This window comes from Acipenser ruthenus, chromosome 14 (assembly GCF_902713425.1).
Source record: "Acipenser ruthenus chromosome 14, fAciRut3.2 maternal haplotype, whole genome shotgun sequence".
NCBI lineage: Eukaryota > Metazoa > Chordata > Actinopteri > Acipenseriformes > Acipenseridae > Acipenser > Acipenser ruthenus.
In genome coordinates, this window is record NC_081202.1 from 31,000,623 (window position 1) to 31,132,485 (window position 131,863).

The 131,863-nt window shown below is 38.5% G+C and overlaps 2 protein-coding genes across 5 annotated transcripts; both read right to left on the reverse strand.

The window, feature by feature from the left end:
* Positions 1-13,522: 13,522 nt before the first annotated feature.
* borcs5 (BLOC-1 related complex subunit 5) lies at positions 13,523-24,286 on the reverse strand. 4 transcript variants are annotated; one of them, XM_034033629.3, is made up of 5 exons: positions 24,173-24,286; positions 22,064-22,167; positions 19,302-19,445; positions 15,749-15,906; positions 13,523-14,338 (listed from the first exon to the last, which is right to left on the reverse strand). In XM_034033629.3, the coding sequence occupies exons 2-5, from the start codon at positions 22,119-22,121 to the stop codon at positions 14,111-14,113; spliced, it is 588 nt and encodes a 195-aa protein (XP_033889520.1). In that variant the 5' UTR covers positions 22,122-22,167; positions 24,173-24,286; the 3' UTR covers positions 13,523-14,110. The 4 variants fall into 4 exon arrangements, with proteins under 4 accessions (XP_033889520.1, XP_033889519.1, XP_033889523.1 ...); XM_034033628.3 differs by lacking the exon at positions 24,173-24,286 and adding an exon at positions 23,765-24,166; XM_034033632.3 differs by lacking the exon at positions 24,173-24,286 and adding an exon at positions 21,552-21,589.
* A 5,422-nt stretch (positions 24,287-29,708) lies between these two features.
* lrp6 (low density lipoprotein receptor-related protein 6) lies at positions 29,709-99,604 on the reverse strand. Its single transcript, XM_034033253.3, has 23 exons — positions 98,990-99,604; positions 92,660-93,053; positions 81,964-82,161; positions 80,328-80,524; positions 77,354-77,485; positions 74,831-75,227; positions 74,444-74,615; positions 65,945-66,161; positions 64,829-65,118; positions 64,091-64,317; positions 62,578-62,762; positions 61,827-62,153; positions 53,075-53,277; positions 52,044-52,255; positions 46,895-47,085; positions 44,763-44,972; positions 44,444-44,569; positions 43,730-43,966; positions 43,335-43,445; positions 40,512-40,742; positions 39,512-39,648; positions 36,341-36,438; positions 29,709-36,231 (listed from the first exon to the last, which is right to left on the reverse strand). Exons 1-23 carry the CDS (start codon positions 99,042-99,044, stop codon positions 35,940-35,942), a joined length of 4,839 nt encoding a protein of 1,612 aa, XP_033889144.1. The 5' UTR covers positions 99,045-99,604; the 3' UTR covers positions 29,709-35,939.
* Between the last annotated feature and the right edge of the window lie 32,259 nt (positions 99,605-131,863).

The window sequence follows — 131,863 nt, forward strand, 5'->3', positions numbered from 1 at the left end:
TTGTAAATAGTGGCATCGATACAATATTGATCTGAAGTTTCTTTCTTTAGCTTACTTGCCAGGGTTGCTTAGAAGCAAAATACAGTACCTCAGATTCAAACTCAAATTGATTTTATTTGTTTTGTGTTTTCCTTTTTACTGTATGTAGCTATTTGACAACTCAAATCTCAGGTCTTGCTGTGAGAAACAAGAAGAAATAAAAGCAAAAGTGCACAGTAATACAGACGCATGTGATGGGGGGGGGGAAACCTCCTCTGGACGGTTTAACTGATATTGCTTTATACTGTGGAGTAGACACATGTTGAAAGAATCAAGAACAGGTGACATGGAGGTTGTGGGCGTTTGCATTGCTTACGGACTCAGCGGGACAATTGCAAGTGTTTATTCAGGAAGAAAAGGTATGGATACGCAAAACCTAGTCCTATACAATGAATGGCCCACATGCAGTTTCTGAAACCTGATTTACTATAAGATCTATGTTTAATCGAAACCCATCTATCCACGTCTTTTTATAACATTGTATTACTGCAGCAGGGAAATGTAAAGCATTTGATTGCACTGTATCTATCTATCTCTCTCTCTCTCTCATTCATATATATGTGCTCCCCCTTTTATAACGTTGTAGTCGGGAGCCATAGTTAAGAGACTGTGTGCTATGTGTTCCGCCTTATAACGAGATTACTAGTGTTAGTGTAATGGCATTATGGGGCAAATGGGAGCCATGACCGTACCATCTTATAACCTGTTCCGCAGTATAAAGGGCCGCCTTATAAAGGGGGAGCACTGTATGTATGTATGTATGTATGCATGCATGTATGTATGTGTATATAAAACCTCAACATTCTCATTTGCTTTGCTTAAGTACAATAATAATCATCTAATTGTGTTTATTACAATATAACTTTTGAAATTTGCCATATTTTACAAAAGAAACTGATAACTGCCAACTAATATTCCCCATGGGGAACAGTGCAAGAAATTATCCTGTGAAGTCCTTGATTTTTAATTGTCAAAAAGCTTCTAAACCCCAATTTAATCAGTATGACTTTGCACTATTTCAGTAAAAACAAGTGTACAGCATTGTCGAAGACATTTTGGTGTAGATGATAATTTGGCCAGGGACTGCTAGTGTAAATTCCTGTTCAGTTTTATTCTGTATCAATGGGAGATGGATTACAAATGAACGTATTTACCAGAATCTGCTGCTGCTATGCCAACAGGTGGACTCAAAGTTCGTGTTGAATTTCACTTTTATCTTGGGGAGAAAAAACAGCACGATATTGCACTTTTATAAAGCATCTTTCAAGACTGTAGTTGGCCAAAGGTTTTTTTTATTTAATTCCTAACCAGCAGCAAACGAAGCAACATTTAACTCCCTGTACAGCCCTGAGCCACTGTGTTACCCACACGGGAGCCCATTATTCTATCTGAATACACTAATTGGTTGGCCCAGATGTATCATATGAACACATTAAAATATGAATCCAAATGTGCAACTGCAGTGGTGCCATAAGCTTAAATGCAGGGAACTGAAGGAACTGATTGTTCACATAGCTACAGTAATATACATAACCAAGAAAGCTGTTAGTGGGGCTATTCATAAGACACACATTTTGACCCTATCAAATTGGGAGGAAACTTGGTGTAACGATTACCTCCTTTTGTTCAAGCCTCTCGATTGGAGCTTGGATACGTTCCAGAATTTGATGCAACTTTTGTTACAAGAAACTGTCCCACATATTGTCAACATAGGGCACTGTGATCTGAGAATTATTTGTTGGATACCGCTTGTCAGGTTTTCATGAAATTATACATGGGCATTGTGGTTATAATGGTTTAGCTGGATAGAAAGATTAAATTCAATTTAAAAATCGATATTGTACTAATTTAATCTTAATAAACATTGCTACACATTTTTTTCTTTCTGGCAGTTGCATGAGCCTCTAATAATCCTAATCCTTTCAACTAAAAAGTTAATTGAATTCTTCTCTTTTGTATTGGTTTGCAGTGGTAAAGACAAAACAGGATTGTTAAAATTGAATCAATGTGATTTCATGAGTTCTGGCATTAAGGGTTTTTTCTTTCTCTAGAAGTTTTATGGTTATTTCTGTTCTAGTGACTGCTTTTCTTTCCTTTGTGTTTGTCTGAAGCAAACATTTTAAATATATAGATATTGTATGATGACAATATTCAATATTTAATAAAAATTAATCCATTGAATTATTTCACAAACTGATGGCAGCCTAAGAAATGAAATGACAAACCATATTCACATCTTACCAATTGGTTTTATCTGATAATCCTTAAATTCAGATTTATTTTGGTAGTAGCTTCACTCCCAGTTTCTTGTGTGACATTAACCGCTCTTAGAAATTACAGCTATAAGCTCACACTTTAGGAGAAGATGCTTGAATGGCGTTCTGTTGCTAGTAGGTATCAATCAGTTCATCCAAGGTTGTGGTGTGTGTTTTTTTTTTTTTTTTTTTTTTTAAATTTAGTTGCCAATTTATTTTTTTATTAGTTGCTCCCAATTTAATATGTCCAATTATTTGTAAGCTTAGCTCACCGCTACCACCCCCACGCTGACTCGGGAGCGGCGAAGACAGGAAAATCAGTAAGGGGGGTGCGACTATGACTAAAGGGGCAGTTCTGGAAAAATTCTAACTAATACATAAATGACAGCTAATTAGTCCCAAGTTCTTACCTTTCAAATGAGCCATTGACGATCACTCTAGGACTTGTAGACCCTGAAAAATTGTTTGAAGTGGTGAGTGTGAGTGAAACTGCAGTGAACAGAGCCAACATGGCGGCTTCCATGTATGGAGCGCCAAGTGTAAAGAAAAGCACTAATATTTAACAGGTAGGTTTTTTTTTTTCCCAGATTTAATGTAAATCACAAATTTGTCCTAGATTTAAGGAAAAAAAGTCCAGATTTAGCTAAATACATAAATGTTAAGCACATTCTTAAAATTTGAAATGTATACAGTGTTTTTTTGGCCTTGTATGCAGAAAGGCTGGGAAGCAGAGAGATTGGCTCTCCGAGTGTAAGGGCAGCTCTGTAGCATACAATACCAAATCATGAAAGTACAAATTTATAAACTTTTAAGAATGTGTTTAACATTTCTGTGGTTAAATCTAGGGGAGAAAAGCGATTTACATTAACAACTGTTAAAATATAAACTGTTAAAATATAAAGTTAAGTTTGAACATTAATATGTGTGTCGGCGGGGGGGACATTTTTATATTAGATTTAGGAAGTTTGTAATATATATATATATATATATATATATATATATATATAATATATAATATATATATATAAATAAATTAAATAACTATACTTCCATTTCATTTTTAAGTAAGTGTGTTTTATTGGAGGGATAGAGAGAGGGCAGATATTTTTCAGGTAGTAGGGGGACCTGGAGCAGAGCTTCTAAACATCAGTTAATTTCCTATACAGTAACCTATATGCAGATGATTACCGGAGAAAGGGTGTGTTTTAGAATTGCAGTACCAATCAGTAAAAAGAGTATTAAAATACTTTTAATTAGCTAGTTTCAAAATGTTCCCTTGCATTCAGTTATAAGAAACGATATGTAGTTAATCTATTACCAAACATGACCCCAAAGAGCATTCAGATGCAATGGTGTAGTCTCATAGCATTCCGCACAACATTAGGCTGTTAATATTAGTTTAAGTAGATAGCTTTTTCATACTGAAGTAGGTGGCGCTTTCATACTGAAATGTCAGAATGAATTTTTATAAACCACTCATTTTAAATTTAAATTAAAATAGTCTGAGGCAATAAAGGACTCTTGGTTCAATATACAAGGTTGGAATTGTTTGTTATTAATGATTGCTTAAAAGTTATACTACAGTGTCAGGTGTGCATGCTACACTGAGAAATCACTTTAATTTATTAAAAATAAAATAACGCTTTTGTAAATATCAACAAGTGATTAAAACCAAGTGATAAACGATAATGGAATCAGAATTGAAAATAGAAAATGTCTTTACAGTAATGGACAGCTAATGCTTGGTATCCGCGGCAGTTGACTGATGAATAAATAACATCAAAGCAATGGTGATCATGAAATTGGTATTGCAGGAACACATCAACAGGGTTAGTAATGAGTTTGTTATGAACGATATACAGTGTTCATTACTGTTTTAACAACTCAGCAGGGCTACATTTTGTCTCCGGAATAGCACATTAATAATGCATTGTTTTTACTGGGTCAGTCAACTGCTCCTGTGCTTGGGTTTAGTTTTTCAGCAGCAGGTAGTGACTTTTTAGCCATCCACTTTTTTTTTTTTTTTTTTTTAACTGCTCTGAAATTGCCACAAACCAAATAAGTAAGGGATAAACAACAGTACGTGTTGAATCTAGAAACTGTATTATTTTCTTACCGATTCAACACTTTGAGTTGTTTATGCCCCTTAAAACATTTCTTCCTAATTGATACCTGTTTGATGATGACATTCAATTGATTGTTAATTTGGTAATTTTAGATTCGTTTTTTGCTCTTTTTGTTGCGCTTAGTTCAAACAGTTAAAATGTTTGTCTCTCGCATTTGTTGAAATGTTGTCATGAGTTCGTTGAAGTTTGAGTTTGAAATCCCACTTAGACAAAAAGTGTCTGTTAGTGAAGATAGGAGTGAGGACTGTGTTTTAGATGTAGAACATGAGTGGCATTCGTAAAATAAGTCTGCAAAAAAACCTAAAGGAATGTGAACCAGTAACAGAGAATAAAATCATTGATCATTTTGCCAAACCTAAAACGGATGAAGACCTAACTATCATTGCCAGTAATCGTTTTTTTTGAGAAGTACTCAGTCAAAATGTAAGTGGGCTGTAAGCTTGTTTGAACAATGGTTAAAGCCAGGAAAGAAATGAAAAAGCAGTTAAAATCAAATGTCCATGTAACTGATGGAGATTTACTAAGCGATGAAATTACTGTTCCTGAATCTGTCCAGAAAACTAGAATGGGGATGCAGTAAAAAATGTGGGTGGTTCTTCTGTGTAAATGAGGAATGGAAAACTAGATCTCCCAGAATGCCATAGCTATCTAAGAACTCTGATTGACTGTCGGTCAGTTAAGCTAATGCACCTGTTTGTAATTTAACAAGCCAGGCAGGTATAAAAGGACAGGTTTCAAAGACAGTAGCTGTCTGTGTGAAGGTAAGGACCCGTGTATAGACCAGAATATGGTGTACATTAAAACAAAGTATATTAAATCTCTAATTTGTGAAAAAATATATTTAGTCAGTAAGCCAAATTAGCAGTCTGACTGAAATGTTAGGGATCCGTTTAGTTAGCGCTGCAAAACAGGAGCTAGGGTTTATTTTTGTTTTGTATTGTTTGTTAAAATAAGCTGTGTTCCCACTGGAAAGGGAGACTGCGGAACAAATAAACATACAGGTACAGTCCTGTTTAAACCCATCTTTTGTTGTCGAGAGTGCTTTATCCACCAAAGACAGTGTTAGGAACCCAGAACTGTGTTCAGTTATACTGTAAATAAAGAAGCTTTGACAGAATTTGTAATTATGAAAAATGTTTTTACATTACCTTAATGTATAATTATTACTTTTAGCAAACGATATGAAATGTTAAACTGAAATTGCAAGCCCTTTTCTAAGTGTTACTTTTGAAAGGTGTAATACTTCAATTAACTAATTGTTGAAATTATTGTTGTTTAATAAAATGCTTTTTTGGTTTTCTGTTGATGGTTCTGATTGTGGTTTCGTAGACGAATCAACAGTTTTCTGTGGCTTCGTAGCACAAACTGTGGATTTGTTAATCAGCAGTATATCTGCCCCGCACTCCCCTTCTCTTCAAAGCCACACAGCCACTTTTAGTTAGATGATTTGTAGAATTAATCAGTCAAACGATCATAGGGTGACATCACAGAAATGTTTTAAGTGTTGGAAAACAACTTGGTATTGGTATATCCATACTTTTCTGCTGAATATCCTCTCCTTTTTGTGATTTGCTGGAAAAAGTAAACTCCAAGGGACTTAAGATGGTACATTAGGAGGAGTTGTGGAGGGATGGGAGGGATGTGTTAATGTTTGAATATAATGTGCTTTGATTTTGGTGAATGGCAGGTTGTGTGTACATGGTTTAAATGAACTGTTTCATGTTTCTGAACTTTGTTGTAATAAGCATAGATGTATGTTGATTTGTTGAAATAAAATCTGAAACAGTACTCTATATTGTGTTTGTTCTTTTGGGGTTTTGTGGAGGGAAGGGTACCTAGATATAAATGGACCTTACAGGGCATAAAGAGGGCAACAACACTTAATCATAGAATTGTACTCTACGAGAGCGGCTTTCAATAACCAAATCTCTTGGTAACACGAGATGGGCAAGGTAAGGAAGATGTCCCATAATCATGTTAAATGTTTAGGTTGTAATTATGCAAAAGTCATGAGACAATATGTATCCAAACATATAAGTCAATAAAATGTCAAATCTAGTAAAGGAGTGCCTGTGTATTGTGCAGGGTGAGTCATGCAGTCAGGGGAGTGCAGGTGTGCTTCATACGAAGACCAGGGAGCTCAAAGGCACGTCTGACCTAGTCAAGACATCAAAGCAAATTGATTTACCTTTTTAGATGTATACGATTTTTGGTACTGTGACAGTGTCGGACAAATGTATAAATATGAAAAAAGCTGAATATCTAAGTGGACTGTAATAACCACTTGTAGGTGGCAAAATTCACTGTTTTAAAAGTTACTGACTTTGATCTTTATGCTGTTTAATTTAAGTCCATAATGTTATAGTATATGTCTACATTTTTCCTAATGTAACTTACATTTTTTGTTACAAACTCACAATTTTGAAGTGAATAATCTCTATTTATTGATCATTACATAAATCAGATTTGTTTGCCCAGTAGCAGACAAATTGCATGTAAATCATAGCATTTGATGTACCACTGCATTAAAATAACAAGAAATAGGTTTGGAAAATCCGCTGCCATAAGAAATGAATGGGGAAGGAAGTCCACACCAGGAGGCCCACGGCCCAAAATGAGCTGCAGGAGGTCAGCTGCAGAGAGCTGATATCCCACCCTGACAGGCCTGCTGTTCAGAGAATTTAAGCTTAGCGTTCTGAAAATCCTATTTCTAAAATAACCAATCAGAACAAAATAACATAGACATTCTTCCATGTGATTGGCTTAATATTCCTTCTAATATACAAGTCACAAAATTCTATTAAAACCACAGCAGTAAATTAAGTCAGCAGAGATTACTACCTTTGCGCCAAGTACTATAGCTCCAGGTCTACATAGTATAGTAGCACTTGATAATTATAATGGGAGGCTTGATGTGATGCTAGGGACGAAGCTGCAGCACCTCCTTATTTAATAGTTTTTAAATTCAGTGACTTCCCTTCCAAAATCTCTAGAATTTCTTTCTGTGTCTACTGTAATGGAAAGCACTTGCTTCAGACTCCCACCATGATGGATTCCTCCTTGAAAAATGTAAGTGATGATTGTGGTGAAAGGGGAGCCCTATAGAGCGCACACAATCTTCTTCTCTTTTGCCTCTTGTTGGATTTACTGACAAAACTCAGGCTTAAGCTCCCGCTCAATCTCCTGGGATACGCGATAAATTACCTGCCAGTTCTCCCTTGCCATCTCGCTCCTGCTGCAGTACTTCATTTGCATTAAAAAAGAAACCAAGAGAGACGTACTACAAAGTCTGGCTGATTTCTAAATTACTCCTCCTACAACTGCCAATTCCTCCTAATGAACACCGTGAATATACAGTATCGGCACAAATTATGGAAATGAATGATTTACAGCAAGGCTAGGGGTAGTGATTGTATTGCCCATGTTTCCTCACTGAGACCCCTTACTTACTAAATACCCTGGTATCCCTGAATAGATAATATTTTAATGAGCTAGACATCTCACTAGTAGAATGGAACCCTGAAATATTCTCCTTTTTCAAGGAAAGCAGTACAACTGGAGATGGAGAGTTTGTTGCCGGATAACTTCACTTAGACTCCTTGCTCACTAAATATCTTTATATCCCTGAATAGAAAATGGTCTCCTCTTTAAAAATCTGCAAGAGATTTTAATGAACAGTCTCTCCCACAAGTGCTGTGGAACCCCAAATATGATCCATTATTGTAGAAGTCTTGGCACTCACCACTCAGGAAAATATTTTTTAGGTAACATCGAGAACAAATGTTAGTAAATTAATCATATTTGGGTTACCACTGAACTTGTGAGAAGTCTTGCTAAATAGTTCGCATATTTTTTTTAAGAGGAGATCTATTCAGGGATACAAGATATTTAATAAGTAAAGGGTTTGAGAGGGAAAATGGTAATACAATCTCCACCCCTAGTCTTGCTGTAAATGATTTGTTGTTTCCATAATTTGTGCCGGTACTGTGTGTTCAAACCCAAGTGCAAAACTGCCTGTGCTCCTGTTGTTGAAAGCATACTTCTTGAAACCCTTCAACAAGACAGAAGCAATCTTCATCCTCAAACAGAGCTACCGATTGACTTCAAGCTTCATCCTCTTCATGGTGTTCCAGAAGGCATGACTCAGCACCACTACAGACCCTGCAAATCACCACCTTTCAGTCCAGCACACAATTCTCATCATTCTACCTCGGTTACCCAGAGATCATTGACAGAGCCCGGAGACCCTGAGACTGAATAGAAAACCCTGTCTGGGAAAAATCCAAAGGTTGGTAAGGGATAGGTCATCTTGCAAGCATGAGCACCCTCGCTTCCTTTATAAAAAACACTTTCTGTTAATGTACTGATGGCTTACACAGATTACATTCTTAAAGAATAATATGGAAGTCCACATTTTTCTTTATTGGTTTGCATGCGTACCAGTTATGAGAACCCCTGGTTATATACAGTTGAAGTCAAAATGTGTGCTTTCTAGAAATTTCTCAAACAAATAATTAGAGGAGGCTGTGTGGTCCCAGTGGTTAAAGAAACAGGCTTGGGGAGGGCCCTGGTTCAAATCCCACCTCAGCCACTGACTCACTGTGTGACCCTGAGCAAGTCACTTAACCTCCTTGTGCTCCGTCATTCGGGTGAGACGTAATTGTAAGTGACTCTGCAGCTGATGCATAGTTCACACACCCTAGTCTCTGTAAGTCGCCTTGGATAAAGGCGTCTGCTAGATAAACAAATAATAATAAAAAAATCTTTTGTAGCAAAAGTTTTGCTTTTGTGGATGAGGATAAACAAGTTACAAGAAATAGATGTCTACAATTATTTATTTCAGCATTTTTTTTTTTTTTTTTGCAAAACTCCAAAAATGCTAATTCAAAAGTATTCATATCCTGACAAGGAAAATGAAATGACTAGCTAGTTGAGGCACCTTTAGCAATAATAACCTCTGTTAAACGATTAGGATATTTGTCAATGTGCTTTTGGCATGATTCTTTAGTGATTTTTGACCATTCTTTAACACAAAATTGTTCCAGTTCATTTAAATTCCAAGGACTTCTCTTGTGCACAGCCGCCTTCAACTCATACCAAAGATTCTCAATTGGATTTAGATCGGGACTTTGACTAGGCCATTCCACGTTGTCGTGTTGGAACGTCCAGTTGTGCTTTAAACAGTTAAAAAGTTTTGTAGCGGAGGGTTTCAGATGATTGGCCAATATATTGTGGTATGTTATGTAATCCATTTACCATGTATTGGAACTAAATTCCATGTGCCATTAGAGGAAAAATAGCCCCATAGAAGGATATTACCACCTCCATGCTTGACAGTGGGTATGGTGTTCTTTTCTTTGTATGCCTCACCAGAGTTTCTCCAAACGTAATCACTAAAAGCATGACAAAATAGCTTGATTTTTGTTTCATCACTCCACAAAACCTTTGACCAGAACTCATATCGATTGTCCTTGTGACATTTTCGTAAGTGTGGCTTTTTCCTTGGCCTGCGACCATTAAGAACTTCACCATGCAATACTCGATCTATGGTTGAAATGGAAACCCCAGTCCCACTTGCAGCCAATTCACTTTGAATATCTTTGGCAGTCAATCTTGGATTGTTATTAACCTTCCTCACATTTCTTTTTCTTGTTCTTGGTGAAAGAACTTTCTTTCTTCCAGACCAAGGGAGCGTTGTGACATAAGAACATAAGAAAGTTTACAAACGCGAGGAGGCCATTCAGTCCATCTTGCTCATTTGGTTGTTAGTAGCTTATTGATCCCAGAATCTCATCAAGCAGCTTCTTGAATGATCCCAGGGTGTCAGCTTCAACAACATTACTGGGGAGTTGGTTACAGACCCTCACAATTCTCTGTGTAAAATACACTTGCGTTGGTCGTCACAGAACCATGAGTCTTGTACTTCTTGATAATAGAAACAATATTTGAAATTGGGATACTCACATGCTTGGAAATCCTTTTTGTATCCTTCTCCAGCTTCATGACAAATAATTTTCTGCCTAAGGTCTTCAGATGGCTCTTTACTTTTTCCCATATTGACTTATTGGTAATGACAGCAATCATCCTATGCCTAATAACCCTTTTATACTCTCTAAGAATGTTCACCTACAATCCAGGATTTTCTAGACTTCTAGAATGAAGTTCTGCATTATCATATTTAAATTTCTAGCACCTTATACACAATGTTATCATAGCATCAAAAGGTATGAATAATTTTTAATTAGCAATTTTTGAGTTTTGCAAAAAAAACAAATACTGAAATAAATAATTGTAGACATCTATTTATTGTAACTTTTTTTTCCTCATGCACAAAAGCAAAACTTTTGCTACAATATTTTTTCCTAAAATTCTTTGTTTTTGAGAAATTTCTTAATTGATTTATGTTTAATTTTCTTTCTAATAATATTTTATAGCAATTTCAGGGGTACAAATAGCAAATAAAATTATTTCAAAATCTGGTACCTTGTATGCTGGAGTCTTATAAATAATCATAAATGAATCTTTGTCCTTCTGGATGATTTTTTACATCTCGATTTCCCAGCTACTCCTCCTGCACCTTAAAATCATTGTTCAGCTCCTTGGGTGTTTCTCTGTCTGAAGAGAAAAAGTTGTGACCTACTACATGTTTAGATTTTCTGGGTATAATTCTGGGTTCAGTTGCCATGGAAGCCCGGTTACCTCAAAACAGGATAATCTTCTCTTTCTTACCTAAATTCAAAATAAGGAAGTATGCACCAAAAGAGAACTCCTAGCGGTACTCTGGCATTTAAATGTTGCCATTAGGATAATGCTGCAAGGATAGTTTGCTGGACCTCTATAACTTAATTGAAAAATGTCATCAAATTAATATACCAAGCTCAGCCCGAGCAGACTTGAAGATGTGGATTTCCTCTAAGAAACTTAAACAACATCTCCTTAGACACATCTTCAATAGATACAGTAATCCGTCATGTATCTGTCCGTCACATATCCGGCCTAACCGTTTATTATCAAGCTCTTCAGCAACGTCACCCACATGTACATCTCTAATGCAAAATGGCTACAGGAAAGCGAAAGCGAGTTGTGCTTACAATTGAAATCATAAACCTTTGCATTTAGCTGCTGTGTAAATTACACAACACTAATGTAAGTGTATACAGCACTATGGGAGGGCAGGAGCCCTGCACATGAAGAGGGTTATTTTGTATTAAATGTATATTGTAATTATTTAATGAAGTACCTGATGCTCCTGGGAGAGCCTGCCTGCTGTGTGTGATTATCAGGTGTGGAATCTAATCAGCAGATAGGTGTGTGCCAGCGGGGCGTCAGATATAAAAAGGTTCACTTTATTCACCTCAAGGCTGCTGCAAAAGCAAAGCCAACTGGGCTAAAGAAGCTGAAGTTTGCTTGAGTGAGTGAGCAAGCGAGAGAGAAACAGGGTTGGATACTGAAGAGTGAGTAAGCAAGTCGAAACCACCCACAGCCATGCGCTACCATTGTTGGTAGTGTCATGTGAACCGTTCACTGTGTTGATATGTGAATAAATCCTGTTCGTCTGCGGGGCGTATCAACTTCAACCTCTGTCTCGATCTCCTGCCTGTCACTCAGCAGCGAATGTATGCACCCACATGGCAGACGGCTACCCTGTCACAAGCATTAATACCCTGTATCTTTCTAAACCAGGGATTTAGGGGGAGATCCCTAATAAAATCTGAATCTCAAAACAATAATTGTGTGAATATAGTAATTGTTACAGCTGTGTATAATGGTATTTAAAACATGATTCATTTATCCAACATTTTACATATCCGTCCTTACTGTGGTCTCACCTCAGTCGGATAGTCGGCGGACGACTGTATTGATTTATTCACAGACGCTTCTTCAGCGGGCCTTGGTGGGCTGTTAGGTACTTCTTGGTTCAAACATTTCTGGCATTACTGCCATGAACATCGTCGCAACTCTTTTAAAGACAAATCCATCTGTTTCAAAGAGCATTCGTCTGAATGGTTTTCAGTGCCCATCCCTTCAGTCCCAACCAGCAGTCAAATTGGTTCTTCATTGGCATTGAGAGAAATAAACCTCCAAGCGCATCACAACGGCTTCCCATTACCATCGACATCCTCTCTAAATTCATGTAAGACGAGGATATTTCACCCCTTATGAGCATACGCTCATGGAATTCATGATATGATGTGCTTTTATTGGCTTTATGTGCTGTGTGTGCAGTACTACTTCCTGTCGTCCTGGAGCTGGTCTGTTTCCAGGATAGTGGTAAAGTATTGGGTAGAATAGCAGAGGGGAGATATATTGTGCCTATTCATACATGGCCCTATTCATATTCAAGGGGGTCATGTTTATCAGTTTCCTTTGATGTTAGTTAAAATCTTGAACTCTCAATCTTCCGCTACAGCAAGACCGGATTAGAGCACCCTGGTCTTTTTACTGAATACAATTTCTGTAAGTGGGGTACAGCATGGTTGTGATGGACCTTAACAACAAAGAGAGTGCATATTTAAAAAAATTAAATAAAAATAAAAACTATTTGATTCAGATTTTAAAGTTGGTGCAAGAAGTAATAAAGTAATTAAAAGTACAATAATTGCAGACATCACTGTGTATTAAAATACAGTAAACTGTTTTGTCTCCGAGTCTAACTGGTGGTGAGAAAAAAACAAAGGCTTGGAGTTTAAAATTTAAAAAGGGGCAAAGTACCATTATTGTAAACATCACATTTACATACCTTTACTTTACAGAGTGTTTAATCAAATATGGGCAAACAGTGCTGTAGCCTTCATTAGCCCAGCTCATTAGAGGCCAAATCTCATGCAAAAAAAAGGTCACAATGCCAAAGTTATGGATACCCTCAAGCACTTGTATATTTACTCTGACCCACAATGGCCTCTGATAATGATAATAATAATAATAATAATAATAATAATAATTATTATTATTATCATCACCATCATCAACATAAAAATTACAACTCATTAGTAAGCTATCAGTACCTTTTCCTGTCTTATAACAGTTTCAAAATGCAGTTTGTCTTCTACTTTTTAAAAAGCATACACAACATAAAATATTTAAATTTGCTTTCAACAACACTGAAGAGGCCATCACAAAATGGTGATTTAATGTTGTGGAAAATGTACACACACATACATACATAATTTACACATACATACATACACATAGTATACAGATTTGACCAACATCTGCACCAGAAGTGAATCCTATTTTTGCATTCAAAAGGCATTCTTTTCCTTGCAAATTACTTGTCAGTTTGTTCAAGAAGCAATCCATTTAGATTCAAAGAAGATTCTTTTTAAGTAAGCAATAGTCCTTTTGCATTCATTTCACATTACAGTTTACAGTGCTCCCTAATTTCAATGCAACCTTTAATAGTAAAGAATGGGTTGCAAAGCTGCCTCCCATTCGCCCCATTACACCTCGTCATTTCACTTATATTCACGTTTAAGGTAGAAGACATGCAACATGGCCACTGACTACCATAGGGAATAATGTACAGGTACAGTATTAGCATTTAAAAATATCAAATAATCTTTTCAGCATACATTTAAACTCCAGTTTGAATACAGAAACAAAAAAGTTGTCTTGAATGAATGCTTTTTGAATGTAAAGGATTTTGACTGTACAGGATGGTGTTTCGGTGTTTGGCGCCCCTGGCGGGCTCTACTTGGGCTCCCTTTCTGGTTTCATGCTGAAGGGTTCCAGGCGCTCGCTCTCTGGCAGCAGGATGTTGAGCTTCTCCATCAGGGGCACTGTCTGATCGATGCCCATCTGGATCCGCCGCAAGATGACAGACATCTCATTTACCTTCTGAATCTGCTCAGCGTACTTGGCGTAGCGCTTCTGCCGTTCCTGCATGATGCAGAAGAGAGCCTCCACCGAAAGGTCCATCTAGCAAATGTGGTGAAAAAAACAACATGCTTGAAAAAAAAAAAAAAACATCTACATCAATAGACTTTAGTTTGATGATGACATCAATAAATAATCACTGTAATCAATCGATTTATACGTCTTAAAACTAATTCAGTATCATCAGCTTCCTGATATAGCGGGCATTAATACGTCACCGCATCACCTGTGAATCAAATTTAAAATCAATCTGTGCAGTACTGGCTTTTTCATTTTGTTTAAGCTTAGGTCACATCTATTGGACAGCAAATACACAAGACACAATTGGTCCAAATGTATTTTATTAGCCACCAAAACCAGCCAACCAATACATTGTACCTACGAAAGCAACCAATCCCGTACCAACAACTGCCGAGTCAGCCAATCACAGCCAGTCAGCTCGACTGGAGCTCAGACAGCATCTTTCAACAACATCAAACCGAGACCGATAATTCAGTAATATTGCTCCATTTAGACACTTTAAGCAGCTCTGGCAAGTATTATGTGTGTCACCCTGGCCTTATGAACTATTTTCCTAACGCTTTTCTCAGTGGAAGAGTACCCGGCAAATAATTACAAGGTAAATGTAGGTTTTAGAGGTTTTTTTTTTTTTTTAAGAAAATAAATGAGAAAAATAGTTTTCTAATAGTGATAGTGCCTTCTTGATGAAGGCTCTACCGTGTGGTAGTTGGCCTCGCCTTCGTCTCGTAACACATACCATCAGTCGCAGTACAACCCTCATTGACGGGCACCATCACTTAATTAGAAAATGGATCGGAAATGTCCTTTAACCTGATTGGTCAATACAAGGTCCTTAATATCTGGTAAATGACTTTGAATGTTATCGTTCAAATGATGTTTAATCACAGTTCCAAATCAGTCTGCCAGGAAATACGTAAATACAGTACAGTATTCATGTATTTGACCTTTTTTCTATTTGATGAAAGAAAATCTCTGTTCTAGTACATACAAAATCATCTACCTAAGCAACTATCAATAAGCGATCAATCTGACAGTTAATTTATATATAAAACACAGTGAATAAACCGACTTGCAAGGAAACCGACAAACACGATAACGTGTCGGAAATATATACTGATGATGTAATATATGTAATGGTATAGTATTAAATAAAAGATCTAAATTATGTTCATATAGTTTTTTTAAATCCTAAAATTCTAGGTAATGCTAAACTTCCTGGCCATAGCTGTATATTGGTAAATGCATTCAATGCATCTAGTTTCTTTAAAGATCTCCTGTTACAAAATGATATCTTACTGTGATTTGTTAACAAATCACATATTCAATGAAGACACAATCCTTAATCCCTTTCTAATATTTGTAAATTAGATTAATATAATCTGTGCCATGAGGCAAGTCAAGTTTCTCTCTCCCTCTTTCTCACACATGTACCTCTTTGATTCTCTTCACCAGAGCATTCTGATCAAAGGCAACAGCCTCGGCGCACTGGTGGAGGTGATCCTGGTAGCGCATGCATAGTTGCAGAACCTGCTGGGAGTCCAGTTTCTCCAGTTTGCTACTACTGGGAGAGGTCTGTCCACTCAAGACCCCTGGAGGGAACACAAGGACAAAGCAGATTCATCACTGTATTTATTTGTCAACCTTACAAAAAGTTTGAAAATCAACAGTGTGATACTGCTTTTATATCAGTCTATTACCCAAAAGAGATCTTTACAGAATTATTTGCTAGTGATATCACATGGACTAAAAGGGACTTGCAGATGATTGCAACAATAATACATCTCTTAGGGACTGATGTTCAGTGCTAGGAGGATGCTAGAGCCTTTGCACAACTCACTTACACATGCTTTTTGTCTGACTAATACATTTCCGCTCTATAACAGATATGGAAATCAAAAGCATATGGATCATGAATTGATAGTTTACATCAAATGCATGTACATGGACTTGGATAGTTCAGGGAATGAAATAATTCCTAGATTACTAATTATTGCAGCTTGCTTGGATGTCAACTAGCAATGTCAAAATTATAAAAAAAGGTTTGAAACTGGGAGTCAAAAAAAACATCTCTTCAGTGTAATATAGTTTGCAACTGTATGACGTTAATTTTCGTGCTAAATGTAATGCAATAAAAGTACTTTTTTTTAACCCAGGAAAGGTAACTGCCGCTTTGGTATAGACGCGCTGGTGTGGCACTGTCTACTGCACATCAAAAACAGAGATACACACAGTATAAAAGGCATTAATGAATGGGTTAACTCTGCTACTCTTTTTCCATTTAACCTTTATTTTACCAGATAAGAAGGTTGAGAACAAATTCTCATTTACAATGACAATATGGTCAAGAGGCAAACATCACAGCAGCACAAAGCAAACAAATACAACATTAGAAAAATAAATAAATAAATAAAAACACAATAATAAATGCATACGTGCATCAGATAATAGTGAATTCAGATTCCGATTAAAGACAGCCTCCGAAACAAAACTCTGTAGTTTTAATTTGATTTGAGATTCATTCCAGCCCCAGACTGAAATGAATTACACCCAAATACAATGGACACTGGGAAGAACCAATCTAATAAATGAATCTGATCTTACACTTTGAAACTTTTTACTCCTAGCTGTATAGTTGGCTCATTAATGAGTGCCTCTTGTGGCAAAATTGAGCTACAACAGTTTTACGTTGAAAGTCTTAAATAGAGTGTATACAATCTGCGTTAATAAACCATTTGTATATGTAATTTGTACACAAAAGTGATTTTCCGTTTCAACATTACTCTTTTCCTTTTCATATACCTACAACTTGATATTTATGTACTTTTACTTTCAAGCTACATTGTTCAAGTACATGCCAATACATTATTTATTGTTATTTGTATTTATTTTAATCAAGCAACAGTTTACAGAATAAAAAATATATAAATTAAAAAAATACAACACTGTAGAAATCGATTTAATGTTTACAGAAAATGCAACAGAAACAAACTTCTGAAAACTGTGAAATAAACAGTGTTTGAGATAGCAGTTCTCGCAAGCGCATTTTTAAAAATGTATTTATTTATTTATTTATGCACTTGCGCATTCTCAGACAGGTAGTTAATGAGAAATACCAACATGGGAAAGTATGTAATGTAATGTTAGGGCCAGGATATGCAAGATTTAGACCCTGGTAAAACCTTGAGATTTGTTTTTGGTGGGGGGCGTTGCCACTTGCACCCGTGCTGGGGGAGACCCCCATATCCCCCTGCCTTCTACTTGGGATTTCTAGCCTCCTAATTTTAAATGAAAATGAAAAGACTGCATACTGGACTTGACTTTACTTAATATAAGTTCACTGCTCTTCGTCGAACCTGCTCTTACATGTAATTATTTACTGTATTCTCTATTTTTTGCTCTTATTTGAATTTGACATTTTGCTACTGATTTTATTGTACTTTACAACTGCTCTTATCTGAAATGTGATACTCTGAAATGTGATACTCTGTAATGTGATATTCTGTAATGTGATATTCTGTAACAATTGTAAGATGCCCCGGATAAGGGTGTCTGCTAAGAAATAATATATAAGCATTTCATTTATATAATTATATTTGTCAATCTTCATGTTTTAATAGTTTCACAATTGATTGATTGTGCATTTATTTATTCCAAAGTACTAAAAATCTAAAAAATATGTCAATATGGTCAATGGCAAACTAGATTACTAACACTAAATCGAAAGAAAAACATGATTTTTTCTTAGACCAATACCTTAGTGACTTTTTTTTTTACTTTACTAGATTGATGCATTTACATGTCAGGTTCATGTAAGCAATACAACTTATTTGCTAATTTACAAAAAATTTAAATATTTCCTTAAGTTTAAAAGATTAGTCTGTGCCTTGCCAGAGACTCTCTTGGCAGCCATTTATGGGTTTCTTTGTAACCAATAGAAGATCCGCCTTTTCCATAGCTAGCCAATCAGAATTGATAGAAGTGGCACTTAAACTTACGTTTGTGTGTGTGTGCTAGACTTATCAACAACAACAACAACAACATTGTTTACAAAATAAATTAAACAAAATACAGTTTTAGTAAATAGTCCCATCCCCTTTGATTCCAACGCAGCAGAAGTAACAATATTTATTATTACTGTTTTTATTTTTCACTGATCTGGACGATAAAGCATTAAGCTACAGCATACTGAACTGTCTCGTCAGTCAATTTGAAATATTAAGGTTATTTGTATGTTTTTGATTAAGATCAGGATTTGAAAAAAATTACGCTCCACTGTCTGTGCATTGGTGCACATCTGGTGTACCATATTTTGTTGGAACATTTACAAATGAGAGAAGGACATTTTGCCCATCTTAGCTCATCTGGTTCCTAGTAAGTAGCTGATTGATCTAAACTTTGTGAAATTGGGTCTTAAAGAATCCAAGTAATTCTGCCTCACCACCATGACTAGGTAATCTATTAATTTCCCTAACCACTCTGCCCTAAGTCTATCTCCACTTAATATCCAACTGTGATCTTCAATATAGGAGTTTAAATTCACCTATTAATTGACATCAACATATGACAACAGCTTAGAATGTGTTTGTATAAAATGCACCACTCTTAACGAAAATGCATTAAACATGAACTGTTACACTCTTAAAAGCTACAGAGGGCATTTAAAAAAAGATGTATTATTGTAGTTTTATGTTATGTTTTCAGAGTAAAACTCCCCCCGTCCCTCCCCCCTAGTAAGAAAATGGTACGGCTGTGGTCCCCGATTCAGTGTTTTCAAGTAGAATGTACCGAAGAATTGAAGAGAAGTATCAAATTAATAATTTACTGGGAAGGGTGTAAGGGTGTCTACTATCAACTGCATAAATATTTTGAAGGAAGTACAAATGCAAAGGCTACATTTGAACTTGCACTAGCTTAAATTTTACCACAGACCAAACATCATCCTTTTTGGTTTTGTAACCAATAAAAATAAAGCCATTTCTATTACCTTTCAGAAGAGGCTGAAATGTTGGGATTTCCTGCAGTTTAATAACATCAGGGTCGTTGTATATGTTCCTCAAAGACTGTGTTCCTGGAGCCACCACTACAATGTCATCCATTTTGGCTTTCTGCTTTGCTGGAGAAGGCACAGCTACAAAAAGAAATACATCGATGCGTAATGCAGTGATAAAATACAGCATGCTCACTTACATAGTTCATTGTACTGTAGAGGAAACAACAATGTATACTATGTTTAATATACACACACACACACACACACTCTCAGCACTTTTGCCCAATATATTCCCCAACATAATTTCTGAGGCTTAGAATTGAAAGATGAATTGGTCTTATCCTACTAATCGAAAGTGATGAATGAATAATATCTAGATTATCAAGATTTTTAGATCTATAGGGTGGTGAAAAAGCCTTGTCTGCTGTCCCCCTCCTTAGGGAAAGAGTCAACCATTCACTTGGACATGTCTTGGCTCACCCACCTTCAAAGTGGTGTAGTGTACAACTCAATATTTCTAACATTGGGTAAGCAGTTACATAGCTAACATTTATTGGTACAAAAAAGGCCAGCCAATGTTATTTTTTCAAGCTAGAGCTGGAAAAATACTTGGTTCAAGAACTTCAGGTTTCTTACTCAGGTTTTGGAACAAACTGTATGCAGGCTAAGTGACTTAAGAGGTGAGTAACACTACATCTTGTGACCTAGAATAAAACAGTAAACTGCTCACTGCCCAGGAAAAATTGTTTAAAAATAAAGAACTTTAAATGACTGCAGGATGCTGCGCTTTAACCACTGCTAAAAAAAAAAAAAAAAACAGCACTTAAATTACCAGACATGCTATAACCATATTAATGTAATGCACTTACTTAAAATAAATATCTTAAAAGATCCAGATGTAATTAAGAAAGAAAAATGCTAGAACATCTGCAACACAGATACCTAGGCCATAAAAAACAAAACACTTTTATAACATACAGCGAAGCTTTTTAGATGCATGATGTTTTCAATCATTTTAAATGGTACTAAATTCTGTTAAGAGATCAAGTCATTAATCCTACCGATCTTTCCTTTCAACAAAATTAATTTGTTACTAATTGTTACTCTTCACTGTCTTTGATTTCCTCATTCACCGTATTTAACAATTAAGGGGGTCTTTTGGGGATTATGGTGATCTTTTAACACATTAAAACTCACTGCATCAATTTCATGAAAACTGTCCAAATACACCCTTCCCCTAATAATATAACTTCACGTTTGAATATGTCAGTGTGTTTCTTTTGTCTTTGTGTTGTCGCTAACCTTGACCTAGAGGAAAAGACTCCCAGCATTCGTCTTAGCTTGCCCTGGCCTTGAGGATCCAACACTGTTCCTATATTTAAAAAGGGAGATAAATTTGACCCTGGAAACTACAGACCAATGTTTAACATCAATCTTATAGAAGAATATCAAAATGGAGGAATATTTATATAGTAACAACATCATAGGAGACAGCGAACATGGCTTTAGGAAGGGTAGATCTTGTTTAACTAATTTACTGGATTTCTTTCAAGAGGTGACTACTAGAGTAGACAAGGCTAGTGCGTATGACATCATCTACTTAGATTTTAAAAAAGCATTTGATAAAGTACAGCACAAAAGACTATACCTAAAATCAGTAGGAATAAACAGTAAAGAAGCAGCATGGATTCACAACTGGTTACAAAATAGAAAGCAGATAGTTATCAAACTGGAGTAACATAACAAGTGGGGTACCACAGGGATCAGTATTGGGATCATTGTTATTACTAATCTATATAAATGATCTGGACCAAGATATAATCAATACGCTATGCAAATTTGCAGACGACACAAAACTGGGAGGGGTAGCCAACTCCCAATCAGCAACTCCAAAGATTTAGACAAGATTGAAGCTTGGGCTGACATTTGGCAGATTAAATTGTATGTAAATAAATGCAAAGTCTTGCACGTAGGGCGCAAAAACACCAGCAGTGTTTCCGCCCTGCCACAGCATGTCATATCTTTTCTTTCTTTCTATTTATTTCTTTATTTGGGAGTTACTGTCAATGTGCTGTGTAAATGACACCTGAGAATAGATTTCAGACAGGAGTCTAATTGATTGTGGCAGCAAATAAATAAACTAGCTTACGTGGGAATTATACATTTAAAATACTGTATTTATAATTGAGAACATTTGGCGGAACAAACATATAGAAGGTATAACGCATTTTACCAAATACTCACCATCCCGATAATACTAAATGGCCCCAAGTCTCTTAATGCTGTTTTGTATAGGAAAAAAGTTGGGAGAGTTTGCTTAACATTTGTGTGATAAGCAAGGTGAGCTCGTCTCATTTCTGTTTTACAATAATCGCATTTCACCCTCTGATGATTGGAGGAGGCATTTTAATAATAAAAACAGAAATTAACAAAATATGAATACAAATAAATGTAACTATATAGCAAAAAGCTTGTATTCCCATCGATGCTGTGTTACTCTATTACTGCGGTCACGTGTCGTTTGTGAGCATACGGCACGCAGGGTAAATAATTACATCATGCTTTATCTTGGTTTTGTAAATACACCCCAAACAGAGCAGAATATGATTATTAAAGTGAGTGTGCATCTGTCAATATTCTCAGAGACTGACAAGGCCCGACACCTTTAATATTGAATGCTTTAGATATAATAACTAAGCACACATCAATAATACCAGGGTCGTTAGTTATAAAGTATTTGCACTGAAAAGACCTACCTGAGGTGTTCAAGTCTGAATGCTTGTGCTCCGAATCAGCACTTTGCTCGGCTCCCATTGTGAATGCTGTCAGAACTGCAACTCTTCTCTCAGCAAGGAGTTTCCTTAATCATTCAAAAGACACAGCATTACAGTCGTTCCATAATGTAAAATGACCATTTTATGTAGTTTGCAGCATGGACCTTATACATAATTTGTAAACAAAAAGTCCCTGTCTAGTGTCTGATGTAACCAGTATGTTAAATCTTGTTGTTGAAATGTGGGCCCATTCTGTCTTGCACATTTCCTTCAAGTCATACAGATTGGATACACAATACTTGGCTGCAGCTTTTTTCAGATCAGTCCAAAGCATTTTTTTTTTTTTTTTTAATTAAAATTTCCAGTTATGCTTTGGGTCAATGTAGTGTTGGATAAATAACTGTCTGCCAGTCATCCTACGAGAATGAGGTATCATTGTACTTTGTAGAATGTTTTGATACATGGCTGCATTCATTCCATCTTCAATCACATGAATGGCTCCAGTCCCTGAACTGCTAAAACACCCCCAATATCATGATCAAACTGCCTCCAGGTTTTCCTGTAGGTACAAGGTTTTCTTCATTGAAGGCTTTTCTTTTATTTTCCCCAAACATACTGGGCTCCCTTGTTGGGGATAAGTTCTATTTTAGTCTCATTGGACCAAAAAATTAAAAAAAGCTTCATTTGTTTATATTTCTTGGCAAATTGTAGATGTTTGTTTTATAAATATTCTTTAAAATTGTTTGCAGGGAGGTGTAGTGCAAACAACTCGTCCGTGTTCAGGTGCCGATTCTCCAACCTGCTGATTCCAAAATATTCTTTAGCCGTCCACTTCTTTCAAGCGTTTCAGTTGAATTTATTTTGTGATACGTCTTGATTATTGCTCTGATCGTGGGTTTTGGCATTCTGTATTTCTTTGATACTGTTCTGCTATTTCCTTTGTTGCAGTTTGCTGGGAGTGCTTTTCTCATCCAACTCCTTTGTCTTGACTGTCATCTGCTTTGCTGGCAAAACATTTTTCTTCAACAGATGTTGGAAATCATTACCTCTTTTTCTGGCTATTGTCTTTATAATGCAGCTTTGTTACTGTATAATGGTTTTCAATCAATGATTAGATTTTTAAATTAGTTCTATAAAATTGTACAGACTTTTAAGGAAGGTGCGAATACTCTTGTCATGAACAAATATTTGAAATTGCTTAAGTGCCTTGTAAATGTTTTTAGAATGATTACTTTGTTAAAATACCAGAAATTGTGTTTTGGTCTTTGTCATATTAATTAGTGGCTAATGTTCAATAAATGCTTGTATTTAACATATTTACATGAATATCTCTTATTACGTGTAGGGTGCCAATAGTTTTGTCTATGACTAAGTATATTGTATAACAGTACTTAACAATGTTCCGTGTCTACGTACTCTACCCAGGCATTTACCCCAGTGTAAAAAAAAATATTGACTTACCCACAACTCTTGGTATACAGTATTACTACTCTAGAAGTCTACCCATGTGAACGTGTTTACAATAACCGTTCAAAAAAGTAGAGTACTGGTTTGGGGAAATAATTACTGCAATAACAATTAGACAACTGTTTTAATAAAAGAAAGCATTGTCAAAAACTTAGACACACGCTACAATGCAATGTTTAATGCATTTGAAACACTTCATTCATAAAGTAAACTTACCCGATTTTCCAGAACACTACAATCTCTCGTAAGTAAATAGAGAACGCTATCTTTTCTTAGTATATTATTATATAAATATTACCGGTAATGGCGATTTACATAAATAAAAAAAAACCGCAATTAGTATTATTTATCGTACTTCCTTAAATCGTAATATTCATAATCTACTGTACGCCATTTGCAAAGGCATTGGGATGCTATAGTGACCGTCACCAAAAAAAATAGTTTAAAACAAACTAGACGTCTGTAAATAAAAAAAAATACTTTCCTACATCAAGAAGGATAACATTATTGACGTGTTCACAGCTTGCTCGAACAATCCTTGCTCAAGCAGGAACGTGGAAACGTTGTTTTACATTGCACATCGAGACAGTACGTTTTATTTTGCTGCAACACAGTAGTTCTTACCTCAGGTACGTCCACTTCCAGGTTAGAATAAGACATCCTATATGGTGTATGTTCTAGATATAATTATTTTATTATTTTTTTTTTATTTTATTATTTTCTGTAATCCAGAATTGCAATTTAGTCTCCAAAGAAAAATGCGATCGCATACTGCACTACAATTTTGCAGAATTTAACCTGGGGTTAAATACCCAGATAGCCCACACCACTGGCCCAACCAATAAAATCCTTCTGTAATCATCGCCAGTGTTCGAGTTCAATAACTTTATTAGCAAAGCGTCAGTTCAAGAACAATTGCCAAGCGCTGTAATGTTTAACCCATAGATACAGAAGGATTAGATAGGACATGCCGTCATTTTGATGTGCGTTTAAGAGACGCCATCTTATCTAGGGTTTCAGCTACAGGTATGTACAGTCAGTAGTCTCGTTTTTTTTATTTAATTTTTGCATATTTATCTTCTAACGGTTAGCAGTGTGTTATGCCTCACAAATATGTTATTTTACTGAAAATATCGAGCTGTGAAATAATGCCTAAACAAAACCAAAAATCCCCCCAGATTAGCATACTTTTTTATATATATACAAAAACATTGTTTTGAAATGTGTACTTTAAGATATAATTAAGTCTTGGAAAGTAAATCTGGGTTTTGTCAAAATAAATATTTTGCAAGCTAAATCAGATTTAACTGGACAGATGGGTGGGGATCGTTTGCATGTTGGCTTCAGATTTCGCATGCAAAACCCAGATTTATTTTCCCAGATTTATTTTTTTCAGATTTAATTGCTAACCTCAAAGATTTATTCTGGATTCTGCTAAATGTTGACGGGCCAAGTGTAAAAAATCAGATTTAAGTTTAATGTATTTTTTCATGGATTTATTTGTTAGATTCCCAGATTTAACATGTCAGCTAAATGTTGACTCCCCGAGTGTAAAAGAAAAACCGCAAAGAAAGTGATTTCTATAATTGTTCTATTGAAATATATAAATTAAAAGCATAGATTCAGCTTTATAATAAAACCAAAATAACACACTGTGGCAGAGATGAAGCCCAGCTACTGTAAATATAAAATGTACTGTTTTTGTAAATACTGTAATGTGTATTAATTTAATAATGTATGTGAATGGTGTTTGTTTTTTGACTGCATTTGGCAGAGACTGGGTTAAAACCCGTCCCTGCCAAACGTGTGTAATGTCACCAGAGTTAATTGTTTGGTTGTTGATTAGCTCAGGCCATATACTAGAAAAGCATTCAGGAGGCTGTACCTCGGGGCCATTGTGTTGCAGCATTCATTGATCCTTCTACAATACAAAGGTCGCCAGCGCCTGAGGAAGAAAAGCAAGCCCATAACAACATACAACTGCCACCTTGTTTAACACTAGGCATGATGAACTTTTGATGAACTCTTCCTCCAAGCATAATGTTGTTATTGTTGCTTTCTTGGTGAAAAGTCACTATTTCGCAATTTAATAATCAGTTTTGAAATACTGTACATATATTCAATTTTCCATATACTGTACTTAATATTTTTGTCTAAAGAAATTAATTATAACTTCATAATGTGAGTGAATTTGTTGTTACACTGTGTAATGTTGTGTGTGACTATATAGTATATTGTATTTGTGTTTGAAAAACCCTGCAAGTTGCCTTGGATAAAGGCATCTGCCAAATAACTAAATAATAATGTTCCATTTCCTATGTATCTTACTATTACACTTCTATTAAAATCTACTATAATTTAAAGTGATACATGATTACATTTCTCTCTCTATTCCCTTACATAAAATCTCTAGTTATACAGATGGAAAAGTTTAAAGTTATGTCACTTAATATCAAGCTGCGCAGACAAGGTCCCCCAAGGTGAAGTGGTATGTCAAACACAGCCTAAGATGATGAGGAGGAGGATTTTAAAGATGACCAATGGGACCACTAGTGTATTTCCTTCCTATAGTGTTAAGACACTAAATTGTTCCCATCTTTCCAAATCTTATTAATTATAATGTAAACCTTCTATCAATTTGCTGTTTTTTTTTATTAATCTATGCAATACCTCATTTAATCTGTAAATGTTTGTCATATAGTTTATGTAAAGTTACTCTAACTGCAATTTTACATCAGGACAATTACACTCGACTTGTAGATTTTAATGTTACTTTTTTTCTGATGAAAGAACATAACGGAATTAAAGGTGTCAAGGAAAAGTTAGATACAAATCCTTAATGTTGTAGTTGTTAGTTTATGCAAGGTAACAGGATTTCCATATCATACTTTTCTGTACCTTAAATGTTCTTATTAAAATCATAATGTAGCATTTTCTTTTATTATTATTTAAGATACAGCTCTTGGAATATTTAGCCCCTTCATTTCCAATGTAAAGTTACACAAATGTTGAGGCTGTTATATCCCGGGTGGGACACTGCTGCTGTACCCTTGAGCAAAGTACTTCACCCAGATTGCTCCAGCAAAAACCCAGCTGTATAAATGGGTACCAGAATTTGTATGTAAAAATAATTCATCGTACCCCTGTAAGTCGCTTTGGATAAAAGCGTCAGCCAAATAAATAAATTAGTATTATAAGATAATGTATTTTTGGAAAAACACTATATTAGTATAACCTTTTTATAGCTATGGTAGTTATACTTCATTACAAATTATTATTGGTATTCCTGCCTATTAAAAAAAATAAAATAAAAATAAAATAAAAATCTTGCGTTGCGTTGAAATAACCGGGTGTATTTGTGTATGTATGTATGTATGTACAGTAGGTATATTTAATCAAAAAGCCTGCGGAAAAAATTCTCCTAAGCTGTTCATTAGCTGTCTGACCTTCTCTATACATTACCACCCTTCATTCTGGGGTTTTTATTTCACGATCAAAAAACTCACGTTTCGATAGCCTACTTGCATCTAATGACGTCACGTTTCAGCTTCGGGCAAGTGAGTGGCGTATTCGAAATCCTGTTATTTACATTTTGTCCGGTGTTGTATTGAATGATTTAGAAAGATTTATCACTTGCTGAGAGAAAGAGGACGAGTTGTGCTGTGAAAACCTTTTAAAGTATCAGCGACGAGAAGGAAATGGCAATGATCACTGCTGTGTCCACCTGTGCTCCGCTTCAGCACGGTATAATTCATCAGTCAGTTTTCATGCATTTCCTGTACATGAAGAGACGAGAAAAATTCAGTCACTGAACACACCAAAGTTTGTAGTCGGTGTTTTGTTAAGAAACGCCTAATTGAACCAACACCAGGAGGCCGTCGGAGACTGCATCAAGGCGCTGTTCCAGTTCTGTTTGACTGGAACGAGTACTCCTTGTCAGCCCAAAGGCTTGGTATACAGGACTCTGAACTCTGAACTTTACACCCTACTATTAAACTGCGGCTTCTCATTCTTCAAGGATTTAAAACAGTGAGCCCTTATCCTGATTTGTGCTGTCACATTCGTGCCTCATAAGGGTAGAAAGAGGATTGGCATGTATCCTGGTGGGTTAGGTGAATTATATATATTAGTGTTCTAGGCCCGAGTGAAATGAATTAAAGCAACCCAATAAACCTTTTAAGAGAAACAAAAAAACACAGTCACGACACTAGAATAGGATAACAGCTTCCTTCTGAGAAACAATATTTATTAAGAATACACACTGCCTTTGTTCAGAATAGAAATCTTAATTTATTTTATTTTTAGTTTACAAGATAGTTCAATCTTTCAAGAATGCCATCCTATGTAAGCATTTAGAAAAAGAAAAGTAGCCTCCTTCAGAGCGATTGTTTATCAAGTCCAGGCCCTTGATTAAAAAAATGGTAAGTTTAAAACAATAATCCCATCTAAGAACTCAATTATGTAAAAAGCTTTTATAAAACAGTACTGTTGTTATTCAGGAATACAAGACAGTTGTATCTAAAACTAATAGTAATAGCATAATAAACACATACAATAAACACATACAGAGAATTTTTGCATCCTCAAATGCAACCAATCCTGTACCTGCAAATGCAGAGCAAAGATGGAGTCTCGAGACATCGGTCTCGGCACGTCTGGTCTTGGTCTTGGTCTCTGTCTCGGCACGTCTGGTCTCAATCTCGGTCTTGACAATACTTTCGCTTATCTTATATCCTAATTTTCACCGAAGTTAATCTTAATTTTTTTCAAAATTCTCACGCACTCATAGACATAGTTATTAATGACAAAAGATATGATTTAATTACAAAAAATGTTTAAATACACTCTAGTAGCATTTAATGTCCTCACAACATAGACCACACAATTAACACAGGTAAAATCATAGTAACGAGAAAAGATGACCACTGATTGGCTAGAGAGATGAGAAGGCGTACCAATCCCATACGAGCAAAAGGATGCTTCCTTTTCTGTTTGTTTATTTTTCAGTAATATTTTGCAATGAAATTATCAATAAATAGAAAGTCACTGTAGGCACATTAGAAATTGCGGCAACTATAAAAAGTTGCGATTTAGTTTTGGTTTCTGCAACAAATTAACACCCCTCGAGTTTCTTGCAGCTTAAATATTACTATTAGTAAATGTGGTCACGTGTTTGAACACTTCACAATTGAAATGGCATCCAAGCAGCCAGTCATCGTCCAAGTTTGAAATTGATGAGAAAAATAATAAAATGGGACGGCAAAGTGCAAGCATTGCCACACAAAGGTGTCAGAGGTGTGGGGAACGTCTTCCTTTTTGAAGGTATAGCTTGTATGTAAAGATGGTGAACACAATATTACAGCTCGCTTTGTCGTTCTTAGATAACCCTGATTAAATTAGGAAACAGTTTTAAAGACCGGCTCAGTGGTCAGATCTCAGAAATAAATGCAGAGAAACATCAGTCCAATTATTTTTTTTTTATGTCACTAAAGTAATTACACAGTAGTGTGTACATTTATTAGAACACCTCAACATTTGTCATTTATTGCAAGAAAACCTCAATTCAAATTTTGGTCAGTAATTGGTGGATTATAGAAATAACAGACATGTGAATTTTATACCACTTTGTGCTGAAATTTGACATCTTAAACAACTTCTCATTCTGAATGGCGTCATGCATTTAACCATTTGTAGCCGTGTGTTCTTTTTACTATTACTATTTTAAATGAATTGCATGTGTGACATTAAAGCCTTAACTACATCACTGTCAGCTTGACTGGAGCTCAGACACAGCATCTTTCAACAACAAACTGAGACATGGACAGTTTAGTAATACAGTTCAAAAACGTTATTAGGTAGAAACCTGGCTGCGCTTGTAGCTGCACATAGGCAGTTTTTGACTTTCCCAAGCATGCGTGCCTCGCAGAGACAAAGCAACACTGTTGGACTGCCCCCCCCCCCCCCATCCCCATCTCTTCTCAGGGAGTCATCTGGACTATTGGCATCAGTGCACCACAGACATCTGGGTGCTTACTACCATTCAGACTGGCTAGTCGCTGCAGTTCAAGCACGGCCCCCATCCCTTGGGGCGTGACTGCAATATCAGTCACAGAACCACAGGACGCTGCTGTGGAGTCTCAGGAGCTAGCTGCTGCAAAAACAGGCTATTCGCATGATAGACCCCCTCTTCACAGTTGGAGAAAGGGTTCTACTCCAGGTACTTCCTAGTGCCCAAGTGGGATGGTGGCCTCAGACCGATCCTTGACCTCAGACAGGTCAACCTGTATCTGAGCTGAAGGTGGTTCAAAATGTTGAAAATGCAACAACTGTTGCAGTCAAATCAGGCCAGGCGTCTGGTTCACCACGATGGATCTCAAAAACGCCTATTTCCACATCCCATAAAACCAGCGCACAGGAAGTACCTGCGGTTTGCCTTTCAAGGAACATGTGCTTAGCATGTGCTTTTGTATCCTGCACAAAATATTGAATCATTTAAAACACAGTCTCAATAATAATATAATTCAGTTGTACAAAAAGTATAAAGCCAATATCTGAAGTTAGGTCTTGAATCACCCAAAAACCCAAAAGGTCTCATGACCTCAATATTAAGTCTCAAAGTGAAGTGTATTGTTACATTTTGCCCGATGAGTTCTAGAACACTGAAAATAAGACTGGCATCTGAAATACAATATTAGCAGCAGGTTTACAATAACATACACCCGCTACACCCACAGCGATACTTACACAGCCAACAAGATTTTTTTTTTCACTGTTTTATTATAAAAAAAAACAAAACACAACATTTCATTTGTTACAACTGCTTATAGAACTTATGGAACAGGCTTTGTACAAGTCTGTTTATACACAGCTTACATGTAAAGCACTTTTTAATTCACAAAAAAGTGGAGTGTGTTAGTGAAAACAAAACGGATAGGCCTAACCAAATGTTGGTCATCTTCAATGTACATCCTAAAAAAGCACCGTGGTACCAAAATGGATGAGAGAAAAAAAATAAAAATAAAAATAAAAAACCAAGACATACTTTGCAGCTTTTAAAGCAACACACCCCTCTTCTCAGACCTTTCTAAAGCTTTGCAATTGCAAAAAGCCAAAAGTGCTTTTAATAATGAACTTCAGGATTTTCAGCAATTAAAAGTGGGGTACTCATACGCAACGTGGCAGAGTGGTTCTTCCACAGCAGAGTTAAAATATTCTATGCAAATATTCTGTCAAACAAAAAAAATAACACAGGAATATGGAAATAAGTAAATACTTGAAATACACAAGCTAAGGTCACACATACTCAGAAAAGTCAGGAGTATTTACAGACTCAATCCAATATTGCAGTTAAGCTTAACTTCAGACAAACTGTCAATGGCAAGGTTTCTAATGAAGGCATTCCAATACAGTACATGTAGACATAAGACAACCACATCAACATCAACAGCATGCCAGTTAGTTTGTTCCTACTTCAAAAAAAACTCCTGAGCATTAAAAAAGGTAAGATTCAAAGACAATTATCAGTCAGCAGTATCCGAGGCAGCCAGGCTTGTATTCTTGCAGCTGGTACGTATACTACAGTTTTATGCTTTCACTATAGGTAGGTTAATGTTTCATGTATAGAAATATTTTTATGATTATATATGCTTGTCCAATAACACTTCTTATTTCAGGGAGGGATTCTGAATGTGGATTGTACTGTTAAATGGCCAGTGTCTACTGGGAACTCCTTTTGTTAGAATCACAAAGCAGTTAACCAATTTGAACCCTCTGTCCTAATGGTTGTAAATCAGACTAGGCTCTTTTTGGCTAATTAGTGGCAGAGCAGAGAAAGCAGCTGCTCTGGGCAAGATGTACTGGTCACTTTTTATACATCCAAACTTTTCTACGGTATTGTTTCCATCTGACTCACCATACGGGAGAAACCTATATTATTCTCATGTTCTTACCTTGTATGTTGCTACTCAAGGAAAAGTAGGGATCTAAAATGAAAACATGTACAGTTAATATAAACGTACAGTATTCTAGTCAGTTGGCCGTTTTGTTACATTCAACATTATTCAAGCATGTAAACTTTCTGGAACTTTTATAGAATAGTAAAATGCTGGCTAAATGTCCTCATCAGTGAATTTCTTGCAATTGTATAGGTTTTGTGTAATCAATTACAACTGAACAAACCATTTTCTGTAGATAAGCTTTGCAATAGATGTGAAATGCGACTTGTGTACCACAAAAAAAACAAGATAGCTCTGTGAATGCTCACAAGCCCTTAGCAGCTCAGAAACTTAGGTGAAGGTTTTAAATTTGACTGGTCAGAAAGAAACAGTGCCATAGAAATGTGTGCTTTCAGAACAGTACCTAAACTAATATGACACAGGTCAAAACACGTAGCACCAGCAGTGCGGTTTAAGAATTCATATAAAAATGATTTCTATAGCAATTTTTAAAATGTAAATTGAGAGAAAAGCAACAAAAATAAATTCATAAATTGGAATTTCAAATCTGTCCATTAAGAAACCCAACTACTTATACAGATGTCAGCATGGCAACCAGCAAACATTCCTAACAGCATGCTGAGAATTTGCGGATGGATCACCAAGTCCTTTCTTTGCCAGGCAAGATGGCATTTTCCCTTGCTGTGAAACTCATAAGCTTTTCTACTAGTCATATTCTACACAGGTTTCAAAATAAAATAAAAACAAATGTGCCCCATTTTGTAACTTTAAAATATTAGCTTTTGGGTTAAAGGTTAAAGTGAATTCCTTGTTAGATGAGCTTTAAACAAACAGTTATAAAAAGAGCCCACCCCATGAATAAATGTCTTTAAAATCGTTCCAGCACTTCCTTTTTAAACCCCTTTATCAATATTGGGTCCACATGATAACATATTATAACGTCAAAGGGTTAAATACAACTGATTCCATTGGAACCAGATGATTGGTTAGTATAACTACATATTGAAAATCCAGAATATAGTAGTAAAAACAAAAGCACAGCAGAAAATAGCAGTCATTCACATAACTTGTTCACTACTGAGTGCAGACTCAGACAAGATGGAAACCAGCAGGTTTCACAGTCCCTGATAAGCACCAATATCAAACTACCAAATGTTAGGTAGTCCAAGTTTAGTGCTAAAAAGGTTTTGTGACACCAGTTCTAAGTGCCGATGAGCATCTTGAAATACACCCCCTGGGACTTTCTGAATCACACACGGTCAGTCTTCCTACCCATGTATGCTTATATGGTTGATGAAGCACACCACAAAGCAAATGAATTTTAAAGAGCGACTTGATGTTCAGCACACATACTTGCTGAAGCATTCAATGTAGTGATTCCTTTCACAAATGTGCCAAGAAACAAGAGGAATGCTAATAAGATTGCACATTTTGCTTCAGTGAAACTGACAAGGCCCTTTTTACAGACAGGGAATGTTTAAGATGACCAGCTTGGTTTTCTCCGATAGGATATGGCACAGCCTATAAGATTTTGGATGATGTATGCTGAGATAAAGAAAAAAAAAAACTTGAGTACTGAAAAAAATGAACACCCACTTTTGGGTGCTTCTCAGTGTGCGTGTGTCTGTCCAATTTAATTCATGTAGCACTGTAGCATATGTACAGTAAAATACTTAATTCTAAAAAATATTTATTCAACACACCTTTTAATTGTATACAGTATAAAGTTACTTTCAAAACAGAGAAGTGGAAACACGATACTTAAACAACACGCTGCTGTAGTGAATATTACACAGCAACAATGATACAGTATAGGCACAACTAAAAAGTATTGATCCAGCTCCAGGACAGTATTAATAAAATAAAAATAATAAAAAAGGTAAACTCAGTGGCCAATTCCCCTATCTTTACTGTATTGTGTAGGTCAACAACATGGTTACATTTGTATAAAAGTTACTTCCAGGTGACTATATACAGAAGTTTGTGTTTCCTAGTTTCTCAATTCTTTACAGTGCTCTAGCCAAATCGTAATCTTTAATGATCAGTGCAAGCCTGTGTAGCTGGAATATGAAAACTAAAATAAGCAGGTAATTTAAAGTCACATTTCACATATCTATTGCAAACCTACATGCTGAAGAGACTACCAAGAAGCACAGCTTTAAAGAATTACATTTAAAGTAAATGTTCTTATTTTAAATGGTCAGGTTAACGTGCTCAAATCTAACAGATGACACAGATTTAAAAAAAAAAAAAAAAAAAAAAGCAGATCTGTCCAATAATATAAACATAGAATATTGGCATCAAACACAGTAAAGAAAAACAGACTTAAATAAATAATTTAAATCAAAAAGTGCAAGTTTTAAATAGAAAAGTTCAGCTTCAAATCTGCTAAAACTAAAATAGACATGCCAGCATCTGACGAAGAAAGTTTGACGGATGAGCACATTTTTTGAAAGACTGATGGCAGGGTGTGTGTGCAGGAGTTCCATTGAAAGAACTCTGTGCCAACTCAAGACAGGGCTTCCCCTGAACTCCATGTGGCACTCCACCTGCAGTTTTCTAAAAGCTCCAAACCAAGTGTGGCTATTAAGCTAAAATCAGACTTCATGACTGAGCACACCTTCAACTAATATGGGGGGGGGGTTACAAAACAGCATGGGAATCCTGCATTATGATGGTTGTGTCTTGGTTCACTTCTATTGCTTGCCATTTCTACAAATGACCCAGCTGTTTCTTTCTATGTTGTTAGTTTTCAATTTGAAACAAGACAACTATACAAGATTTCAGTCTATCTATTACAAAATGTGGCTCAGTTGTGTAGGCAGTAGATAAAAACAAAGAATCAACTCTGCCATTAAACTAGTAGTTACTGTGAAAGTATAAATACTATTTTATCACCTTGACATGTTTCTTTCAAATCTTCATTAAAATGCGTTTTCACCACACATAGTTCAGGCAGGTACATTTGTCAGACCACACCTCCATTTCCTAAGCCATGCTACAACCTCAGAACTGCATGAATACCTTTCCTGTCACTATTTAATCTATGGCACATAATGGAACTGGTACTGTATATTTGAGCATACTTGTATAAAAATAGATTTCTAAAGAAATATAGAAGTGGTACTTTTACAGGACAAGACATATAGGGATACCTGGATATCTTTTTTTCTTCTCTTTAATTGTTCTTAGATTGTCTCCAAACTTTCAGGCTAACACTTTTATAGAAAAATAAAATGAGGGATATACTGTAAGAAGTTATGAGGAAAGTACTGCAAGGATATAATGGATAGATTTACAGGAAACTAACAATACAATTTTTTTTTTATAGCTTATAAATACGTTATCTACACTATGTGGTATAAAAATATTGAAAACATTTGCGGGCACGGGATTTCCGATTAAAAACAGATCAGGCACAATCACTTGTCCTTGGTTACATGTAAAATAAGTCTTGTGCTTTGAGCCGAGTTTTTTTTTTTTTCAGTACAAAAGGGTAGTCCTTAATAAGTTTATGCTGATATAAAACTTTTGGTTACTTGCTTCTGAATGTAAATATGTCATTTGAAGACTGAACCTCTGCTTGTTTCCATTTTCCTCTCAACTTGCTGTTCTCTAAAGTTCTGTCGAGCAGCAATTCCACGTTGACATTGATATCTTCTGGTCCAGAATAGCAGCTGGCATTAAATGAGCTGGTATTATTGTTCAAGCTAACCTGCTCCACATAGCAAATATCTTCTATCTTCTGTGAATGTGATATGAACATCAATACAAAAACAAAAGTACCATCTGGTAAAATCCTATTCATATTTACGAAAAAGGACCTGTAACTTTAAACATACGTAACTGTGTTATTGAAGCAGGCAGCAAGATGTTGAAGGGCAAGTTGTGACAAATCACCTCTGGTCATGAAAACACGGTTTGTAATCTGTGACCGGTACTAAAAGCCCTTAAGATATTATTCCTGCTCTGACCCAGGTCCACCAACTGCTACCATGAATAGAAAAAAAAAAAAAATAAAAAGTTTTTTGGCATCAGATAATTTTACTTCAAACAGTGAAATGTATTCTTTGTCCTTCTGCCTCTTAAAGGAAGGTAGTTCGTTCCCCAGGATTAAGGCGATATTGTATTCCGTTTGCGACATTGAAAGAAAAGGAAAAAAAAAAAAACGGTTTTGTAAAACATCTCTCTTTATACAAACTTCTATGGCACAACCATCAGGTGCTGTATTAGAAAATATATAAATATTATTTCTCTTCTGTACATATCTCTAGCTTTCCCCCTTCCCCTTTATTATATATTTTTTTATACTGTACAAACCCTGCCCCCGCTCTCCTTCACCCGTAAGTCTGTCTTTTCTCTTAATATGCACAATTTGTATTTACAGTGTGGCTTGGAAAGAGAGGGGAGGAGGGAGGGAGGGCTCAAGGCTCAGCTCACGAAGAGTCTGTGCAGGGGGAGGGAGGTGGAGGATAGAGGTGGTGGGAGTAGCTGCGCTCCGTGAAGGGGGATGGGGGGCAGCTCTCGTAGTTCTCCTCCGCAGACAGGTACTGGCTACGTGGTGTGGGTGGGGGTGGGAAGGGCTCAGAGTCATAGTTCAGGTCGCTGGTGTAGCCCTTTATCACAGCTGTCGTGATCCTTCTGCTGGGGGTGTAGTCGCTGTCGCAAACATCCGTGCTGCACGGGGTGGTGGGGGGAGCGAAGTGGCGGTAATTGTAAGGTCGGAAGCTGTAGAAATGAGAGAGAGAAATAAATAAATAAATAAATAAATAAATAAATACACACACACTGTTTGAAATCACCGGTAGGGTCTTTTCTAGAAGATGCTCCACATTACCTGTATGACCTGTGTGTAGAAGGGCTGTTTGATGAGTAATCAAACTCCATGGTGTAATGGGAACGCTCAGTGGCTGGGGAAGGAGGGGGGTTTAAAATCTAAACAAAACAAAAAAAGGAGAGAAAAGAAATCTAGTTAGCATTGGACAATGTACAGAGTACACTTACTGGTGGCTACACTGCTAATTTAAAAAATAAGTATATTATATGAAAAATACATAAAATAAACATATGCACATTTAGTTCTGTAATAAATTCAAAGTCTTTCTCATTTAAAAAATAAAGTGGTCCCTCTCTACCCTGTACTGGATTTAATTCACAGACCCTTTTTTTTTATTGCTCAGGCAACAGGTCAAACTTAACAAGTCTATCAATTATATAAATTGCTATAAATGAATACAATACCCAAGCTGAAGTACATTAACAATGTATTAAAGTTAAATAAAACAACAAAGATTTTAACATTCCTGTTCCAATGACATGAACAACTCCTAGCTAATTAACAAAAGTATAACAATTTGCAATACTTTTACATCATAATATTAAATGTAAAACTGTATAAAATATAACCCAGAAGAATAGGATGTGATGGCCTGACTAATAATTATTATTATTATTACTATTTATTTCTTAGCAGATGCCCTTACCCAGGGCGACTTACAGTTCCCACTGAATTAACTATAAAGCAAAGGATGTCACACCTAGGTAAAGTTACACTCTTCTCTTGTGTGTACTTCAGGCAGAAACAGTTCAAAAAGTAGACATCACTTTTTTTATTCCTGCCATTGTCATTTCTTCACAATAAACAAAAAAGTGGCAAAAGACACTAAAGTAATAGCATTACTGAGGTTTAGTTATGCTTTTTAGCTGTACACACACACACACACACACACACAAGTGAAAATTGTCAAATGTAATTGTCAAAAAAGGGCTCTTTGTAGAAAGAACAACAGAAAACAGGATCACAACGTAAAACAAAATGTTGATCACTATGCTCAACATACACCTTGCAAGTTTGGCCAGTTTTGGAAAGCGTGAAGCATTTTGGAGTGATATACCTGCATCTGTATCCCGATTCTGACTCGCTTGCCAAATGTAAAGCAGCACTTTGTTGAATCAAAATGAAATCTAATCAGAATGAAATCATACTGGTGGCTGCTTTTGAGAAACACTAATACAGTGACAACTAAGCAGTCAAAAAAAAAAAAAGTGTTTTTTCTCCAGATGTTGGTGTGCGGTTAATTAACTGTGTATGTTTCAGCTATTTAGTATAATTTTAGGTCAGAACAGCAAGACTTCCAAAAGATAAAAACCTTGTCATTTAAGCTATTGACTTACACTGACCCCAGATAAAACTTTAAAAGGATTAAAATCCATGTAGTGAATTACACAAATTCCAGACAATACAGCCTATCTGGTAGCACCTTGATAGGGCCATGGATTATTTAAATGAGTAGAAAGCACCTTGGTTTAAAATGAGCCCAGAGGAGATGTGCCTTTGCAGAACCACAACCACCACTGACCATGCTCAACCAGATCAGAATCCTGGGAACAGTGGTGTAGTCCTAAATCTGAAAGTACCGGAACGCCAATTACACAGATTATATGGATTTACGTTTTATTTGTACATTGAACTTGAGGGAACATTTAATGGGTAATGCATGCGACTCACATGCGACTTTTAGGCTACTCCCCCTTAAATCGGTGCTGCCAGATTGGCGGTTTTCCAGCCAAATTTGGCTAGTTTTGAAAGCATCTGAAGTGGGTAAATGTTATCTTTGGTGGTTTGGTTATATTTTGGCTATTTTTATTTTCATGCATATTTTTTTCTATTTCTATTCTATTTTCATGCATATTTTTTTCTTTTCCTTTCAATAAGGAGGTTATCACCAGTGCAGAACTTTAAAATCACCACGATGCCCTGTATAGTATAATCACGTCCTCCCATCTCTTCTGGAGCTCTGCATCCAATACAATTATGAAATCACACAAACGTTAAGTTATTCATCACTAATTTAAGAACTGTATCAGTAGAATTAGAATTGCTTTTAAATGTATTTTTATCTTTTATCTGCCGACAGTTCTGGACAATTTAAATGTTACCCTACATTCTGAATATATATGTTTCCCCTGGACCTTCGCATTTGATCTGTGTTCTGGTTCTGTAAATTGTGAAAAGAAGACTAGCAAAGCAGATAAATAGTTTATAACATTATTAATTACCTGTGTTTATTTTAAATTAATGTGTATTACTTATTTATGCTTTTGTAATATATATTACATCTAAGTGCGGTTTTTGGCTGGTGTAAAAAACACAATTTAGCTACTTTTTTGACCGATTACTTCCAAAATTTGGTGGGTTGTTGCAAAAATAAATAAATAAATAAATAAATAAATAAATAAATAAATACAACACTTAGGGCTGCGCTTCATTAACCTCCCTCAGCTAAGTCATAGACACGGGAAAAACATGGACACACATTCCAGCCCACTGGCACCTCATTCCTCCCCCACAAAATCATAGCTTACACCCTGCACATTTACAATGTTACCCCCAGGGCACAAAGTGCCATACTAAGCCAGTTGCAAGGGCAGTTGTTCATTCCAATTGCCGGGTCTCTGCACTGACCGCTATACAAAGCAGCTTTGAACCCGTGTTTATGTCCACAGTACTATGCACTTTTGAGGTCGTCTTCATCAGCATTTTTACAAAAAAGATTGTTGGCGTTATTAAAGTAGTATTAGTTTGTAATAGATGTTCCTAATGTTCTCTTCACTGCATCACAAGCACGACTGAATTGGATAATTGTTAGGGAGATGTGTGGACTCTTGACTATGCAAACATTTAACACACACGCCGGTTATTGGAGACTCTGATTCGGAGCGTACCATCAAAACTGGTATGTGGGGAACTGGACACAGATTGTTTTGTTCCTAGTGGCAAGGTACAGAAAGACTAATTTGATTTCCCCGCTTCATTGGTGCCCAGGCACCGAAAATAGAGCGGTGGGCATTACATAAGAATTTTCATAACAAATCAGTAAAGATTGTTAAATTAATTCCGAAGTCAAGGTTCTGCCTGTAGGAAAAAGTAGCGGAACAACGTTCCGGCTCAACTACACCACTGCCTAGGAAGTAAGGCTCCATGGCTGAAACACAGTTCATGACTCACCGGAGGGAAGTAAGTGCCTTTGGTACTTGAAGAGCTGCTGGAGGAGGCCCCGGTAACGTGGGCTCTGTCGTAGGGTGGTCCGCTGCTCCCACCCATGATGCTTAATGAGCTAATGACAGATTTCCCTCGAGACATTCCTGGGAAACAAGACACACACCACACACATTAGCATCAAATCATAAATAACTGCTAACTATGTCTCCTGTTTGCAAGTTGTCTTTGAAGAGTAAAATTGAGGACAAGTCCAATATCAGTGACAGGAGTGCATACAAAATGTGAATTAATCCTTAACTGTGACCAAACAAACTTGTTTCACCCAATCTATTTTCCTTCTCATAAGTTCAGCCGGAGTCGGGTCATGTAGTGCACCAAACCACATTCCATGTCCACTTCAACTCCTGACTTAGAGTCAGCATTTTGAAAGAAGTTAGTGCACTGACAAAAGCCCATGTTAAGCAAAGCCCATTAAAATTGGTTTAACTTCAATTCCAGAATTTGAGTCAGCATTTTGAGAGAGGAACTTAAACAGTGATATAAGCAGGGATTAAATGATAGCAAGACAGGCCATCCACCAGCCTGCTGAGATCAACCAGACTGCAAGAGCTTCAAGCTTAAGGAGAGGGTATAGATTCCAATCTTTGAACCTGCTTGATATCCAAGTGTTGAACTTCTATTCTTTTGTTGAAGTCTTAACTGTTGAACTTACTCTTTGTTGAAAGATTGTTATCTTGCTTAAATGCTTAATGCTGTGTGTTACAAATTGCTTTTAAAACTCCATGTGGGAGAAATAATAACGCTTATTTACTTGATTCAAAGACTTGACTCATTTTGCCATTTGTTCCGAACTGAGTGTCTTCTTACAAAAATGTCTTGCTGTCTTAGAATTCACTTAATGCTCACTGCATGAAGACCGTTGGGGTTCAAGAGCGTAACACAAAACACAATTGTAGGGTCTCTGAAATGGAGGTCTTCCCTTAGAGAGTAAATGGTTGCTAGGTACCTGGTAGAGACCCGGAGAGGGAGTTTGGGTGTGGAACGTATCCCAGTGGAACAGAAGAGGGGCCGTGGACCACAAAGTCATTGGTCATCGTTTCTCCATCACCCTTCATGCGCGGACACAGAACACGCTGACACACGAAGTACATGGCACCAACGACGAACAGGGCCAGAATCACTCCGATGATGGACCCAATGGTGTTTGTTGGCTGAGGAGATGGCTCCTCTGTGGGGTCTGAAAAAAAAAAAAAAAAAAATCAAACACACACATTCACTCCACAGGTGTTAATACAAAATTAGAGCAGTGCAATGGAAAAGCTAAATAACAGACAAACAGAGGGGCACCTCCAAGTACCCCCAGATTCCGGTACTATCAAATAATTTGTGCCAAAATAATAATAATTATTATTTATTTCTTAGCAGCAAAATAATGTCCTTTGTAATAGGGATGGGCAACCCGACTTATTTTTTCAGGATCTACGGCATTCAGGTCATGTTGCTAGGTAAAAACACAAAACCACTGTTCTAATTAAAAGTTTTAATGTGTTACTCTCAATATTCTTACACATTTTGAATGTTTGCGTGCTGTTGAATTTGCCGAAATGCATGGCAATCGCAATGCTGAAAAAACAAAGAAACTTAAAATGGCGAAATAAAAACGAGCTGATAGGAGGAGTTTATGGCCCGATGTAGAAAACATTTTGTGTGAATGGAGTACTTTGAATGACTTTAATACATACTGTAACTTGTTCTGCATGTCAGTGCAACACAATGGTACACTTGTAAAGTATGTGTATGGTTATGGTTCTGATTAATAAAACAAAATGAATGTATTTGTTGTACAGCTGAATTTAATGCAATTTTACTGCACTGTATGCAACACTAAAATGTTTTGTGGTTAGTACCGTTTAGTTTATTGCTTTTTTAATTGATGCAAGCAGCACTAATACTTTTCTTTTAAAATTTGAATTTATACAACACATTTGTAAAAGCCAATGCAGCTGGAACTGTTGTCCAAGTGGTTTTGGAAAGAAATGTTCAGTGAAGCAAAGATGATATGTTCTTGAACTTGTTTGGGTACTTGATAAACTAAAATAAATAGGTTAAGACAGATGTGATGTGGAATGTAGAACTTGATTTTACGCTGTTAATTATTATTTTTACATTTTATTAATTTTGAAAAACTGTCTAGCAGTTTAAATAAAGTGCATTCATTATAATGTCCCCAGATTGTGGAACTCATTGCCCTTCTCTATTAGAGATGCTGCTTCAGTCAAGTCCAGATAAAATTTACTTTAATAGTCTAGCCTTTTTAACCTGACTTAAATATAATAGTTATCTATTTTACTTGCTTATTTTTGGTATTTTGTGTTTCATCACACTTATTAATTTCCCATTTTCATTTTTTTTTTTTTTGTAAATGTTTATTGATATTGTTATTATTATTATTATTATTATTTATTTCTTAGCAGACGCCCTTATCCAGGGCGACTTACAATTGTTACAAGATATCACATTATTGTGTACATTCAATTACATTATTTTTTACACATTATTTTTTTACATACAATTATCCATTTATACAGCTGGGTTCTTACTGGAGCAATCTGGGTAAAGTACCTTGCTCAAGGGTACAGCAGCAGTGTCCTCCACCGGGGATTGATCCCACGACCCTCCGGTCAAGAGTCCAGAGCCCTAACCACTACTCCACACTGCTGATTATTAATTTGTACTATTTGATTGATACTGTTTGTAAAGCGCTTTGCGATTCTGTGGTATGAAAGGTGCTATATAAATAAATAAATAAAACTGAAATTGTTAAAATATAGTTCGCACTCCAAAACAGGAGCTAGGATAGATTTTTTTTTTTGGTTTGTTAAAAGAAGTTGTGTTCCTACTGGAAAGGGAGACCGTGGAACAAATAAACATACCGGTACAGTCCTGTTTAAACCCATCCTTTGTTGTCGAGCGTGCTTTATCCACAATTTAATTAAAAAAACTTTAATATTATGTTAATGTATAATTGTGTTACTTTAAACAATGTGAAATGCCAAACTGAAATCGCAAATCCTTTAAGTGTTACGTTTGAAATGTGTAATATACTACTAATTAATAAAATGGTATTCACTTTTCTGTTGAATTGTTCCGATTGTTGTTTCATTGACGGATACAGTTTTCTGTGGATTCGTTACTCAATATATCTACCCTGCGCTCCCCTACTCTTTCAAAGAAGATTCGCAGAGTTAATCAATCAAAATATCAAAAGGGTTTGAAATATAAATTATACCATGACTGTTGACAATACCACATTGTATGATCTCTTTTTTGTAGTCTCTTGTATTAATTACATTGAATATAATTTAATATTTTTTATATGTCTAATGGTGCATTCCAGCCACCTCTGTTACCCATAGCTACAGTATTATTGTTATCACCCTGCACTTTCAAGAACGTCTGTTTTTATGTCAAGATCTTGGGAGTAATTTAGAGCTATAGAAAGAAATAATGATTTATGTAATATTTGGCTGCAGCAGCAGGCTAAGCGTGGTTAACTTGTTTGTTCAGATCATTTATATTTGTTGCAATACAAGATAGATTATACTATTAACACTTATCTAATCGATTATTCGAATAAATAATTACACATGCCCATCTCTACTTTGTAATATTCATTACAACTGGTTAAGCAATTATCATCAATACATTTATTTATTGAATTTTTTTGCATGTACTAATGGCCAGTTTATGAAACTGTGCAAATGCTTTCCAGGATACACAGTGTTCAACAGCTCAGCTAAAAAACAAAACAAAAAAACTTCAAACTTACAGCAGCCCAGTTCATCGGAGTTATCGTTGCAGTCAGTGTTATGGTCACATTTCTTGTGCTTGCCTATACACTGCCCGTTTGCACAGCTGAACTGGTCAACTGGACAATTAACTGCAGAAGACACAGAAAAAACAGGCTTAAAAAAAAACAACAACTTACATTTGTTTAGTACCATATATTCAGGGCTGTGGCACATTTAGCCGATATAAGGGCAACACATTGATGACATACCAGAAATTGACCATAGGGGGCTGTGGTAAAGCCTACAGTTTATATTATTCTAAACAAAGAGCCTGATCAAGGTTTTAGATTTTAAATACCTAAAGGTACTAGAAAAAAAACCAAAAAAAACCTAAACATTGGGTATGAGATCTGAAGCAGGAGAGATCAGGTACCTTCGCACTTCTTCTCGTCTGACTTGTCCTGGCAATTCGCCTCCCCGTTGCAGCGCAGGGTCATGTCGATGCACTGTCGGCTGTCGCACTGGAACTGGCTGTCGGAGCAGACTGGACAGCTCTCCTCGTCACTTTTATCGCCACACTCCGGGTACCCATCGCAGCGCCATGCTCGTGGGATGCAGTCCACCTCACCACTCAAGCAAGAGAACTGGTCCGGGGAACAGGTCGGAGGTTCTGAGGTGAAAGAGAGAGCAGGCTTGATGTAAAAGGTGCATTTCAGAGTGCAGTGGCAATCTTTTAGGCTGAAGACTTTTTTCAATTAGGCTTTTGTTGGTTTGTAAAACTACCTATGCTTCTTGCACCTATTAATGTAATTGGAATGGTATTGACACTCATGGAATTATAAAAATAGTTTTAAAAAGGTTGTGACTTTATAATCAGCTCTAAACAAGCTTCCTATCAAACATAAATCTAAGTCGTAAAATAATGTCCATCTGGCTCACAGACTGACTTGAAACATCTTTAAAAGTAGGGAAGAAAAACACATCTTGCAGTTTAAACTAGGTACTGGAACAAGGTGTGCTCGTTAATAAAAGTGCAGTTCACAGAAGGCTAAACTATAAAATAATGTAGCAAACAAACCAATATTTTTTTCTACTGTAAGAATGATCATGATTGTGGTTCAGCTATATCCAAGTTAAAAGGGCTAACCTCCACAGGAGAGTTCATCCTGCAGCAGTACAAGGTGAACAGGGCAGGAGCAGCGGGTGGTACCATCCCCTTTAATAATGCAAATATGTGAACAGCCACCATTGTCTTGAGTGCAAGGATGCTTCCCTGAAATACAAACACACATACAATTAAGTCCAGTTTCATCAAAATTGGCAAAGCGGGTTTCTAGGTGAATGCACAGCTTTAAAAACTGCCTTCATATTAACACAAGAAAAACATTGGTCTGACTTTACTACTAGATTTCTTTTCAGTGCTGTTTATCTCATGATTGCGTGTCCAATGATTCCTCTGTACTTACTGTACTCCCTCATGTCGAGTTCGCTCACTGCATGGATGTCACTCAGCGAGGCGATGCGAGCTTGAATCTTGGTGCGTCCCTCCCGTGTGGTTTTATCAATTCTCTCAATCATTTGCTGCTGCTTGTCGATCCAATACAGGTAGTTTCCAAACACAGTCAGCCCAACCGGCTGCAAGATGTTTGAGTCTTCAATTACAATCCGGTTGGCACCTGTGGATTTCAGCAAGGAAACAGCATTTAGGGATTTATTTGGAAGCAAGTTCAATGTTACACTTTGAGTACAGAAATCAAAACAGAATAAAACTAGCACATTCACCTTGCACCTGCTTCAAATAAGGGCCCTAAAGTTTTTGTTTTGTTTTGTTTTTTTAATGTATTTATGCCTGGATTTAGTTAATGCATGCGGTTCAGTGCCACATAAGCTCATTTGGGCTACATTTGAGTTCTTCAGCATACCCAGTACTGTAACAGAGTTAGTGAAATCCTACTTCGGGGGCTCTAGAGTTTACAAATACCTTGCAGTTTCTCTAAGTTGGGAATCAAGGCAGGTTACACCACTTCTCCACTAGCCTTTACCATGGCAACTGAAGTAATTAATTAGGGCTCTTAAAATGGGTAGTGAGAAGAGAACAGCTGGCTTCTGGGATACAGCTGCCACCACTTAGAGCATAGATGAATGACATGACCACCATGACTACAATGGTAACCTGCACCAATCGGTTACTTGGCAAACCAGCTGATATCAGATGGGCCTATGCAGTTCAAACCCGCCAAGTCGAGAAGCATCTCCATCATCAAAGACAAAGTAGGGTGTTCTATACTGATGGCGAGGCCATTCCAACAGTGTCAGAAAAGTGGAGGCAGCAGTGTGGAGTAGTGGTTAGGGCTCTGGACTCTTGACCGGAGGGTTGTGGGTTCAATCCCCAGTGGGGGACACTGCTGTTGTACCCTTGAGCAAGGTACTTTACCTAGATTGCTCCAGTAAAAACCCAACTGTATAAATGGGTAATTGTATGTAAAAATAATGTAACAATTGTAAGTCGCCCTGGATAAGGGCGTCTGCTAAGAAATAAATAATAATAATAATAATAATAATAAAAGCCTGTAAAGAGTCTTGGGAGGTGGTACGGTGGGGATTTAAAGGACACAGTCCAAGTGCAAAGTGCCCCACTCAGCCCATTCCAGACAGGTTGCTGTGCTGAAACGCCAGGGAGGCGCCATTGTGTGTGTCGATGCACCAGGGAGGCCGCAAATAGGCTGATCCTTGGAGCCAGCACTACACTTCTGCCCTCAACACTGGGCTATTAGGAAATCCATGTTACCTGGCACAGGAAAAGCACTGAAGGCTCATATATTAGAGATGCTATGTCTTGGTCTTTAACCATTTCCACAACTAAAACCCTCAATCTAACAATATACAGTAGCCTGAACAACCGGTCACCAAACGAAGAAAAAAAAACAAACAAAAAAAAACAACACAACAACAACAACAACAACAACAACAACAACATTTGCGGCCGCTTCAACGTAGGATTTAAAAAAAAGTTAATGATTTGGCATCAGTTCGCACAACTCATGCTGTAGAACTCGTATTTGAAAATCACAGGGAGGCAGTTTATCACCACTCATGGCAGACAGATCAAGGAAAAAATATTATGAACTATTAATCTCAAGTGTTCTCCTTGCCAAGCAACTGTTGACCACATCCTTTCACTGCTATTTACAAGGATGCAGAGCATAAATATAAGCTTTATTTAAAAGTGGTTTAATGACAGCCGCTTGCTGTATTTCACTGACTTCATGAATCTAATTTTTGCTGGATACGGTACACATGCCAATATCCTGTGGTTAATAGGAAACGTCGTAATTTGCAGCCAAAGCTTTAACACATTAACTGCACTAAATGGGGGAGGAAAGGGTGGTTCCCAGCTCCGATATCTTTAGTGCTTATTTTAAATAGAAGCTGCAAATCCTTTAAATTGTTAGAATTCCTTTGAGCATATGACGGTTCCTGGAATTTTGTGGATTAGAAACTTCAGTACATCAAAAGGTAATTCCAACCAACAACCACACCCACCCCCATGGGTGAAACCGACAAAAACAGAAGTCATAAGGAACGCGTGTTAGTTTACCCGCCAGGTCGCTGCTTTCAATGCGCCGCAGGTCAGAGTCCACCCAGAACAGTTTGCCCATTTCGTTGTCGATAGCGAGGGCAATGGGTTTCCCGAGGCCTCTGAAGAACAGTAGTTCCCTCTCTGTCCCATCCAATGCTGCTCGCTCAATCTTGGGAGACCTCTCTTGCAGGTTAGTAAAGTACATGTACCTGAGGAAACAATGGGGAGAAACACTTAACCTAACGTAGCAATGTGTACTGTTTCTACAGCAAAAACCTAAAAAGCCATGAGCTGCTGTAGGTAATACAAATCTGTGACGCAGTGCCATCACTCACCAGCAGGTGTCACTGTAGGAACAGAATTGTATCATAACTGTCCTTGAGAAAATTGTCTTCCTGGAAGCCTCTACATGGGTGCCCAAATTTTACAGAGCAAAGGGCCGCATAGCAAGGCTGCTGTGGGACCGTGGGGCACAATGTGACCAAATTGCAAGGATTGCAAATTTCAAGTACCTTTTTCAAGTGCATTTATTTGTGTTGCAGCCGAAATGACAAGCTTAATATATTTAAGCTGTTTCTTAGCATTTACTCCCTCTGTCAATGACAATAACAGCCAGCTGAATAACTTTAACATTAACCCATTTCATTAGCATGTTTTCCTGTTGCCAGAGACAATAGCGTCTAATTCAATAAATTAAAAGTATCAAATCATTTACTATATTACTACTGTATGTGCGCACGGTGTGAGGGGTGGTATAAAAACAGTTTTTACGCTCCACAAAATTGTTTACTATTAAGGCGATGGGTATTCTAAATTTCCAGTCAACTAATTTTGTGACTAGGTTGAGTTATCCCAAATAAACAATGCTATGCTGACCACCTCAACAATAATCAATTGTATCTTAAACTTTAAAAAGGAGTATAGATGATATTGCCAAAAAAAAAAAAAAAAAAAAAATCCAACCATATATACACTTTGCATTTATTCCCATTGTCAACTACAAGGTTGGTACGTGGCACTATGCAACAACAGAATCTATTAAAAAAAAAATGTAAAAGTACACATGCTGGTGTTTGTGGCGCCTACAGTAACTGAATAAACAAGTTCAATAATGAAAAGTCTTCCTCATGTATTGTGTATTTTTGTGCATGTGCTTTTGTTGTTGGCATATGCAAAATGTTCTTGGCCCTGAAGCTTGAGATTGAGATGCCCAATGACATCCACAAGGAAGCTGAGATCACATAGCCATGCTTCATCTGTTAATTGTGGTAAGTGGCAACCTTTCCTATGCATGAACTCATCACTTTATTTTCACAACTGAAAGAAGCGCTTTACTGTCACCCCTCTACTAATCCATCGTACAGCCGAAAACATAAAAGGTATGCTGCGCATGCGTTTCCTGCAGAAAGACTCTGAGCTGACTATGGCTCAATCCTTTGCTCTTTATAAAGTTGACACGCTCCACCAGTGTCCATTACACCTTCAAGATTGAGGACGAATGACACAATATATCTTCCTGGTGTATGATGCAGTGGTAATTGAGAATCTCTGAGCAGACCATTCTTCACAAGACCACCTACACCTAAGGAAGCTGTGTGGTCCAGTGGTTAAAGAAAAGGGCTTGTAACCAGGAGGTCCCCGGTTCAAATCCCAGCTCACTAACTGACTCACTGTGTGACCCTGAGCAAATCACTTAACCTCCTTGTGCTCCGTCTTTCGGGTGAGACGTTGTTGTAAGTGACTCGGCAACTGATGCATAGTTCACACACCCAAGTCTCTGTATGTCGCCTTGGATAAAGGTGTCTGCTAAATAAACAAATAATAATAATAATAATAATAATAATAATAATAATAATAATAATCCTGACACTTCTTCAGTAGTACATGGTGCCCCATCAGCTGTAACACCCACGAGACCTAGCCAGCGCAAAGCATTTCTTTCCATTTCATTACAAAGCGCTTCAAATATCACGGCCCCTGGTTCGATCCTTCAGCGAGGCGAGTGCAAGCAATTCTTAAGGAATCTCAAACTCCTATGTCCCGTCCATTAGTCTTGAAATGTTCAAAACTCTTCTTGCACCGTCCCTTTTTTTCCCCGCTGCTGCCTTTGCTTACGTAGCTGAGTTCACTCTCTCAAACTGGCATGCACGTAGAAGTCAGTCATTAGTGTTCATGCATAGTACGTGCAACTATATGTTCCTGTATTAATATGCAAGTAATCTTACTCTCCTACATGCTGCTTAATATCAACAAACTGCCAGCGTTTTTATCATTCGCTATTTACAACAAGCACAGTACAACAGAATAAATAATTTCACATAATCACATTAAACCAAACAATGACAAGAAGTCAGAAACTAGGTTTTGCCAATAACAGATTCAGTTAAGTTTTTAAATGAGCGACAAAATAAAAAAAGATACAAGGAAAAAACAATTGCTGACACAAAGCTTAACTTCATTTACAAGGCATTATTGACAACACAAAGCGCTCTGTACATTTTTTTAAATCTGCCTTCTCAGGTCTGCAGTGTTCTCCCCCAGCGTTAATGGTACATCTCGATTGTGACCCTTTCATTGCACAAATGGCAAGCATTTAGATACCATTGTTTGATTTTTCCATTTTAGCAGGGGTAACCAAAAAGTGAGAGGGGTGTAATTTCAAACCGCCAACTCAAATTTCTGTTTTGTAAATGAAACAAAAGAAGAAAAAAATTCAGGAAACATTCTAAAAGATGTAATTGATAAGCGGTACACAGAGCGTTCTTACACAGGATGAGCTTGCCTGGCAGCTGCTTAGTTCATTGCCAGCCACATATAAGGCTCAATTGGAGAGACGCTTTGGGCACCTCTGCTCTACAACCATATCCAACAGACCGCCCTCTCGCAGTGGCACCAAGGACAACTGCTGTGCTTATTTTTGACCTCACCCTCATAAATGTGATCAATTTTGTGTTCATTTTCTTTGATAGTTTTATTTGTAGAACATGAAAAGGGATAAAACACCTGGGCAGATGTTTTCATACTTTACTATGCATGCATTTTGTACTGTCCAATATACTGTATTAAAATGGATCTGAACTACATATTTTCCATGTCAAATCGTGTATATAAGAGCTTTTAGGGCTCAAGCCGTTTTGACTGTTCTCTTCTGTAGGAACAGTTGCCTTGAATTAATAACTATTTTTGACAAGTACATATCTGGACTAATCTCTTGGATTAATTTTTGAGCACAGCAACAGGACTGTGTGTTGATCTTTTAACTGGAGCAATTTCTGAGCATACAGCACAAAGGAGGGGGCTGAGCCCTAACTTGGGTTGAAGATTTGTTATAACAAAGTAAAAACTGAAATACAATGGAAGATTTATTCTGCAGACTTTTGGGTCTCCTTCAAAATAGATCGAAGTATCCGACCAGGATTTAAGGAGAAAAAGGCAGCTGATGACAGAGTCATAATTAGACAATTTATTCATACCAAAGCAGTATGAGGCAATCCATTGTCCAACACAATGGAAGACAATGAGTCTGACATGGCTCCATAAGAGAAGTTATACCTTTGGACTGCAAGAAGATTCTGTAGCCTGCAATAAATGAATGTCAAAGAAACTGTGTTCAGACTCAGTTTAGACAAGTCAGTTTATCTACGCGTCAAAAAGAACCACTCCCGGCTTGGATACTAGCTTCTGTTTCCAGTCATAACCACAGCATGTGGAGACACTGTCGGCCTTTAGGGTGAAGCACTCAAAGAAAGAAACACACTGGCAGTGTGCTGAGCCCCAACTTGGGTTGAAGATTTGTTGCAACAAAGTGAGAACTGAAATACAACGATAGATTTATTCTGCAGACTTTTGGGTCTTCAAGGAACCATTGAGTATAATTTCAGTACCTTTCCCTTGTGGAACTAAAGTAATTAATTGTAATTGCAAACACAAAGTTGATTTTATGTTAATTTGCGCTTTTAATGTGCGCATGAGAAACCTCAGAGTTTGAACCTTGTTAAAAGTAACTATAAGCTGCTTAACTCATTTTCATATGAAGTGCTTGTTTGAAAGCATACGTGTGCAATTATTATTGAACAATTGTAGTCCAGCATTATCTGTGACCTATTACTAAAGAAATAGGTATGGATTGTCTGTATAGGACTGTCTGTGTAGTTCAGCAAAGAACTGTCAGCATAGTGACGTCATCACAGCCTGAAAAGTCTGTGCAGGCTAGGTTGAGATTGATACAGAAGAGTTAATGTACTGTGTTGGAATGAAGTGTTGAACCTAGACTGAATGCCAGTAAAACAATAGTATTTCATTTACTCTATTTAAATGCATTGTTGGGGAATTATATACATATCCAATGAATTCGTATTTACTTTTACTGTATTGGTGTGTATGTTGAACTGTTACCTCATGATGATTTTCTAGGTTTTTCCTTTCTGTACCATTAGTATCATTATATAATAAACTGCTACTATATTTTAAACCTACCTTGTTGTGGTTGAGGGTGTTTTGTGTGTTCATTGTAATTCCTCGATCTTATACACGTCAATAAATAAAAATAATTATGATGAGGTCTGAACGTGAAGGAATACTCATGGATAACTAAGAGATTGTCTTTATTTAGTCAGTGATCTAATGTGGTAATGGTCATGTAGTATTCATTCAGGTCGATTAACGCAATGAAATGTAAACAATTTAATTAGTCAAATTGCTTGTTTAAATTGATTAAACAAACTAATGTGATTAGCCCCACACTTCTCTTTCCTTCATTAAAACTTAAAAGAACACACATTCCTAACAGATTTAAAAGGATGTCTTTGCAAAATCCTGCCTTTTGCTGTTTAAGTTCAACAGTACTTTTCTTTAAAACAAAGCAGCTCATCCAAAAGTTTATAAGCATGGTGGTGGTCCTTGAATCATGCCACCCATCATTTGGCACCTCTACCTACCAAAAGCAATTGTTCAGCAGTGAATGGAATTGCCACACGAGCACTGCATAGTGACAAACACTTTATAACCCTCTGTACATGAATATTACTGTTACATATTTTTTGTACAGTGAATTTGCTTTTAAGACCAATTCACCGTTAAGACTACTTTTCATCAGTCCCTTTCCCTTGTCTGAAGCGCTCCCTCTATTAGGACCAGCACCAATACAAAAATGAACGACAGGACCTACCCTCTCTCAGGATGGACCACAATGGCTCTGGGCTTGTCGTGCTCTCCTCGGATGACAATGCCCACCGGTCTGCCGTCTATGCGGGTGACGTTGATGACGTTGGTGGCCTCGCAGGTCCAGTAGATGAAACGGCTGTAGATGTCGATGCTCAGGTCGTATGGCTGCATTTCTAGGTTCTGATTGGGCACTGGGCTGGCCACCACAGTAAAACTCTGCAGGATGAAGGTGAAGGGTTTCAGTAAACAGAGATGGAAATAAGGCTCCCATTGCATAGCAATTTGTTCCAAATCCTAGTTTTGACCAGAGTTTAATAAGGACATACCTGAGCTTGTTACCTACACACTGATTAATCAGTAGGGGTGTGCCCAAATATGAGCACAAACAAATATTCGTAATGAGTATGGCCATTACATTAGGTAGTCCAAGATCAGTGCTCAAGGTATATAAAACCAGCTGGAAAGGTTTTAAAAAAGTACCAGGTACTGCAGCTAATTTTGGTGTGTTTGAAATGTGCTGCACTGGCAGAACTGGAGACGGAATCCCTCTAATGTAATCCTCTGAGCAGAGACAGCATGAACAGTGGCAGTGGGATCATCCCTGGACTCTTTGTGGCTGAGCGAGAGCTGAACAGTCAACAATGCCAGCCCAATTATTTTCATGCATCTTTTGACACAAAGCAAAAACTTGTGTTGTGGTTTCGTGACTATCTTGTACTTTTCTCATGAGACCACTAAGGTTTGTGCATTAAAATGTGTAATATCACCAACAGAGGGGTAGAAAAGACAGAACAATGCATCTGTTATTCCTCTCAAAATACAAATGTATCCTTCATACATAACCTTTTCTAAAAAATTTTGAAAGCGCAAAACCAAAATTTGTTTTCAAATATAAATATATACAGTATTTTGAGCAGTGGTACAAAATGGTTACATATTTGGTTTACCTGAGAAATAATGTTTAGCTAATGCAGATTACATAAGCAATATATTTATTTGGGACACAAAAGAAGTCTAAAATAACTGTGGTTGTACCTGGTTGCCATCTTCTTGCGCTCTTCTGAGGGCGTTCTGCCGGGAGTCAATCCAGTACAGCTGTTTGTCCAGGGGGTCGTAGTCAATGGCTCGGACGTTGCGCAGGTTGTGGATGGGCAGGATGATGTCAGGACTCTGCTGCTCATCGATCACCATACGGTTGATTGCTGTCTTCTGACTGAACAGCAGGAAGGAGGTGGGAGCTGGAAAAGGGAGTGACTCGTGAGTAAGAGAGTATTTCTGGAATACAGTGCTTTTCACTATACCTGTCTGAAAGGTTTTGGTTATGATAGGAAACCACATGAGTCATTTTAGCAGTAACATTTTTAAACCAATTCATTCCAAGAGCCTGCATGATTTCCTGGTTAAATGAATCGGGGGAGAAATCCATTTGAGACACAGCGATCTCTTGCAAAGGCTGCTAATTGAGAAGTTCCAAAGACAACCATTTTATGTATGTAAATTGTAAAATATTACTTTTAGGAAAAGGGTAAAAACCAAGAACAAGACAACAGCACATTGCTGTTTCATTTTTACCGGATTCTGCCGAGTCAACGCCCCGGTTGGAACTATCTCCTCCCCCCAACTTTTAGCTGAAAGAAATTTTCATCATTAATTTCTGGTTTTTAAAAACCACGGGCAAATAATGCCCGAGAGGAAATATTGTGGCTCATGTGAAAAAACTTCCTAGAAATAGTTGCTCTGTGCATTAATGATTAATGCTCCCTCTGTGTAATGTTGGAATGTATTTTCTATTGTTTTGGTCAGGTTACAGTATTTGCACTGTTCAGATTATTTTATTAATACTATTAGTTGTTAATTAATACAGCAAAAAAACAAAACAAAGATTAGTTAGTACTCTGTTTTGTACTGCACAGCTAATGCTACTGTAGCTTTATTATTATTATTAGTTTATTTAGCAGACGCCTTTATCCAAGGTGACTTACAGAGACTAGGGTGTGTGAACTATGCATCAGCTGCAGACTCACTTACAACTACGTCTCACCCAAAAGATGGAGCACAAGGAGGTTAAGTGACTTGCTCAGGGTCACACAATGAGTCAGTGGCTGAGGTGGGATTTGAACCGGGGACCTCCTGGTTACAAGCCCTTTTCTTTAACCACTGGACCACACAGCCTCCTAACTGGAAGACCTCTAACTGGAAGACCTTACGCACTGGCTGCTGAACTGTTTCAAGTTAGGTTGTGTCTTGGAACTGGGGAGAGAGATCGTTACCACGGGGTACTTTGAACAAGTGTCTGAGCTCTGTATTCTAATGCTGTAACGAGAAAGCAATAAACTTGTGCCAAGGAAATAAAAAATATTGAAAGGAGAAATCTCATTTGGAAATTGTTTGATGAACCTTCTGAAGAGTTCACAAACTTACACCAGCCTACACCTGTAATTTCAACACCCTTTTTTAAATAATGCACCTGTAATTTCTCTTTGCATTGTTAACATCCTGACAACTTTTTACGCTTATAACTTTAAAGTCTGTTTCAAAGCTCTTTTCAAAATGTCTGCTCTAGTGTGCTTGGGTTTGAGATCAGGGGTGTGTCGAACAGGTAACACACAATAACGATCCATGATGTGGTACGGAACAGAAAAGCCAGAGCACTTGTTACGTGTTTGTTTTTTTTTTTTTTTTTTTTTAATTGCTCTTCCTGCAGTGATTTAGTGGACATACCTCTGATCTCAGTGCACTAGAGGAGCCATTTTGAAAAACTTAAGTGTAAAAAGGATATTAATGAAAAGAAAAAAAATGACAGGTACATTATTTAAAACAGTTGTAGCAACACGTGGGGACGTGTAACGCTATATTTCTCAGAACCCTGATACTTTAACTCTTGAAACCCTGGCCTCTGGCAAATGGCTAGGGAATCAGCCCCCTGTGCCACCAGGACAACAATGCAGATTTGAAAACAAACCAATAGTAGATGGGAATGAATCACTGTAGCAGGGATATAATTTATTGAAGCAGTTCAATTTTAATTTAAAATGGTAATTGTTATGATGTTTACATTGCTGTTCGTCTGGTGTCTCCACCTGCCAGTTTTCATTGCCCTGTGGTGACCAAACACCAGCCCACCTCCCTCAAAGTTACTTAATTTGAAAAAAACTACTTCTGTTCTAGAATATAAAAAAATTGAGTTATTTTAAAAAGTCAAACATGAATAAGATCATTCTGCTTAAGGTCAAACTGGGTTATTTTTTTTTTTCCTAAACTTAAGCCAACAGCTGCATAAACCGCTCTGGTTTAAGAACAAACAGCCAACTGTTTTTTTTTTTTTTTTTTTTTTTTTTTTTTAATATTAGAAATAAAAACATGCTTTATAATGCCGATGCTATAAAAAACATTTAACTGACATGACAAACATAACACTACTAATCAAGTGACAGGAAGTACAATGCACTGTACATTTCATAAGTTCAAGGTAGACATTAGGGACGAGTTGGTATACCAGTTTTATGGTTTACCACATTTTGCGACACCGCAAATACCATAATTCCGGTAAACAGCAGTTAATGCCATGTTTGTTTTGCTATGAACAAATTAAAGGAAAAGGTGATTTTCATTTGAACACCTTTCTATTCAACATCCTGTACAAAACAAGTCTGTACTACTCCTCTTTCTCACCCAGCCTCATCCTTGAGCATTCCATCCACAACTATCTTACCGGTCACAGTCTTTTCATTGTCATTTAAAAATAGGAGGTTAGACATCTTAAGTATATCTAGGGTGTATAACTGTTCATTTATGAATTTAGGGATTTAAAGAGCAAGTAAAAGTTACTTATAGTGTCTATGAAAAGTAATTACAAAATACTTTCAAATTTCTCTTAGCACACAGTAAATTTCAAAAGTAAGGTCCAAATTTAAACAAATTCTGTTTGGCTTTCCAATAATTTATAACACAGAAAAAAATGTAGAAAGACAGAATCAGACACCAATGAAACAGAGAAATTATATTTCAGGCACAAAAACAATGTCCCATTATATAGATACCATAATACCAAGTGTGAGTGAAGAAAAAAATGTGAAGCAATTTCTAAGTTAAAGACGTAAGAAAAGAAGCAGTATTAATTGGCAGTAAATTTGAATACAGAAAAGGCGTAAGCTGTGTTTTGCTTTTTTTTCATGTATTCCATTTTTTCTTTTGCATTTTATACAAAAACAAAAAACAAAACAAAACAAAAACAAGGCCAATTAAGTTTTTAAAAATAATTATGGAGCCAACCAGTGCTCACATTTATTTTTAGTCTTCCAAGATTCTGAGTATACATACTTTCCCCATGATGCCGTTTCTCATCAACTTATTAGAACTTTTTACTTGTTTTCAGCTCCAAAAAACTTGCATATTTCAAGTTAATTAAGATGTTAAGTAACTTGAAATCTGCAACTTTCTAGGAGCCGAGAACAAGTAAAAAAAGTCTAATAAGCAAATTATTAGTTTACTTAAGGGATCATTTAAGTAATTAAGCACTAAGTTGGAATGAAAACCAGCAGACACAGGGATCCTCCAGGACCAGTGTTGGGAAACCCTGTTTAATAAATAAATAAATTAAATAAAAATACTAATACTACATTTTTAAAAAATGTGCTTGTGAGAACTGCGATTTCAAACACTGTTTATTTTACAGTCAAGAAGTTCGTTTGTTGCAATTTCTGTAAACATTAATGAGATTTCTACAGTAAGTCTTATATTTTTTTTTTATTTAATATTTTTTCAATTCTGTTAACGGTTGCTTGATTAAAATAAATACAAATAACAATAATGCATTGGCATTTACTTGAACAACGTAGCTTGAAAGTCCAGTACATAAATATCAAGTAATAGGCATATGAAATGGAAAAACATGGAAAATGACTTAAACGGAAAAGAGTAATGCTGAAACGGAAAATTACTTTGTCTATAAATTACGTTTATATACACACAAATGGTTTTGGATATTTCTCATTCATTTTATGAATACAGATTAGCACAAACCGACATAAGCCTTCCCACTTTCTTAGGAGATTAGCATGAGCGATAAAGGAAATCTGGAGAAGCTTCCCTTTTTGGCTGGTGGTTGCAGTCTGCCACAAAACACGGCTTACAAGCTTTAAATTTGTATGACATTAAAAAGTACAACCACTTACTGTAGAAATCACATTAATGTTTATGTTGGACCCTGAAAACCTACTTGCTGTTAACGTCTTTGGAGATTAATTTAACGCGTGTTAATCGCACTCCTGTCTTGACCCTCTTCGCATACCGTAACTCATTCCCATTTTAACTGGTCACCATTTTAATATACATAAGAAAGTTTACAAACGAGAGGAGGCCATTCGGCCCATCTTGCTCATTTGGTTGTTAGTAGCTTATTGATCCCAGAATCTCATCAAGCAGCTTCTTGAAGGATCCCAGGGTGTCAGCTTCAACAACATTACTGAGGAGTTGGTTCCAGACCCTCACAATTCTTTTATCTAACCTCCATTTGTGACCCCTGGTCCTTGTTACTCCAGCTCATGCAACACAGTCGGCATTTGCACAGAAAGTTAGTCATATAACTGCATTATGGAGCAAAGTACTAAAAGTGAAAGACTTGCTGTGAATGGGAATTTTATTTTATTATTATTTAGCAGATGCCTTTATCCAAGGTGACTTACAGATCTATTTTTGTTTACGACTGTAAGTCGCCCTGGACAAGGGCGTCTGCTAAGAAATAAATAAATAATAATAAATAATAATAAATAATAATAATAAAACTGCCTGCCATTCCAAAAGGTTGATATGGAATCCTTGCCAAGGGGGGTTCCACAGCTCCTGTGCCTCCCTGCCATTCCACACAGTGTCCCAGCCCAGGCGGGACACATCTGTGGTGATGACCTCCCCTCTGGTGACTTTACCCAGCACTACGCCTAGGCGTAGATGGGCAGGCTGTTTCCACCAAGAAAAGGCCTCAGACAGCGGCTAGACACTGTCAATAGGCAGTCTTTGGTTCAACGTGGGCTGAAAAACCCTGCTGTTGAACCAGGCTTGGAGGGGGGTGCATATGCAGGAGACCAAATGGAAGTGTCTGGGAAGCTACTGCCATCAAGCCCTGAATTCTCTGGAACATCACTACTGTGAGCGCTCTGTTGAGCTGAAAAAGCTCCAAACAGGCAGCCACTCTCCACACTCTGTCGTCCCACAGAGTGGACAGCATGGACCTGGAGTCCAAGCACACTCCCAGCTAGGAGGTTGTCTGCGAAGGTGTAAGCTGGCTCTTTGCACAATTCACCGACAGGCCCAACCGATGAAGGTGGACGGTGACGAGCTCTGTGTGGGCCTCTGCCTGTGCTGGAGTCTTGGCACAAAATTAGTCATCCAAGTCTTAAATATTCTGTTTAAATCATAACTTTTTAAAAAAACTATTTTAGACTGTCAAATGCTGTGAAATTAGCCATTATAGTGAAAAAATAATTTTAACACACACACAAGCAAGCAATGGGTACAGACATGCAGTCTCCTAAAATAAAGTATGGGTTGTTTGTTAAAAGGCTCTCAGTTCTGCTACTGAACACACTGAATTCACTTACACAGCAATGCATATGCCCAATAAGAAATATTTACCCAAGTTTGTTCGTTTGTGGGGCGGGGCCTGGAGGGATAATATACAAAACATTGACAGTGGTGTGGTGGGAATGAGCATCCAAATTCAATACCAAAGGGAAGCAATATGCAGGGCCCTTTGAGCCGCGGGGTCCTATGCGGTCGCATAGGCCGGCTAACTGTCAGCAACACAGAGTCCAAGTTTCAAAGTCTCAATTAGCAGAGACAAGCGATTGCAGCTGGATAGCCATGATTATCATCAAGCAGTTTTGTTTAAACATTATTCCAGTATTCCAATTTTTTAGATAAGTGAAGAAATATTTTTTGTACAAACTACATACGTGTAAATCATTTGTAAGAACACGGAAATCTGACTTTTGCAATATCACAGGAACTGCAGATATAAATTCATTAACATATATTTGAATGTTAAAATACATTTTTGAATGGTTTTGCTAAATAACTGCTCTTAAATAACCTGTATTAGTAAATGTTTGTATTTTAAGCAAAATGATCAGAGCTGACATTCTACCAAGGTCAAGCTATAGCTGACAATATGTATATACAATACAATATAATTTTACATTTCTATAGAGCCTGAGTGCTTTACAATGGAACGACATAAAACCTGATAAAAGATACTGACAAAGTCAGGTTTAAAAAATAAGTCTTAAGCCTAGATTTTAAAGTTATTGTATCTGCTTCCCTAATATTCTGAGACCTAGGATTCCACAGATGAGGAGCATAGTAACTGAAAAGCCCAGGTGCCATACAATATAACACACACACTCCTGTATGTTACGGTCTACTTTTGAAAGCCGTTTCAAAATAGAGCACAAAACCCACACTACATAATATGAAACACAGCCTTCCAGTCTTAAAATAGAGATAAGTGCAGTGTTTATTATTAATTACATTTCAGCATGCGAAGAACTTGATTCCATCAAGTCTGCTCAAAGTACAGCAGCTGGACGTACAAAAGTTAATAAAAAAGGCACTTACGCTAATATCAATAATATATGTGATTTTGTGAAAAACATTTTAAAGCTTTAAAAAAATGTTTGCGATGTGAGTATATAAAAAGAAAGATTAAATGAAATACAGAAGACAACAAAGTCCAAAAATAACTACAAAATTACAGTGACTAGTTCTAGCTGTCACTTTATAAAGTATTGTCAAGTAATTGCAACTGGCCTCTTTCAGGAACCAGATTAAATTAAATCATATAGAAGCGTAAGGAATGTATTAATGTAGGACAATTTAGTACCTTCGCAAATCGCAATAGTGTGCACACAAAATTGAAATGCATGGTTTCTGATCTGATTCTGTACATCCGACTTTATAAATACTGTCAATTACAAATTGGGATGATGTAAATACAGTATTATATTTGCAACCAGCGACATGGGTGCATACTAGCAAGGAGTGAACACATTCGGAGTGTGAGCCTAATTTGATTTTAAAAGGGCTGCCCCCTCCCCATAATAAAAAATATCAAAGTAATTATTAATTTCAATTGTTTAAAATAACAAGACGAATAAAACACATAACAAATCCACAACATTGAAAATCAGTCTATATAGCCTCTGCAGCACGGCACAACAGACATTTGAAAAATACAATGACATTCACTTTTAAAACATCGCCTTACTGACTCGGACTCCTATAGTAACTGGCGATTACAAAAAAAAAAAAGCCATTATTATAAAGTGTAGCCCTTCTTCAAATACTACATTTTTCCACGACAACCTCAACTGTAGGAAGAAGTATAGTGTTCTTGCTGAGCATATATTCTCGTCAGATTTGTACAGCTTTTCTGGCCGAATCGTTACTGCTGGGCACAGAAATAGGAACGTTGTCATTGGATGTTTGTGTGCTCGGCTGATCCAATCATCTAATGAAATCAATGCTTTTTTTCAACGCTGTTTTGACTGCTTGGTATTTACTATTTACCTCAAAATCTATGTTACATGTCAAACCATCAGAGTCTGTACTTTACCAGAATTTTTACATGCGCATCAGCATTTATATGCAAAAAAAAAAAAAAAAAAACAGGACACGGCCTCTGTGTCCTCATAGCTAGTTATGGCCATAGGCAGAGATCATGTAAACAAAGTACTTTATTTATTTATTTGTACGTTAGAATTTTTCTAACAAACTGCAGCAGCATATGGTTTTGAACAAAGCATATATCTTAATAGTTAGAATGATACATATTGTGGCAGTATAACATAGTACAACATAAGGGTGTTCTTTTAAAGCTTTAAAATGTTAATTGCTATGCTTTTTTTCAACTTCTGGTCACAGACAAATAAAATAGCCAAAGTTGAATGCATAAAGTGTGATTGTTTGTGAATTACAGTAATGCATGTAATTAATAGTAGTATTTGTCCATTTTCTAGTAGGCCATACTTTCTAGTAGGCCATAATTTTATAACTTGCTTGATCTATACTGTGATTTGACGGTTATACCATGGAAATTTTATACCGGCCCACTCCTAGAAGGAGTGCTAGCATTTGCATGCTAGCATTCTTGAAAATTCTTGAAGTTTTAATTCCATTACCACCATAAAAACAAACTCCCCTAAAGAGTTGCATCTTATAACCACCTACTACAGCAATTTGTAGCAGAAACATACTTCTAAATCTAGGGAGGGAGCTAAAAACTCCAGCTTTACAGCTAGAACTCCAGTTGGCAAATTAAAAATAAGACCTATCTTTGATGATGGAATAACACCAAGGAATTATTGAACACCACTGAACATTAACTACAATTCACCAAGATCAAGGTGGGCATTTACACCATTTCCAGCATCCGTAAACTTTTAGTTTGAGATGGGGAAAAAAAGGCCATTCAAGCCTTGGCCTTTTCTCGTTCTCAAACCTTTCTTATGTTCTTGTATAAAACCTATTTCCTTTACCATCATAATAGTAACACAAAATCCCAGGCAGAGATTCAAGTCAGGTTACCAAGTTAAAAGTGTACAGTGCCCTATGCTGTGTTTTGTTCCCCCACTGCAGCAATCTGTAGCATAAGCCTGCCTATCTGACTTCAGAGCAAGTCTGGGCATGCATGTGTTCCTACAGCTAAGACTACCTTTGATGTGCACTAGCCTAGTCTGTAGAACACTGCAGATTTAAAACATCTTTAATAATAAATAGAAAAAGGAGCACTCACCACTGCAGGTCTTGTTGTCAGAGTTGAGGGAGTAGTGGGCAGGACATCCACAGATATAACCACTGATGGGCACGGCCAGGCAGAGATGGGAACAGTGCCCGTTGGTGGAAGCACATGCGTTCCAGCCCCCTTGTCTTGAGGAGTGAAAGACCAGGATGTCCATAACATAATCCAAATGGCCCTGAATGATGGTGCGGTTTTGGCCACTGGTCTTGTTGGCTCTCTCGATGCTGCGCCGGCTCCAGTCTGTCCAGTAAATGTAATCCTGGTACTGAGTCAGGCCAAATGGGTGGGGCAAGTCATCTGCAATGACTTCACGCTCCAGACCTGGTTTGGTTTATTTAGAGAAAAAAAAAAAAAAAAAAACATAAAAATAAACCCATGTTCAAAAATATCTTTTAGGTACAGTACTACCAATCAAAGATTATAAAGAGGTCACAGCTATTTCAAGGTTAAACTGCTACTTATTTCAAACTTTGGTGTATTCATAGGATTATTGTAATAGTTTAATTTCTGCAGCACACTTCTATACAGTAAATCTGCACATGCGCAAAATTAGATAAACATCTGTATGAATTAAAATCTTTAACGGTAAATTCATTACACGTGGCAGGTTCTTAGATTGTTTTTCCAAATGTGCCAGTAAATCATATTTTGACCAGTAACTACTTCCAACAATATCAATGCCCAACCCCCAGACTTTTGTTCTGGAATAAGGAACCATATGCAAAAAAATAAAGAAAAATCATACCTAGCATATTGGAGGATTCGATCAACGTGGTATCGAGGTCTGTCCAGTAAAGTCTTCGTTCAGCATAGTCAATGGTGAGGCCGTTTGCGCGGCCCACGTTGGGCACAATAGTGATGCGCCCCGTCCCGTCCATGGCAGCGCGGTCAATTTTTGGCTTTCCACCCCACTCTGTCCAGTACATAAACCTACAAAAGAAAAGGAAACAAATAAATCACATAAAGTCTGATAAACTGATTCACTCCATTTGTTCCATGTACCCATTTGAGCCTAAAAAAATTGCATTACCATTTGAGGTTCAATTAATTCTTTGATTCAAGAAACCACAGCAAATAACCTACAGTAGCCAACCACCTAGTTGAATGTCTTCCATGTGCAGCCATACAAGCAGATACTTGGGCACGTTCGACCATATAAAGTGCAACTGGCAACCCTGAACGTGACAAATAAAGCAAATGTAATTAAAAGTCTTTTGACATGAATAAAGAATTTTGACATGTTACTTCTGGTTGACACATTTTGTGATACAACTTTCATGTACTGCAATACAGATTCCCATATTCAATAACTTGTGCTGGAAAACGTCCTAACCAAGTGAATAAGACCTGTATTTATTTTAATAAGACACATACAATACAAAACAAAAATGTCCCTTCTTCATTGCAAATACATTTAGGATTGTTTCTTTGAAATAATTTAAATTAGTAATTATTTATAGTGTTTCCTCAAATCAGTCCCCCAGTATTTTCAACTGAACCAACACTGCAGTGTGCGCTACACACTCTACAACTCCCCGGCTACATACGTAATTTGATGCAGCACATTTTTATTACTAAATTTCAAGTTTTATCTAAAGGAATTAAATCAGTCTTCCTGACGAGTAATCCAGGAGTGTTCTTAATCCAGACTAGTACTTTCCATTCAAACCTTTTCACCATTTACTAACCATTTTACTATTGATGACACAACAACAATCCCACAGGATGTTTCAAGACAGATAATGTGCCAGAGAAACATGGCAGGTTTTGTTGATTTACCATTCATTATTTGAAATTCCTCTGGATTTGCTGCACTCCATTATTATTTATTTCTTAGCAGACGCCCTTATCCAGGGCGACTTACAATTGTTACAAGATATCACATTATTTTTACATATAAGTACCCATTTATACAGTTGGGTTTTTACTACAGCAATCTAGGTAAAGTACCTTGCTCAAGGGTACAGCAGCAGTGTCCCCCACCGGGGATTGAACCCACGACCCTTTGGTCAAAAGTCCAAAGCCCTAACCACTACTACACACTGCTGCCCTCCATGGTGGGTAATGTCACCCCAAAGTGCACACTTCTGTAAATTTGAGCACCTATAAAATATGCAAATGAGAGAAGGTGCACATGGTCTGGTGTTGCTACCTGCCACGTTTCACCTTATGGTGCTACTTTCCCTGACAGCACTTTGAAATGGTCCACAAGCCTAAATGTCATAACTCTGTGATACCTGTAGACCAGTGAGACTTACCCTTCAGCAGGGTCCAAAGCCAGTGCTCTTGGACTGTCCAGATCTTTCCATACCAGAACTTGCCGGTGCTGCCCATCCAACTTGGCTACCTCTATCCGGTTGGTGCCAGTGTCTGCCCAGTACAGGTTCTTGCCCAACCAGTCTACCGCCATGCCTTCTGGGTAATCCAGCCCAAACTCAACAACATGTTCAAGGGCACTGCCATTCATGAATGCCCGGCTTATGGTCTGCAAATAGGAAAACACATTTTCGCACAAGAGCAAATTTCCATTGTTTTCTCCTAAATCACTTATGTGCAGCATGCTTTGTTAGTGGTGGTCACTGACAGCTACCTGCAGCTGCAATATGGAGCTGTACTGCAAACCATTCTGGTATTCTAAAGAACACCCTTAGTTTACTAGGTAAGATACAAGGAGAAAAGCAGGGGCTACTGTAGCTGGCATCAGCATTAACTTGTACTTCGAGATCAAAGTACAAACAGAATGAGAACTTTGTCTATAAAGGCATTGTTGTTACATGTTATACAACAAGCACAATTAAAGCTTCCCAAGGGCATGAAAATTAGTCAGGTACTTTATTTTGCAGATAATTTAAAAAACCTTCTAGTTTGTAAAACGTTTTTGCTCAGAATACTTTTAAAATGTCGGCCTCATCCTGCCACGGGAGCCTATAAACCACGGCAGCGCTGTAACTGTGGCTACAAAGACCTTGCAGCGAGGCGAGCACAGCCTCTCCTACCTTCAGGGTAATGTCTGTCCAGTAGATGCGGTTGTCAGTCACGTCGAAGTCCAGGGCAGAAGCCTCCTTCACGCCAGTCAGGGGAATAGCCACGTTGTTGTTGTTGGTTTCCAGGGAAATGCGCCGGATGTCAGCCCGGCGGGAGAAGAGGAGGAAGGCTTCAGGGACAATGCAAGTGGTCATGTCGCTGATCAGCTCCAGGCCAATGGGGCAGGCGCACTGCACACCCTGGGGCTTGTACAGGCAGAGGTGACTGCAGCCCCCATTGTTGTCTGCGCAGGGGTTTGTACCTAAAAATAAAATTAAAAAAAACAAAAACTTAGTAATAGCCAAAGTCCCTAAACAATGTTAAAATAAATTAGTTCTGCACCGTATAAAACTGAGCTGATTTTGCTAGTGCTTGTTAGTCTATTAACCAGTTTGAAATTTAAAGTATTTTCGTTTCGTCTTTAATGAGAAAGTTTTCACACATGGCAATACTGTTCTATGTTTGTGAACCATAGCTAAGTTTTAAAACAGAGTTAGCAAATGCCTAGCGTTAAAGTGCACTGCAGTTAGTAATCCTTTCCAATTCCTGGTATCTTAATTTAAGGGCCATATAAGAACAATAAATATTGTAACTCATTTTTACAAGGCCGCCTTTGTTGTTCTCCAAGTGGCTGCAATGACAATTTGTAGATGCATTTTTCTTTGTGAAGTGCCAAGTGAAAAACGGGGGACACAGATAAGACAGCATCGTCACTTCAGAAATTGCATTGATTTACCACGCCGTTACTCATCACCACAGCTACTTGTCTCGGGTAAGATTAGCCTCCAACATACCATGATGTAGCTACTATTTTTCTGACTTGCAAGTTCGATTGCTAGAAATATCAAGAGCACAATACTGTGTATACTGCATGATTATTGATTTGTACCGAAATCTGGTGGCATTGTGTTAAACTGTATTGCAGTATACTGCAATTGATAGACCTAGTCTGACTGAGAAATATGTCTGGGTTTGGTCTGTGGAAAAGGTGGCATCCCTTTATTAGGATGAACATATACACTGGGTAAAACGATACTAATACAGAGCTAGTTGGTCCTTCTAGTCATGAGATGAACCCAGCTACTAACCTATAATCTTATGAACATTAGTGGCCTTCAGACCCATGAGGTCAGGCAGCTGGTCGATGATGATCTCACGCTCAGCAGAGCGCTTGTGCACTCGCTCAATGCTACGCCGCTGCCAGTCCGTCCAGTAGATATAATCCCCCAGTAATGTGAACCCAAAAATGTGCGGCAGTTTATCGTCCACCAGAACTTTCCGACCAGATCCATCTGTGTTCATAACCTTTGAGAGACAGAGAGAGAAGTAAAATCAGAGAAACAAATTTCAAAACACACATTTCCATTGCTGCCATGGTCAAATCTGTCCTTGTTAAGCACTGTCCGTTTATAGAACCTTTCATGATGAAGTGTGCATTCTATAGGTGCACAGATACCAGGTGTTGACAACAGCTGCTTAGTCACATGATTGTGGTCCAACATATGGGTATCGTCCAACAAAAAAATGTTCAAAGCTAACCCTGAGAATCAAATAAAATGTGCATAAAATGCAAAGCTAATACAATACTTGTGGTCACATGACTACAAAAGTGATCTCAGAAGATATGGATGAAAACTATCAATCTACTCAACAAAAACACTTTGCACCAAATCAATACCTTTAAATGGCATCAAATACAATGTTTCCAAACAGGGCACAGCACACTTCTTTCTAAACTTTTAAACTTTGTTTTAAAGCAGTGGGCACTACACCCAGTAAGTGGCCAACTTATGGGGTATGCATTAACTCCCTACGGTTTTGCCCACCCTCTGCAAGTGGTCCAAAACATAGGCCATCACAAGGTAGATTCTGCACACAAAGCAGCTGTGGTGACAGCCTTAGAATGGAGAAAGGGTCTGCTTATAACAACTTTTGGCCAGTTTTGCAGTTAGTAGGGTCCAGGCTTCATTCTACAAGCAAATACACCTGGACGGCACAGAATAAAACATATCGGACAAAGTAAACCAATGAACTGCTATCTGACTTTTGATTTTTTTTTTCCTGTTAAATGGCAATTGAGTAACAGGTTTGTTTCCTTAAATAGCATAACAAAAAAAAATCTCAATTTAAAAAAAAAAAAAAAAAATCGCCAGATGTTTTTTTTTTTTTTTAAACTAGAATATAACCTTTATACTTAAGCATTACCCCATAGAATAACACTGCTGGAATTATGGACTTCAGAATCTAGAGAACAGTATTCTACAGTGGATGGTGAAATATGATCTTTTCAAAGCACTGCAGAGGGGCCTTTGCCACTTAATGTAACCACTTACGTGCTAAACCACAATCTATTAGCTTTCTGTACTACCAAAATAATTTTGGGTGGGTTGGTGGGGGGGTTTCCATCCCCTACTAAATTATTTCAGTCAGTGTCTCCAATGATTTGTGTGCTGAAACCAGTGTGGTGTGGGTTTCACATTTGGGACTATTCTAATCATTGAAAACCACAGTAAGAATACAATTTACAATAGGAACCAGATGTGGCTTTACCACAAGCACCACCTCAGCAAGCTCAGAGAAACCATGCTCATCCCTGAAATACCTTAGCAATGCGACACACACACCTGCCAGCACACAATGAACAAAACATAATGGTGTGTTTATGCAGTATGCATAATTTTGGGTTATATAAACCCACTATTATTCCAGTACAACAAAATATGTTTTATTACCCACCTAGTATGTGAGTTTGTTTCAAAATACTATATTATACCATTTTCATGTAGGACTTCTGTAAGTCACAAGGTTAGAGCTCTTTAACAGGTCATAACCCTCATATACCACAACGTGGCTGAGCCTCAAAGTCTGTGTATTGTGTAAAATTTTCCATTGTACAACCGAGCCGCATCGGGTCTGTACCGAGCCCTCACTGTGTGGTTAAGAGGAGCCTGGGTTGTTTTTCCACTGCAGAGCCGAGCCGTGCTGACATCACACGCAATGAAAGACAGGTGTTATTAATTATTATTAATTAACTCTGTTTGCCAAAAGATGCGCAAACAAATGGTGTTCAAAAATTAAGACCAACGGTACAGCTGTATCTTGTATCACTATATTTTATAAATATGTCTTTATGAATCAACAAATTTTACTGATTATATCGACTTAGTAAAGTTAAATTAGTTCTGCTAAATGGGAAAAATGAAGATTTTAAAAATATGATTTACCAAAGACATCTCGCTTAAGGATAGTTGTTTTTTCCTAAAAACAATGGCAATAATTTTCTGTGCTAAAAAGATAATTGCAGACGTTTCACAGTGGAACCTCAGCACTCAGGCCAGGTTGTTTTTGAAGTGACTCCTCCTCCGAGTTAAGAAGTCAGGAAGTACTATTGTTGTGTGTTGAAACCCTTTAGGGTCCAAGCTATTTCCACCTGTTTTTTTTACTGTTGTTAGATTTGCGCCTATAACTCTAACTATAAAGGTTACAGGTACATGGCATACATTAAATGAATGTGTACAAAACAAAGTCTGAGATTCACCCTGTTTAGTACAGATAAACACAGAAAAAGAAACGCTTTATAGAAACACATGTATTGTTTATAAAATGTATTTTAAAACGCCACGTTGCAAAGAAAACAGACACTATGGCTACAGTAATGCAGTTGTCAAGCACTGTGCTGTTTATTGTGTAAAAAGTCAAAAGTATTCTTCTGTGTATGCAGTTTTTTCCCCAAAAAATAAATCTGCATTCACAGTACTTGCTTTCGTATGTATGTTTATTCGATATGCAAAATAATACTTATAGTCCAGCATGAAAAGGGAGATAAGAAAAGCTATCATAGATTGTTTCTCATTTATTACCCCACCCCCTTCCCCACTAAATCACAAAGTTCTCTATATCAAGTGCCACACCAAGCATGCATCGCATCCCCCCTCCCCATGTGAATTGGCTAATCAGATTCAATTGCATTAGCTACTGTACTGTCCGTGTAATGGGCTATTCACACATACTAGAAGTGCAGCAATATCCTACTATACGATAAGCAGTATCTATTTAAGTAAACACGATTACGATATTTAAATTTTGCAGGTTGTTTTTTTCTAAATTATTATTATTATTATTATTATTATTATTATTATTATTTACTGCTGCTTGTTTATTGGGTTAGGGAACCCAATACAATTCATTACAGCCATGCAGCAGCTTGCACCCGATCCATACTGATGTGGCAAAATGTATACAAATCAATTCAAAACTTGACAGACATTCTGATCGCTATGTGCTCCTTCTCCGTGAACTACAGCGTTTCCCTATCCCATTCTGAAGAGTCTTTGGTGGTTAAATGGATGTTTTGTTGCTGCTGCTCCCAGTCTGTTCGTTCTCCTCTGGTCTGTCTGCCCACCCCCTGTGCAGCTGTGTGATCTGATGCAGAGTATTTATAAATGCATCTCGACAATTCCTGCCGTACCTTTCTCTTCACATACATTCGTCCAGGTATAATGGTATCATCTCTTCTGCTGTGCCCTACATTTTTTAAATTGTTTAACAAGGGCCCAGTAGTTCTTCACGTTGTTCAGCCATTAACTGCAAAGTCAGTTTGATAAGTAACCGGGTATTTCATCATGCAAATAGTCTTTTCTCACCACTGTGAAACGGTAGCAAAAAAGGAACCATCATCTGATACTGTTGCAGGTCTTGTGAGGAAGGGTCTGCGTGATTTTAAGGCAGACATTTGTGTTGTATCATGATGGAAATGGGCAGGAATATTTTACTTTAAAATGTAAAGCCTTTAAACCAACAAAGGGCGTCCATAACAAAACAGTGGCTACATAATATAGTAATGGGACATACACTCAATAGAATACTGTGTGTGACTAGAGAGCGAGTCAACGACTGGACGACACACAGAAGAGAGCTCCAATACATTCAATGTTCATTTGTTTTAATGGTTTTTATATGATACTGTTCAAGGAGAGGCTTAAAATGCAACAAAAGCTTTAGTTAACATGTTTTCTATTGAAATGGTTATATGTTCATTTGCATTACAGTTCCCCTTTAAGGTAGGTGTGTGTGTGTGTGTGTGTTGGAATTAAATACTGATTTAAATCAAACTTAGTATTCAAATTCTCTCAGCTGGTCTGTCACTGAAAAGCCTTCCCCAGCTTACTACACCTATGCCATAAAATGTCTGAAGTCATTTCAGATTTCTGTTGTTGTTTTGATTTGGACTCCGATTTCCTTTAGAACAAGTTTAGTCAAGAAATGCCAGATACCGATCTGCCTGTGTCTGACTTATCTGAGCAGACTGTAGCCCCTTCATTAAAACCAGTAAAGGTAGGAAACAGGGAGGATGTAGATTGACAGACTGAGCTCAAGGTTCTATCTAAAGATGGTTGCGAAGAGGCCATAAACAGGGTCCGAAATTAATCAGTGTCTGAGCACAGTCTGTTGAAAATGAAAGAAAAGGTCCGCAAGGTATAACAATCCCTGAATTAATTGATTTAATATACAACATGTACACATTTTATTGTTATTTATTTTAAATATATACTTGTGGTATAAACAGAATGCTGAATGATCGTATACGTTTTTTAATTTCCCTTCAGAGTATGTCCTTACATAAACCATTTGCCTCTGTTGGGGCTCGTGGTTTCCTGCGGTGAATAAAAAACATATACCACGAACGATCATTCACTATCATATATTCAGCCACTATCTCATATATATATATGAGTCTGATTTTCTGCATTTTTGCATATTTTTGACACTGAATGTTATCAGATCTTCAACCAAAACCTAATATTAGAAAAAAAAGGGACCCTGAATGAACAAATAACACAAAAATGTGATACATATTTCATTTATTTATTAAAGAAAGTTATGTAATACCCAGTGCCCCCGTGTGAAAAAGTAATCGCCCCCTTAGACTCAATAACTGGTTACGCCACCTTTAGCAGCAATAACTGCAACCAAACGCTTCCTGTAGTTATTGATTAGTCTCTCACAGCGCCGTGGAGGAATTTTGGCCCACTCCTCCATGACGAACTGCTTCAACTCAGTGACATTTGTGGGTTTTCGTGCATGAACTGCTCGTTTCAGGTCCTGCCACAACATCTCAATGGGGTTTAGGTCTGGACTTTGACTAGGCCATTCCAAAAATTTAAATTTCTTGTTCTTCAACCATTCTGATGTAGACTTGCTTGTGTGTTTCAGATCATTGTCTTGCTGCATGACCCAGCTGCGCTTCAGCTTCAGCTCACGGACGGATGGCCTGACATTCTCCTGTAGAATTCTCTGATACAGAGCAGAATTCATGGTTCCTTCAATGATGGCAAGGCGTCCAGGTCCTGATGCAGCAAAGCATCCCCAAACCAAGACACTACTACCACCACCATGCTTGACCGTTGGTATGAGGTTCTTACTGTGGAAAGCAACCGACATAACGGGACCCATGTTGGCCAAAACGTTCCACTTTTGACTCATTTGTCCATAGAACATTGTTCCAGAACTCTTGAGGATCATCCAGGTGCTTTTTGGCAAACTTGAGACGAGCATTCATGTTCTTCTTAGTGAGCAATGGTTTCCGCCTTGCTACTCTGCCATGAATCCTATTTTTGCCCAGTGTCTTTCTGATGGTGGAGTCATGAACACTGACCTTAGCTGAGTCGAGAGAGGCCTTCAGATCCCTGGATGTTGTTCTAGAGTTCTTTGTGACTTCCTGGACGATTTTACGCCTTGCTCTTGGAGAGATTTTGGCAGGACGGCCACTACTGGGAAGATTCACTACTGTCCCAAACTTTCTCCATTTGGACAATATGGCTCTAACTGTGGTTCGGTGGTGCCCCAGAGCCTTAGAAATGGCTCTGTAACCCTTTCCAGACTGATAGGCATCAGCAACTTTTTTTCCAGAGGTCTTCAGGAATTTCTTTTGTTCGTGGCATGATGTGCCTCTAGAACCTGTGTGCTGACAACTTCACTCTGATGGTAAGGGCCAAAGTTAGTTAGATTTATATTGGGCAGGGCTGGTCCAAATCAGGCCTGGTTGTTAACCAATGTACTCAAACAGCTGACTCTAATTATCCCTTTAATTGGGTTAAGTTAACTGGGGGGGGGGGCAATAACTTTTTCACACCTGAAGATTGCAGGTTTGATTACCTTGCACACCAAACAAATGGAAGACGCACCAAACTTTGGGGTCATTTTCTCTCTCAGACTCTATATAATACTACGACTACCACGACTACTACAACCCACACAAAAATCTGACCAAATACAATGTGAAAAATGTGCAAAAATGCATAAAATCAGACAGGCAAATACTTTATCACGGCACTGTGTATGTGTATATATATTACATATATACATATACACAGTACTGTGCAAAAGTTTTAGGCGGGTGTGAAAAAATGCTGTAAAGTAAGAATGCTTTCAAAAATAGTTTATATTTATCAATTAACAAAATGCAAAGTGAGTGAACAGAAGAAAAATCTACATCAAATCAATATTTGGTGTGAACACCCTTTGCCTTCAAAACAGCATCAATTCTTCTAGGTACACTTGCACACAATTTTTGAAGGAACTCGGCAGGTAGGTTGGCCCAAACATCTTGGAGAACTAACCACAGTTCTTCTGTGGATTTAGGCAGCCTCAGTTGCTTCTCTCTCTTCATGTAATCCCAGACAGACTCGATGATGTTGAGATCAGGGCTCTGTGGGGGCCATACCATCACTTCCAGGACTCCTTGTTCTTCTTTACGCTGAAGATAGTTCTTAATGACTTTTGATGTATGTTTGGGGTCGTTGTCATGCTGCAGAATAAATTTGGGGCCAATCAGATGCCTCCCTGATGGTACTGCATGATGGATAAGTATCTGCCTGTACTTCTCAGCATTGAGGAGACTATTAATTCTGACCAAATCCCCAACTCCATTTGCAGAAATGCAGCCCCAAACTTGCAAGGAACCTTCACCATGCTTCACTGTTGCCTGCAGACACTCATTTGTGTACCGCTCTCCAGCCCTTCGGCGAACAAACTGCCTTCTGCTACAGCCAAATATTTCAAATTTTGACTCATCAGTCCAGAGCACCTGCTGCCATTTTTCTGCATCCCAGTTCCTGTGTTTTCGTGCATAGTTGAGTCGCTTGGCCTTGTTTCCACATCAGAGGTATGGCTTTTTGGCCGCAAGTCTTCCATGAAGGCCACTTCTGACCAGACTTCTCCGGACAGTAGATGGGTGTACCAGGGTCCCACTGTTTCCTGCCAATTCTGAGCTGATGGCACTGCTGGACATCTTCCGATTGCGAAGGGAAGTAAGCATGATGTGTCTTTCATCTGCTGCAGTAAGTTTCCTTGGCCGACCACTGCGTCTACGGTCCTCAACGTTGCCCGTTTCTTTGTGCTTCTTCAAAAGTGCTTGGACAGCACATCTGGAAACCCCTGTCTGCCTTGAAATTTCTGACTGGGAGAGACCTTGCTGATGCAGTATAACTACCTTGTGTCTTGTTGCTGTGCTCAGTCTTGCCATGGTGTATGACTTTTGACAGTAAACTGTCTTCAGCAACCTCACCTTGTTAGCTGAGTTTGGCTGTTCCTCACCCAGTTTTATTCCTCCTACACAGCTGTTTCTGTTTCAGTTAATGATTGTGTTTCAACCTACATATTGAATTGATGATCATTAGCACCTGTTTGGTATAATTGTTTAATCATACACCTGACTATATACCTACAAAATCCCTGACTTTGTGCAAGTGTACCTAGAAGAATTGATGCTGTTTTGAAGGCAAAGGGTGGTCACACCAAATATGGATTTGATTTAGATTTCTCTTCTGTTCACTCACTTTGCATTTAGTTAATTGATAAATATAATCTATTAACATGTCTATTTTTGAAAGCATTCTTACTTTACAGCATTTTTTTCACACCTGCCTAAAACTTTTGCACAGTACTGTGTGTGTGTATATATATATATATATATATATATATATATATATATATATATATATATATATATATATATATATATACACATGCCAAGTGCTGCCTGAGCCGTCTAACAAAGCAAGCTGCCAGGCTAGCAGTGTGCGGCTGTCTACTGCAGGCTGCCAGATAAACTGGGAACAAAGGAGTCCCGCTGAACACTCCCACTGCTCTCCATTAACCCCCGCTGATACTTTATTATCTCCTCAGGGACGAACAATCAGCACAGTCGGAGCTGCTGACATACCGCTTAATGAACATGCAAAGAAAGGGGCAACAAAATACAGTGTGTGGGATAGTGACAGCTAATACCAGAGGATCATTCTACTTAAAAGGAAGGAACATACCGTTTTAAAAATACACAGTTCCCCAATATCTGTATTTGGTACACAATTAAAACTACATTAACTAAAAACATAAGGCCTTCTGAATTGCCTTAACAGCATATTCCTAGAAATGTACTCCTTTCTTGACCGTTGGTCTTTGAGTAAGCCATATTATTAAGCAAACAGCAAAGGACAAATTTGCAAGACATTTAAGATTCTCTCCCCCAAAACCATTGAAATCAATGGAGACAGCCTTTTTGTTTTGCAGAGAAATCCATCACCAACCTCGATTTTGTCAGTCTTGGCATCTCCCCAATAGATCTTATTCTCAACGTAGTCCAGCGCCAGTCCATTCGGCCAGCCTAGTGAAGTGTTAACCAGAATTAGTCTGTCGGTGCCATCTAATGCAGCACGCTCGATCTTAGGAATCTCTCCCCAGTCTGTCCAATACATATACCTGCATTATTGGGAGGGGGGGGGGGTGCGGGGGTGAAAAAAAAAGATAATTTCCATAAAATCCCCACAAATTGGATTATACATGAATGTAGCCCATAAACCATCTATGCCAAGCTCATAACTCCATACACAACTTGCTATTACTTGTCAGTTCAACCATATTTAGGAAACTATTTAGTAGATTTTGCATTGAAACACAAATCAACCAAATCTTACCCAGACATAGGATCCAGTACTATTGCTCTTGGCTCGTCAAGGTCCTCTGAAATGAGGATCTTGCGCATGGTCCCGTTAAGTCTCGTCACTTCGATGCGGTCTGTTCCAGTATCGGTCCAATAAAGGTTCCTGGCAATCCAATCTACAGCGATGCCGTCTGGGTGGCTCACTTGAGACGTGACCACAAACTGACTCTCAGAACCATCCAGATAGGACCTGCGAATGGCTCGCACCTCGTCGTCAGTCCAGTATATGTGCCCATCCACAGGGTCGTAGTCAATGGCTATGGCATGGCGTATGTCGTCCAGTTTTAGAACAATGTCAGTGAAATCTGGGGTGTCGAGGGATATCCGTCTCAAGTCTGTGCGGCGAGCAAGAAGCAACAGCTCTGTGGCTCCTTGAGATGGGAAAACAAAAATATAACTTGTTACTGACACCAATGTGAATAGGTAACAGTTAATTTCCATGATTATTTAAAACTAGTCTTTCAACTACCCCAAATACACCTGCAAAATACAGAGTAGAACAACTTGGATAGTACATGCTTACTGTCTCAACTGGGACCTCCTCAAATAATAAAATATGAAAGTAAGTCGGGCAGGCAAAATATTTCCGCTTATACCCCATTTACAGCCATTTTGACCAATATAAAAAATAAATTCTGAAACGCTTTCTATTCAAATCAAAAAAATAAAAAGCTACTCAGATCCTGGGTACTGTCCTCTAGTCATCACAAGAACTTCTTATTTGAAATCCTGATGGTGCAAACTCAATTTCCCAGCAAGTCATTCTGTATTACTAGTACATACTGAGGTGCCATCCGCCTTGTAGAATATCTTGATTATTAAAATATTCTACCTATTTTTGAAGAGTGGATGAAGACTTTTTCATGGATACCAACATCAGTATACACCGCAATAAAATGCCCCCCCCCCCCCCCCAGGCACTGAACGTTCTTAGAAAACAGATAACATTTTGGGGTAGCACTACTCTCGTGAGACAGTTTCTCATTAAAACAATTTTAATATATTTGAAGAGGGGACAATTATATATATTTTCAGAGATACCAAAATATGTAGTAAGGAAGCGGGCCGAATGGGATTAAACAAGGAAACTTTTGAGGCACTGCACTCACATCTTGGTATTTAAATGGCACAACTACTCAAAAACACATACTGGTGTTAGAGCCCTGATTGAATTAAAGTTTGTGATTTGTAAAGCTAATTTTAGGTTGGGGCAGACATTCTGGCTCCCCTTTTAAACTTGGATGAAGAGACTCAACTAATTTAAAAATGCTTTAATGTAAATCTCTCTCTTGCAAAGACATTTTTGTTCCAACCTCATAAAATAGTGATCTGAAGAGAGCCGTTGGGCTCGCTTTATACTGCCATGCATGACTGATAGGTTAGTTTCTATTCAGACCCTGGAAATGTATTTAACATCCCATAAGCATTTTGCTGCTGGCATGAGAGATTCTAACCGCATGTTAAATGTACACATGCAACTTCTCTACTCCAGGAGTTGTCAAGATATGAGAATTAAATGAACAGCTTCAAAATGTAACACAAATATAGGTTCCGAAGTTAAAGGAGCTTTAGTTTGTTGAAAAACATAACAATTCTATCTGTTCCACATCTACATAGGGAGAGAAAAGATTTCTGGTAAAAGCTCATACAATCCCCACACACTGCCGTTGAAAGTTTTGATAACTTTGTTGCATTTTCAGCATGCACTAGTTATTGGTAAGGTTGTATTTTTTTCATGGTTATCACAGATTTCATGTAACATTTCTGTAACATTGACCTGTTGCACTGCATTTAGAAACCTGGCAGCCGGTTTAGTTTGCTTCTGGTAAATGATTTGGAGCTACATTTTAGCCTTTTATTTTAATTGCGGAATAAGGCTATTTTTTTTTTTTATTGCAAGAAAACTAGGACCCCTGATGAGAACTAGAGAAAATGGTGACTTTTGAATGTGACAACGCTGCTTTGTTAGGGTATTTTGTGCTGCTTAGTGGCCTGCTTCTGTTTTAATAAATATTTATTATGTTTAATTGGGAAATATCTTGAAATACCTATTTTTAAACTGTGAAATAAGCCACTTTTCACACTGGTAAAAGTTAATACCGATTTCATTTTATATGTTGATGGTTATACAATAACCATACGAATAAAAAACGTTTATTTGTCATTTAAATATATACTCTTAAAAGGAGGGCTAACCTAAAAACACATCTCCTTCAAATTCCAAAGAATAATAAAAAGGTGCTCAGACTTTCTTTTTACAAATTCTAAAGAATTCAGCACTTCTAAGCTTTAGCTGGGTACACTTTGCAACTCCATTACATAAATAAAATACATATTTTTGAATTGAGTATTTAAAAAGCTATATGGAATAATGTAACTACTGATCTGTCTTGGCATATAATTGTTAAGCTGTCCACCTGTTATAAATGTTGTGCTGCTTAGTGGCCTGAACCCATGAGATATAACCTAATGTTCCTTGCAATTCAGTTCAGATTACCGTCTTTGCAGGTCTTTCCGTCCTCCAGCAGCCGCACCCCGGTTGGACAGGCACACTGATAAAAAGGCTTCATCGGCGACATCAGACACAAGTGGGAGCAGCCACCATTATTACTTCCACAGGGACTCAGAGCTGCTTAAAAACAAAACATGTAATTAATGGTGGACTCTACTAATCATGATGTGATTTGTGCTTATAGCCAGGTTCAGTCAAGAGTTTCCTCACCACATTTTGCAAGTCCAAATAAATTTTTATTTTCTATATAGAAGTTTACCTCAGAATGTGTTATTCCCAATGAACTACTCCCTCGCCCCTTAATGGTGGTGGTCCCTTCAGTCAAGGGCAGGCGTCAGGATTGTAAGAAAGATTACATTGATACTGCTGGTGCTATACCCACTCTGTGGCTCAACTTGTACTGATGTTGTCAGCACTGTCAAGAATGTCGTAACTAAGTTATCACAACTGGATAATGTATCATTTTAAGAAGTAAATGTGACAGAAGTATGTAAAAAAAATAGCCTCTCCCTTTATCCCTAGATTCTGACGCTAAAATGTGTCACAAGGGCAAGATCGCAGACGACTGGAATGTTACAAGGCTAAACTGAAGGCTGCCCTGTGGGTTACCATTCGAGACCCCAGTCAGAAGTAGCTAAGGGTTGACTGAGAAGCCGCCCTTAACACTCTAGTTCCAAAACCAGGGTTTTGAAGAACCACAACATTCTGTTGAACCTAGTAAAAGGTAGTAAAAAGGTATGGGCCATAGTCCATAACAATGCATTGCAAATTTCTCCGTGAGATGCAACCTGGAATAAAACCCACAAAGTTGCCATGCCCCTGGTGGAATGGGCAGTGAGCTTTCTGGAGGGGGGCAAGTTGGCCAGCTCATAGGCAGTCTTGACCATGTCTGCTATCCACTTAGACAGCCACTGCTTAGACAGGGCTTGACCATGGGACTTCCAGTCTGCCTTGTCCTGTCAACATAGAACGCCAGGGCCCACACTGGACAGAGCGTATGGAGCTGCCGCTCTGTCAGACTGGAAAGGAGGTGGATGGAAAGCCTCCAATTCCAATGACTGGTTGAGATGGAATGCCGAGATCGTCTTTGGCAAAAAGGCAGGATTCTTACTGAGCGTAACCTTTGTCCTGGCCTCTTAAAATTAAGCAGGCTTTCGCTATCAAGAATGCCTGCATCTCACTCACCCACTTTGTGGAGGTGATAGTGAGCAAGAAAGCAGCTTTGAATGACAAATTTCAGATTAACTGAATGCAGGGGATGAAAGGGAGGCTGCATGACTGCATTAAGCACCTCATTTAGCCTCCAGAGAGGAACAATGTCCTTTCATAGGTGGCCGAAGCCGCCGAGCCCCTTTCAAAATTTGCCCCGCCAGGAAGTGAACTCCTGGGGAGACAGAGTCAGTCTTGACATGGCAAGCTGAAATAGTTGCCAGAAAGACCTTTAAATGTAGAGTGGGATTTCCCCTTGTCAAACAGTATTTTGCAGTACAAACAAAAATTGCAGTATTACTGTCATGGGACAAGTCGTGGGTCGAACCCACAAGGCAGACTCCACGTCTGAAAGACGCCCCACTTGAACGCATGGACAGTGCTCTGGCATTTTGTAGGGTGTCAATAACCCTATTGGACAGACCCAGATGGCTCAAATGCAGCCGTTCAGAGGCCATTCCCAGAGCTGCAGGCTCGATGGGCTGGGATGCCATAAGGTCCCCCATGCATGACTGAGCAGGTTGCGGCGCATCGGCAGTCTCTGCGGCTGGTCACTCAGGAGCTGCATCAGGCTACTAGGAGCACCTTGGCTTGGTCCGATCTGATTTTCTCTAGACACAGCAGAAGCAGGTTGAGCGGTGGGAAGGCATATAATAGATGCCTCGGCCACTGGTGTGTCAAGGCATCTATTGCAAGCGGGTTCCCATCTCCTATTATGGAGAACCAGAGGGGACAGTGGGTTGATTCCTGGGAGGCGATGAGATCTATCTCTGCTTTCCCGAACCTCTCCCAGATGAGGCTAACCACCTAAGGACTCCCCTTGAGAGGAGGTCTGCCGTCCAGTTTGTCGCCCCGGGCAGATGCCCGCAGTGAGAGGAGGAGGAGGAGGAGGAGGAGGAGGCTCTCGTGCACCAAGAGCAAAAGCTTGCGGGCCACACTGTGGAGACAAACCTCTCTCCTGGTGACGCTGCCCAGCGCTACGCCTAGGTGTAGATGGGCCGGCTATTTTGTGCATTCTGACGTCCGACAGATTGGCCAGCATGGCCCTGGAGTCCAAACACACTCTTAGGGAAGGCATGAGCTAGCTTTCTGCACGATTCACCCTAAGGCCCAATCATTAAAGTTCCGCGTGGGCCTCTGCCTGTGCTGGAGACTAGGCTCAAGTTAGTCTAGATAATTGAATACTCCGATGTCTTTGAGTCTAAAATGGGGCCAAGATGGCTTACACATACTTCGAGAAGTACAAAACACAGAACTTGTACGCTGTTCCTTGAAAGGCGAACCACAGGTACTTCCTGTGTGCTGGTTTTATGGTGATGTGGAAATAGGCGTCTTTGAGGTCCACCTTGGTGAACCAGTCAACTGGCCTGATTGACTCAACAGCTGTTGAATTGTCAATATTTTCAACCTTACTTCAGCTCAGATACAGGTTGAGCTGTCTGAGGTCAAGGATCGGTCTGAGGCCACTATCCCACTTGGGCACTAGGGAGTACCTGGAGTAGAACCCTTGTTTATCAGGCGAATAGCCCGTTTTTGCAGAAGAGCTGCTACCTCCCGAGACACCACAGTGGCGTCCTGTGGGTCCGTGACTGATTGCAGTCACGTCCCAAAAGGGAGGGGGGACCATGCATGAACTGCAACAAATAGCTGGTCTGAACGGTAGTAAGCACCCAGATGTCTGTGGTGAACTATAACCTTTCCATATATTTGTGTAACTGTGTAAAGTGCATTTTTTTGGTGGGGGTCTTACATTCGGGCTGTCTTTTCTGGCTGAAGACATGAATATCCATAGGGGAGAAGATATTGGTGTGAACTTCTTGTCGCTTGTCTCCTGTGATCTTGTTGCAGGAGTGGATTGAGTGCGTGTTCCAGTCTGTCCAGTACAGCGTTTCGTCATACAGGGTCAATGCAAAGGGATGCGGGAGAGAGCCTTCTACCACCGGTTCCCTGTGGAGAAAAATAAAAAATGCACACCCAGTTAGCAACACCAAACTAGGGTGTTAACAGCTAATTAAATAATTTAATAAATATCATGCCTGCAATGCTATTTGTTATGTATATTTCACATGTGCAGATTTATAATTAATATGTACCAGACTCAACGCCCAGGGCTAAAATTGTCGTTAAGGCAAAAGTGGGCGTTGACTCAGGCATTATTAAGAAGAATCAGCAAGTGCAGTTCATATATTTATTGACTGGTGAAACACAATTCAAAGTTGCTGCAGTATGTCCCCTTTTGTCCTTTCAAATATTTTCGCAAAACAAATATTAAAACTTTAAAAGCTACAGCGTGCACTGCAAAAGCACATCATGAAAAACTACATTTGGAGTGTCCAGTGTGAAAACACAACACAAAATAAATTAACGTAGCATCCAAAGTAGCAATTACAGCATTAAAATTTTCAATACAAAAAAATGCCTGAGTTACAAGCTCTTGCAGTGTCTAAAAATAAAACAAAATAATCCAAAATATGGATTGCGGCATAACAGGAAAGTGTAATCAGACTCGGTCAGTATCACCTGATCCGAATGCCACATCTTCATCATCTGAGCCTTCATCATTGATGATGCAAGCAAACTGTCTGAAATCATGCACAGAGCAATTACTGCTAGGCAGTTTTTTCTATTCACGTGAGCTGCGACATTTCCCCTCTGGAATTATTTGCGTATGGTTATTAAAAACGGAAATTAACTGCGAGAATGTTACTTTCAGCTAAAAGTTTGGTGGGGGGGGGGGGGGGGGGAATCATTCAAACTGGGGAGTTGACTCGGGAGAATCCAGTGTTTTCTGTTTAAGAAAATGTGTCACCACTATGTTAAAGAAAGCACTCAGTTCGCCTGCCTTACTTTCAGACATATATACTGCATTTCCTAGGTCACCTCACCTCTGCAATTCTGGAATCACAATACTCATACTATTACAATACTATCAATTTGAGAGAGTACAAACTGCAAAACTTGTTCCTGTTTATTGTACTGTTAACACAAATCAAAACAGCATGTAAAATACATGTAACACAAATAAGAACAAAACAATATCAATTAAAGAAACACATTCAAAACACAGTCTCTATCTGATCTTTATCATTAACATTATCATTAAGCTGTAAAAGACCTCTGTTGATTCTGACATTTAGCAGCTTGGTTTTCTAAAGGGGGAAGGCATGAGGGAGATGCAGAGCAAGCTGGAGAATGTCACACAGTTAACATTTTAATCTTGTGTGAACAGCTGTTTAACAGTTAAACTCATACATGTTCAATGGAAAAAGTACAAATGTGGATATCTTTTTTTTTTTCATTTTGACACAGGTGACTAATTTCCTCCTTCAGGGGCCTGGGTAAGAATCCAGTTCAGTTCCATCACAACAAAAACATTGAGCTCTTACCTGGCTTTCCCATCAAGGCTCGACCTGTGAATGAAATTAAACTTGGCATCGGCCCAGTACAGTTTCTGTTCAGCGTAGTCCAACGTCAGCCCGTTTGGCCAGTAAATATTGCTGTCAATTACTATTGATCGGCTCGTACCATCCATGCCAGCTCTTTCAATTTTTGGTACTTCTCCCCAATCAGTCCAATACATGTACCTAAAAGAAACCAAAAGACACATTAAACTGTGAAGCTAGTCATTTAAAAAGACTCATAGCAGAACTCCAAAACTGGTATTCAACAGCGGGGGCCAGGGATGTCACAGTATACCGGTTTCACAGTAGACTGTGGTATACATTTCTGCAGCCATAGAAGCAGGCGCCATAATGAAAACAGTAAGTATGAGTTTAGTATTAAAGCAGGGTGCGTTGCTGAAGTTTCTCAAACTGATCATTTTAAGAACTGTGAAAGCAGAACACATAGAAATACTTGGGACTGTAATTGGGGCATATACTCCTGAGGGAAGAAGAAACATTTAGGGGACTAAATAAAATATACTGCAGCTTTTTTGATTGCAATACAAAAACTGCCATTCACTAAATTTAGCTCTCAGATTGTGCTAATGAAAAAGAATGGTTTGGAAATACTGTGGTGTATTTGATAACGCAAATAGCAGAACAAATTAACTGAAACTTAAACTTGATTTTACTGAAAAAATAAACTAAGAGCAGGCATAAGTATTTGCACCCTACACTTAATTCAAGAAAACTTTATCATAACCCTGGTTCCCTGAAATAGAAATGTAACCATTACCGTATGTGTATTTACCTCGTAATGACCGGAAACCTGAATAAGATAGATGGAATGGGCAGTGAGCTTTTCTGGAGGGGGAAAGTTGGCAAGCTCATAGGCAGTCCTGACTGTCTGCTATCCATTTGCACAGCCTCTGCTTAGACGAGGCATGACTATAGGATTTAGCCCCTTAGCAAAAAAAAAAAAAAAAAAAAAATGCTCTGACTGCCTCCAACTTTTCGTCCTGTCAACGTAGTACGCCAGGGCCCACACTGGGTAGAGCGTATGGAGCTGTCGCTCCCTGTCACATTCAAAACGAGGTGGATGGAAAGCCTCCAATTCCACAAACTGGTTGATATGAAATGCAGAGATCGTCTTCAAAGGCAGGATTGGCACAGAGTGTAACCTTTGTCCTGGCCTAAGCTGGCTTTTTCAATGGAGAATGCCTGCATCAAAGGCTTCATGGAGTGATTTACACACCATATTTAACCTCCAGCGTCGAACAATGTCCTTCACAGGTGGCAGAAGCCACGGAGCCCCTTTTAAAAATTGCCCCGCCAAGAAGTGAGCTCCTGGGGAGACAGTCAATTTTGACGGCAAGCTGAAATAGGTGCCAGATAGACCTTTAACATGGAAGGGGATTTCCCCTTGTCAAAAAGGTCCTGCAAAAACTGCAGTATAACTGCCATGTGACAGGTAGTGGGGTCAAACCCACATGGCACACACCACGTCTGAAAGATGCCCCACTTGTACCCGTACTGAGAAAGCATGGATGCTGCTCTGGCATTTTGTAGGGTGTCAATAACCCTATTGGACAGACCCAGATGGCTCAAATGCAGCCGTTGGGCCAGACCCAAAGCTGCAGGCTCGGTGGGTCGGGATGCCATAGTCCCCGTGCTTGACTGAGCAGTTCGCTGCGCTTGGGCAGTCTCCACAGCTGGCCACTCAGGAGCTGCATCAGGGTTGAGTCTCCTTGGCCATTAAGGGGCTACTAGGAGCACCTTAGCCGAGTCCTGGCTGATTTTCTCCAGACACAGCGGGAGCAGGGCGAGCAGTGGGAAGGCATATACCAGTTTCCTCGGCCAACGGTGTGCCAAGGCATCTCCTATTATGGAGAACCAGAGGGGACAGTGGGTTGATTCCTGGGAGGCAAAGAGATCTATCTCTGCTCTCCCAAATGAGGCTCACCACCTCGGGGTGAAGCCTCCACTCTGAGGTGCTGGGAACTCTTGCTGAGTGGAGGTCCGCCACGGTTTGTCACCCCAGGCAGTGAGAGGAGGTTCTCATGTGCCCAGAGAAAAAGCTTGCAGCCGCCCTGGTGGTTGATGTAAGCCACCACTGTTGTGTTGACTGTACAGACAAGCACGTCTCCCTCCAACCTCCTGCAAAAAATTCTGCCAAGCCAGGTAAACTGCCTGCAGCTCCAAAACATTGATGAGGAGACCCTTGTTCAAGTTCAGTTTACCCACATTGTATAAGCATATGAACTGGAGATCATTAATTCAAAAGTGCAGGTATGTTTAAGACTGCATGGCTTTGGATTTGTCCTTCTGTGAACTCATATTTTTCACGTAGCAGTATGGTACATTACTAAACCAGTATGTCGGTAACATACATGCCCTGCCATGGCTGTAAATTAAATTAATTACAGCGATCAGTAGAACAAAAGTTGATGACCATGACATTTCAACAGTATGTACAAAATAGTATATAAAATAAGAATTAAGAATATGCAAAAAATGTACGAGTCACATACAGCTGGACTGCTGTACGGACAGACAGACACCCCTCTTTATCCCCAGAATCTGATTCTCAATAACTTAAGCCAAATAATGTTAATACGTTTCATGACAGTTGGATAAGTGGTTCTCCAGACGTGTAAATATGCATGTATGATGGACGGACAGAAGGACGACAGACACCTGCCTCCCACCTCTCAATGACAACTGCATAAGCAGCACTTGATATATGTACAATTCTGAAGTGTGGTTCGTATGGACATGCAACCACATCCACTATATTCCGTTTGCAGGGGTTTCATTAGTGGGTAGTATGAACCATTCCGCTGTTCCAGTAGAGCTCAAGATAGACCAAACTAACATCTACCCACAAACAGTATAGTGCAAAGATGCGCAACAGAACTTATCACGGGCCGCATATCCAGAAAACTAACCTAATGTGTATAGCGGGCCGCACATTACTAAAGAATAATCAGAGTTTAACCCTTAGCTGCATGCATGTATATGTATGTATGTGTGTATGTGTATGTGTATATATATTACATATATATATAGGCAATTTCCCTTAGCATTACTGTTAATTTTATTTTGTACTGCACGATAAACAAAAATAAACAAAACAATTAAAAACAAAGCATTGATATCGTACTGCTACCATATACACACACATTGCACAATAATACAAAGCAATGAAATATCTACTCAGTTGTAGCAGGCAGCAATGTAGCAAAAGGCACAGGACAGTGATGTCACTTCCCTAGCAACAAGCCTCCTGTGTTGGAAATGGGTTCTTTCAATGCAGCGGGTTTGTGCATTTCAGAAAGGAGAGGCAGAATCGTGAAATCAGTTGGAGAAAAGCTGAAGAGAAGCAATTACCCTCCGCAGTACGAATTAAAATGGTAGGCTGCTTTTTATGCAAATAATTAGAAAAAGCAAGTCAACAAAGTTAAAAAAAAATATTTACGATATATTCATAAGTGAAATGGAATTAATATACTGGGCTGCAGTCAGACGATAAACAGGCCCGCGTGTGCCTAGCATAGTGGATTTCGATAGTCCGTTCAGCCAGTAGTTCGCTCAGCCTACTGGTAACCTTATTGCGCTAGAACTGTCTTAAGAGATTCAGGCAGGGGGGTGTTAAAGAAGTTCTATGTGATTTAATTGGGCAAGTGAAAATTGCTGTACTTCAGTCCCCCCTCTTGTGGGAGTGAGCAGTGGTATGGCTTTGTTCTATCTCACAGAACACATGCATCCTCTCAACCAAAGGCATAGAAGGGGTATGTGTGTGTGTGTGTGTGTGTGTGTGTGGCCAAGTAAAGATGAAAGGAAAGGTGGCTCACGCAGACAATGAAGAACAAATCCCAGGATATATAGCAACAAACACACAGCTAGGCTTTTTAAATTCCCCATGAGACGAGTAGAAGCCTGACCTCTGTATGTGTGTGTGTGTGTGTGTGTGTACAGTAGGAAAATGCCTTTCATTCTTTACAAGCAGGGGAAGTACACATCCAAATTAGCAGTCTCCAGTGTGGGATCAACTGGCAGCACACGTGTGCGCCAGACACCAAATGGGACCCATTAGACAAGGCCAGACTGACAACCTACAGCTGTGGAGTTCCAGATTTCTTTATTGGTGGTGCGAGTGAATCACAGCCTAAAGCTGAGTGGAGACTAGTCTACATATGCTGCTAGAAAAATGTAGAAAGGGATACTTTTTTTTGGTAGAAAGTGATGTGCAAGCTACAAGTTTCAGGCAACTTTGTTGCAAGCAACTGTATCAAAGGACTGTTGATTTTGTAGAAGCAACATTACGTCATAGAATAAATCAGCCAATGAAAGTGATGTAAAAAGTCATGTGACTAGCTTCTCAGAAAGCTAGTCACGTAGAAAAATGGCAGAGAAAATGAATGCAGAGTCGGTGTGGGATATTGTGAGGCAGACTCTCCTTACTGATTTTTTTTAGGGTGATTTTTTTTAATATGGGTTGTATAGGCAAGTAAATAAGTGTTAATCAGTCCATTCCTGGTAATGATCAATTTGTCATTTAGTGCCATGAGATTATTATTATTATTATTATTATTTTTGATTTCTTAGCAGACGCCCTTATCCAGGGCGACAGTCGTAAACAAATACATTTGGTGGAGCGGCATTAAAGGTCGACTATTATTTTACTATTATGAACCGTTTAAAACAATGTTGTGTTGGCATTAGTCTAATATTTGAAATTACACAAAAAAATAAAACAAAGCCGGTTTGGTACCGATGCTGAAGCATTAGAGCACTCATGTTAAACTGCACCTGCGTGTTATGTTTAAGTTCCCAAGTTTTCTGTGGTCATTTTGTCTCAAATAAAGGCTTTCATTTGATACAACTTAATAGTCATGGATAAAGTGAGACCTAATTTTTGTTTAAAGCCGTTTGAACATTGTAGTTCACAAGGCTTGAATTTCAGCGCGGGATTGCGGGAATCGCGCATTTTCCAAGTTGCTCCCGCATATCTGCAACTTTCAGTGCGGGAAAATCCTGCAGAGATATTTTAAGACACCAAGCAACTGTATTTTTCACCCAATTTAGAATGCCTGAAACGCTAAGGAAGTGGGTGTCAGTGACAAAAGCACAGCTGCATTCTGAGTAGTTCTGGTTAAAATAAATAAATAAATAAATAAATAAATAAATAAATAAATAAAAAGTAGTGCTGGATATTTTAAGTGCCGCGAAACTTTATTCTCTCATATGTGGTTCTCGGCCACTATCTTTAAGCATTACAGAAACTCAGTACACTGCAGTTTAAGTAAACGGTTTAAAAAAAAAACTAAACAAAACGATATTAAGTTGTTTTGCAAGCGGTGATTTTCGCTTTAACTCTTACAACTCAGCCCCATTCATTTTGGGGTGTCAGGACACCGAAAGTTAAGCACATATTACTCAGGCACCGTAAACACCAACTACCTAGTTAAAAGTACAGACTCAGGGCTTTCCAAAGACATATTCAGTGTGTGTATGCGGTATATTTGATTTATATATATACTAGCAGTGACCAAACATGATTTTTTTGGAAAAGCGTTTTTTTGTTGTTTTTTTTACACATATATTCTCATCTCTACCACATATAGTATGCCTGATCCTGTTGCAACTTACATAATATGAAAGGAAATGTTGTGGCCTTTCATTTGCTATGTTACATGCATGCAGTACAAACTATCCAGTAGTTAAACATACATAAATGAAAACAGTGAAAAATAGGCGGAAATAGAGCTGAGTGTAAAGAGTTAAAAAAAAAGAAATGGAGCGCTGGTTAAAAAGAAAAGCACCTTTTTCTTCTGCTGCATGCAAAAACTTCACGTCAGGCAATGGCAAAAGCAATGGAGAGTGCTCTGTCTCACAGTGATAAACAGCTGTTAGGTCTCCGAAAGCAGCTTATTTTAAAGCAACACCAGTGTGAATGATGTTGCAGTAAAAAAAAAAAAATTATATTATATATATTATAAGCAAAAGCGCCTTTTTTGCCATTCCCCACTAACATTTTGGAATCCCCCCCATTGTCTGCAGCATAGGGGGGATATCCTCCCAGCACACAAAAATGAAATTCAAGCCCTGAGTTCTGCAGATGCAACTTGCAAATATTGTTACAGTTACCGATATCTGATTTGTAGAAGAAAAAAAAAAATTAGGATTAGGAATTCTGTTCAAAATATAAATAATAAAACAATCACATTTCAATTTCTCTCTATTTATTTAAACACATAAAACAAAAATAACACATTCAGAACAATTATTAGGGTAATGGTAAATATTACTAATACAATCCTATATATACACATAAAAGTTTATTTTATTATGTTAAAAAAATGCTGGTAAATTACGTGGACACTAAAAAAACATCAATAAACTTTGATAGAAAATATCATCCTTCCATTGTCTTCTCTGTGTTGTCCACCAACATTTTATCTACAATTTACACATACTGTAGAATAGTGTCCCCTGAAATTTGAAGCAACAATGTAGAAGCAACAGATTTAATTCTACATTATCTAGCAACATGTAGACTAGTGTCCCCTTGGCTTAAGCAAAACAAATGCCAACACCACTTGGCTATTATACTGCACAAATAGCGGCCAATATCGAATATAAAAAGTAGTGATTTCAAAGCTCCCTCTGGCAAGTTGTTCTATAAAAAAAAAGATATAGTTAAAGTGAACCCTGCTGTTACACCACATGCCACATCATGCTATACAACTACCTCCTGGTTTAAGAGATAGATATTTTTGTTCCTGTCCTAAGCACTTGTAAAAACCATTCCAATTAAAATCATTGTTTGAATGCAGGTACTCCTTAGTAAAACATTTATAAAACTAGACAAACGTTTTGACAAGTAGACTTTGTCGGTGTCAATTTGTTAGGAAATGAATACCAAAATAAAACTGCTCTACGGTCAAAAGCAGGGGTGTCATTTCTCACTGGAGGGCCTTTCCACTACAGGTTTACTTGGTAAAATGTAATAATTATGTAATTTAGGACTCAAATGGAAGTTTGGTTCAAAATCCTTAATTGTGTAGATCACAGTATCTCCTATCTTAATTTAAAAGTAGTGCTGGGGCACATAGGACTTTCATGATCGGATATTCGCGCAATTTAAATATTCGTTAGTTTTTAAAAAGTAATAAAAGCCATTATATTGCTCAGAATGCAGGCAGAGACAGTATAGCAGCAGGGCAGGGGGGGGTGGCCCCTGTGTGTGCGCCTTTATTTTACAGCAAGACTATATTCCATGAGTAAAGAATATATTGAAGGCCTTACAACCAGTGAATTAACTACAAAACAAAGGATGCCAAATATCAGTTCAAGTTAAACGTTGTTTAGTTTATTCCCAAAATAAATCGTACATAAAAGTTGACACCACTATTTATTTTTATACTGTTTTTCATTCTTGCGGTCTAAAACAGAGGCTCAAGAGCTGCACAGAGCTCTTTTTTATTTGCCATTTTTTAAACTGTCGTGCAACTTCTGGTGAGGTGGTAAATAAGTGCAAGGTATTTTTGTCATTTCTAGAGAATACAAACATCTGATTTTTGTATCCAAATACATGTAAAAATTATTCGTTTGAATATTCGGATATTTGTCCCAGCGCTAATTGGTTTGATCTCAGTCCGCAGTTGACGGAAACAGATAAGACAGATCTCAGATGATGGCAAAAGGAAATGTGGCATTGTTTTGAAAAACAATTATTAAATCATAGGATGTAGACACACAAAAAAAAATCTAAGCAGATGAGTGCATTTCATGCTGTTTCTTGCATTTATATAACCCCTTCCTCTGTTGATGGTCAGATGTACTCCAATGTTTGAGCTGTTTGTTCACAGTGACCTACAAACAAACAAACATGAGCATGCATTAAATTGTGTCTACACTGATAATTGGAGAATATTATTTATTAGCATGTACTCTAGCAGCCTCACCTACCATTCACTGTGTTAAGGGTTTTTGTCAGCTGAGTGAAACAGAAGCTGAACGGAGGCGGGTTATTCATGTTGATAATCTCATCGGGGCGACGGCTAATGTCAACCTGCTTTGGCCAGTTTAAAATCCAGTGTGGACTCACCTTGTGTTCTTGATAAGAGTCATGCTGTGTATAAAATGTGTAAGACTCGAATTTCCAGGTCTCCAGACTGGGACTAAAATGGTTGCAAATGTGACAAAAAAAACAACAACTGTAAAACAGTGTTTTAGGAGTTAGGTGCATACAACACAAAAATGCTAAAACTCTCCCGCAAAAACATGTCAATATTTATGAATGCGCTGTGACGTCGGTCTACATATTGCGTTTAATAAACTGAAGTGCGAGAAGGACAGTAACAAATACACCAACAACAATTTCATTGACTACAAATGCTTGTAAACGCAGGTAGGTGCTGTATTAACACCAGCAGAATAAGGCAACCCCAGTTTCATGTAACGGATTTGAGTGTTGTGTAAACATTTAGTATTTAATATCGTAAATAGCAGAACTGACTCACTGCAATTTAAACTTGTTTTTACTGAACAATAAATGGTAACATGTAATCATAAGAGCTGTCTGTGTTGCATGCTGTCAGATCAAGACTTCACTGACATTAAGCATGGGGGCCGCAGCATGCTATTCCCAAGTTACAACTTTTACTGTACACAATTAGAGGTGCCGTCAACAATTCCAGACACAACACTTGCACAATATTTAAAATATAAACAGGAGTTACTTGCAGTCATCAGCTGCACAGATTAACCATTCAGCAGTGAGGCAACAAACAAGCGAGTACAGACATTACTGTTTTAGTAACACTTTAGTGTCTTAACAAGTTGCATATTTTAAGCAGTTGAATATGATAGCAACCAACTTGCTCCTGAAGTGGCACCAGCAATTGGATTTGGTCGAGGAGCCATTGGCTCCTAAGGCAACAACTGTGTCTGGAGCCCCGATTTGTAATTTTGTTTTAAAGAAATGTATTTTAAAGAATAAAACAGGAAACCAAAGGAAATCAGGTTGTGAAGCTCATTTGACCAAAAGTGCTTTACCAGTGTTACTGCAAACATTTGCACAAGCAAATGAGACAATTGTGTTTCATGCTGAATTTACTGCATCTGATACGCATCGTATCGTGAGCCTCGTATCACGATACGTGTCGTTAAGATACTGCTAATACCCAGCCCTACTGTCAACGTAGTACGCCAGTATACACAGAAGGGATTCACTTAGGACCTGGAAGTGGAAATGACGTACGTTCACATTTGAACTTTAGAAGCGATCTATGTTTGACATATACCAAAACAAAGATGGATGCACCCAAGAGACAAAAAGTGTTTTCTGTGGAGACTGTTGTTGAGATGGTTTCAGAAATTCATTCTGATGAAGAAAGCAATCCCGAATAATTCTTGTCTGCCTCAGGCATGGATATAGATGAGCTACAAGTTTCCAGAAAGTAAAATATCGCTGGTATACCAAAAACTTACATCCCAAAAGAAAACTGTACGATGCACTGGTTTTATAAGTAATTGAATCATATGCTAAAAACAACATAAAAAAAAACCAAGGCAGTTCGTATTGGGCATTGAATATCTAAAAATCTTTGATTTGATCGTGGCTGGATTTACCAAAAGCAGCGGGTTACGTTGGTTGTAAATAATGCTGTTACATGCAAGGTTTGTCTGTGTATATAATAAGCAGGCATTTGTTGTATATTTTGTTGTATATACAAATGCTTCATATGTATATTTCTGTTTGTTTGGTGTAAATTCTATTTCAATAATTAAAAAAAGCCACATACCAAGCTGCTTTTTGTTTTACAAAATGGCATCCTGCTTTCAGGAATTTCATGGAATGGTGTAATACACATGAACATTACTAAAAGTGACTAAATATTTGGTTAGAAGAGAATGGACCACCAACCACTTAATTTGCTTAATTCAAAAACAGTATTATTTCAAAATATGACAAAATACAACAAACCATGTATAATGTAGGTATACTTTGCAAAAACTGTCAAAGTTTGGTGTTATTTGAAAGACTGATTTGAGCCATTTAAAATAAAAATAAAACTTAGTTTTTTCGTGGTTTTTGAATAAAACAGATGTAATCTACATTTTTTGCCAAAATTCCGAGGAATCTATAGAAGGGTTCCAGAATTGTTCTGGGGACTAAAGGGTTAAATGTAAAAAAAAACACATTCACATCAACATTCTGCAGTTACATTCTGTATGGATGTTGCTGTGCTTAACATAGTTGTTCTTGGTATACTGAAACAAAGCTAAATTCTTCACCTGCTAAACCAAATGCTTTTTCATCATTTTCTTTTCTCCCTTTATGAAGCTGTAGCAGAGTATTTGATCTACAGCAGGACACATTCCTCAACTGAAAGCAAATGGTTCTGCATGCTATGCTCCCCCCTCCCTCCCTCTTCTCAATACCAGAGGGCCAGCACGTCTGGAGTTTCAAAGCTGAAACAAGGCAGCAGAAGCTGGATCTGAAACCTTTGTTCCCAGCCTAGATTAAATTGCTCTCCTACAAAACTAGCCTGTAACACAATCCACTCTGCATTCAGTGGCTCGGACGGTGAAAAAAAAAAACAGGAAAAAAAAAGGTGACTTTCAGATGTTACAATCCATTGACCATCAACTTAAAAGAAATGTAAGTTTCTTTTTAAAATCCACTTACCCTCGTGCTGGATCCAAAGTAATTGCTCGTGGCTGATCCATATCTTGCCAAAATAAAACTTTCCGCAAAGATCCATCTAGATTCGAAACCTCAATCCGATTGGTTTCCGAGTCGGTCCAGTATAACTTCTTTCCCAACCAGTCGCAAGCGAGCCCGTCAGGCGATACCAGCCCCGACACCACAACGTTCTGTAAACTTGCAGTTTGATTAAACACTATTCTTTTAATGGATTCTTCGCTCACATCACTCCAGTATATTAAACCCATTGAATAGATGAAGTCCACCGCTGCTGCATCCTCTAAGCCACCAACCACCACAGTGGCGTTTCCTTTCCCGCTGGCAGCATCAACCAATCGCAGGTCTCTGCGATTTGCATAAAGTAACAATGGCGTCCCTGCAATGTTAAAGAAAGATTATTATTTAAAGAGGTGTTTGTTCATCAGCTGTCCTTCCAATAGTGTTGTTTATAGTATTGAAAAAAAAAAAAAAAACAGTAAATGCAGGTACAAGCTGGCCCTATCCAACAGGAAACAGGGAAGTTTTACAAACACATTTAAACAAATTGTGTTAATGAATACAAGACACACAAAAGACTGTAACTTTCCCCAATTATCAAAATAACTATAATATTTAAAGCCGAGGTGTCCTTCAGTGATGTTCACACTAAAATATAACTACATTTCCAATAGATTAACCTTCTGTGCACTCAACCTAAACAGGAAGCAGACATTGCCAACATTCCTTTATGCAGTTTTAGACACAAGATTTTCCCTCTGTAAGCCAAACAGACATGATCATGCAATTAGTTGCAGCAAAGAGAGGCTATAAGATAGGGGTCTCCCTAATTCGGGAAGATCTGGAAATTGAAGGGTCACTGCAAAATTCACCTCTTAGGGGCCAATGCATACCGGACTAGTACAGAGAAGAAAAAAAAGAAACCTAATTTAAATGAACTACTGCACAACGCAAGAGACGCAAACTATGTATCTTAATTCTGTAGACAGGCTTTTTTTATTTTAATCCTTCACCATTAGGTGTGCATTGCACTTAGGCAAAAAAAAAAAAAAAGACCTTAGACAAATGCCATTTTAAAAAAATACTCCAAAGCAGTTAACTTTCTTGTTTACTGTTCACATGACAACGATGTTTTAATCAGCCTATCAGTGCGTCTGTACTGGCTTTTCTGTGACCTGTACTGTACAGTATGAGGTGGGACAGAGTCAGTGTTGCACTGTTATTTTGATTTAGGTTGCTAAAACTGTTTTGCACATCTTGTAATGTGACTTGAGAAAATATGATTTATCGCTTTTAGCTTCAGAATCACACATTAAACGAAAGGCTACTACAGAGGCTGCTAAACAGAATGTAAAACAAATAACAGCTTTCGGAAAACAAACTGGAAAGTCAGTGCAGACAAAACATATTCCTGTTGGTTGTAGCCAAGTTAAATCAGTACTAGAGGTACGATCTTGCACAGCCACCTCGCTTCAAACATCTCGTTGCTTACTTTTTAAACGTAGTTAGAATTTTAGAACCAAATAGGCATGTTTTCTTTCTTTTGACACAGTACTAATAAAATAAATTCCTGGATGGGACAAACAACATGACAATGAACATTGCCTGTATTAAAGAATGCCAGATGCCCTTGGGTAACAGAGTTTCAAGACTGTTTCTAATCGATTTCCATATCTGTATAACTTGGCAAAGCATTGCCTCACACTTCCAACCAATTCAGTGGATGCAGAATGTGCAGTCTCAATGTATGGGCAAGTCTTCACAACACAGACAGAGAATGTCTGCAGCACCTGCTGGGGGATGTTTCATGCTTGCCTTTAACAAATGACAGCACTCCGTTTTAGTAAATAAGCAAGTACCACTATTTTTAGGCTTTAATAGTGCTCTGAAATATTATCTGCTTAGGTTTATTTAATGTTTAAACAGGTCTGAGAAATCTCAGCAAAATCCTGACTTTATTCCATAACCCACCTAGGAAAAATATGTAAATTCTCTGCGACTTAAGTAGGCATCGAGTTATAGATATTTGGAATACAAATAACATTTTAGAGGCAACACTATTGCAACTGATATTTTCAAAATGGGCTTAAGGTAAAAACCTACTTCACTATGTAGTTTTGGACTCCAGCTCATTTTAGGCACATTATGTACACGGTGTGCATTATAGCTACCAATATACTCTTGGAATTGGTTACTGTATAGTATTCTATTATGCGTTTGACAAGGTAGTATACAAGAGCCTTGCCTTGCAGTGGAGTTATCTTCCCTCGACCTCTCAGTCTTTAGTCTTGAGAAAGTAAATATTTTGACTGTATAGGGAACTTTGTGTGTTACATTAAACAAAATACATGTGCATTAGGGCTGCTACCAAAAATCGATTTTTCAATCGATTCCATTCCTCATTATATACATCAATATAAATACTGGATAAATCGATTAAATGATTACATTTTTTACAATCTGATTTGCTGGTCCCATCCTACTAGCGAATCAGTTTTGAAAATGCTTTGTAAGTACATGCCCTCTGTGTATTCAACGTCAACAAAAGGCGCGTCTCCTTGGATCCAGAGCAGGGTGACAGGCTTGTATTCCTGGCAAACAACATGCAAATAAATTGTGCACATTAAAGAAAACTTACTGTAACTTTGGAGTTTCAAAATGAACGGTTAAACCTGGGAATAATACAGTTTGGTTTTCTTACGGTGTATTTTTCAAACTGGGCTGCGTGCTCCGCGTGCATTTCCTGATTGATAACCCCATCTAGTCAATGTAAGTACAATCAGTGCCGCCCACAGATGATAAAATTAATGAAATTTTTTGGAATCGGGTCTGAACCGGGTATCTGTCATTGGAACCGGGATTTTGAGTCTGATTCCAATTCCCAAACTAATTAGAAAAACATGTCTCTATGTCAATGTATGAGCAGACAGAGATGGAGGGGGATTGGCATCATATATACATATGAACAAGCACAAGAGCTACAGTTCTACATCAGCATTAAAAAAAACAATCAGAGCAAAAAATAAGTCAAACTAAACTCATCACAGCCACGATCAGACAGCAAAAAAATGACAACAAAACACAAATATAGTCTGGCTAAGTTTTTTGTAAGTATGATATTTGTATCTGGTCTGTCTGCTCCAAAGCAGGAACTGGATACTGGCTTTCAAAGGAACCGGTTCGCACATCTCTAGATAAAACATTTTTATGCTGGTACTCCTACAGTACCATGCGGAAAGCTACATTACAGTTAATTACCCCTCACATTCAATTGTTGTGGACAAGCTTTTAGTGAACAGCAATGATATTAAAATAAACATGTCGTGGGGGGAGCGAAAATTGATGTGGGCGGTACAATCATTGATAATTATTAGAACGATTATATTGTGTGCCCAATTAATTGATTGCTATTTGGAGGCTTAACTGACAGCCCTAATGTGCATGCAATATTTAATAGGCCTGCCGTCTCTTAGCTTTCAGTTCACAGGTTGTATTAGCACAACTGTGTAAAAAAAAATGTATAGGACACTAATGAAAAATCAGAAATTACTCCTGTGCTACTGTCGTTGTGACACCTGAATAAGATCAGCATTCTATTATTTGTATCACAGAATTTATTTCATTCTGAAAAAAAAAATTGGAAGGAAATCAAATTTCCAATTGCACATCCCCCAAGGCCAGTGCCAGTATATATTGGTTTACCTCAAGTTCCGTCCACACCGACCAACTTGCTATTTCACACTGGGAATTTCCTTCTATAAATATGTATAAATTCAGAACACGAGACAGTTAACTGAAGTGCTTCCAAGACTAATAGTTCGCTGTGCCAAGGGTAAATAAAAGGAAAATTACATTTTGGGATACTTTATATTTGGTCAACGATAAAAATGTAAGGAGCGATTTCCCCTCTCCCACCCTGCAACTTACAGCTGAAATAACTATAATTGTATTAAACTGTGCAACAGTCAGTTACCAAATTTAACTGAGGTTACTTTGTTCAAATGGTGTGGGTGATATCTGGGAGATACTCTTTCTAAACTAGATTAGGCAAAAATGGGAAAAGGGGAATTTGCTTTAATTTTGAAACATTAAAGGAATTCACATTAAAGTGAAACTGACCTTTTATTGCTCTTTAAATTGTTTTTTATTGTTTTTTTTTTAACATTTTGTATAATGCAGAGCACACAAACTTACACTTGTGTTCATGTAAAGTATAATGCTATTTCTACAAGAAGCACAGTTTATAAAGGTGGGGTGACAGTAAAACTACTGTGGAATCCATTTTATAATAAAGCTGGAAAAGGATGTGACAAGTTTAAAAGTTAGGCCTTGTGTACATCAGCTAAACTACATTTGGGGAATGAAAACGACCATCACTGCTTTCTAATAGTGCAGCTTGTGCAGAATGTTGCAAACAGACACCATGGAATACCAGTATACATTGAGAGCTTTTAAGTGGATAAGTGATCATATAGCGCAATATTCAACTAGTAAAAAGCTTTAAGTTTACAACTGTAAGTGGTCCTCTGTTAGGGACAAACCACATATTAGTGGTAGGCACAGCTCCTGGCCTTTTCTCTCCGGATTAAGCATGGTACAAAAAAATACTGCATTTTAGTTTTTTGTTTTTTTTTAGTTTATGTGTTTCTGTCTTTGTTTGTCCCCTTGACTGATCTCAAAATACCCCCCACCCCCCAACATGAAAGCTTCAGTTTACTACATTCTCTTCCTTGTAAATAATATATACAATATGGTAACCAGATGGACTTTTTCCTTTACAATTGTTCCAACTCCCTTTTCAGCAGCCCAGTTAGCAATGCATGACACACATATGGCGAGGATACAGGAATGTGCATATGTTCATAAGTGTACCTTATCCAGCAATTAGGTCAGAATTTAACCAGTGACCACAACAGGGGCTCCAGGAACTCCAATAGATGAGCAAAACAAGAAGCAAAGTCCTGTCAAAAGTTTAGGCTATCATCATCAAAAACTACTTGACTTGGTTCATTACAGTTTTACCTCATAACTTCAAACACCAAATCAAAAATGATGTATTCATTGATGACAGAAATATTTAAAGCAAGCTACAATGGGCTTTCCTTCCAAATGTCTGTACGATTAATTTAATAAAATTAATGTACTTGGAACCTTTTAAAGCCAGTTACCAAAATGACACCCCATTTCAAAGTTAAAGCGGTTTATACAAAGTTGTTTTTGACGTTCACGTATGATGAATAATATTGTTAAAGATTGCCTGTAGGTTCTGTTAACTGAATCAGAAGTATAAGACTGGTGGTAGGAAATAGGAGCGACAGTGACCAGCTTCATAAATATATGTTGGTTTCTTAACTGCTAAGATTTGCAACCAAAATCTATTACTTACCGATGTATATTCTTTTATTTTATAGAGGGAAATATTGGAGCTGGGTAAATAAATACTCGGAGCATTTGCCCTTCGAATGGTAATTTACAGCGGTTATAAATCTGCAAACATTCCAACGTTTATAGTATACCGTACACAGAAAATAAAGCTTATGGACACACGTCTGTAGCATAACTAAGTTGACACTTTTTGTAGGTGTATACTACAAGTCCTGGTGGAAATGGCTTTACCCACAGACTGCTAAACTTTCAAACAAACAGCGTACACAATTCCTTTGGGATGTGAAACTACACGTTTCTATAAATAAAAAGCATCCAACCCAACACAGAAAAAAGACCCCATTTCAGTTGTGTTAATCAAAGTCACAACAAAGCGATATAAACATAACCTCGTCGAAATGCTTTGAAGTTTTGTTCTGTTTTATATCACGTTAGTTAGATCAACACTTGCGTACAGTTCCACAATTGCTATATTAAAACACATGCATGTGGTTTGTACCACATGCATGTGTTTTAATCGTCAGATAAAAACATAGAAAATACATTCGCAGAACAAAACGAAATGCTCCGATAATAACACAAAAGCCTGTGGAAAACACAAAGATCACGTTAAAAAAACAATGAAAAAAACAAATCGATCTGATTGGTCATAAACGAATTTAAAACGTGTGTGTGATTTTATATATATATATATATATATATATATATATATATATATATATATATATATATATATATACACACACGCACACATACATACATACATACACACATAATACATATACACACACTATACTACTGCATGATTTAGATCCAGGTACACTGGGCCCCATTCGCTTACATGGAAGGCCTTGTGCAAAGAAAAAAATGGCCACTTCCAAGAAACCTTCTCCAACTTTCCAAAATAAAATACCCAGCGCAAACACTCACCTCTTATTAAAGAACAAAAACTACACAACAGCAGGCTCCGTAGAACGGCGCCCATCTTTCACACTTTCGCTTTACCCTCCGTCGCTGTTGTTCAGCGCAGAGCTCTCATCGCTGTGTTTTGTTTCTTCTTGGGAATTTGTTACGTTGTTGGGATTGAAATGGCTACAATGACAGTCTCATTATTCTCGCTTCCATTCTACTACTGCTGCAGCAGCTGGTGCTGGTGTTGGTGCTGCTGCTGCTGCTTCGGCGGTGCTGCGATTGCAATCGCTCATCCTGCAACCTACGCGCAACAACACACTCGATCTTGATACGTATCCTTCTGCAACAGGAGAAAAAAAATCCCAACCTCCCCGTTCTCACTGTTTTCCTAGTTTCTACTGATTCAGTACCATCTGCAACAGTTTATCACACAAAATAACAACATATTCTCTTACAAACGCCATAGGGGAAGCCTACATTTGTGTCAATACAGTGACTTTTCTTTTTTATCTGGACGGAAAAAAAACGAGTTTCTGCAGTTGTTTGGAAGCGGACGCTCACATTCCAGAGGGACTAGTTTCTCTCAAAGAGATTGGTACTGCGGTTTAGAACAACATATCCCAATGACCCTGCCGGCGTTGCTGGAACTCATTTTCTGTGTCTTGTCGGTCTGCTTGAGAAGCTTTCAACTGGGTACACCGACCGAATGTATCAATTGTATCATTACTTGGATTATTTTACACCGCGAATAGCTGAACGGGATTACTTGAATTATTTAAACATGGACACAAGAACCAAAGAAAAACTTAATGTTTATTTACAAGGAAATGCTGTAAAGAAACATCACTGTTAAATAAACAAATATGAAACAAGTTTCACATAACCCAGGGGATGTCTAAAACTTAAAGATCATCAGTTCTCTCTGAAGCAAGAATACAGCATACAGGAACCTTTACATGATGTTATATAACTGCAATAACTGATGCATGTTGAACACACTATTCTTAATGCTGGGCATTGCAGTACTACAGCGCACGAAATTTGGAACACTTTGCATTATGCTACTCCAAAGTTACAACTTCCAAAATGTACAGCAGTACCAGAAACCGGATAATATCTGGCGACGTAACACCCACATTCTCCCACAAATAATACCACAGTTGGTCATTCTATCTATAGGGATGTATAAAATATCCACAAAAAAGATCCACACTAGGAGGATTCAGTTAGAGACTACACTAGTCTGCTTGTTCTGATTTTGTCCTTTTTCTCAATATTTGCTTGCAAATCTGTTTAACTAGATTAGGAGATTAAGAATAATGAATAATTTGACCAAAGATCACATTACTGCTGACTGCAGCCATGCTCAGAGTCGGATGGTTATTGAAAAAGTACAGGCCACAGTAGAGGATAGTAGGATAAGTAAGTACAGGGGCAAATGGGTTAATTGGACCAGGTAAAAAAATTCATAAATAGTTTAGTCCAACCAGGTATGCTTCTATGATCTTATTTCAAACTACAATAACTGATACAAATATGCAAGACTTTGTATATTGAAAAACCAGCTACAATCTTGACCTTGTGCATACAAGTGGATAAAGATAGGGAGACTGTAACCAAGATTAGTTTAAGTGGTAGTCTATGTCTGGTTGTATTATGGATTAAATCTACTGCATACCTCTGTCATAAATGAGCTGAGAGATTATGGAAGGGAAGTCTGATTAACATAAGGGCATTAAAAGCTGTAGCATTACGTTCTGCAGTAGAAACCTGATGCTGTTGACTTCACTTCTGTATGTATGGGCATGGCTGTGCATGCCCAGTAGCAACTGGCCAGTATACCTTAGAGCTCCAGTCACCATATTATTATTATTATTTATCTGGCAGACGCCTTTATCGGTGTTACAGGGCAGTACAAGATTACAATGCAAAGTTAAACACAGCATAGTTTACAGTAAGTGCAATAATGCTACCCGAGGTTAGAAATTAATTTTTTGAGGAGGTCGCCACTCGGACCACCAGTCAAGAATATCTGAAGGTCCATTAGAGATTTTGGTGGTGCTAAATTTTTCAAAGGGAACTTAAAAATAGTCACAATAAATTCGGTAATGAACACAGTGTGCGAACAAAATAACTTTTACATGGTGGTGGTGCAATTTTGGAGGCCCAAATAAATATTTGGTATCTACTGGCCAGTGGGCCACTGTTAATATTGTACCTTGCTACTAGAATACAATATGAACTAGGATGCAACAATTTAGGAGGATCCAGTAACGTAGTGCTTAGGTCAGGCAAGTCCTGTGCATAGTAGGAGGGGTAGATCATGAGGCCAACAAGTGCAGTCTAAACAGGTGAGTCTTGAAGAGATGACAGAAGGCAGTGAAAGTCCTGAAGTTCTCCTGTAGCTGATTCCACCACAGAGGGCACATGGAAGAGAAGGAGCGGGCACGGGAGAATGGAGAGTGGAGGGAAGGCATGACCAGTCACCCAGTAGAGAAGGAGTGGAGAGGGTGAGGGGGTGTAGGGAGACAGAGGGGATTGGAGGTGGGGGGGGGAGTATTTTGGTGAAGAGAGCAGTAGACAAGAACAAGGGTCTTGAATTGAATGCGAGCAGAGATAGGTAGCCAGTGGAGGGTGCGAAGCAGAGGGATAGCATGAGAGTAGTGAGACTGGGAGAATACAAGGTGAGCAGGGAATTTTAAATGAGCTGAAGGGGTGGATAGCTGAGGCAGGAAGACCAGAAAGGAGAGAGTTACAGTAGTCCAGTCTGGAGAGTACAAGAGCTTGGGCCAGGAGTTGGGTGCAATAAGTAGTGAGAAAAGGACAGGTTCGGTAGATGCTGCTAAGAAAGAAGCGGCAAGTGCGTGTCAGGGAAGAGATGTATTGAGAGAAGGAGAGGGAGGGGTCAAGAATAACACCTAGGTTTTTAGCAGGAGATGGAGAGAGTGATTGAGTCAAGGGATACTGAGGTGGAGAAGTCAGAGGAGGTAGAGGAAGCAGAAGGAAAGTAGAGGTCAGATTTAGAGAGGTTGAGTTTGAGGTGGTGAGAGTGTGTTCAAGCCAAGAAGCATTCTGAGATGCGGGAGGAGATGTGGGAGTCAAAGGAGGGAAAGGAAAAAAAGGGCAGGAAGGTGGGATGGTTCACCTGGGGAGGGGGAAGGAGAAGATGGTCTGGAGAATAGCTTCTGAAAGTCCTCTACATTGGAGCAGAAGGAGGAGTAAAAAGTCATCAGGTGTAAAGGAGGAGAATTGGGGAGGGACTCAGTTATACCTGAGACAATCAAAACAGTTAGCAAGCAATCACCACTTACCTACAAAGGGTTAAAACAGGATTACATCACAACAAATTACCTTGAAGCACAGGAGAATCTAAACTTGGCTAGAATTCAAATAAATCAATTGGAGTTACAATAATAATAATGATAACAGCTCACCTGCTACCTACACCAACTGATATATGGATGGCACTTAAAGATAAAGATAAACCCACAGGCTTGTGCACAATTTGTGAAATGTATGTACCTAGAACCTCCAGGAATTCATACTTCTTGGGTTCCCCAACAACATATTAATATATCGACTACTGACCCTTCTGTGCCAACAGCACCGGATATCAACATACTGTACCCTGCTCCCCCCCCCCCATGAGGAATAAATTAATAATGTATCATGTATTTTCTATGCTAAGCTGTGCTTGCCTCCAGTGAATCAGGAGAATCCAGGTCTGCTATGAATTCATCTGCAACCCAAGATGCTGCACCCCAGAACCATGTGTTGCAAACTGTGGAACCTTGCTTAAAGAAATGCTGTTGAGAACCTTTAATACATAATCTTTTAAAGACATATTTCCAGAAATGGCTTTGAAATGATTAGGGCTGTGTTCAAAGGTTCGAAGGTTCGTTCGTTCTCCAGGAATTTGAAGGTAGTTCTAAACCTTTGAAGGTTCATCAGGCGGTATTCACGCAGTGTCAGATATTTTTTTCTCGTTAACAGAAACCACTTGACAATCTTTGAATACTAAATCACACATTAAATGTCACTCACATGGAAAATTCGATCTTTTGATTTGTATAATGCCCATTACGTAAACAAAACCACCACCAAATCATTATACATGCACCTCCCTTGGTGCTGCCACTGTGCATTGGAGCAGACCATAATGGTAAAGCACTGGGGGGCATGCATAGCGGTTTCAATAAAATATGTACTGAATGCCCAGTGTACAAGACGTTGTAAGAAAAGTGTTATGGTAGAATAAGTATGAAACATAAAATATCCACTAACACTAATAATTAACATTTTGAAAAAAGAGCACCGGTTTAATCCAGGGGCAGAACCTTAATTTCTTCATTCACTATTGTACTGACATAGGAAGACTATTTAAGATTACAGACTGATTGTTGAATTTACTAACAATAAAACAGTGTTTAAACCACAAAACAGTACATTTACATAATAATAGTAATATAACACAACCCCAAAATAAACGCAATATGCACAGGGGCGGGGTGTACCCCGCCACACATCTCCCCCCTTGTGCATAGCATACATGGCGTTAAAGGCCCAAAAGTCTAGATCAGGGTCCTGGCCCATGACTGGAGCCACTAATGGGTCCACGGGCGGCCACTGTGTGAAGCCCTCCTCCATCACCAACAGAAATGCTGACAGCGGCAAAGATGACGTTAGCAGTCAGTCATCAGGTATCAGGCATCAGTCCTCCTCGAGTCAGTCGTCAGGCATCAGTCATCCTCGAGTCAGTCATCAGGCATCAATCCTCCTCGAGTCAGTCGTCAGGCATCAGACACCAGTCCTCCTGAGTCAGTCGTCAGGCATCAGTCCTCCTCGAGTCAGTCATCAGACATCAGTCCTCCTCGAGTCAGTCATCAGACATCAGTCCTCCTCGAATCAGTTGTCAGGCATCAGTCCTCCACGAGTCAGTCGTCAGGCATCAGGCATCAGTCCTCCTCGAGTCAGTCATCAGACATCAGTCCTCCTCGAGTCAGTCGTCAGGCATCAGTCCTCCTCGAGTCAGTCGTCAGGCATCAGGCATCAGTCCTCCTCGAGTCAGTCATCAGGCATCAGTCCTCCTCGAGTCAGTCGTCAGGCATCAGTCCTCCTCGAGTCAGTCGTCAGGCATCAGTCCTCCTCGAGTCAGTCGTCAGGCATCAGGCATCAGTCCTCCTCGAGTCAGTCATCAGACATCAGTCCTCCTCGAGTCAGTCGTCAGGCATCAGTCCTCCACGAGTCAGTCGTCAGGCATCAGGCATCAGTCCTCCTCGAGTCAGTCATCAGACATCAGTCCTCCTCGAGTCAGTCGTTAATATTTTTTTTGCATCTTTGATTATTCATATAATGTATAGACATTTTATTATGATGGAAAACAGTAATATCCCACGTAGCCATACGATGCCGGGCCGGATCTGGCTGCATAGCGGCACAGTCGGCTCGCAGTCGCAGCGGCAGGTAGCAGTTGGGCCAGTTCTGGCACGATGTCACTGACCATCGTATTTAGAAGGAGATAAAACTACAACACCGGCCCAGTGCTGGCCCAGTGTCGGAAATTTTTTTTTTATATGTATATACATTTACTAGGATTAGCTAAAAAATAAAAATAAATCATATTTTTGTGTTCAGTATGTGGACGTGTAGTAACAGTAAATATTATAATAGTTTTATAATTTAAAAAAATCAGATCTTTATCCCTTAGAATTTTTTCTGTTATTGCATTAAGTGTTTCTTTTATTATTTATTACTTAACACAATTTGCTGTTTTGTTACATTTGTGAAGTGTCTTTATGGGCGCTATATAAAAAATAAGAAATGAAGTAGAAAACTGACAATATACCAGTAAGAAATGTACGAGTGTTCGATTTAAAAAATATTCACACGCACAAGCATAGACTGAGCGAGTTTAATCAAGAAACTGCTCGAGCTAAGTCGCAGAAATTGGAGACAGTTGAATGGAGAAGGGAAGAGAAGGTAAGAAAACATTAGATAAATTGATAAATTTGACATAAATAATAGTATATAAATAATAAATAATTGTATATAGATCAAATTATAGGCTTAAATAATTGTATATAGTGAGAGTTAGTTATAGTTAACTCGGCCCGAGGTGCAAAAAGAAACCGGGCCAATACCGGCACCCGAACCTGGGCCAGTTTGGCAGCCGGAACTGGGCCAAAATAGCCGGTGTTGGGACAAAATAGTTTGGTTGTCTGGGATGGATTTTTAAAGGATCTCTATTGTATTATAAATTAAACTAGACAGGTCTGGCTTTTCAAAGATACAGATGAAAATACGTTGCCTTAGATTAAATTATAATTGCTTATTAAATACTAAATGGGAAAAAAAATATTTACCAAGGCATTGACATGGAGTTATCCGTATCCAAACTCATTCTTTTTGAATTTCAGGCCAGAACACGCCCTCAAAATCATGTACTGGTATGATGAGGCGGTGGGAGTAAGGGGTGGGATTTACAGATGGAGAGGCGGGGCCAGCGCCCCCGTGGATTATCTGAGATTGTATTTCAGTATGCTGCGCCGGCACTCTGCTACAGTGCCGAGAGTGCCGGTGTTGTGAAATATCCTGCATCCCGTCGCCCTTCGGGTCTCTTCGGGTCTCTTCGGGTCTCTTCGGAACGCCTTGTTTTCTTTCACTTCACGTGCACGCGAGGCTCTGAGACAGACTGCAGGGACATTTGAATACAAACATGTACCGTTGTGTGCTGTTTTTATTGTTCTTTTAAAAAAGAAGAATAAAAACAGTTGCTGTTTTTTTTTTGTTTTTTTTTTACCAGTAGGCTAATATATATATATATATATATATATATATATATATATATATATATATATATATATATATATATATATATATATATATATTAGCTCAATATATATAATTATTACACAACAGGCTCCTTTATTTACCTCAACTAAATACAGATCGTTATTAACGTTTCAAATCACAGTGGTTTGAATCAAATTGCTTTAGTGCATTATTTTAACGAAAAGTAATCTATTGTAGCTAAATCCTATTATTATTATTATTATTATTATTATTATTATTATTATTATTATTATTATTATTATTGTAACGTGCACGGGGGAAGGCAGCAGTAGGGCTGGTAGATGACGTAATCACACACAGAAGACATATACGCTCCTTGCATGTACAGCGGTATCGGCGCTATACTTTAGTGTGAGAGGTCCCGGGTTCACGCCCGCCCTCCGCCTGTGTGTGGATTGCCTCGCCCTGTGAGATGCGCCTGCCTGCGGGAACCGAGATCGCTGCATATTGTTATTATTAGTAGGAGTAGTAGTTTGTTTGTTTGTTTTTACTTTTTATAAACATTTATTTTCTTAGTAGTAGTAATGTTTATGGTATACCGCTATAGCTTAATATTTGGCACCCTCTGTCTTTTTTTTGTTATAGGGTTAACGTTAAGGTACTTCAGCCTATTTTGTATCTGGTGGTTTTAGGTTTATATTTTGTTGTGTCAATGTAATTACTTTTTGGGAAACCCCATCTAATTCTACTTTGGTATCAAATTTCTATAATACTTTATGTACCCTAGCTAATTGACAAACGCAAAAATGGAAACCAATATTAATACAAAATAAGTTGAATTACTTTCACGTTTAATGTTACCCTTTAAGAGACAGGGGATACCAAATATTATATGTATAAAAGGTGGAACATCTGACAGAAAAGGCTGTCCGAATAACAGTTTTTCTAAATAAAACTTTGATGAATCACTCATTTAAGAAAAAATGTAAGCCCGAAGTTTCGGAAAACAGTTCTGAAAAAATTCTGAACGCCGGCACTTTAATGAATAGAGGTTAAGCTACATGTTTCATAATAAACTCAATTAATCTCAAAGGCGAAATAGTTAAAGGTTTGGGGCGATGCGATTTACATACTTGTATTGACTATTGAAATGACGTCACCCACTTAATTAAAACTGTCATTTATATAGCCTATGAAGAACGCTTTGGCGCAAGATAATTGCATATTTTCCAAGGCGTTCTTTACATAGAAAGGCCAGCCATATATACAGGTGCGGGTTACAGCAGGTGTGTAAAACGCATTGGCACAAAACATTCTTTATACAGCTCTAAGATATATGAGTGCACACATATAAAACAATTGAAATTACCTTTGACATACCTTCTTCATACATGAATGACACTGACGTCATTATACTACTAAATATTGTGTAAATCATTTGCATTGCTCCAAACATCTACGTATATTTTCAAAGAGACATTTGTCAATGCTGTATAAAAAAATATGGTGGGGAAGACGCTTTTTATTGATAAAACAGACTTAATTAAAAACTGTATAATGGTTAAAGGGAAACATTCATTACGCTTATTCCAAACGTTAGCTGTTTTTTCAAACTCATGTGATTTTATAATATATGTGGGAAAAGGGATGTATACTAGAAACGCCAGTATTTCGACGGTAGTGAATTTGTGGCTCAGGCAGCAGTACTTTCAACAGGATTTCCGAGCTCTGCCTGTTCTAGGCTCAGGTCGTATTTAGAAAGTCGAAATTGGTCGCATGGCCCTAGGGTTCTTCCGTAGTAGTTGCGCGTGCACGTGAAGTGAAAGAAAGCAAGGATGGACCCCCCCCCCCCCCCCCCCCCCCCCTTGCAAACGTTATTAATACACGTTAAAAACTACAAAGCAACGGCACTTGTGTGTATCTAAAAAGATTCAAATTAGTCACAATCTGTTAAAATTACCGTAGTATCGTGGTTTCTAATGTTACAAATAGTAACTGAACGGATATGTAAAGCACATTATACATACACACGCGCATATGGTTTAATTACCATTTTATATATTGTAATTAAACCACATTTTATGTATTTTTGTATTTACTGTAAAGGTTTAATCACAGGCAGATTAGTGTAATGTAAAGCACCCAGAGACGATAAATACCAAAAGCAATACAAAACATTACGATTAAATAACAATAAAAAAAACGCAAAGATGTGTTTTTGTTACTCTAATTTAATCGCAAAACTGAATTGTCACGTTACTCGTTTACAACTCCAGTGGGGGGCGAAATTTTGGCATGACAGCAGTGCTGAATGGCTTGTGCTTGAGCTGGCACTGCCGAGAGATTTGCACTGCAGCACTGAGGTGTGCCCAGTGGTTGTTGCAGTTTCCCGACTGTCCTGGCAAGTTTCATTTTGGATCATAACAATAATCTCAGATTATGAAAATGGTATTTATTTGGTTTGTAAATATACACCGCATGTGTAACCGTACGTTAAATAATAAATGCATTGTGAAATTGCATGTGTGCTTAGTGAATTCTGTATGTACTGGAACTCGCTCCTGCCTCCTGGTAGCACACAAGCCATTCAGCACCGCCAGCACACAAGCCATTCAGCACCGCTAGCACACAAGCCATTCAGCACTGCTAGCACACAAGCCATTCAGCACCGCCAGCATACAAGCCATTCCACACCACCAGCACACAAGCCATTCAGCACTGCTAGCACACAAGCACAAGCCATTCAGCACTGCTAGCACACAAGCCATTCAGCACTGCCAGCACACAAGCCATTCAGCACCGCCAGCACACAAGCCATTCAGCACTGCTAGCACACAAGCCATTCAGCACCGCCAGCACACAAGCCATTCAGCACTGCTAGCACACAAGCCATTCAGCACCGCCAGCACACAAGCCATTCAGCACTGTTAGCACACAAGCCATTCAGCACTGCTAGCACACAAGCCATTCAGCACTGTTAGCACACAAGCCATTCAGCACTGCTAGCACACAAGCCATTCAGCACTGTTAGCACACAAGCCATTCAGCACTGCTAGCACACAAGCGATTCAGCACCGCTAGCACACAAGCCATTCAGCACTGCTAGCACACAAGCCATTCAGCACAGCTAGCACACAAGCCATTCAGCACTGCTAGCACACAAGCCATTCAGCACTGTTAGCACACAAGCCATTCAGCACCGCCAGCTCACAAGCCATTCAGCACTGCTAGCACACAAGCCATTCAGCACCACCAGCACACAAGCCATTCAGCACCACCAGCACACAAGCCATTCAGCACCGCCAGCACACAAGCCATTCAGCACCGCCAACACACAAGCCATTCAGCACCGCCAGCATACAAGCCATTCAGCACTGCTAGCACACAAGCCATTCAGCACTGCTAGCACACAAGCCATTCAGCACTGTTAGCACACAAGCACATGCCATTCAGCACCGCCAGCACACAAGCCATTCAGCACTGCTAGCACACAAGCCATTCAGCACTGCTAGCACACAAGCCATTCAGCACTGCTAGCACACAAGCCATTCAGCACTGCTAGCACACAAGCCATTCAGCACTGCTAGCACACAAGCCATTCAGCACTGTTAGCACACAAGCACATGCCATTCAGCACCGCCAGCACACAAGCCATTCAGCACCGCCAGCACACAAGCCATTCAGCACTGCTAGCACACAAGCCATTCAGCACTGCCATCACACAAGCACAAGCCATTCAGCACTGCTAGCACACAAGCCATTCAGCACCACCAGCACACAAGCCATTCAGCACCACCAGCACACAAGCCATTCAGTACTGCTAGCACACAAGCACAAGCCATTCAGCACCACCAGCACACAAGCCATTCAGCACTGCTAGCACACAAGCACAAGCCATTCAGCACTGCTAGCACACAAGCCATTCAGCACTGCTAGCACACAAGCACAAGCCATTCAGCACTGCTAGCACACAAGCCATTCAGCACCGCCAGCACACAAGCCATTCAGCACCGCTAGCACACAAGCCATTCAGCACCGCCAGCACACAAGCCATTCAGCACTGCTAGCACACAAGCCATTCAGCACCACCAGCACACAAGCCATTCAGCACTGCTAGCACACAAGCCATTCAGCACCACCAGCACACAAGCCATTCAGCACCACCAGCACACAAGCCATTCAGCACCACCAGCACACAAGCCATTCAGCACTGCTAGCACACAAGCCATTCAGCACCGCTAGCACAGATTTCCAGCTGTGGAGAATCAGCAGGTAGGTGTGTTCCAGCGGGGCGTCAGGTATAAAAACGGGCTGAAGATCGTCAGGGGCTCCTAGGAAAACATACACTTCTGAGCCCCAACCTTCCTATATGAATAACAACAAATAGACAATTATACATAGGCATATATTAGCTTAACTTATGCTCCACCAATTTGCAAAAGGTATCATTTTAGTTTTTCAGTTAGTATACATGGTTTTGATGAGTAAATTATGCCAGATTCTAGTTCTTAATTATGACGAAAGTTTCACGCACTGCTGTGAACTGAACGGCTGACTAAATCTGACAGAAACAGTTTAATTGAAGGCGGTGTGCTAAATACATTTCAAAATAAATTTGGAAAAACCTGAAGCCTACGTCAAATCCCATAGCGGAGCTTGATAATCACCTTTCCTGATTTACTGAATAAAAATACAGTTTGAATTTGGACAAGAACACCATATTGTGGTGATCCTCGCGGTTCCTGCAGGCAGGGGATTCTCACAGTCGGAGGTGGGACACAAACCCGGGACCTGAAGCATAGCGCCGATACCGCTGTACAAAAGTGCCAGCTCCCTTGCAGGAGCTGGTATCAGGCTTATGTGTTCATATTTGATTGCGTCACATACCAGCCCTTACCCCTACCCCCCTGCACGCTACACTATGTTGATTGCTACTAACTGTAGACCCCCTACAGTCCACAAATATATGTAAAACAAACATACCTATACATTGTTGTGTAGTTAAACAATATTTTTGTTTTACTGACATCATTTAAAAAAAACAACATAAACACTCTTATGAAAGCATGGCACATTTTTTTTTATTTATTTACGTTTTAGTGTTAAAATGTAACTTTTTTTACTGACTGGCCAGTATGGATGGTTGGCAACCTTAAGTCAAATGCAGTTTAAGGTGGCTTACTTCTTTCTCAAATCACCAATACAGCAACGGCTGTGAGCTTTCCTTGTTTTACTGCTGATCAGAGATGCTTTTTGAGACACTTCGTTAAAGAAAATGCTTTTTCTCCAGGGTCAGGGATAAGGTTTTCAGCGGTTTGGAGCTTTGCTGCTTGCATTCTTCTTCTTCCCTGTTTATATTTTGGTGCCCCTGAAAGAGACATAATTTGCTGTATGACCAGGAATTTACGCGAAAGTGAGTGAGAGTAAAGTTCCAGGTCAGCCAGTTTGATTTTGTGTGAACACAAGTGAGATACACGGCCTCGGTTGGAACTTCAGTGAGTGAAGTTCTTTCAGTTTGTGGGAAATTCTGTATCTGTTTCAGATACAGCCCTTGGCAGCTGCCTAGTTTGCCTATGTGTTAATCCGGCCTTGCGTCCATGCTACCCAGACATAGAGACTGAAATATCTTGCTGAAATCCTCAGATCGCCGTGATGGTGAACTGGGATCTGAGCCAAAATAAGAAGCCAAACGCACCCACACGCCAACAGCTTGTTACAAGCACTAATAGGAAGAACTGGGCCTGCAAATGTTTGACACATCTGCGATATATCCTCTTTGTGAGTTGGTCAATGAGATCTTCAGCATGCGCTCGTATATGAAGTTCTTCCTCAAATTGTTTTTTTTATCAAGATCAAGCCTTTCGCACACAATGCCACTGTTAGCAAAGTCAAATCCAAATGCTCATTTAGGGATGAAATTCGCTATTCAAAACTCTCTTCCAATGCAGAAAGTATACCCGAATGAAGGCCTCGCCAGCAGCGGTGTTGTCTAATGCTTTCCTAAGACACGGGAAATGTGTGAAATCCTGACATTAGCTGACTTGATATTAGTGGCAGTTGCAACATGAACTTCCTGATGCTGGTGATTAAGATGCTTAGGACAAGTTTTTTTTTCCCCTGCATAGACATATTGAATGTGTTGAGATGGGAGATGATCAGTGAGAAATACCAAATCCACCAAGCACTGATCATCATCAATTTCAGGCTGTGCATGGGAACACTGAATAAGAAACTCATGGATAGCTATAAGAAAGCAGAATATCGTAACTTGATTTCCACCAAAAAAGTTAATAAAACGTATCATTGCAGGAGCGGTGCTCTTGTAGTTGCATTTTTTATAATTTCTGGTTACCACTGTTCATAATACACTCCTTGTGTTAGAAGCGTGGGTTTTAAAATGTTGTTTTTTTTTCTATTACAGTGGCATGGTATGGTAAAGCTAGACCTTTTGACTCACATGTTACTTGTTCAACTGTATTTTGGATTATAGTACACTGACCATGGTACTGCCTGTAGCATTACATTCCGCCCTAGTGTATTTTGACCACCGGCGCCTAATTACATTGGTTTGAATAGTTTAGCATCGGAACATCGTAAATCAACATATCTAGTCTTGTCATAGGTTGCGCCATATAAGGAATACAGGAAGGCGAACAACGGACTTCAGTGAGAGAAACACGGATAATTTTGCTGGTTATTTTGAAAACATGGCTCCAAAACAAGCCCAGAAAACAAAAAAGCTGGCTCTTCAGGACAGCAATTTACAGCGGAAGGAGTGTCAGAAATGCCTTTTCACCAGTCAGAAAGTGACAATTCTGACGTTTGCTGTCATCTCACGAAGAGGAGGTGATTTCTTAGGGAATCGCAAGGACTTTTTTAAATTTTATTTATTATTATGCTGTTTTTATAATACTTTTCCAATTCTATTATTATTATTATTATTATTATTATTATTATTATTATTATTATTATTATTATTATTATTATTATTATTATTATTAAAATTAAATAATGATTATGACTTTATAATTGCGCGTTGTAATGTCAGGATCTCTATTTGTAAATCCCAGGATAGAACTTGGAAATATATATATATCTGTTACAGCACCAAATTATGTGTAATAAGTTATCTAAATGTGATTGTTTTACGCGTATAATTACAGAGACCCAGAGTGGAGACTGCCCTCTGTGAAACGTGGAAGAGTATCCGCACCTCCAACCACAAGGCATTGCGCAAATACCTGTTGGACCAGTTTTACAGAGGGAGGTGCAGACTGAACCGGCTCCAGCCTGACAGCAGGAGGGAGAGACAAACAGATGGAGAGATAAAGAAGAGATTGATAGTGCTACTGTAAATAGCTGCATTCTACACAAAGAGATCTGTGAGCAATTTGGGAAACAGCCAGATACCTAAAAGATGTTTCAGAGACAGCTTTGATTTTGCATTCCATCGATCTTCTCTCACAAATATTTTTTGTGTTGGTCAGAACAATTTCTTGTGAGGGTTTGGGCAATTTATTTTGGGGAGGCTTAACCTCCCCAAGCCTCTTATATGCGCCGCCTATGATAGTGAATAAAAGCTCTCTCTCCATTAATTTTTTCTGTACACTTGACTAGAAGCACCTTTATAATCTGGTGCCATACTCAGTCATAAGTAGTAGTAGTTTCAAATCAACTCTAAACTTCACTGGGAGCCAGTGCAGTGAAGCCAGCCAGTGGTCTCTTTCTATTCGTTCTGCTGAGAAGCCTAGCAGCTATAACATTTATGTTGTCTAGTGTGAACCCACTTAAGAGACACTTCATTACATTACAATTATGCATCATAGATTTCAAAGACTATCAGGGGTGTGCAATTCATATCGCCCGACGCTTGGGACAACAAGATTTGCCGATATACTTTACTTGTTGGGCAAATAGTTTTTATTTATTTATTTATTTATTTTTCCTATGTTTGTTCTGTTGCTAGAAAAACGCCCCGCGTCTAGTTCTAGAGAGCCACGCAAGTTTCTGAAAACTGAATTGTGGAAGTCTAGCACATACACACAAACATTTTTAAAAGTGTTTACGTCCCAACCCTATCACTTGTGATTGGCTAGCTGTGGAAAAGCTGATCTTCTATTGGTTACAAAGAAACCCAGAAGTGGCTGCTTGAGAGCCTCTGGCAAGGCACAGACTAATCTTTTATTTTTAAGGTATTATTTACGTTTTTTGTAAATTAGCAAATAAGTGATACTGTTTTTTTAATACATGAATCTGACATTTAAATGCAGCAATCTAGTAAAGTTACAAAAAAACACCATAGCCGCTAAGGTATTAGCGGATTAGAAAAACTTGTGTTATGTAATTTTATAACACTTCGTGGTCAAGCGTGTACTTGCTGGGATGTTTAAAAATAAGTAAAGTTTACTGTTATTTGTACAATATTTTATTTAAAATAAAATAGAGACTGTAAAACTCATGGCAATGTGTTTATGTATTAATTAATTTATGTATTTATTTTTCAGTGATAGTGCAGGGAAAGAATGTTGCCACGCCCCCCCAAAAAAGAGAAAAAGCCATCAGGGTATGAAACCGGATCACCCTGCTGCAGCAGAGTTCCAGTTAGCCACCATGGGACAAGATGTTAGATGAGGAAAAATAAAATGTAAAATGTTGTACACTGTTTTAAAAAAAAAGTATATAACAGAAATAAACAAAAAAAAAACCATATTTTGTCTTTGCAGGATTTGACGGAGCCTACTGTAAATATTTTAATAGGTTATAGACAAGTCCTTTAAAAATCTGGGGTTCAGCAGTTACAAAACTGGAAGAACGTCAAGAAAAATCTGAATTCCACAAAGCAGCAGTAATAGTTGACAATGATTTTGTATCTGTGATGCAACAAACTAAAACACCTGTACATCAGGAGTTGGATTCAGCTTATAGAGAAAGAGTATAGAAAAAAAACAGGCAGAAGCTATTTTTATATTTGAATAACTCTCAAGTATTCTTGTACTCTTAGTATTTTACAAAAGCAACTGTGGCAAAAACTGAAAGGAACATTTCCTTAAAGCATGTTATAAATTTTCTGAGGTGAGGTGGAGTCACAAGTAAGCTTTTGTGTATCTTGAAGAATTTAGTGAACCGGTCAAGGTACAAGGCTAGATCTGCCCCTGTTAATCACAAATTGATTGATTGTGTTCACTGTTAAATAAAACCCAAAATATATTCTACTTTTTTGTGTGTGTTTTATGTGACAGGGAGGGGGCAAGTAGATTTTTATGGAGCAGTTATGGTTGAACTCATCACCACAAAAGCAAGGAAATGTGGCATTAGGTTTTCCCCTGCCCTGCCTCTCTGCCGACCCCACACAAGCAGCCATAGGAACCAGACAACACAAGCAACCGCAGACTGCCGTCATCAATTAAGACATAGAACATGCAACTCCTTTCCAGATAACACAAGAGACATCCATCATCATGGTCCACCGGTGCTGTAGCCATGGATATACATGTACACTTCAACACATACACACCCACTTCAGGCTGCAAAACCGGAACTTTACAAAAATAGAGCTATATTTGCATGCACCTTTGATCTCAATGCAAGTGTGAAAGCAATTGACATGTCTCAATGCACTACTACTGTTTTCTAGCATTTAAAAGCATTCAAATAACCATGCTATCATTCCATGCAAATATAAAAACAGGGTGGGGAGGAGGACAGCCCTGTCTGCTCCTTCACTTCTCTAGCCCCCATGTGGTGGAATCAGCTACTGGAGAACTTCAGGCTGCTCCATCTCTTACTGCCTTCCGCCGTTTCCTCAAGACTCACCAGTTTAGACTGCATTTGTGATCTCCTGATCTACTCCTGCTACTATGGACTGTACTTGCTTGACCTAAGCACCATGTTTCCTTGAACTATTGCATTACTATTATGCCAATATACTGTATTTAAATATTGCTTTTGCATTGTAATCTTATATTATTGTTTTGTCCTTTAACACCTGTAAGTCGCCTTGGATAAAGGTGCCTGCCAAATAAATTAATAATAATAATAATAATAATAATAATAATAATAATAATAAAGTGTACAAACTAAATGAGGAGACTCCATCGAGTGCCTGGAGCTCACTGATCCTTCTGGTGGCAGTGATAGCCACCTAGAAAGCAGTCTTCCACGAAAGGTGGGTGAGATAACACATGTGCATTGGTTCAAATGGCTTGCCCATGAGCATTGCCAACACCAACAAGAAGTCCCAAGGTGGTGGTGTCTCTGTGGACATGGACAAGTGCTCACAGCCTCCCCCGTCTGCATACCAGCCCACGGCCTGACGGAGACCCGAGGTAATCCAGGATGCCTCGCCACCGGGCAGGACAAGAGGTCTAGCTCCGTGCCCTGACACCAAATGGAAAATCTCTTCAATTTGAAGGCGTAGCACTGGTGGGTCGACTGCTTCTGACAGGCCTAAGTGACATGGAGATAATATTCCTTTTCCCCTTTAATTCTGTCAAGGTTGTATCCTCTATATTGTGATAAAGTATGGGGAAAGGTTGTAGAGCAGGGCTTCCCCATGTTTCTTCTGGTTTTCTTTCCAACTGAGCTCTCAACTAGACCCTTAATTAAACTAATAATTTGCTTAATTAGACCTTTTTAATTGTTCTCAGTTCCTAAAAAGTTGTAGAGTTCAAGTTACTTATAAAACTATTTAAGCGCTGAAAACAAGTTAAAAGGTCTAATTAAGCAAATTATTAGTTCAATTAAGGGTTTTGTTAAGTAACTGAGAGCTCAGTTGGAGGGAAAATGTTAGGTTATTATCATAACCCTGGTTCCCTGAAATAGAAATGTAACCAATACAGAATGGGTGTTTACCTCCTAAAGACCCCGAACCTGAATAGATATATGAAAGCTGCTCTGCCCAGCCTGTGACACAGTCATGCCTGCCCCCGAGGGTATAAAAGGACAGCGCACACAGACCTCAGCGTCATTTCCTTCAAGCCTGTTGAATCATGGGCGCAGCGATGTTGAAGGTTAATGGTTAATGGTTACATTTCTATTTCAGGGAACCAGGGTTATGATAATACTAGGGGTGGGCAACTATATGAAAATTGTATATCGATATTATGCACATATTTCGATATCAATATTCATAATATTGAAGTCTTCCAAAACACAGAAAACTATAATAACACAATGCAATATGAAACATATACATATAGACGTTAACAGATATTTACATAAGAAAACTTACTTTAACTTAGTATTTTAATATCCATGGAGAAAAACAAGGTCTTGTTATATTGTTTTACTATTCCATGCCATCATCAGCTACCTCAAAACCGAAATATTTATATACTGTACTTCACTGCGCTGACTAGCCAATCTGGAAGTAATTTAATCTTCTCTAATACACAACACATCTAAAAATATTAAGTACGGTGTCATGCTGAACGTTACATTACTTTGAGATGTGTTTTGATGTTTTAAAAGTACATCTCATAATACCGAAAGCTCACATTTTAAAAATTCATTACTAATAGTGTAAGTAATCACATGGAAAAAAAGCAATGAAGCACTGACGCATGCATCTCCAAATAATCCTAATAGTGCTTAATATAGCATGCAGATAGCGTTTGGTACCTTGCACGCACGTTCTGAATGGAATATATATATATCAAATTATTTAAGCCGATTTTCCTGTTTATTATGTTTTTTGTGTTAAGTTTGTTTTTAGGTGTGTGTCCCTTTAAAAAAGACAATCCTGTTTCTCAAATTAGTTGATGCGTGCACTTTTTGAAAACAGGATATAGTTTCCGGTAAGGGATTAGCTGGTGAGAGGAAACAGGAGTAGACCATATGAGAGAGGGTACACATGTTGTGGATTTGTTGTTTTTCTTGATTGATAGCTATTGAAATTCAGCAAGCTTTTGCAATGGAGAATGCCTGCATCTCACTCACCCGCTTGACGGAGGTCATTTAAGCGATAAAAATTTCAGCTCAGCTGAATGCAAGGCCTCAAATGGAGGCCTCATGAGTGCATCAAGCACCACAATATCCTTTGTAAGTGGCCGAAGCCGTTGAGCTCCTTTTATAAATTGTCCAGCCAGGAAGGAAGTTTCTGGGGAGACCGAGTCAATCTTGACATGGCAAGCTGAAATAGCTTCCAGATACACCTTTAACATAGAGGGAGATTTTTCCCTCATCAGACAGGTCCTGCAAAAATTGCAATACCACTTCCATGGGACAGGTCATGGGGTCAAACCCTTGAGGCATGGACCGCATCTGAAAGATGCCCCACTTACACATTTTTTTAACATTTTTTTTTTTACTTACTAATTTTCGTAAGTTATTTTAAACATTGATAGCATCACTAGGTACATATTCAGATAACTTTCACATACAAATAAATACATATTTATAAATAAATACACATTCTGAGGTACCAGGTGTTGTATTATTTATGTGTTTTGATTACTTCACATATTCCTGTTTTGTAACCATCTCCTCTGCTTGGATGCCTGATAATCTAGGTAAACCAAGAGTCTTTAAAAAGTCAGTAATCTTTGTGACGTGGTGCATCTGTTCTGGGCAGTCATATGAATCTGTATAGTAAGCTGCAAACACTTCCGCAATCTCTTTTGGGTGCGTGACTATCTGATCGGTGCAGTGAGATTTAATGTTAGGAACTGTGTGAGCGGCTTGGTTTTTGCAAAGCTGAGAAGCTAAAAGACGACTCGCCCTGTTACCAGATTCATAATAACATTGTTTAGTGAATCTTACTGACCCTTCTGCTTTATCTGTCAATAGACAATTAAGTTCCTGTCTAAGTTTATAAATTTGTTTTAATATAGCGTTGTTCTTTTGTTCATGGTGTTTTTTTTTCCAGGCTCGCTATCAACCTTTGCACCCTCCCACAGAGTAAGTGGAGAGATTTCTGGCGGTGGATTAAATTCTATTTTTAATATTTTGTACCATTTTTGCTTTTACTTCTGGTTCTGTCAACAATGAGACATTCAGTTTCGCATATTTAAATTCCTTGTCTGTATTCAGTCTAATTTTCATCACCAGCGGTGATAGGCTATATGTCTCAGCTCTCCACCCTGTATAGCTCTTTGGTATAGTCAATACGAGAGTAACTGCCATGTACGACGGATTAAAAAGTCAAACCCGTTTCAGAAGGGTGTTTAAAGCGCCATGTATCTGTGAGGCCTAGTTCTCAAACCACTCTTTAGAACCTGACCCCAAAGAGATTGGTGATTTCTCAATGTTAGGATTTAAAATGCAATTGCAGTCCCCCACTTTACCAGCGAGCACTTCTGCTATTTCCCTGAAAAATGGGGGTGTCCTCATTTGGGGCATATATATTAATCAACGATGCTTCTAGTCCATCTATTATTCCCTTTAGTAATACATATCTATCCTTTGTGTCCCGATATTGTGTAGTCAGAGAATAGTTCACTGATTTAGTCAAATTGCCACCACCCTTTTTTTTTCCTCTGATTTATATGATGAGTAATACACCTGGTCCACCCATTCTCGTTTTAATTTATTGTGCTGAATATCTGAGAGGTGTGTTTCCTGTATAAAGGTGATAGAACCGTGTAGTTTTTTTTTTTTAAAGCTGTGATAATATTTTCTTTCTTTTATGGGGTGATTAATTCCCTTAATATTGTATGATACCACATTTAACATACTCATCTCAGGAAACCCAGGGTAAATAAAATCTACTCCAGCCTAGAAGGGAAAGATATCCCACTGGGTCTCTCCCAATTTAATACAGGAGAAGGAGAGTGTACTTTGACCGATCTCTCCCAGTTTAACATAGGAGAAGAGTGTACTTTGTTCTTGGAAGTGCTTAAGAGATATTATTCCACTGTTCAAATGATATCCATATGTCCCCAAAATAGTCCAAAATAAAATATAATTTATAGTGTAATGGAAAAGTTGTAACCATACACAGAAACCAAATCAATAACATTCTTATTAAATGGGCTTCCAAAACTCTCCCCGGTAGACTTGCAATATAATTCCCTATTTCAGAATGTATCAAAATGACTACAAGCTGGTGTTACTACTTGAACGCAAGCTATCTGTCCTAGATGGAACAGGGACGAAATGTCTTCCCTGGGAGAAATACTAATAAAGTATTCAACAGGAAAAACGAGCAATAACCTCGCTTAAGCTGGGCCTGTGTCTGCCTTAACCGAGTGATTGGTGTTTGAAGTAAAAACAGTAGAACCAGCATCTGTCCGGTCCATGTTTTCAAAGAAAAAAAAAAAACTGTACCATCAACTCACACACACAAACTATTTTCTAACCTTACACTGTATCTTTGATTTGTACTCTGCCTTGTGTATACACGTACTACCTATTGCCATCTACCTATACATGTGTCATTACACACACACACACACACACACGTACACTACCATGCAGCTGTATGTAGTGTTTTTTATTTTTCCACTCCTTCCCTTTTTAGTATAATTAACAGAAAACATAACTTACTTTTAACTAGCTGAAGTAGATCTTCTTTGAAGCCAATTTTTTTTTTGTATGTGGAAACTTGTGAAAGCACGGCTTGTTACATCATATTATATTCAATAAAATAACAATTATATTCAGGTACAATAAAATTCAAATGTCCAGCCTCTGATTAATTTTCCTCTGATCTTCGGGCCATCTCACCTCGCTCTCCGCTTCTTAATAAAGTTTGTATTATCTTTTTCTGCCAGGCCGGGCTGTTGTCTGTCCTCACGTTTTTTTCCACCCTTTGCTGACCATTGACTCTGCAGCAACTCTCTCTCTCCAGGACCGTTCTTGCATCTTCCTTTATTATAACGCCCACTGATTTGAGTGCTGGGACAGCGTCAGTCAGTGATCGAAAGGTTTTAACACCAGTATCCATAAATATTCTTATCTGTGCAGGGTAAGGCAACTGTGCTTTAATATTTTTTTTCTTTCAGTAGCTTGATTACCTCTCATACTTGCTTTTGCTGTCTCTGCAGCTCGGAGGATTAACCTTGGTCAAAATAAATTTGTTTCCCTTTATAAGTGATCCCTTCCAGGCCTGTAATAAGATGGTTTGTTTTACTTTAAAGTCCAGGAATCTGATTCTGATCGAGCAAGGTGGTGCTGCAGAATCTTTTAGTTTAGGGGTTAAGGCTTGATGTGCTCTTTCCAGTTAAATATTTAAATCTCCCAGCAGCTTCAGAGTAGATTGGAATACGGTTTTCACCAATTCCACCATGTTCTTTGATTCTGATTCTTTTGGAACTCCAAAGATTCTAATATTATTACATCTCCTTCTGTTCTCCAGCTCAGTGTTTTTTTTGCTGTTAGGGAGATTTTGCGTTGTAATAAGTAAAGCATGGCCCTGTCTTGTTGGATGATTGAGTCTTCTGCATCTCCCACACATCTTTCAACCTTGTCCATTTTCTTCATTCAGCACTTTATTTCTTCTATCAACGATTCTACTCATGATAATGCACTTTGTCTCTTGAAACAAGGTCGCATTTAACTTTCCAAATCATTTCAGTTCTTGAATACGTCTAGCTCTCCCATAGATTCTCCACTTTCTGATGGCATAGGTAATGAGGGTGGCAGCTTCTGTTTTTTTACAGGCATTCCCCTGGTTTTCCACTCCTTGTTTCTCTTAATTTTGTTTTCCTTGGGTCACTCATTTTAATATTAGAGTGAGGTTTCTTGTTTTAGCGTTTTTTTTGTTAATAAATCGTGAAGTTGATGGATTTTGTCCAGAATTATACAGAGCTCAAATTTTTAATCAGTTACCATGCTGATGACATCACTGGAAGCCCCGCTGTTGTGGATTTTAATCACGTAAGCTAACTTTCAACTGCCATTGCTGATTTGAATATGGAGAGCAGAACATGGCACTTGGCCAATAAATTGGTAAGTTGCTTGTTTACTTTTTGGTGTTATTTATATAGATTGAAATGTTATGTTATATTATAGTGTAAAAGTATTATTTATTTGAAATTCAATATTTGAAATCTAGAGTGAGAAACATCAAATGTGTTTCTGACTTCCACCTGTCAGTATACGCCTCAATTTTGCTCTATAAAAGCATTTTGCAGTAGTTTTTATTTGGAAGTGTTGATTTGTTGAATAAGTTCCTCTGTCAGTTAATGTTATTTCTCAGTTCTGCACTGTAGTGAAGCTTGGATCCTGGAAGAGAGGGTGAGCGGTGTGTATTACAGTATTTGGACTTTATTTGGGTTGAATTGAACCAACTCAAGTGTCATATTTTTACTGGATAGGAATCCCCAGTACAGTACAGTACCGCTTAACTGCTTGGTGGAGCTACGTGATTACCAAGTTTGTGTAAAGCCAACCTAGCACCTTTGTTTGTTAATGTGATGATCTATCCCTCAACGTGCTTTCACAGGTTAACGATTCTACAGAGCCTGAAAATATTCTTCAACCATAACTACCATTCACAGGTCCTGTGGACCCAGAGCACTTTTTAAATACACTCTGCTCTTCTGCTATGCGCAGCAGCTCACTGGAATGTTTAGTGTTGTTGACCTTACCTGGGCTTCGGATCTGGCAAAAAACATACAGATTAATTTAACCGTTAAAAGTTTGACTGTATGTCTTGGACATGGATGATGGTTGTTTGTGCAGAAAAACATTCATGACTGTCATTAAATGCTTTTGATACTTCTAGGTCTTTCACCATTGTTATTTTTTTTTTTTTGCTTATAAAAATGTTAAAGTTGTAAAATGCAATGATAATTAAAGACAGATCAGCAAAGAAAATACAAACAAAACCAATGTGGACTGTGACTACTGCTACAGAACCTTACAATATGTATACATAATCCAGTCATAATTTCATTTCAAAACAATCGTCTCGCATGCTACAGCCTTATAAGCACACTGCAAGACGATATGTAATTGTAAAAAAATACACGCGTCATCATGCTCTTTCCTAATTGGCTGATGATACAAAGTCGTTTAATTGTTTGTTTTCTTAGCATTTTTTTAGTTAAAAAATGTAATCATTTTTCATATGGAATCCACATTTGTGATATTAAAAATAGTTGCAATACCCCAAAAAGTTTATTGCCCTATCAGAAAAAAATATCTCCTGCAAGATCAGCATACCTTTTAACACTAGAACCACCCCAGCAGTTTGCATTTTGACGGTTTGAGGTTTTCAAATTTAAATTACTCTGCGTGTCTGAAAGTTATGCGGTTGTCAGTTTATGACTTTTCCTAAATACATGTATTAAATACCCTGACAGCGTTTGAAAGACAGGATCTCGAAAATAAGCAATTTATAATCCCACCCACCTAGAACTGCCATTTTGACTGCCTTTTACAATGCATGTTATTATTTTGAATGTAACCTACAATATTCTATTTTATTTTTACATATAAGCCTGTTGTTATCTCTACTGGACTTGGCAGCCGTCAATTCCTTTGTTTTGTACAAAGAATGCACCGGGGAAAATATAAGTAGGAGAGATTTCATCTTGAAGCTAGCCACAGCGCTTCAGCAGAAACATGTCGATCAGAAAACTGTAAAGCTGCAGGCTGCAGCAGCTCAACCTGGATTCAGTGCTGCACCGACTGGCACATGCAAGAGAAAACATATGTTACTTTCGTTTTAAATTAAAAACTACTTTCATTTACACAGTTTTGTATGTACATATCTGGCGGTTTTAGGTAGGAGTAGAACTGTTCTAGTGTTAAAAGGGGGCTCTGAAAAAGTCTCTCAAAATGTAATAAAATGTCCCTTCTAAAATAAGGTTCTCCTTTGACAGTCATTAAACTTGGAATCCGTTCATGTATCGATATACATCCCATTGACCAGGTAATCGACCCTGGAGTAATGTCTTCGCTTGAAAGACTCTATGGCCTTTTGGCTCAGCAGGCCCACCACCAATGCCATGAACATCACTCCAAATACCAAGGCAGCTATCAGACCGCTTTTCATTCCATCCTGCAAGTTCTCAGCCTGCCCAGAAGCAGCCTTCAGGTTTGGTTTTGCTGGATTAGGACGCCCGCTGTCTTTTTGTGCAAGGTTCACAGAAGCAATGGTGGCAAAATGTTCTGGAGCTGCTGTTGTGGTAGTTGTTGGCTTAGTAGTGGTAGTGGTGGTTGTTTGCTTAGTAGAGGTAGTGGTAGGACTAGTAGCTGTAGTTGTTGGTTTAGTAGTAGTAGTTGGAGTGGTTGAGGTTGCCTTAGTAGTGGTAGTGGTGGGATAAGTAGCTGTAGTTGTTGGTTTAGTAGTAGTAGTCGTAGTAGTAGTAGTCATAGTCATAGCTGGAGTGGTTGTGGTTGGCTTAGTAGTGGTTGTCGGTGGCTTAGTAGTAGTAGTAGTGGTTTCCTTAGTAGAAGTAGTGGTAGGATTAGTAGCTGTAGTTGTTGGTTTAGTAGTAGTAGTCGTAGTAGTCATAGTTGGAGTGGTTGAGGTTGGCCCAGTAGTGGTAGTGGTGGTTGTTGTTTGCTTAGTAGAGGTAGTGGTGGGATTAGTAGCTGTAGTTCTTGGCTTAGTAGTAGTAGTCGTATTAGTCATAGTTGGAGTGGTTGTGGTTGGCTTAGCAGTGGTAGTGGTTGGTGGCTCAGTAGTAGTTGTTGATTTTGACGTGATAATTGTTCGGTTTGTTACCGATGGCTTAATCATAGTGGTTGTTGTAGTAGTAACTGTTTTAGCGAACTTAGGCATCGTGGTGGCTAGCAGTATAGTAATCTTGCTTGTTTTTGCTTCAGATGTGGCACTCGGTTTTACAGATGCCATGGACTCTTTTGACACTGTAGTAGCTGCTTTTCTAAATCCTGCACCAACGCCCCCTACCAGTCCAAGGCCCTCAACTGGTCCATCTTCCCCTAAATATCCATTGTCCCCTCCTGGTCCAACTCCCCCTAAATGTCCATCATCCCCTCCCGGTCCAACTCCCCGAAAAGGTCCATCGGCCCCTCCCGGTCCAACTCCCCCTAAATGTCCATCATCCCCTCCTGGTCCAACTCCCCCTAAAGGTCCATCAGCCCCTCCCGGTCCAACTCCCCCTAAATGACCATCATCCCCTCCCGGTCCAACTCCCCCTAAAGATCCATCGTCTCCTCCTGGTCCAACTCCCCCTAAATGTCCATCAGCCCCTCCCGGTCCAACTCCCCCTAAAGATCCATCATCCCCTCCCGGTCCAACTCCCCCTAAATGTCCATCATCCCCTCCTGGTCCAACTCCCCCTAAAGGTCCATCAGCCCCTCCCGGTCCAACTCCCCCTAAATGACCATCATCCCCTCCCGGTCCAACTCCCCCTAAAGATCCATCGTCTCCTCCTGGTCCAACTCCCCCTAAATGTCCATCAGCCCCTCCCGGTCCAACTCCCCCTAAAGATCCATCATCCCCTCCCGGTCCAACTCCCCCTAAATGTCCATCATCCCCTCCCGGTCCAACTCCCCCTAAAGATCCATCGTCTCCTCCTGGTCCAACTCGCCCTAAATGTCCATCATCCCCTCCTGGTCCAACTCCCCCCAAAGATCCTTCGTCCTCTCCTGGTCCAACTCCCCCTAAATGTCCATCATCCCCTCCCCGTCCAACTCCCTCTAAAGATCCATCATCCCCTCCTGGTCCAGGTATGTTTTCTCTCTTCACATTTTCTTGTTCTGCTTGGTTCCTTTTATCCGTGTCCAGATGCAAATCTATCACATTGATCACCTTAGAGTTTTCAGTAGTAACATTCTTCTTACTATCTTGTGCTCCAGGTGGAAAGTCTATGGAAAAAAAAAACTGTGTAAATATATCTGTGTTGAAATACAGTCTTTACAGGTTATTGTAATGATTGAAAAATACTGTTGGACTTTAAAATATTTATTAAGCCCTTTGGAGTGTGAAATATTAAAAAACAATGGCACACTGTTGACTATGCCTGAATCATGGCTGCAACTTACTATTAGAAGCGGTAAAAAAAACAAACATAAAATCACAACTTTTTTATTGCAGTTTCAGTTGTGTTTGCAGTATATACATTGTAGCACCCATGTTATCACAGAACTTGATCATCTTTAAAACAGTGAAACCTGAATCAATCATGGGCCCAAACAGGCCTTTTGGGCCAATTTACTCATTATCTTTGTTGAATAGTATTGTTCGTGCTTACCTTGTATTAGTTTATAGCTGTTCATTCCTTCAGATGGCTTCATTGGACAGGCTCCAGCACTCAGTGGACAGTTAAACATATAGCAGTTTGGATGACCGACTGTCTTCGTCTTGTCAAATATCACAAAGTTGCATGTCTTCTGACCTATTAAAATGTAATTATTTAATGAAATAAAAAGTAGAAACAAGGCTTCACATACTAGTGATGGAGAAAATATCTGAATATTTAAAACAAACATTTCTTGGCATGTATTCAAAGGCAAAAATCCATGTCCTCTAGAAATGACAATTGACAGAAAATTAGAAACATGTACTACCATGAAACCACTTTACTATGTACCACGTGAAAAAAAGAGCTCTGTTTGATGTGTGGGATTAATATAGGAAAAAAAAAACCAGAGGATCAACACATCTGCTCTTGACCCTCTATTTAAAGGTTTTAGACAGTAAAAAGTAAACAGGATGCTGTAATGAGGCAATATAGGTGTAATAAACTGTGGCCGTTCACACTCTCAGAGAGATGTAACAAGCTGACAGTTTGATATTTGCTAACATGTAACATTTGTCTGTTCTAATAAACAAGACTAAACCGAATTAGTTGTGAGTTAGACCTTTCCCACATGGCGAATGAATAATTGAGAGTGAACCTATTAAGATGACCTAAAGGGGCAATCCCTGGTAAGTACAGCTGGTCTATACACCTAAAACAGAAACAAATTGAGCTCTCACAGGTAACAATGTGCTCGCATAGTGATCTCTTCCTAAAGTCACAGGTGCTGCTTCATATTTGGGAAGCGAGAAAGAAGAAGGGGACACAGATGCTTGTACGTTAATCAGAAACGCTGAAAGCTTTTCAACACTTGCCCAACTTGTATGTGAAACCATTTCCCTTGCATCTAACAATGGGAAACCTTCCACAGCAAACTGCACTGGTACAAATGAGAAGGCCGTATCTGAACAAGAAGGGATCCAACACACTAGGTGAGTGCATAAACATGGAAATGAGGAATTGTTTAAAGTAGGGCTGAGGAGGGCAGGGTACAGCAGACAAGACACTGCTGGAACACAGGAAGAAACAAAGAAAGAGGTGACGACTAGGCACTACGGGCAACAATAGGTCAAACTTTAAAATGCCTGTATTACAAACAAACAAAAGCTACAGTATCTGTCGAAACTATGATGTCATTGGGATTACTGAAACTTGTCTTACCCCAAGCAATGAAGAGGGATGCTTAATTAGTCCGTTTAGGCTAACGTTTCTCAAACGTGGCCACCAGCAGGATTTTGTGCGGCCAAAGCAGCCCCCTACCAACACCCCTCTTAATCAACACTATCCAGTTTGCATTCAGTGCAGTTCATGCTTCTTGCATTTTGATTCCTCATACTGCTTCTGTTTCTGTTAGTGGCTATTGGCAAGCATTAATGTCAGTTTAATCCAATTGGCCAAGCTTTCATTCTGATCAGATTTCATTTTGGTGTGCGTCACAAATCTCCGGCCATTTCGCTTTGTGTCAGCTCTCATTGGTTGGTCAATGGAGAAGACTTTAGTAGTGCGAGGTGAAAACAGTGGTATGGAGTAATATTAATTTCTTTAGTGCAGAGAAACTTTCTGAATATTTGAACAAGCATTGCTGCACTGATTCAAAGGCAAAAATCCACGTTTGTGTCCACCATATATTTCATAGTTCATAGCTATTAGAAATATGCATTGTAATGTGTTTTGCCTTGCACCGATTTATTATTATTTATTTCTTAGCAGACGCCCTTATCCAGGGCGACTTACAATTGTTACAAGATATCACATTATTTTTTAAATACAATTACCCATTTATACAGTTGGGTTTTTACTGGAGCAATCTAGGTAAAGTACCTTGCTCAAGGGTACAGCAGCAGTGTCCCCTACCAGGGATTGAACCCACGACCCTCTGGTCAAGAGTCCAGAGACCTAACCACTACTCCACACTGCTGCCCTAATTTAATCACCTTGCCAGACAGTTTCAAATGGCAAGTGGTCACCACAACACCAAAGGGACATTGTGGCCCTGGAGAAAGACCAAAGAACAGCAATCAGACTAATCTCAGGATTTAAAGAGCAAGTAGCTCTTCAGGTCCCAAAAAATATAGCGTTACACGTCTCCCTGTGTTGCTACTACTGTTTAAATAACGTACCTGTAATCTTTCTTTTCATCTTGACAACTTTTTACACTTATAAATCTAAAGTCTGTTTCAAAGCTATTTCCAAAATGTAAGGATTATTGCCCACATTGTCAAACAGGTAACACGGCAATAACCATCTATGATGTAAATCACTCTTCCTACAGTGATTTAGAGGACAGATCTCAAACTCCAGTGCACTAGAGCAGACATTCTGAAAACAGCTTTGAAACAGACTTTAAAGTTATAAGTGTAAGAAGTTGTCTGGATGTTAACTATGAAAAGAAAAATTACAGGCATGTTATTTAAAAAGTTGTAGCAACACATGGGGATGTATAACGCTTTTTTTTTTTTCGGAGCCCCGCTTCTTACTCTTTAAAAGTACTGAGCTATGAAGAAGAATCTATTCAGCCTGGAACAATGAAGAATCACAGGGAACATGATTGAAGCCTTTCAAATCTTAAAAAAAGAGTCGACATAGTTAACCCAAACCATTACTTTAAGCACAGTTCAGAACCAGGACCAGACGGCACAATTGGAAATTAATTGGAGATAGACTTAGGACAAAGGGAAGGACACACTTCTTTACACAGAGAGTGGCGAGTGTATGGAATTTGCTACCTAGTCATGTTGCCGAGGCAGGAACACTTTGATCCTTTAAGACTGCATTCATACTGGGTCCATTTCAAACTCGGTCTGGTTCGTTTCATTTAAAACAATGTATCGATTTGCTTGCTGTTCACACATATTAGCCAGAAAAGAGGCCAAGTTTGTTTGGATGCGAGCTAAAGTTCTTTTTTTTTGGTTCTTTTTCATTTTTGTTTCAGGACCGAGTTAGGTTGTGTTCACAATGCAGTTTGCAAGTGCACTTGGTTCCTCTAAATGGTCTGTGAACCGGATGTTTACAACATCCTGCAAGGTATCTTGAAAGACGGTAGCTATTGTATTGCTCTGGTTTTTAATAGCATGTTTTAGATTATATTGCTGTGGAAGAAAGCACTGGGGGAGCACTTTGCTAATGTAATTAATACATTTCTTGAATACCAAGTACAGCAAGAGAATAGTGCAGTATTCAGTTACACAATTATGCACGGTTCACCTACTGTACTAGGCGTTAAACAAAGCAATTTGAGAAAATAATGTATTTGACTATTTTTGTGAGTTTTGTCCAGTTCGGCTTGGATTTTGGTGTCTGAACAAATTTCTATTAGAGCTTCAGTTTCTCGCACTGTCCATGTGTTTAGGATTACCAGATTTCCAGAGTGAAAAACTGGGAAGCTTTTTTTTTCTTTCTTCAACTAACAGATGCCATAGCAACTGTGATGCCGTTAAAATAACAGCATATAATAATACTATAAAAATTTACAAATTAATCGGGTGTATTTATTGCAGATCATAACAACTGATTATTTTCATCTAGTCAAAACATGTTAAATGTACAAAAAGCCAGATTAAAAAAAAAAAAAAAAATGGATCAGCTATTACCATTTAAACATGCGATATACACATAATCAGGATGATTAAACAAATTATCCATAAGATTGTTTATTTTAGTTTTTGAATGGTGCTAACACAACCTAATAAATGACTCTGTTATTAACCTGCTGAGCACACGGATACAGTTTTGTTTGTTGCTCTGCTTGTTTCCTCAGAATATGAACTACGTGCGAAATGTTTACTTCCAAGTCAGGTTACGGCAAGATCAGTGATTTCTCAGTAGAAAACATACCTTCAATTTGTTCCTCAGCACAGCAGAGATTGATACAGTGGTCTTCCATTGAGGAGTAAATGGGCTCTGTGCCCCTCACCCCATACTGAAGTGCAGACTCAATATCAATGATCATGTTCTCAATCTTTTCAGTGGAGCACAGCTGGCTGGTGCTGGGGGTGGGGGATTCAAACAGCAGGAACAAAACACAGAGCACCCAAACAGGCATCTTGTATTGCCTTCTCTTCCCTTCAGTACTTGACATATAGTGTCAGCTGGAAGACAAACCTTTGATGGCTTAATATCTGAACAGAAACTAATCTGAGTAATGCAGGAGTCCCAAACCTGGAAAGAAAACAAGGGATTCAACATTCTGATCTTTATGGCAAAGTCAACTAAGCACATACACACACATACATACAGTCGCAGACAAAAGTATTTGGGCACAAAGTGATTTCTATCATTTCTAATTGTTCTATTGAAAGGTATAAATTAAAAGTAGAGATTCAGCTTTAATCAAACAACAAAATTATTACTGACAGGACGGCTTCGTGGATGACGTCCCCAGACCAGGGAGTCGACTGACACACACACAGGTACTGAAGCGCTGGAGCGCGTATTTATTTCACAAAAACACCGTTCACCAAGCCAAACCATAAGGTTGGACAAAGACTTGTACACAAAATATGTACTGTGCTGGTCCCTCCAGCATGAGCTGCAATTGTAATTATTTTCTTGAATCTTTCTCCTGCACTCTCGGTCCTCCTTCCTGAACACTCAGCAAACGCTGCAGGTTTTTGATTCATGTGATCATCTCCAGATTAGCAAACACTTCATCAATCTGGAGATTACCACATTCTGCACGAGACTTTTATATCTGTGTAGTCAACAGCTGTTAATAATTCATTCGCTGCTGACCACGCATTCTCACGAGATGTTTGGCAGAGACGAGCTGCTAACATTGCCCCTGCCAGACAACATTTAACTAAATTAATAAGAACATCACCTGTTCTTAAATAAACACCAAACAATACATTTAAATCCTCACTAAATTCACCTGTTCTAAATCCCAAACAAGACATTTTAGCAGTGCTTTGCCCTGCCCCATATTTATACGCAGGGCTCTTCTGCCCTGCCACATGCAAAAACTAATTTCATACTTTGAAAAAAGTATTTGGGCAATCAACATACTTCATATGAAACCCTTTCGTTGCTAATTATTGACTATCATGATTGAAAACCAACACCTGATGATAATTATATAATAAATACTTAATCATCAAGTGCTGAAACATAAATTGGAAATGTGTGATTTAAAAAAGTAACAAAAATGGTTAAAACTAAAGAGTACAGTGGCAGTGATACAACTAAATGAAAAAGGAGAAACTACCAGAAAAATAGCAGCAAGACTCTGTGTGGGCTATTATTGACAAAGGAGAACAGGAACTACTGCAACTAGCTCCAGGTGTGGAAGATCAAGAAAGATTTCTGCAAAATCTGGAAGAAGAATCATTCAAGCTGCCTGGCAAAATCCCCGGATTGCTGCAAAAGACTTCACACAAGAATTGAGAGAAGATGGCCAAGAAATTCACAAGCGAACAATTCAACGAAACCTTAACAAGATGACTGTCCATGGGCGAAAACCAAGATGAAAACCTTTGTTAAAAACAATACACAAAAAGAAAGCGATTGAAGTTTTCCATTTAATTCTTGAAGAAGCCTGATGATTTCTTCAACCAAATGTTATGGTTGGATGAACCCAAAATATAACTTTTTTCACCAAGAAAGCAACAACATGTTTGGAGAAACAGAGAAGAATTTAGCTGAAGCTCGATTTTAATTTATATCTGTCAATAGAACAATTAGAAATTATAGAAATCAATTCAAATGTTTAAAGTAATTGTAGCAAACAAAATAATTATACATTTTAACTGTATTGCACTTCCATTTGGTCTCAAATGTGATGATTCTGAAAATAACTTGTATAGCAAATATGTATTTAAATGTTAAACAGGATATCTGGTACTACTTAAAGCTGCATTCACATTGGGTCTGTTTGTAATGGACTCGGTCTGGCTTGTTTCAGTTGAAACAATGTCCCAACAAGTAAGATTTATGGAATTATTTTGTT

Coding starts and splice junctions, on each gene's coding strand:
- lrp6 (XM_034033253.3), bottom strand. CDS start 99,044: ATGGGCGCCGTTCTACGGAGCCTGCTGTTGTGTAGTTTTTGTTCTTTA. Junction 75,228..77,353: donor CGGAAAGACCTGCAAAGACG/GTAATCTGAACT, acceptor TCCCATCTCAAG/GAGCCACAGAGCTGTTGCTT. Junction 52,256..53,074: donor CGCAAGAAGATGGCAACCAG/GTACAACCACAG, acceptor TTCATCCTGCAG/AGTTTTACTGTGGTGGCCAG.
- borcs5 (XM_034033629.3), bottom strand. CDS start 22,121: ATGGGAGCCGAGCAAAGTGCTGATTCGGAGCACAAGCATTCAGACTTG. Junction 19,446..22,063: donor TTCAGACTTGAACACCTCAG/GTAGGTCTTTTC, acceptor TTCTTTTTGTAG/CTGTGCCTTCTCCAGCAAAG. Junction 14,339..15,748: donor TGGTGAAGAGAATCAAAGAG/GTACATGTGTGA, acceptor CACATTTGCTAG/ATGGACCTTTCGGTGGAGGC.